The 134,433-nt window shown below is 39.3% G+C and overlaps 4 protein-coding genes across 4 annotated transcripts; 2 read left to right on the top strand and 2 right to left on the bottom strand.

Annotated features, from left to right (window-relative positions):
- Nucleotides 1-850: 850 nt before the first annotated feature.
- FNDC7 (fibronectin type III domain containing 7) lies at nt 851-24,207 on the top strand (the record flags this gene model as incomplete). Its single annotated transcript, XM_082615526.1, has 12 exons — nt 851-913; nt 1,425-1,443; nt 5,232-5,486; nt 6,631-6,891; nt 8,688-8,945; nt 9,569-9,823; nt 11,488-11,745; nt 12,534-12,788; nt 14,313-14,567; nt 16,149-16,409; nt 20,059-20,088; nt 24,176-24,207. 12 exons carry the CDS (start codon nt 851-853, stop codon nt 24,205-24,207), a joined length of 2,202 nt encoding a protein of 733 aa, XP_082471652.1.
- Nucleotides 24,208-29,525: 5,318 nt separating this feature from the next.
- On the top strand, nt 29,526-84,234 carry STXBP3 (syntaxin binding protein 3). Its single transcript, XM_082614340.1, has 20 exons — nt 29,526-29,669; nt 39,576-39,625; nt 40,248-40,329; nt 43,565-43,641; nt 46,257-46,335; nt 47,565-47,665; nt 52,348-52,502; nt 55,774-55,864; nt 58,674-58,798; nt 61,352-61,447; nt 61,804-61,861; nt 67,097-67,162; nt 68,245-68,325; nt 69,210-69,348; nt 69,638-69,744; nt 70,544-70,636; nt 73,235-73,320; nt 81,537-81,685; nt 82,588-83,495; nt 84,179-84,234. Exons 1-19 carry the CDS (start codon nt 29,621-29,623, stop codon nt 82,680-82,682), a joined length of 1,779 nt encoding a protein of 592 aa, XP_082470466.1. The 5' UTR covers nt 29,526-29,620; the 3' UTR covers nt 82,683-83,495; nt 84,179-84,234.
- LOC309800279 (large ribosomal subunit protein eL37-like) lies at nt 79,733-81,524 on the bottom strand. Its single transcript, XM_082614341.1, has one exon. The coding sequence runs from the start codon at nt 80,769-80,771 to the stop codon at nt 80,478-80,480; it is 294 nt and encodes a 97-aa protein (XP_082470467.1). The 5' UTR covers nt 80,772-81,524; the 3' UTR covers nt 79,733-80,477.
- Nucleotides 84,235-85,345: 1,111 nt separating the features above from the next.
- On the bottom strand, nt 85,346-120,834 carry AKNAD1 (AKNA domain containing 1; the record flags this gene model as incomplete). Its single annotated transcript, XM_082612164.1, is given in 18 exon segments — nt 85,346-87,277; nt 88,020-88,119; nt 89,401-89,482; nt 89,601-89,644; nt 90,538-90,703; nt 91,539-91,646; nt 91,742-91,748; nt 91,752-91,864; nt 94,824-94,921; nt 98,094-98,179; nt 98,285-98,453; nt 101,416-101,645; nt 103,956-104,112; nt 112,275-112,408; nt 116,942-117,004; nt 117,101-117,243; nt 117,777-117,816; nt 119,860-120,834. Coding segments are annotated over 18 exon segments (2,847 nt in total). The 3' UTR covers nt 85,346-87,145.
- Nucleotides 120,835-134,433: the final 13,599 nt, after the last annotated feature.

A 134,433-nucleotide genomic window follows, 5' to 3' on the forward strand; every position in this document is an offset into this window, starting at 1 on the left:
TTTCTTCCTTTCCCCCTCCCTCCCTCCCTTCTCCCTCCTTCCTTCCTTCCTTCCTTCCTTTCTTGAATGTAATTGACACATAACACTGTCAAGTTTGAGGCATAAGTTTGAGGTGTACAAGTGTTACTTTGATACATTTATATATTGTAATATGATTACTACAGTAGCATTAGCTAACATCTCTATCGCATCACATAATTATCATTTCTTCTTTGTGTTGAGAACAGTTAAGATTTAGTCTCTTAGCAACTTTGAAGTTTATAGTACGATATCGTTAACTATAATCACTATGTTGTACGTTAGATTCCCTGAACTTTTTATCTACTAGTTTTAAGTTTGTACCCTTAAACAACATGCCCCCAATCCCTCCACACCCGCCGACAGCAGAACCGATCACTTTGTACTGAAACAACAATAAGAACAACAAATAAAGGTGAAAAAGAACAAATAAAACTGGTCAGGATCCCCAAGTTTAAAAGGATCATTTCACTATGTCAATAATTTCTATACAGCTTCATAAAATTTTTATTTAGAAAAGAATTTTTAATAGAAAAGGGGAGCATTCTACACATCACCTTGAAACCCATGTTACAGTAGCATTTTGACCCGCTTGGCATAGCTTTCTTCCACTCTCTTCTTTCTTTTCAGTCTTTGCAATACCTGTACCTGCCAGTCTCCAGGTGCCCCTAGTTACAGGTCAGCTCCACACAGAAGGGGAGGAGCTACTTCCCGGGGTCTGTTCCCAGAATCACAGCCCCACATCCCAGCGACAAACAGTGCTGCCCACCTGGGGACCTAAGAGGACCCTGCCCACTTTGTTGTGTGCCCTGTGAGTGCTCAGTCCAACAGGATGGCTGGTGGACAGGTGAAATGTTTGTCTGTGATTGGATTCAGTCTTATCTGCCTTAAAATGGTGAGTTCACCATTCCAACCTACCTGCAATGATTTAGGGGGAAAAAAGATACATTCAATATCTTTCTCTTTTTTTGAGGGCCTCAGGGGTGGGGAGATGGAAATCAAAATACTTTGGAGGCATACCAAGATTGTATATGTTTGTGTGTTTGAAATTTAATACAATTTACTAGTGAAAGAAAACAAGAATATCATTATGTTTTAAAAACAAAGATTTCTGAAAAATCCATCAGCAGCTACTGACTTAGTTCAATAGGCAGATTCAGGGAGAAAAATGAAACAGTAATGTGATCTCTCTCCATCCTCTCAATTTTATTTAGGATTGCTTTGTGGTAGATTTGAGTGCTGGAAAATAATTTGTGCAAATAAATACCGTGTGTGGATTGGAAGATTGCTCACATTATGTATAAACATGTTGTGCTAAGTATATTACTGCTCTGATTTAGGTTTTACATTTCCCCAAATGGTGTTTTTCTTTATGGTTCTAATATTCTAAACTTTCCTTTTTCCAGGTTGCTTCAACAAAAACAGGTAACATTCTCTGAAATGCAAGTTTACCCTCCCCATATTTGATTTTAATTTCCATTGTTAATTCCTGGGCTACCCTGAAATATAAAGGCTATACCAGGAAAAATATTCAACATTTTCTGAGCACTCACACTGTGAGTGTAACTGGTAAGACAAATACATGGATCAAAATTTAAAGATACATCCTCATAAGATATTCTTCTTGAGTACTGAGATGTATAGAGTCATGCAGTCATAGATTTTTCTCAAACACGGTTAACCATTAGTAAAGTATTACAATGATCATCATTCTAGTCAAAGAAACAAAATTTTAGTGAAGAGACTAATTTATATAACTTTTCTTATTTGTCTTCTAAGGAATTAGAGGAGAAAACTAGAAACAGTTTTGATCAAAATTCTCTAATAAAAGATTCTCTAATAAAAAGATTAGATTCTCTAATAAAAAAGATTTTATACTTCTAATATTGCAGCCTTAAAATATAAACAATGAAAGCCCAGAGCTGGAAAAAGGCTTTCTTTTAAGAGATTTTATCACCATTTTTCTTGAATAAATGACTGAAGGCAAGGCTAATTTCTCTACAGGCCTCTCCTGGCTCATACATTCTAGAAATTTAAGTCCCTAGAATGGAAACTTATGTTCAATGGAATTTAGATTACCTGAAGGAACCATATAATATCAATTATATCACCAATAAACTCTCTTACTAATTCAGCACAAATAAGAACAAATATTATTTATTGTTTTGTATATACCACAGAAAAGGAAATGTAAATAAGGCAATTAAAATGTTTGATATAGATTTTTGGCTGAGCCATAAAATCCGTGCTTATACAATAGGTTTTTAAAAGTTATTATTTCATGCTTTATTCTTACTCACTTATTCTTGAGACACCTTCAGGATTGACCAGGAAGCTGTGAGAAGGACTATTTGGCCATAAACAAAGTGATTTTTAAAAAATCAGTGGCCCTTCGATTGGACAAAATCTAGTTCTGCTGTCTCTTAGAGGGTCCCAGGACCACAGGACACACTGAGCCCTCAGAACAGGCCTCTTTTTAGTCCCACGTTACCCACACTATTTGAGAGAGAGAATGGGGCAGACTGATATACTGGTGATGCTGTTAATTGATTCATCCTGTCTTTTCAATAGATGTGATGTGTTTTATTGATACTGTATAGGAGGTTTCATTTGGGGTGTGTGTATTCTGATTCTTTTTGGGCTCTGACATCGGCTGTTTATCTGTGTCTGGCCACTGGGACCACATGGGCTAATTTAGATCTCTGAGTTGGTAGAATGCACAGATGCTGTGAATCAAAGCGTTTCATTTTTGACTAATCAGAGTGGTTGATTGCAAATCTAGGGAATAAATTTTTCTCTTTCATCAGTGCATTAAGCGGGCCAAATACAGAACAAAGAAAGAGTGAAGAACCGCTGCTAATTTATGAAGACTTACACGTCCTGCTCAATCTTCTCATCTCTTTAAGGGAAACATAGTACAGAGGTGTTGATCTTTTTTCATTGCTGTTACTGGTCAGATCCTGCTCTAGAACCATGTGTAAACAGGCAATCTGTCTCTCCAGCCTGTGCTTACCCCAGAGTCTCCATATTCCCACCTTCCCTGGCAGCACCTCCTCCATGGCAACGCCATGCAGTCTGCCTTTTCCAAACCCCAAAATTGCTCGTTGTGGTTCACACACACACACACACACACACACTAACCCTTCCTACCTTTCAATGTGCCCTTACATTCACTATTTTACTTAATCTTTACCATCTTAAGATGTAAGTATTTTACATTTCAAAGTAAACTCAAAGATGTAGGAATTATTAATATTCCATATACTCAAGGAAGAAAACTGAGACTAGAAGAGGTTAAATCACCCGTACGTGTTCATAGACAGAAGTAAATGGCAGAGCCAGGGCTCAAACCCAGCATTCTGAAATCCAAATCCTTTGCTATTTTCCCATCATGAAACCCCACGTTCCATCCTGCTGATACTGGCTTCATGTACTACTATGCTGGGCAAATGTGCCCCTCCCAGCTCAATCCAATACGACAAATTTTGTGGAGTCCTCAGGCCCCTTGACAGGCCTGTGGGGAGATAGCCGGTGTCATGCCAGCCTTTTAGATGCCTTTCAAGCCACTCCATGAAGGCACTGTCATGACAATGTCTAGTTTGGTTGTCATTTGTCCAGGAAATTAGTCCATTCCAATGAGCAGGACTGGTTAACAGGAGATAAGATGAACAATGGGGACAAGGGAAGCAGCAGGGATTGAGAGACACCGCAAAGTTAGAGGAAAGAAGGTATTAACAGAGAACAAATAACTGGGGGAGCAGAAAAGGGATGAGTGTGTAGGAGGGATAAATGTGAGACCCCTGCGGGGGCTTTCTATCCTACAACAGAGAGGGGACATAGGCGCTTCCCGCAGAGTCAGCTTCTGCTGGCAAATGGCTAAGATGAGCCCCTGCAACTTTTCCCTGGCATTTACAACCATCATAGTTTTCTTTTGATGGCAAAGGAGACAGTCCTGGGTGATGTTCAAGGAACGTCTGGCCAGTGCACAGTGGACTCTTTGTTCATTGTTGCAGCGTGGTTATTTCTGAGATGCTGCCAAAGCCAACTTTCTGGGCTATGGGTACAGAAAGAGAAGTTGTCTGTGTCACGCACATGGGGTTTTTCAGGTTGGGTTCTGTTGGAGGGAGGGAGTTGATACTGGCAAATCACACATTTGGACAGTATTTATTTCTCCTCTTTGCCCTAGAGTTTTGTTTTGCACTTTAGTTTTGAACTTGGCATATAGTGATTTTACCCAGCAAATGCAGTACATTAAATATAAAAGACCAATTGCCAGCTTCAAACCTAAAACCCAGATATTTTTGTTTGACCTTTTCTTCTACTTGGACCTCCTACACCCAGGGCATTTTTGAGTCCGTGGAGTTTTGCAGAGTAGTAAATCTGATTACCATGTTGTATCTTCAACCCCATGCCCAAAGTATAGGAATGCCTTGTGTAAACTCATGACATAAGCATTCACGGCCTCCTGGGAAACCACGGCCAGGCCCAGGTGAGGAGGGACCCCGGCATGTCATTCTTAGGCTGGGACAGATGTTTTGATAGAGAAGGAGAGAATAAAGTTTATTTTTATTTTATATAGAAGAATCTGAAAATTGTTACACTCTGATAATATTAAAGACAGTACGCTCAATTATGAAGCAAAGAACTCAATTCTCCCCCTTCCTCCATTAGATTAAATGTCACTTGGAAAATGTGCAAAGTGCATACGTGGAAATCACAGCCTCAACAGAGGTGGGGGATGGAGGTGGACCCTTGCTGGAGACGTCGCATAGAGGTGGGGCAGGGAGGGGAGACCTGTGACAAAGCCTGCCTGGGGATTCACAGAATGCCAGACTGGAGTAGCCTCCAGAATGGAAGCCGTCAGTTACTCTCTCCCTCCCCTCAGAGTTCTTCTCCCAAATCACTCCTTACTCTTAGTTAACTCTTTTAAAAGTACAAAAATGCAAATTATCCCAGAGGCAACCGGGAAAAACCTCTTTGAGGTCCCATTCCTGAATGAGAAGTTTGAGCTTTCTTGCTCTCTTCTGGAGAGTAGCTTTGCCTTTCTTTTCCTCTGTTTTTTTGTTTGTTTGTTTGTTTCTTGATCTGGAAAACAAGGGCAAGGTTTATGTCTGAAGGATGACATGAGAATGACTTAGTTTGAAAGTAAAATGATGAAAGAAGTAATCCTTATAGGTACCCTAGCAAATGTACACCTTCAAAATCTCTTTCAGCTCCCAAAATACCCACTATCGATCAGGCATATTCAAAAATCAGCAACAGTATCACTGTGGAATGGGCTACAGTGCCAGGGGCCACCGGTTACCTCCTCACGGCCAGAGATGGGAACGCTGTCATTGAAACCGTGGTGGCCAGTTCCCCAGGCACTGTGACGGGCCTAAAGGCTGCAACCTTGTACCTGATCACCATCAGATCCATCAGTTCTGCTGGCAGAAGCCAGGCATCGCCTCCAAAACAGGCAAAGACAGGTAGCTGGATGCTCATCCTCTGTTGAGCAATTGCTTGTGACCTGGATCAATTATACTGAGGATGCATATGCATGATGTAATTTTGTGTCATGTGAATGTCTATGATTCAAGGCCCAGAAGTGAAAGCCACCAAGTGACTTTATTTTTGGAATTCAAATGTCTGTGGAGGAGGTGGTATGTAAATTCCAGATGCTTTGGAAAATAAAACCCATTTCTGGGCATCTTTAAAAGCATCCGTGCTTTTAAATCTCTGAAAAAGGGATTTCTGTTTCATTTTGTTTGTTTGTTTGTTTTATAAATTTGTTGATTTATTTTTGGCTGCATTGAGTCTTTGTTGCTGCGTGCAGGCTTTCTCTAGTTGCGGAGAGCGTGGGCTACTTTTTGTTGCGGTGAGCAGGCTACTCATTGCGGTGGCTTCTCGTTGCAGAGCATGGGCACTAGCGTGTGCGGGCTTCAATAGTTGTGGCACATGGGCTCAGTAGTTGTGGCTCACAGGCTCTAGAGTGCAGGCTCAGTAGTTGTGGCACACGGGCTTAGTTGCTCCACAGCATGTGGGATCTTCCTGGACCAGGGATCGAACCTGTGTCCCCTGAATTGGCAGGCGGATTCCCAACCACTGCACCACCAGGGAAGCCCAGGTATTTCTGTTTTTAACCTCAATTATCAATAAAGACCATGTGGAATAAAGAACACATAGAAGCGATTTTGCTGCACTTTGACTTGTTTGAAATAAAACTATTTAGAGTTTGTCATCAGCATGACAAATTGATTTGATAAAGTTGTACCTCAGCATATTTCTGAAAGGTTGCGTGCATGTTAAAATAGTATAAACTATCATTCCCCCCATTGATTTATATTATGATTACAGGGAGGTTTTATCTAATTTCTTACCAATTTCCAGTTGAAGGTATGCCTAATATTAGAATTTCTCTGTCCCCCCTTCCTCTGCTGAGTCATCAGCATTAATGTGTCATTAATACACATTTAAATAACATTGTTTAATGGAACTCTGCCATGAATCCTATTGCAAAGCAAATAATTTTTTCATAATATGGATAATCAACCTCAAATTACCTATTCCTAAATTTGAATTAGCCTCTCTTGCACTTTCATAACACAAATGCACAGGTTTTTGTCTTTGTAGTGCTGGCTGCACCAATTCTACAAGTAAGCTCTCCAAGTCCAGACTCTATTCTTGTGCAGTGGGAAACCGTATATATGGCAACCGGATTTTCTGTGTCCATTATGCGAGCTAATGGTTTGGGGAGAATATGGAAAGAAAATACCACCAACACCTCCTTGACATTCACCAGTTTAGACGCTGGGACTCTCTACACCATAAAGGCCTATGCGTGGAATGCCAGCGGAACACCTGGGGATGACTCCACCTGCAATCAGAGAACAGGTAAGGACTTCGCAGCTCAGTCCCAACCTTCTCCTTTTTGATTAATGAGAAAGGCTGTGCACTGCAGTCACTGAGGGCAGCGTTAAGTGATAAGTACAGAGCAGCTGGCAGCAGCTATTTAAATTTATTATGAGCTTATTTATAGTGTCTTGATAATTCCTCCTCGGTGGTTTAAATGCTTATGGCATGTGTAAAGAAATGCTGCTCAGAGCGCACAGAGCATGGCACCCCCCACCAAAGCCAACTTATTTTCACCTTACATGTTCAATATCACACAGCAGGAGATAATTCTTTTTAGGTTTACCAGTCACCTCTTGTCCCTTCATAGGTTCAGACCAAGAGTAGAGACAAAAGGAACTGGACCAAACAAGAATTTATTCAGCAGACATTTAATGAGTGTGTCCCAACTTTCAGCTGGCATTGCTCTAGAGGCACAGCAACAAAAAAAACAAACTTCCTGTTACGGCACTTTGTGCTGTGGTGGGAATCAATATTTCAGATATATTTCCCAAAGTCCTCAGTTTGGGCCTGAGGTCAACGAGGGGCTTCCTACCACCTCTCCTCCTGCTATAGGCTGAGAAGCTGATGCATGGTGTGTGTTCTCACAATCCCCATTGCAGGGATACCTGACCAGGGCATCCTACTGCATGATAACTAGATGCCCAAACTGAGCTGCTGCTCTGAGCCAAAAGAATGAGATGGAGAGAGAGGGAAGGAGAGAGATTTTTCCTTCTCTTGAGGCAGAGTGAGTCATCCTCTGACAATATGGCCTAGTAGATGCCGGACTCACCAACCAGATTAGCTGTTTCATCTCTTGGGGAGAACCAAGGAGAAAGTGGAAAGAAACCAGAAATGTTCTCTCCAACAGTTCCTACTTTGGAGGGGAGTGGAAGCCCCATTGTCTATAGGCCGAAGCAGAAATGTAGGGAGAAGTGAAGGGTTTGCCTTTTATATTACTTCTCCAGGTAGAAATCAGAGCAAGGTGGCCCTAAGGTGATTCATGATGGGCCTGGTGAGTCAGGATGTCTATGACAAATCAGTGTCTCTGGGCCTCTTCCAAGACATTCACTCATTCTTTCTCTCCACAAACATTTATTGAGGGCCTCAAGCTGTTTTAGGAGGATAAGCCTGAGGAAAGGAAGGCATATTTCTAAGAATGCAGAGGAAATCATTTTGGAGATGCTAAAAAACTGCCTTCCTGTGTGACCATCACACTTGATACTTTCCTTTTTTCCCTTTGATTTAGAATAGAAAGTCTGCTCGTCTGTAAGCAGCTGTGACCTAAAAGCTCTTATATGTCTTAGCGTGTGTCAAAAGTAAAGAAGGAATGTTGTTGAAACTAATCTGTTTAACTTTATCAATCTATAAGAGAATATTTGACCTACCACTTGATAACATACCCACATGACCCTCTTAGCCCTTCACATTTATAATTTCATTTAATTATTTGTATCACTTATCAAATTGTACGTTCACTCATTCATTTATTCAAGATGTTTACTTAGTACCTATATGTGCTAGGATCTGTTTTACAGATGAGAAAAATAAATAAATAAATAACAAAAAGATTAAATAACGTAGCTGAAGTCATATAGCTAGTTATGAGTTTGCATAGTTAATGGGAGATGTGTTACCAGTTCTCAGGTACCCTAAATCCCAATTTTATGCTTTGTACACTTGCAAGTATCATATGATTGGAGTACTCCATCCTCCAAGCTCTGCAATATTGTTAGGTCAAATCTTACTTGGGTTCTTGAGGTTACTGCAAAAATCTTAATTGTTTCTCAAAAATGTAGGTCCTCGTGCTCCTGCCAACATTCAAGTCTCTTTTGATAGCGGTTCTCTGAAGGCATCTGTTTCATGGGCACCGACAGAAGGAGCTTTCAACTATACCGTGATGGCTTTGAGTGACTCTTCCAGGCTGAGCTGTAGTACGACTTTCAGTTCCTGCACCATCTCCTCTCTCCAGTGTGGAACCAAGTACCTGATTTCAGTTTTAGCAACTAATGATGCCGGATCTACCAGATCAATTTCAGCAGTGACCCTGAAAACTGGTATGTAAACAAGAGTGAGATCACTGGGGGGTTGGTAAACCAAAGTGACTACCATTAGGGAAACAAATAATCACATGACAATGTTCCAGAACACTCTAGAACAAGCAAAAATGAAAGCCTGGTCTAAATGAAAGTGTTGAGTTGTACTTTCTGATGAGTTTGAATAATGTTGATAGTGAAACCAGATCTCGTGCATTGGAAAAAACACTGAAAATTAGGAAACCTGGTTCCTATTCCTTTCACTAATTAGTTTATTTTCTTTTGCATTTGTAAAGTTGTAAATATTCTAAGATCCAGTTTGAGTGTTACACAACTCTAGCTGTGCAGTACAGATAGTGGTCTCTTATTTACATCATGTTTCACAGACCTAGGCCTGGTGGGAGCTATTCTTTTAAGATAAAGATGGAATGTCTATAGTTTGGAATATGTGTTTAGATATCTTCCCACTTTCATTCTCATCAAAGAGATAAAGACATACATATGTGGAGGTCTATGCTTCAATTTAGAAATATCTGTGTGTTTTGGGGATGAGAACTAACATTTAGTGAAGAGCTACTATGCAAAGGTGCGAAGAAAATCTCTTGCAGTACTCTCACAACTGTTTATTATTTATCATTTCCTAGTTGCTTGTGCACCTGGAAGGGTGACAATCCAAGAAGATCCCCCTGGCCACCTGTCTGTGGCTTGGTCCAACGTGCATCTGGGTGATTACTATGTGGCCTTTGTGAAGAATGACGATGGCTTGGAAGTACACTGCAACACCTCCCTCACCCAGTGCAATTTTTTATCTGAGTGTGGCTTCACTTACTTTATTAGTGTTTTTGCCTATAACAAGGCAGGACAGAGTCCTTTGGGTGATGTGTTTAATTATACCACAGGTGAGTTGCACTTGATGTTTGTAAAGGGAGTTGAGTTCTGAGTTCACTAAACTCAACAGCAGAATGGATCATCCATTGCACTTATTGACTTACCTAGACCACCTGGGAGCCATTCTAGGGCCAAGAATGGAAAGTGAATCTCTTCTTTCACATCCTTTCCAGACTAGGGAATTTGGACTTCGTGGACTCAAGCTTAATAAGAATGCAAGGTTTAGGGGTGAAAAGAAGGGAAAGAATGTTGTTACTCAAGCTTACTCTGAAAAGTTGAACCCTCCACCAAGATCTACTCAGTGTTCAGCCCTGTGCTGGAGGCTGAAGGGGAGGTGATCCTTAGGTCTCAGAGTACACTCTTTCTGCAAGCCCAGAAAACAGGGATGCAATGGCAAAGATTCTACAAGGTGTGGAGGGCTTTGGAGTAGGACACCTGGGTTTAAGTCCTAACTTGACCACCAACTCATTCGCAAAATGGGAATAATGATGCCTACCTTGCTAAGTTCCTTAGTATCTGCTACTGCAAAATGGGACAAATAATAATGAGAACATGAATATGAAAAGGTCTTTGTATATGAGAAAAGCACAATGCAAATATTTTTATTAGCATCATTATTATTGTTACTATTATTCTCCACTAGGCTTGGGTCTTCAAAGGGCAGGGATTGTATTTTATTTATCTCTCATCCTGAATGCTTATCATAGTATGACTGGCATATGGGAGATGCTCGATTTTTAAAGAATGAATGGAGTGAGTGACAAAATTAATTAACTATATTTACAAACAAGAATACTATAATATAATTATATAAATAACAATACTAGCTGGGATATAATATATTTTTAATATTTATTTATTTATTTATTTGGTTGCACCCGGTCTTAGTTGCAGCCCGAGGGCTCCTTAGTCGTGGCATGTGAACTCTTAGTTGTGGCATTCTTGTGGGATCTAGTTCCCTGACCAGGGATCGAACCTAGGCCCCTACGTTTTTACCAAGATGAAGGAATCAAATAATTGGTGCCTTTGGAATTTAGAGTCAGAGACTATCAGTAAGGTCTCAAGAGCACAGGAGGGTCTTCCAGAGGGACTGGCCTTGAACTGGATCTTTAAGGACGATGGAATGTAGGTGGGGCAAGAGCATTCCAGAGAAACCCCATGTGAGTTAGACACTTGTCAGAATTTGTCTGTGAGGTAGTGTAGGGCCTCTTCTAAAATCTGCTAATACAATGCTTCTTCCCCTCCTCCGCCCTCTAGTTTTATCTAGTTTAGTGTCTGGAAAGACGGATAGGATCTAAAGTTAAACTAAACATGATTTTGTCAGGCAGAAGAAGGGAACCGCATTCCAGTAGCACGAACACAATCTTTGAGGCATAGGGAAATAAAAGCGCGTGTGAGAATTGAGGGGTCTGGTGAGGCAGGGGATGGGGAGGGGCAGCTGGACATATCGACTGGGTAGAGCTTGTAATAACCTTGAATGTCATGCATAGAGAATTCATCCTCTAAGTAGTGGGTGTTAGTCCAGGACTGGAGCTGGACAGACCTGTAGGAGATTGTTGCAGTGACTTAGGAGGGTAGTGCAGAGGCTCTGGGCACAGAGACGCCAGGACTCAGTGCCACTCTGACAGCATGGCTCCTGTACTGACCTTCGCTCTCTCTCTGCTCCTGCTCTCAGCCCCGTGTTGTCCTGGTGACATTAACCCTGTGTTGGTGTCCAGTGACAGAGTAGAGATCGTCTGGTCTCCCGTCCGTGGTGCCGAACTTTATGAAACCAAGGCTGTAGATGGGTTCAGCGTGGTTGAATGCAATGACACTGTTCCGGCTTGCACCCTTTCTGCTCTAGAGTGTGACACCAAGTACAACATCACGGTGTTTTCCTTCAGTGAAGTCCGGGGCAGCAATACGTCATGTACTTCCCGATTTATAACCACAGGTATGATACAGAGAAGATTTCATTCACTGATTCTGAACGGCTCACCCCACCTATGTCCCTCAGGAAGGGCATTCGGTAAAAAGGCTAACTGCCATTAGCCACCCTGTTGTGGTGACCCTGAGAGCCCCTGTCTTACTAAGGAGAGGCAGAAGAGAAGGTGGAAGAGGGAAAGAGGACAAAAAGGAAATAGAAGACCATGAGGAGAGTGGAAGGTTTTGCTAGAGATTACCTCAGCCATTCACTTCCTCCTACCTTTGGGGTGCCTGCCTGTATTCACACTATGAAGGTTAAGACCACAAATGTTTGTCCTAATTACTTTCGCTATTGGAGTTCAAATGGCTCCTTAACATTTTCCAATTAGTCCGAAGCTATGGGAGCCCAATACCACACGTCAACGTCAACAAGGTTTCCACACAAAGGCTGTATGAATTTGCCCTACATGCATGGTATGGTCGAAAGTAATGATCTCATTTGCGGGGGAAAGGTCAGTTTTAGACCAAATGGCATGTGTGATATTTTTGTTTTTTTGTTTTTTTTGTTTTGCGGTACGCAGGCCTCTCACTGTTGTGGCCTCTCCCGTTGCGGAGCACAGGCTCCGGATGCGCAGGCTCAGCGGCCATGGCTCACGGGCCCAGCCGCTCTGCGGCATGTGGGATCTTCCCGGACCGGGGCATGAACCCACGTCCCCTGCATCGGCAGGCGGACTCTCAACCACTGCGCCACCAGGGAAGCCCACGTGTGATATTTTTGATTCTGACTGTTTCAATTCATAATCTAAAATCTCTTAGCTCCTTGCAGCCCTGAAATCAAAAATGTTTCGAAGGATGCCTTTTCCATGATTAACGTGTACTGGCGATCCACTAATGATGAGGCCACTTACACGGTGACTGCCCAGGGAGAGAAAGGGCTGTACCGGTGCAGCAGCACGGGAGAGTCCTGCACCTTGTGGAGCTTGCCCTGTGGCTCAGTGTTCTCCGTCACCGCTGTGGCTGAAACACCAGCAGGACGGAGCCTGCCCAGCTACAGTGTGCCCTTAGAAACGGGTATGTAGCAACCACAGCCTGAACCTCTACTTCAATGGGGTCCTTAGGAATTGTTTTAGGACATGAACTTTCTTATTTGATTTACCCTAAGTGTGATAGAAATACCTTAAACTCAGAGAGGCCTTTCAAAGAGCCCCAGTCTTAGAAAACTTTCACACACGTTCTTTAAAAGTATCATCTGAAGGCTCTAATATATTCAAATACCAACATCAAAGGAGGAATACATTGACTCTGCAAAAACATTTATTTGAATTCGTATTCCCCCGTGACACAATCTACCAAAACAACTAACAAGTGACCAAATGAGCTAGTTTATTGTTTATTTCTTTGGTTCAGCCCTTTCAAATCTTTCTCTACAAAATGCTTTCTGAGTTTCAGTTTCCTAATTGCTAGAAGGGGATAATGGCTTTATCGGGTGGCTGTGAATATTACGTTATTTATGCTGAAGAGCACTTAGAGTGCCTGATGCACAGTAAGAGCATGATAAACGAAAGCTGCTATTGCTTCATAGCATTGTGTGTGAATGAAATTTAGCAAATTACTTAAAGCCTTTGGACGTTATTTTCTCTTATATACAATGATAGATGGCACTTTAGACTAGATAAGTTGAAACGTAAAGAGCAGCAGAACAGAGACAATGCCAAATACGCAGGAAGATTCCAGATATTCTGTATCCTGTATAATGGATCTTTGAAAAGTTGAGAATTGGTTGTGGTACTCTTAGGTGGCTAAGAATATTTTGAGCTTTTATATCAGCTATGTACTATGAAATGCATGAGAAAGGCAAAATACATTTCATTGCAAATGTAAGATATACTAGGAGAAAAGGTGAATGCAACCATTGCTTTAAAATTTGCAGTTGGAATTGTTAAAGTTGGAGAACAACAAAGGGTTTCTTTCTTATTCTGAAAAAAATTGGGGAGAATCTCACATTGCCCATAGCCAGTCATTGCACTGCGTTCTTGGGGAAAGCACCTGCTATATACAGTGATGTTAAATAACGTATCAGAGGGAATGAGATTTTACTTAACAAAAGGCAATTTTTTTTTCTTTTTTTTTTTGCAGTACGCAGGCCTCTCACCGTTGTGGCCTCTCCCGTTGCGGAGCACAGGCTCCGGACGTGCAGGCTCAGCGGCCATGGCTCATGGGCCCAGCTGCTCCGCGGCATGTGGGATCCTCCCGGACCGGGGCACAAACCCATGTCCCCTGCATTGGCAGGCGGACTCTCAACCACTGCGCCACCAGGGCTGCCCAACAAAAGAAAATTTTTAAAGTTTTTTTTAATTTATCTTTTTATTGAAGTATAGTTGAGGTACAATATTATAGAAGTTACAATATAGTGATTCACAATTTTTAAAGGTTATATTCCATTTATAGTTATTAAGGACGTTTTGATTAACAGTTGAAGGTTTGAGAAATTTAGGATATTGAATGAAACACAGGCAAAATACCATACTTGGTTAGTTTTCACAAATAACCCTCACTGGAAATAAATCCCCAGTTTTTTCTCTTTCCTCATTTAAGTGCCATGCTGTCCAGCCAGGCTGACAGTAACTCAGGTCACACAATCGGTAATCAACGTGAGCTGGACTGTTGGGACCGGCGCCCAAACCTATGTGACAGTTCTGGAGTCACACACTGGACAGTCTAAGTGTCACACCGATCAAAACCACTGTCTCCTGGGATGCATCACATGCGGCATCAATTACACAGTGGCATTAAAAGCAGTTAGTGCCACTGGGTTGACTGCGGACTGTGGCTACCAAAGTTATTCCTCGAGTAAGTGAATTCTAACCTCTAGCTCTAGAGTATCAACAAGGACTTTGACTATTATAGATCCAGACATAGCCTTTCCATCTCATTTTAAAAGATGCTGCGTCTCCACCGAGCTTGCATGGTAAGTTCAGATTACTTTCTAAAATGTTTACAGTTTTCCTCTTGACTTAGGACCTCAAAGGTTCAGAGGCTTCTGTTAGTAGTTGGTGAATTAACTCCCCTGGTAACAAGGTTCAGGTGTACTTTTTCTGAAAGAAGGATAGGTTTTTATATGACCCAGCTACCTGCAGCACAGAGTAACTCCGTCTGGCAGAGTTTTCAGACAGCATTTAGATCACACATTCTATTTGGCTTCAATGTTTCTTTCTTCTTATTATTATGCTACTACCTCACTCTTCTAAACCACTCCAGCTTCTTCTGTGGTTTCTTATTTCAACAGGTTAACAGAGCACAGTATTGCATCTTGTTCTTCACAAAGACCAAGCCACTAGGAAATAGCGGGAGAAGTAGGGAGTGGTACAGGGTTAGCAAATAAGATTTCTCTGGTGTGATTCTAGTCCACTGAAGTGGCTGCTTGGAGAACTGTTTTGAAAAAATCTTCTAAGGATGCTTCTCAGGCTTAATGGGAGAGAATATGATGACCAGTTAGCTGTATCTGCCCCAAGGCATGGGGTGGGATAGTTGAAATATAATTTTGGCATCCCAAAGGTAATAGAGTGAGTCTTCAACTAGGAGTTTAAAGACCTGGCTTCTTAAGCTGAACTGCGTTATCTTATTCTCTGATTCCATTTCCTCATTGGTAAGAGAAATAGGAATGATCATGATATGAAAGCATTTAAAATGTGCTACACATACATAAGCTGGATTATCATTCCTTTTGGCCCATTAGCTTTCATTAGGTTTGCTGCCTAATTTCTCACCTTGATATCCAGTTCTGGAAATATGGCCCATTGCTTACCTTCACACCTAAAAAACCTTTTTTTTTAAAAAAAAAGAATAAAGTCTATCTGTAACTGAATTTTTTTATTATTATACAATAACATTTTTATGTTAGTTACTGAGGAATCCACCATTTGACACCTAATATGTGGCCTGCTCAAGGTATTCAGGAAAAGAGAAAGGAAATGTACCCAGTCAGCTAACATGGATGAAGAGTGGGCCAGCAACAGGCATCATGCTACTCAGCTCAGCAAAATAGGTCTTTTCAGTTAATGCTGAATGCACTTAATTATATTTAAATTGAATCCCACTAAAATCATATGAAAATAGGGCATTATGAGGGATCTTGACAAGAATTCTGTGCATTTGACTCATAAAGTTTGAGTCATATACAATACACATCTGCCAAGCGTGGACTTTTGGCCTCACCATTGTTCTCTATTAAAAACTCATGCCCCACCTCACCCTCACACATGGATTTCTAATCATGTGACCCACCACAGAAGGAACTTGAATACTCCCTCAAATCTGGCTCTAATCATTTATTATTGAGTAGGTTACTTATGTTGTTTCCCCATAGTAACAAAGGCCAGGATTGTGGTGATGGTGGAATAGTGATGTATTTGTTTTTGTTTTATCCTTCAGGTTCCTGCTGCCCTTTGGGGGTGAAATTATATAGGCTGGGCCCTAATGGCATCCGGATCTACTGGCAGGCCTCCAGGGGCACTGCCAATTACAGCACTGACCTCTATGGTTCCAAAGGCATTTTCACGTGTGCCCCAAGCGCTGGCCTCAGTTTCTGCGATATCACCGAGATACCCTGCGGGGTTGTATATACCGTGATGGTCTCCCCAGTTGCTGAGACAGGACTGAAGCTTACTTTCTGTCCAAAAAAAATATATTCAGGTAGGGCAAATTATGACCCTTTATTTAAAACTAGCCCTCAACTCAATCTGTGAATTAAGACTCAGAAAAATCACACTATTTGCTATGTAGGAAGGTCAAAGAGGGCATGATATTTTGTACATCCTGCAGGCAGATTCTGGCTACTGCGGACCCCAAGCTTCTTTGGAATTGTGATGCTTTATTATCACTTGATTTGGAGACACTCCTCTCATCCCTCTCTCTCTTTTCTCCTTCAGAAAAAGGACCAGATGCTTGCTGCTTAAACAGTAAAGCAGATTTAACATGATTTTCTGCTTTGAGATTTGGGGATAGGTTTGTAACATAGTGTTAGAGATAATGACAAACAACCTGAATGTTTGAAATAAGAGACTTGAACCTTTATTTGCACAGATTCAGACTTATGACTGAGGGAGAGTTGGAGGATCAGAAAAAAACAAATTTATAAATCATAAGCTAGGTTTGGAAATATGAGTGGGCAGACAGTCTGTGATCACAAAATGCACGAATGTCAGCCACTGCCATCTCACCAGAGCTGGCAGAAAAACATTAGCAATTCTCCTGCTCTGTATTCCAACATGTTCTGCTACCTTGCCCAGGGCATAGTCATGTATTTTTCATATATTTCTAAAATAAAATAAAATGAAGAGATGATGAAGCCCTATAACTTTGCAGGTCAACACAAGAAGAGGAATAAATATTGGCTCAGAAATTTACTAATAACCAGAATCTAAAATTTCCAATTATGGGTTGGTGACAAGAAGGTTCAAGATGGCTCCTGGTGATGGAACCAGGCCAGGTCCTCTTCAGGGGGTGTTCTTGCTGTCCTTGGTTGTCATGCTCTGATTCCTTGCTTTTTCATTATCTTGTCCAGAGGACAAGCTGGTCCAAAGCATGGCCCTATGGGAAGGGCCAGGAATAGGTCGTTGGGCTGAGGATGAGCTCTTAGGAAGAAGAGCCTATAGATCAACAACAATACTTCACTATATTTGCATAATGTTTTGAAATTTATCAAGCATTTTCATATTCAATATTTCACTGAATGCTCAAAATAACTCTATGAGGTAGGTTCAACAGATTTTATTATCTCCAATATATAAATGAGCAAACTGAGACTCAGAGGCTCCCAAATCTCTACCTACAACCCCTCTCTTCTTCTGACCCCTAAATCCATATGGAAATGTGCTATCTCTACTTAGAGATATGACCCAGGCATTTCAACTCCTCAAGGCCAAAAGGAATTTCTGATCTTCTGCAGTTTTTGATCTCCTGTCATCCTTGTTTCAAGTACTCAAGCTGAAAACCCAGGAGTCAGCTTCCCTCTCCCTCACCCTCCATGTTTTATTAGTCTCCCAGCCCTGTCCTGTTCACTCCATGATGGTTTCTAAATCCAACTTCTTCTCTTCATTCCTATAGCTACTTCAATATTTCAGGATCTTACTACCTCTCCCCTATGCTACTACACCAGTCCTGTCCTCCTGCCCTCTTGCCAGTCTTCATACTATTGCTAGAGTTGTCATTCTAGGACCCTGACCCAACTGTCTTTCTTTCATGCTTCAAAATCCTCAGAAATTTTCTATTGCCCCATAGAATAAAATTCAATCCTCTGAGCATGGCATTTAAGGTCCTTTACAATCTGTCCCCCATCTGTCTTTCTACACTTGCACTATCCAATAGAAATTTTTTTTTTTTTTTTTTTTTTTTGCTGTACGCGGGCCTCTCACTGCTGTGGCCTCTCCCATTGCGGAGCACAGGCTCCGGACGCGCAGGTCCAGCGGCCATGGCTCACGGGCCCAGCCGCTCCGCGGCATGTGGGATCTTCCCGGACCAGGGCACGAACTCGTGTCCCCTGCATCGGCAGGCAGACTCTCAACCACTGTGCCACCGGGGAAGCCCTATCCAATAACGCAAGTTTGAAAATTTTTAATTTCCTAGTAGCCATGTTAAAAAGGTAAAAAGAAATAGGTGCAATTAATTTAATAGTATATTTATATATATATATATTTTTATATAGTTAATTTTAATCCAAAGTATTCTACTTTTCAACATGGAATCAATATAAAAAATTTATATATCAATATAAAAACTTTATATATTTTTTCTATACTAAGTCTTCAATATCTTGTCTGCATTTATTTAATACAGCACATCTCAGTTCAGAATAGCCACATTTGGAATGCTCATAGCTACATGTGGTAAGTGGCTACTGTATTGGACAGTACAATTCTAGGTTCATTCCACAACATCTCTCCTGAGAAGACTCCATTCTCTAGTCTAGTCACATGGGACAATTCACACACATCTGCCCTTGCCACACACACATACCATGGCACATCATGTTTCTGAGGTAATGCAGTACTCCTCTTTGCCTGGATTTCCACCCCACCTCAACCAAGGGAACTCCACCAGCCCAAACCCCCCCTCCTCTCTGAAGTCTTCTCCAGTTCTCATAGTCTGAGTTCATCTCCCTCCTTTATGACTCCACCTCACTCTTATCATCTTCACCACACCATATTACTGTGAGTTGAATGTATGTTATTTCTGCTAAATGGTAATCTCTTGGACTCTCAGTACTTTGCATGTAACTGTTGCCCAATACATTTTAAATTTTAAAAGGAATGAATAAAAGAGTGTATGTGTTTGTCTATGATTATACAGCCAGTAAGTGAGTGATGGAAGTCTTTGTTCTTTCTCCTACTTCATATTCACAATTCAACCCTTAGAGAGTCATTCCTCTGATAGTTTGTTAGTTGGAACTCTAATACCTTTGGTGGGGTGTTATCTCAAGCCTGTAGCCATTTCACTTTAGTAAAGGTTGGGTGTCTAGACTCAAGTTAAGGAATCTACCTTTGCTCTGTCTCCCTAGTAAAAACCATGCATCTGGGGGAAGGTTTTTGGTTTTGTTTTTTGGTGTGTGTGTGTGTATGTGTGTGTGTTTTTTTTTCTCCAATATCAATGATGCCTTAATCCTGTAATTAGGGTGATACTGTAAATAATAATAATGACTAATATTTATTGAGTGCTGTGTGCCAGACACTATTCTAAGGGCTTTACATGTATTAACTCAGTTGACCCTTATAACAACCCTATGAGGTTATTTTTTTTAAATTAATTTATTTATTTGGTTGCATTGGGTCTTCGTTGCTGTGTGTGGGCTTTCTCTAGTTGCGGCAAGCAGGGGCAACTCTTTGTTGCGGTGCGCAGGATTCTCATTACGGTGGCTTCTCTTGTTGCGGAGCATGGGCTCTAGGTGCGCGGGCTTCAGTAGTTGTAGCTCGTGGGCTCTAGAGCACAGGCTCAGTAGTTGTGGCGCACGGGTTTAGTTGCTCCGCGGCATGTGGGATCTTCCCGGACCAGCGCTTGAACCCGTGTCCCCTGCACTGGCAGGCGGATTCTTAACCACTGTGCCACCAGGGAAGTCTGAGGCTGGCATTCTTATTCTTACCACTTAACAGGTAAACTGAGGCACAGAAAAGTCAAGTAACTTGTCCAAGTTCATACTGTTAGCAGGTATCTCCTTCTCTTATCCCCTAAGCTGATTCTTACTCATTCTTTGGTTCACTTTCCTATTATTCTTTCTTAAATTATATCTTCACCATCTCAAATACATCAATAAATATATTTTAAATGCTTGTGTTTTTATTTATTACAGTAACCTGCTCTGGAAGTACACTTGGAATGGGTAAGTCATTTTTCTCATGGATACAATAGAAAGGAATTTTTTTGTTGCTCTTTAAGGTGACTTAAGTCAGGATCAAAGCTGACTCTTCAGGGACTTCCCTGGTGGCTCAATGGGTAAGACTCTGCACTCCCAATGCAGGGAGCCCAGGTTTGATCCCTGGTGGGGGAACTGGATCCTGCGTGCATGCCACAATGAAGTCCGCATGCTGCAACAAAGATCCTGTGTGCCACAACTAAGACCTGGTGCGGCCAAAATAAATAAAAATAAATTTAAAAAAAAACAACAAAGGCTCATGCAGCCCTAATATTAAAAAGAAAGCTGACTTCAATTAGAAAGGCAAATGCTTTCTTTGTGATGCGAGGGGTCCTTGCTCTCCTCTCACATAACATTTTCTCCCCTATTAGATTGTCTCCCCTCAGATTCCACCAGTGGAGATGAAATCCTTTGGATTCTGAAATTTTTTCAGTATTCCAGGGTCCCACAGGAAAATGTAAATATGTTTCAGAGAGGCAGCCGCTTCATCCCTCACTTCAGATAGTGGTTTCCAACCCTGCTATACACTGAGTCACTTTGAGAGCTTAAGAGTAATTGATGCCTGGGCTTTATCCCCCCAAAATCTGATTTAATTGGTTTGGGGTAAAGTCTGGGCATCAGGGTTTCTAAAAGCTCTTTGGGTGATTCTAAAGTGTAGCCAAAGCTAAGAACTGCTGCTTTAGAGCAGACCTTCTCAAACCTTATTGTGCATCCGAATCACCTGGGGCCTTGTTAAAACCAGATTCTGATTTGGTAGGTGTAGGAAAGATCTGAGACTTTGCACTACAAACAAGGTCCAGGTGATGCAGGTGACGCCAATACTGCTGGTCTGACCTCACTATTTTTTTTTAATTAATTAATTTTTGACTGCATTGGGTCTTCGTTGCTGCACATGAGCTTTCTCTAGTTGTGGTGAGTGGGGGCTACTCTTCATTTCGGTGCACGGGCTTCTCATTGCAGTGGCTTCTCTTGTTGCAGAGCATGGGCTCTAGGCGCCGGACTTCAGTAGCTGTGGCACGTGGGCTCAGTAGTTGTGGCTCAGGGGCTTAATTGCTCTGTGGCATGTGGGATCTTCCCAGACCAGGGCTCGAACCCGTGTCCCCTGCATTGGCAGGTGGATTCTTAACCACTGCACCACCAGGGAAGTCCCTAACCTCACTTTAGTAGTCAGCTGTTGGAATCTGTCAACAGCCTGCAGAGAGCTAGGATGTCTGCTTCCAGTTTGTATGGGTGGACATGGCCAGCAGAGGAAAAGGGGTGCTGAAAGGGCAGCTGGAGTAAAGATAACCCTCACTGCCACTCAGGTGTTCTCATGGCTGATCCTGTCTAGGCTATTCGGGGTGCCCTACAGAGGCTACTCTTGGCTGGGGCCACGGAGATGACCACACAGAGCTGTGTGTGCTGACCCAGTAAGTAGCATGTACTGCTTCACGAGGAATTTTCTAGGAGGCCTGCTTGATTTGGGGTCGTGGGAAAACCCTCAGGGAATATTATCAACCCCAAAGTACAGACGGGACACGTAAACACACATACACATACACACAATCAGACATGGCTGACTTCAGAGAGTGTGGGTGGAAATGAAGCCTTCCTACCAGTAAAGCCCACCAGACAGCCTCCCAGCCTGGGCCAGCTCCCCTCCGAAACTTCCTTCCACTGGCAGGACACATGCTTCTCTGTGCTGCCTGTTCTCTATTTCCTCTCCCAGTCTACTACTTCTCTGAGCACAGCAGGACTCATGCTTTCTAATTCTTGCCCCACCTGCAGGTCTGAAATAAGAATAATCCCTATTAATTTTTAAAGAGTTTCTGTTTCCAGTGACTACAGGGAAACAGACCTGGCTTATTAAAAACAAACTGTGTTAGCATACAGGTTTTGTTTTTCTCTTTTTGATTTCACTTTGTTATACAGCAGAAACTAACACAACACTGTAAAGCAATTATACTCCAATAAAGATGTTTAAAAAAAAAACTGTGAGGAAAGTTCTAAATTATAAAAAATTACTTTAAAAAACTCCCAAAGGGGGCTTCCCTGGTGGCGCAGTGGTTGAGAGTCCGCCTGCCGATGCAGGGGACGCAGGTTCGTGCCCCGGTCTGGGAGGATCCCACATGCCGCAGAGCGGCTGGGCCCATGAGCCATGGCCGCTGAGCCTGCGCGTCTGGAGCCTGTGCTCTGCAACGGGAGAGGCCACAACAGTGAGAGGCCCGCGCACCGCAAAAAAAAAAAACAAACCTCCCAAAGTACTAATGACCGTAAGCCCTGATCTTCAGTGAAATGTACATGGGCCTGGGTCTGCATTCTTGAAAACTATTTCCAGTATTATGGCCATTTTAAATCAGTGTTTCCCCTGAGCCATAGAGGGGTAGTAGAAGTGTCTTGGGGGCCCCTAAGAGGTGAGGAGTGGTGTATTGTATTCTGGTCTTCCCTAAGATTTTGTTTTGTTGTTGTTGTTGGCCGCGCCATATGGCATGCAGGATCTTAGTTCCCCAACCAGGGATTGAACCCGTGCCCCCTGCATTGGGAGCACAGAGTCCTAACCACTGGACCGCCAGGGAAGTCCCTTCCCTAAGATTTTGTTAGAGAAAGAGACGCAATACTTTTTTAAAAAAAATGCTTGAAAACCATCACTCTTAGACCTTGCTATTCATCAGCATCACCAGAACACTTGTTCAAAACGAACAATCTTAGGCCCCACCCAGATTTACTAAATCCCCAGATGATTCACATGCATGTTCAAGTTTGAGGATCACTGCTTAGACAGTAGTGTTCAAACTCTGGTGTGCATCAGAATCTCTTGGAGAGCTAATAAAGGATGTAGAGAACCAGGCCTGCTGACGTGGGTAAGACCTGGGCCTTCGTGTTTCTGTCAGGTTCCCAGGTGATTCTGACTCTCCAAGTTTGAGAAGCACTGCTCTAGGTCACTACCCTCCCCTTCCTCTGTCCCTCTGGGCGGGCCCTGATCGTTGCTTCTCCCTTCCTTAGCAATTTCAATCTTCAACCTGAAGAGATCTGACCCTCTCTTTAAGGAGATCCTTGTAGAAATCCTGCAAAACTCTCAAAAAATGAGTATTTAGGGGCTTCCCTGGTGGCACAGTGGTTGAGAGTCCGCCTGCCGATGCAGGGGACACGGGTTCGTGGCCTGGTCCGGGAGGATCCCACATGCCGCAGAGCGGCTGGGCCCGTGAGCCATGGCCGCTGAGCCTGCGTGTCTGGAGCCTGTGCTCCGCAACAGGAGAGGCCACAACAGTGAGAGGCCCGCGTACCACACACACACACACACACACACACACACACACACACACACACACATGAGTATTTGGGGGCCTCTACATCATACAGAATTCACTGTATTAAGGGAGAGATTCTAAATTGCTTCCAATTTCAGCATTTCTCCTCTCTATACACAGGACTAGTCAGATTAGGTCCCTGGCTGACATGGGGCCTCCAGATATGCTAAGGGAAGCCTTGGGAATCTTTCTGTCTAAGACTTTTGGTCTTGTTTTACTCTTGGATTATCCTAGAGCTTTTCAACAGCATGAATGGATTTTTTTAAAGAGACAGATCTGGGTTCAAATCCGACCACTATCCCTTACCCTGAGGCAACTTGCTTCAATTCTAAGTATAGGTTTCCTCATCTGAAAATTGGAAAAAACTCCTCATAAGATGTTATGAAGATGAAAGGAGATATAAATTGTTGGACACAATGACAGGCCCAAAGTAAGCTCAATTAATAAAAGGCCTGGGGGTGGAGAGGAAAGTTCTTTGTCCTGGGTCAGTAATCTGAGCTCAAAGAGACTCTTGGGGAGGATTCATTTCATCAAGCAGGAGAGAGAACACCCTGCTTAGTTAGAACCTGCTGGTCAGTTTCTTCTTGCCCTTTGAACAGTTCAGATTCTCTTAATTTTCTGTTTATTTGCTGTGAAGTGCTGCAAAAATAGCATTTCAAATCAAAATGGTAATCTGAACCTCAGAGACATTTAAGGGCTTTTTAATTTAAGAAAATGTCTTCAAATTTAATGCATTTCGTGGCTTCTTCCCTTCTTTGCCTTTTCAGTGATTTACAGAGGGAAGAGAAATGCGGAGTGACATAGTGAACCATGGATAAAAAAAGAGACTTGACTAGTGAGTAATTTCAATTGAAATGGTATGATTCAAAGGCAAAGTTTTTTTTTTTTGCTTTGCTTTAAAAAAATTCTTCCCATATCTTTTCCAGAGTTTCCTCAATTGTTAGTGTGATTAGAGATGGAGAAGATCTATTAGAATACAAAATGCCTCTAGGATAGGACAAGCCCTTTTGGCCTTTAGAGAACCACTCTAGCTCCATTTCCTGCAGGAAGGTGTGTCCTCACCTGCACAGGAGTTCAAGATCGGCTGCGGAGAGAACTCAGTAGAGAAATGAATCCAGAAAGTCCTCTGGAAGGCTGCCAGAGTGAGCCAGCACACTGGTAAAGTCCTGGAAATGTGAAAGTTCTGCTTAGCAGAAATTCTTTATTTCACATCCAGACATACTACAGACTTCAGCACACCCACTTCGTAAGCATTTCATCGACCCCAGCACTTGCCGTGTGGCCCTCTAGCCATTCAAGAGTTGGACATGTCCATTCCCAGAGAAGTCGAAATCAAACCACCACATAGACACAAGACACACATAGACAGCACTCACCCAAGACGAACCTCCACCAGGACTTTGGCCGAGGTTGGATAGCAGCAGCTGCCAGGGCCACCTGTAGTAACAAACACCCTCAGCTCAAGTTAGGAGGAAGCCGAGCCACTTGCAGCCTTCACCAAGCCAAAGCATCGTGTGATGAGACCTCTGTGTGTGTGTCTGGGAAAGCAGAGCTGTTGGCCTGTTGCTGGAGGGACTGTGGTCATGTTTTTGAATGAGCAAATATTTCAGATGGAGGGACAGCCAGGACCAGAGCCTCAAACGGTGGCAGAGTGACATAGGGAAGGACCATCAGTCTTGCTGGCTGTAGCCCCCACTTACACTCTAACTGCTTTTTTTTTTTTGAATCTTTGGAGAGAAAAGGTAATGATATATAATATAAGTCTGTTGTACCTAAAAAAATTTTGTCCTTCAAGTGCCAGTAACCTTATTAAAAGATAGTGCGAGTAGGACTTGTGTAACACATGTAACTAAAGTGTTTACTCCCCAGAAGCATAGCTGTGGAACTAAGAACGTCTGTTGTTAGGAACAGCCATCAAACTCTGCCCAGAGGGAACTGGAGCATGGAATTAGGCTTGAGGTACACTAGGAGGGAGCAGCAAACTTCCTTTTCTATGTCTGCTTTCCCTTTCTGTGTAAGACTGATGAGAGGTACTCCCCAGAGCAACTGCACTTGAAAAGGACATAGACGAAGACACAGATCCCGAAAAATGGAATTTGCTGTATCAGAGAGCACACACAGAGGAGGGCCAAGTTTTAGTTCACTTTTGTTCCTAAATACCAGCGTCTGAACAGGAGTCGGGCTAGGTGTATTGACATCAACTGGGGAACCCATTACTTAATATAGATTTCTGGGTACCACCCCTGGAGTTTCTAACCCAGCAGGTTTGGGACCAGGCCTGAGAATCTATATTTTTAACAAACCCACCAAGAGGTTCTGACATGCGGCCAGGTTTGGGCACCTTAAAAGGCTTGCCTTGGTCAGTTCTTCCTTGAAGCAACATTTCAGTGATGGGACGCTGAGATGTGTTAAAAGATAAACTGAGGCATATTAAAAATTTTAAGAGTTTATTTGAGCAGAAATTGATTCAAATTCAGCAGCACCAAAACAGAAATGGTTAGGAGCACTCCACTGACAGGTGCTGGGGGCGGGTGTTGGTGGTGGTGGGGCTTTTATTGAGAAGAGGCAGAGCAAAGCAAGGATATTATTTGATTAGCTCTAAAGCTATGGCCAATAGCTATAGAGCTATAGTGGTTGCCTTATTTGGGAAACCCTAGTTGGCTGTTTGTGATTGGTTGTCCTTAGATTTTGGTTTCCTAACCTCGAGACCCTTGCAGACTTAGGTTTTTGTTTGCTTACGAAAGTGGCTAAGGTCTGAGAACGACCTCAGTCTAATGGCCTCCTTGTTTAATTAACTTAACAGAAGATAGAGGGCTGTGGCATGTGAGGAAAGATTGGTGAGAAGATCTGGAGGGTTCAGAGTGGGTCCATGCCCTGTGAGGGCAACCATGAACTGAGGCAGCGTTCTGGGCTGTGGTTCAGAGCCCATGTGAGACTGCGTGCTGAGCCCGGTTGCTGGCGGGGTGTGCCCTCTGAAAAGAGTTGTGTCCATGGCTGACTGGAACAGCCAAAGAGCTGAGGGCAAAGGCCAAATGGAAGGCCAGGATCCCTGGTTCTAGGACACTAGAGGGCTGGGACCAGTACGCTCATACCCTATAAATACCAGAACACAGAAAATGAAATGGCTTGTCTACTTAGCTAGGCATCTTCAGAATTCCACAGAAGACAGTGTGGTCCCCACTGGGTGAACATAAAATCAAAACATGGACGTAGCACATACTACATGCTTCTAAGTGCTTTTCACATACTCATTTCGTTCTCATAAAAACCCTGTGAGCTAGATAATAATATTATTCCTTTATACATATAACAAAAATGAGACCCAGGAAGGTCAAGGAATTCATCCATGTTCTCACAGCTAACCAGTTGAAACACAAATTATCAGGGGGCCATTGATCAGACCTGCTAATCCATGATATTTTTATGGAAAATATTTCTCTGGGTTATCATGATTAAGTGATAAATTATTAGAGAAGAAGACCTGGGAATAGGATGGTGAGAGAGTGATCTGCCCTAACTCAAGAGCTTTTACATTCAGCCCTCGATCATTGTAGCTGTTTATCAGCTCTACAAATTATGCAAAGCAGATTTTTCATCTCTGACCAGCGTTGGTGGGTTTTACCTTCCATTCCGCTGTGTCGTGTTCAGGGAATTCAAATTCCTTGTTCAATCTGTTTAGGCAAACCAACTAAAGGAGACTAGAGAGACAGCTCAGGGAGGTTATGTGAAACTAGGGGAGCAAGTGAGGTTAGGCAATGTGGTACGATGGAAAGGGCAATGGTTTTGGAGCCATCTTGAGGTCTTACGTGATTTAACTTCTCTGAATCTGTTTTCACATCTGTAAAATGGCAATAAAGATTATCATCTTGTTGGGTTGTTGTGAAGTTTGAGATATTATACTCATATTCAACAAATAAATGCAATGACACTGGAGTGTTTCAAGTCACAGTACTAATTAGAGGCAAAGCCAGGGTTTGTGGACCCATGTCTATATGCTGCTAACACCCACATTTGCTCCACTATTTCACACTGCCACCTTGGAATCTGGCCTTCAGGGGCATGAGTCACAGCTATACCCCATGTGACCCAAGTCAAACTTCCAACCCAGAAGGGCCTTTCTATGTTATCCCATGGCACCTGGTCATTCTCCTCAAGGGTAGAGGATGCAGGCACTTCCACCCACATCACTCTTCTGTCTTGGTTTAACCCTCTAGGGCAAAGAGCTCCATTTTGGAAAGGTGAGTCTGTACTTTGTCTTTTTCTTATCCCTGGGGCCTCAACCCGGGTATACTAAGTAAAATCTGATTTAAAATTGAAAAGGGAGAGGAATGTAATGTGTGCATTTGTTTAAAATTCTGACCACCTAAGTGCATTCAAAATACGGTTGAAAGAGGCCAGAGCTCCAGCTTGGCCCATACAAGACTTGCATGGAAAAACCATTCATGCCATAGGTTTTGCTTGAACCCATTTTATGGCTGTTTTTATTCTCCATTCTCCTTCTCTCTCCTAAAAAGCTAAAAAGCAAAAATTGCCAGTTATCCCACAGACTGCCCTATTGCTTTCTGTGTAGCTCAAGCCTGATTTCTCGTTCCCACCGCACCACTAGCTGTGCATCCTTGGCAAGTTACTTAACTTCACTAAGCCTTAGGTTCCTTGTCTGTAAGGGCTGCTTTGAGGATCAATGAGATAATCCACTTAGCGTGGTGCCTGGCATATAGTAAGCCCTCAGTAAATGTTAGCCATTGTTATTACTAGTAGTGACTAACCATTTGCATTTCCCTATGTGACCGACTTGAACCAGTGGTTCTTTGCAAATGGGTGTGGGAAAGTCTACTTTCCACGAGTATACGATGGTTATGTTACAGTTGGGGGGGGGGCGGTTCTCAGCAACTAAACTCTTTTAATTCATGATTGACCTCTTGTTTTTTGTTTTTATCACACAGCTTGCGGCATCTTAGTTCCAGCACCAGGGATTGAACCCACCCCCTCAGCAGTGACAGCGGGGAGTCCTAACCACTGGACCGCCCGGGAATTCCCCTATGATTGCTTTGATTTCAAGTCTCAAAATAACCATCTCAGGTGGGCTTCTCTGGTGGCGCAGTGGTTAAGAATCCGCCTGCCAATGCAGGGCACACGGGTTCGAGCCCTGGTCCGCGAAGATCCCACATGCTGCGGAGCAGCTAAGCCCGTGGGCCACAACTACTCAGCCTGTGAGCCACAACTACTGAGCTCGTGTGCCACAACTACTGAAGCCCGCGTACCGCAGCAAGAGAAGCCACTGCAATGAGAAGCCCGCGCAACTCAGCGGAGACCCAGTGCAGCCAAAAATAAATAAAATTAAAAAAAAAAAACTTCTACCTATTAAAAAAAAAAAAAAAGAACCATCTCAGGAAATAGACCTCTGCTTAAACTTTCTAAGTCTGAGCTCCAATCACATCCTTTGTGAATCAGCAATAATTCCCTTCTTTTAAATCCTAAAGCATTGATAGCCCCTCCCACATGAATTTATGTGTGTTGAATAATTATTATTTTATTGGTTCATTTATGTATATTGTAACCATTAAGGCATTCGCTACTTCAACCAGTTTTTGACTACCTTCGGCATGCCAGGAATTGAGCTAATTAGATTTTAAATTCTCCATTAGTGGGTCTCCTTTCTTTGACTTTCCTGAAAGTCCTGCAGCGTTCTGGTCACAGTGGACAGCACCTCATAGTTCTACACAATGATTATGTCCTTGAAAAATGAATAAAATAAACTTTTTGGAGGCTAAATTTTCTATTCGGTAGCTGACTGAGTGAAGAGTCTATTACAAACCGCTTCGCAAAGTGAAGAACTCTTTTGTAAAGCGAAGGATCCCTTCCTTTTTCATGAATCGTATGCGTGAATTCGGGATTTCTTAAGATGGTATTAGCTCACAATCCGTCGGTACGCTTTCGCTTTCTGACGTCCCAGGACGTCGAAATTCGGTTGACAGCCTCCCACTAGAGGGCGCGCAACTGCCCACGGAGAGTCCACCCGCACTGCGCAGCCTCAGTCCAGGAGTGGGCGGGAATCCCCTTACGGACGCCCGTGACGTCACCGGAGGGCGCGGCCCGTGCGTGTGGGCGGGGCCTTCCCCTCAGCGACTGGTGGGGCCCGGCGAACCGCCTTTAACAGCTGAAGTGGGTTGCGAGTGGGAGGCGGCGGCTGGTCCTCAGCGGTGTTTGGGAAGATGGCGCCTCCGGTGACGGACCGGGGGCTGAAGAGCATCGTGTGGCAGAGTGAGTGCGGTGGGGCAGGGGCTGAGAGAGGGAAGGCCAGGAGGCCGCGGCGCCGGGCCCTGCTTTCCTGCCCCAGACCAGCAGTCTCTTGGGGAGCCGCCACGGGCACTCGTTGCTTTGGCTCCCACGTCCATGTTAGCACTTCTTCCTGCTTTCCTTCCCAGCCCTCGTTCTGGCAGCACCAACGATGGGCGGGGTGCGGGAGGACGCGGCCTTCACGCAGGCGTCCGGCGCCCTCTGCGCTGGGCTCGGCCGGGCCCTGGACCCGAAACCCCGCCCTGCGTGAGCGGCCCCGGGCCCGGCTTTTCCGCCCGCGGCCCCTGCGCGGTTCCTCGCTTGCGCTGCCTCCGGGGCCCCACCAGTCGGCGATATCTCTCCACCCGAGACAGTCTGAGCGCTGTGTTTCTCTATCCCGCCCCTCCCCTTCTCCCCACGCTTGAGTTTTCCAAGACTGCTTACTCTGCTTATTCGTCTTAGTATCAGCGAGAGTTTTACTAACCGTACTTTACAATGCTTGTCCTTTAAAAAAACAAAAAGAAAACCTCACTGTTAAACAGACCCTTCTTCCCTTCTAGAAGAACCCACTTTCTAAAGAATTCTTGAGAAGGGACCATCGGAATGATTAAATCTCGGGGCAGATCTGCACCTTCACCTCCTCCTTTCCACTCTCGGAGCCACTCCCTTCTGCTAGGACTGTATTATAATACTTATTGGTTACTGATATTCTGCCATTGTGCTGTATCATCTACGACTTTCATAAATATCACTCCACACCTAGGTCTGCCCCCTTAGAGAAGGAATGAAACCGCCAAACAGGAAGAACCATCACTGTTGGCATTGCTGGGCTCAAAGTAATTATGGTCTAGTAGTGGAAAGGGGTAACATCTAATTAGTATTTCTGGCTCCAGCTTGTTGAGCAAGGAACAGAAATAGTGACTGAGTTAACAAAATTATGGGAGTCACAGAGCTCCTGTGTAAAATTAAAACTCCAAATCGGTAACTGGCATACTGCTTAACATACTAAAAACAAGGGTTATAAATAGAAGGGGGAAAAAAAGTTATGAAAATATTTTTTTAATTGGATAATTATAAGGTTAGCATTTTGTTTTTCAGAATTTACATGGGTCCCTTTTAAGGTTTGGTAATGTTTTAAAATCACAGTGGCATTTAAATACATTTATATGAAAATGGATAATGAATTGTGTTGTATAATTTCCAAGATGGTCCTTAACATCAGCATTTATCAGAAAAAAAAGGTTAATGATAGTAACCTCGGTATTGATAGCATGGAAACTAGGCAAGAGGGAGCGTTTACAGGTAACAAAATTTCCGTCTTGGGCTGTTAACTTGAGGTAGCACCGGGATACCTACATGGAGCGTAAGGTAAAGAAGAGGGGACACTGAATGGAAGGAAGTGTTATACAGATTAAAAAAAATAGTTCTTCGAATTTTTGTGGAAATAGAAACATAACTAAAAGATAAGATGATATTCATTCAACCCTTAGTTTAATTAAAGTAGAGAGAGAAAGAGAAGTGGGAGCCTCTGAGTTCTGTTAGCAAAAGGTGAGAAAGTCTGAAAGAAATGATGGAGGAATCTCCTCAGGGAGAATCATATATTTGGGAAAAGGTTTTGCTAGGTTGAAGGTAGTATAGTTAGGTCAGGTTAGAAAGATAAATAACGTAACCTTCAATTTACCTGTAAAGTAGGGAGAAGGGAATTAATATTTTTTGAACATAACTCTGTGCCAGGCACTATTCTTTACAAATATCAAAACTACAAGAGTTATTATCTCTTTAACAGATGTTAAAGCTGATACACCTGTTATCTATCATAGCCTCATAATTCTTAATAGACAAAAAGTCAAAAACAACCCAAATGTCCATGGACTGGTGAATGGATAAATAACATGTGGTTATGTCCATACAATGGGATAATATTGGGCAATAAAAAAGAAGGAAGTACTGAAACATGCTACAGTATTGATGATCCTTGGAAACATTGTGCTAAATGAAAAGAAGCCAGTTGAAAAGAACCACATATTGTATGACTCCATTCATATTAAATGTCCAGAATAGGCAAATCTATAGAGATTAGTAGAAAATAGATTCGTGGTTTTTTTTTTTTTTTTAACTTATTTTATTTTTGGCTGCGTTGTGTCTTCATTGCTGTGTGTGGGCTTTCTCTAGTTGCAGTGAGCGGGGGTAGTCTTGGTTGCCATGGGAGGGCTTCTTGTTGCAGTGGCTCCTCTTGTTGCGGAACACGGGCTCTAGGCGCACGGGCTTCAGTAGTTGTGCGTGGGCTCAGTAGTTGTGACACACAGGTCTAGTTGCTCCGCAGCATGTGGGATCTTCACGGACCAGGGCTCAAACCCGTGTCCCCTGCATTGGCATGCGGATTCTTAACCACTGCACCACCAGGGAAGCCCTCTTCTAGAGCTTTAAATTCCAAACAGGCCCTGGCAGAATGCAATGGATAATAATGCTTGTGAAAAGTAAACAGTGGGGAAAAGAAAACAGTAGATCAGTTTTGTAATTTTCCCCCATTATTCAATAAATATTATTGAATTCCTATGGAAATACAGCAATAGAAGGCAGACAAGTTCCCAGCCTTCATGAATCTTGCATTCAAGTGGGGAATAATAGAAAATAAGTATGTAAACAAAGAATAAACATGATTATTTCAGTCTGTGATATCTATATATAGAAAGGGACTGTTCTAGGTAGGTGGACCAGGAAAAGTTTCTCTGAGTAGGTGACATTTGAGCTGAGGCCTAAAACATGAGAAGGAATCAGCCTTTAGGGACCACATTAAAACCCCTTTTAAAAATTTAATATTTGAATGCAAAGGGATACATTTATTTACAAAACTAATTCCCATACTTAAAATCAGTAAAAGTTTCTAGTGCTTGGTATTGCTCATTTGCCACTTTTTGCTACGGGGGGGAATGGTCATAAAAATATCACTGATAAAAGATTTTAAATAAAAATTGATGAACTTTATTTGAAAAACACACAGCAAAACAATAGTAATTAAATCGACCATAAAGCAAGTTGAAGCCACCTATGACATTTTTTTCCTTATTCAGTATAGCCTATTTTCTTTCTTGTCTATAAACAATAGTCTAATGTCTAATTCACCTTGTATATTTTAGAGGAAATGTTAGAGAAAATGAACCTAGTAAAATTACAAATAAAAGTAATCAATGTATTTATCTGAGCTAATTCTTTGCACATTAAATCATAAGCTTTTTGGGGTTTTTTCACATTTTTCTTCTAGTCCTTATATAGCTTCAGATATATTTTTTATTATTTGTCATTTTGTGACTTGCTTTTTTTAAACAGTTAACATTAACATAACTTTTCCCTCCTCCTTCGAAATCTTTGTAATTAATAATTTTAATCATTCTTAAATACCTTGATGTGGCAAAAAATTTTGATAACAGAAAAGATTGTAAAATAAAATTAATCTTCATCCCTACCCAGACCCCAGACTCCTTTTCCAGAGACAGCCACTCAGGTTTCTTATAAATTCCTTGAGAACTTATTTATGCCAATATAGGCATGTATAAAATATATTTTTTTGTTTTTTGTTTTAATCAATTATCTTTGTTTTATGTCTTTTTTCATTCTGGTCACTTCTTTAAGTTTATCTTGTTGAGCAAAATTCTCTTCTTTTACTTTTTGGATATTTGCAGAGTCATGTATTCTTTTAAATCAGTATTTATTGACTACCCTGTGCCGCCCACTATTCTAGGTGCATACACTCCTTGACCTCCTGGAGTTTACAATTCAGTGGGAGGAGACAGGTACATAGGTGCTAAGTGCTATATTAGCAGCATGAAGAAGTTTCATGGGAGAAGAGAAGAAAAAGGAATTATTTCCTCTCTGCGAGTGGATCAGGGGAGACTCCAAGTAGGAGGTAACAGTGAAAGGTAGTAGGATTTTACCAGACAGCGAAATCTGAGCCAAGACCCAAAGATGTGAAAGCATGTGATTGTTTATGGAAGAGGGAATAATTCCTTTTGTTTGAGTACAGAGTATTTGTTGCAAGAAATAGGGGGATGAAGACTGAAAGGTAGGTTGGAGCTAAATGTTCAGACATGCTGTAGCAGTGGTGAGCTACTAAAGCTGAAAGGTTTTTTTTCCTCGTTCTCAAACAGCAGTCATCAGCATTTTGGGGACTTACTAGAACAGTGCTGAAAGGAAGTCATTTTCTTGTTCCTAAAGTTTTCATTAAGTATAATGCTAGTGTAAAGTGCACTAATGCTAAATGTGCAGATGGATACATTAAAAAAAATTTTTTTTATTGGGGTATAGTTGATTTACAATACTGTGTTAGTTTCAGGCGTACAGCAAACTGAATCAGTTATACATATACGTATATACACTCTTTTTTTTTAGATTCTTTTCCCATATAGGACATTACAGAGTATTGAGTAGAGTTCCCTGTGCTATACAGTAGGTCCTTATTAGTTAGTTATTAGTCCTTATTTATTTTTGGCTGCATTGGATCTTTGTTGCTGCACACAGGCTTTCTCTAATTGTGGCGAGTAGGGGCTACTCTTTGTTGTGGTGCGCGGGCTTCTCATTGTGGTGGCTTCTCTTGTGGAGCACAGGCTCTAGGCGCGCAGGCTTCAGTAGTTGTGGCTCACGGGCTCTAGAGCACAGGCTCAGTAGTTGTGGCACACGGGCTTAGTTGCTCCACGGCATGTGGGATCTTCCCGGACCAGGGCTCGAACCCGTATCCCCTGCATTGGCAGGCAGATTCTTAACCACTGCGCCACCAGGGAAGTCCCAGATGGATAAATTTTTATTCATGTAACTACCACCTAGATTGAGGTATGGAATGTTTCCAAGCACCCCGTAACTCTTCCAAGGCCAAATTCCACCCTTTACCCCAGAGTAACTACTGTTCTGACTTACATTGCCATCAAGCAATTTTATAGCGGTGGCTTTTTACCTTTACACCCTTATGTTTAAGAGAGGAACACTTCAGGCTGTTTGTTGGTTTTCTTTAAAATATTTATTTATTTGACCGTGCCGGGTCTTGGTTGCGGCACTCAGGGTCTTTGTTGCCACACGCGGGATCTTTTTTAGTTGCGGCATGTGGGATCTAGTTCCCTGACCAGGGATGGAACCCAGGCCCCCTGCATTGGGAGCATGGATTCTTAACCACTGGACCACAAGGGAAGTCCCCCTTCAGACTTCTAATTGTAAAGTATTTGCTTGAAGAATAAATATAGAATTTACTAAATTTCTACCTAGAAATAATTGCTTTAATATTTGCCTTTGTATATATTTAGGTGGTCTTATACTAGTCCTCAGTTTTCATGTTGTTCATATTGTTTCATAAATTTTTTTTAAACATTTTTTTGATGTGGACCATCTTTTTTAAAGTCTTTATTGAATTTGTTACAGTATTGCTTCTGTTTTATGTTTTTTGTTTTTTTGGCATGAGGCATGTGGGATCTTAGCTCCCCAACCAGGGATCGAACCCGCACCCCCTGCATTGGAAGGCAAAGTTTTAACCACTGGATCACCAGGGAAGTCCCATTTCATAAAATTTTTAAACAATAAACCTTGAAAGCCCTAAGTGGTCTTTCCCATGAACGGGTCAATCTGTTTTTTGTTTTTTGTTTTTAATTTATTTATTTTTATTTTTGGCTGAGTTGGGTGTTCGTTGCTGTGCGCAGGCTTTCTCTAGTTGTGGCGAGTGGAGGCTACTCTTCGTTGCGGTGCTCAGGCTTCTTATTGCGGTGTCTTCTCTTGTTGCGGAGCATGGGCTCTAGGCGTGCGGGCTTCAGTAGTTGTGGCTCGTGTGGGGTCTAGAGTGCAGGCTCAGTAGTTGGGGCACACGGTCTTAGTTGCTCCGTGGCATGTGGGATCTTCCCGGACCAGGGCTCAAACATGTGTCCCCTGCATTGGCAAGTGGATTCTTAACCACTGCACTACCAGGGAAGCGCAGGTCAGTCTGTTTTTATTCAACTAGTAATGAGTATTACTTTTACCTCTGCCCCAGGCCCCTGGGATTACCTTTATAAAGATTCTTACCTGTTCATTTCCTGTTTTCCAGACAAATCAGTTTTTCTTGCATATTTATCAGGTTTATTAGTTTCTCTGTGATTAAAGATAGTTGTACAAGTATACCTTGGCATTGCTGATGCTATACACTACTTTGTTAGTTCTCCTTTTATTTTTCCTTTCAGTGTTTTCACATCCTCTTTGGTGTTACAGTTTTAAATACATTTCCTTTTATATATAGGAGAAACAGAAGGAGCAAAGATAGAGTAATTGGTATTAATAGGTCATTAATTGGGTACCATCTGGACTGGTGGAAGATTAATTTAGAGCTTAGTTGGAGGCCAGTTGATGGAGGATGTTGAATAGTAAGAGTCTAGATTTTATTCTGTAGGTAACAGTGAGCATTTGAGAGAATTTTGAGGTGGGTATTGATATAACAGGGCTGTTCTTCAGGAAGATGACTCTGACAACAGTGTGAAAAATGGATTGGAAAAGGTAAAGGGGTTGGAGGTAGAAAGCAGGAAATCCAAACAGGAGATTATTGCAGTAGTTCAGTGAGAGATGATGAGAATCAAGGCAATGCTGGTGACAGCGGCAGTCATCAGAAAAAACAATCAGTACAGCCTAATGATTAGAAAATGGAGGAAAGAGGAAATAGCTGAAGACTATGACTAAGAAGATGACAATAAAACTCATAGGAATGGAGAAGTCTAGAGCAGTTTTTAGGGCATTTAATCTCAATTTGTGTCACATAGGTGCTTAAACCTGTATTGTGTAATGGAAAGAAGTCCAAGGAGAGATGAGGATTTGTGGAAAATAGAAGGATTCCTGGGGGTTAGGGGGAAATAGGGAGAAGTTGGTCAAAGTACAAACTTCCAGTTAGAAGATGAGTAAGTTCTGGGGATCTAATGCACAGCATTGTGATTATAGATAACAGTACTGTACTACATAATTGCAAGTTGCTAAGAGAGTAGATCTTAAATGTTCTCACCCCAAAAAAGAAATGGTAATTATGTGAGGTGATGGAGGTGTAAACTAACACTACAGAGGTAATTATATTGCAGTATATGTGTATCAGATCAACACATTGTATACCTTAAAGTTACAAAATGTTATATGTTAATTAGATCTCAATAAAGTTGGGGGGAAAATTAAAGGACAGATCTGTTAGAGGATACTTTGATGATGAGTATGGTCTCTGAGGAAGAGTATAGAGCAAGCAGAGCAAAAGTAAGAGAATTGAATCTTGGGATGTATCCATATTTAGGGTACAAGAGAAATGGATTATAAGGTTAAATAATTCTCATTAATAATTAGAGGAAATACCTTTTTAGTTCTGTCATATTAGTTGATGTGATTTCCTTTGACTCCTCCAAACACATTTTACCTGTAACCACATCACTTTTCATGGATGCCTCTAAGCTCTGTCCACAAAACTAGTTATCTCTTTATCATTTTTGAGATGCTAACACTGACTGGCTTGGTATCCTCAGATTCTAAGGTATCCTCAGATTCTAGTTAGAAATAACGGCAAGCCACATATGTTACTTAAAGTTTTCTGATAGCCAAATCAAAAAAAAAGGTAAAAAGAAACATGAAATTAATTTTTAAAATATATTTTGTTTAACTTGATTTATCCAAAATGTTATCATTGAAACATGTAATCAACATACAAAATGATACTTTAAATTTCTTTTTGTACTAAGTCTTTGAAATCTGGTGTGTATTTTATACTTGCAGGACATCCCAGTTCGGGCTAACCACATTTCAAGTGCTCAGTAGCCGCATGTGACTAGTTTCTGCCATATATGACAGTGCAGTTTCTAAGGTGGTAAAGACTGGAATGAGTTCAGCTAGGGAGCTGTTCAGTCTGCTCCATCATAAATTCCATGAGCATTCATTTCTTAAGAGAAAGACATAAATTTGGCAAAAATTAGCAAAATGTCTTTGATTTTCAGCTTGTTTTAGGTATACAGGAATAAAGCAAGCTTAGAAAGGGAAGTACCATAATGTTTCAGTGCCTCAGTGCTACTTGAGAAAATCCTTCCTCTTTGCCTGTAGAATACCAGAATCCACTGCTTTAGGCTTAAATTATGGTTACTTCAGGCTTTTGCCATAAATCTTATATAACATCATAATCTTGCCAGCAAACATATATAAGCCTCTTAATATATCTTAACACTTCCACACTTTCTCAATCACAATAAAACCTTACAGATCACAATTCTTATGATGAGTATCAGTAACCCTTATTAAATACACCCTCTGCTTGGACATGTCATTTTTTAACATGGTGCCAAAAACTTGTTGGTAAATTTCCAAAAGCATTAACTTAAATATAAATTAAGAAATAGAAAAGTTTAAATGAATTATATAAGTATCTCATTATCAGGAATTAATGGGGCTTCCCTGGTGGTGCAGTGGTTAAGAATCCGCCCGCCAGTGCAGGGGACATAGGTTCGAGCCCTGGTCCAGGAAGATCCCACAGGCTGCAGAGCAACTAAGCCCATGCATCACAACTACTGAGCCCGTGCTCCACAACAAGAAGCCAACGCAATGAGAAGCCCATGCACTGCAACGAAGAGTAACCCCAGCTCGCCGCAACTAGAGAAAGCCCACATGCAGCAACAAAGACCCAACACAGCCAAAAATAAAAGTAAACAAAATAAATAAAATTTAAAAAAAGAATTAATGAAAAACAAGAGTTACTGTAATTTACATTTAATTGTATTTTATGTGTCCACATTACTACAGTTTTCAAAATTAACTGAGAATTAATAAAACATTAAATGTGGGAAATTTTTATCTTACAAAGTAGAATAACAGGTATTTGTGTGAATTGCCTCTGTGTATTTTATTTAGTAATTTAAAATATATGTTTAGATTAATTTTGAAAATCATTGCAAGGAACGCATTAATAAATATTTACTGATTATAAATAAATTCTGAATATTTGTATCCTAATGCTGTGACACATTTTTGAAAATTGTAGTAAATCAGGAAGAAACTTACTTATCTAGTTTTGATTGTCAGATGTAATTTAGCAATGGGCCAGTTAGGGCTATTCTTGTGGGTTTTTTGTTTTTGTTTTGTCCAGGCCATGGTGGCATGTGGGATCTTAGTTCCCCAGCCAGGGATCGAACCTTGCCCCCTACAGTGGAAGTGCAGAGTCTTAACCACTGGACCACCAGGGAAGTCCCAGTTTCTTGTTTTCATCTTGTTTACTTAGGATTTAAGTAAATAGGAAAAACCAAGTCAGATAATACTTTCAGAAATATATTCCAGATATGTCTATATAATTAAATATGTTAGACTTTTAAAATTTTATTTATTTATTTATTTATTTTTGGCTGCATTGGGTCTTTGCTGCTGCGCTCAGGCTTTTCTCTATTTGCGTCGAGTGGGGGCTACTCTTCATTGTGGTGCGCAAGTTTCTCACTGTGGTGGCTTCACTTGTTAAGGAGCACGAGCTTTAGGTGCACTGGCTTCAGTAGTTGCGGCTCATGGGCTCTAGAGCGCAGGCTGAGTAGTTGTGGCGCACGGGCTTAGTTGCTCCACGGCATGTGGGATCTTCCCAGACCAGGGCTCGAACCCGTGTCCCCTGCTATTGGCAGGTGGATTCTTAGCCACTGCGCCACCAGGGAAGTCCCTAGCCTTTTTAATAATATTTTTATTCTCAAAGATTAAAAATATATTACAGTTTAAATGTACCATATAGGTTATGTATTAAAGAGAACTGGATTTTTACTTCGAGTTTAACAAGTGAATGTGCTTTTTATGTAGCTGAGCAATTCCAGTTGATATTTCCCCAGCCATCTTGGACCTTTTGAGTAATTATTCTGACTGTTGATTAAAATTCCTAAATAGTTCTCTTTTTCTTTGCAGAGATAAAAGCAACAGTGTTTGATGACTGCAAGAAAGAAGGCGAATGGAAGGTAGAATTTGCATACTCACATAGAATTTGCATGAAGCTAGAAGCCTTTATTGAGGACTTTTATATATTTTACTTATTATACTTCTATAAAAGTATAGGGTCTAGAACCATACTGCTTGTGTTCACATCCTAGCTTTACCTCCTATTAGCTGTGGCTTCTTGAACAAATTACTTGACATCTCTGTGCCTCTGTTTCCTTATCGATAAAATGGGGATGGAAGTACCTCAGGGTAGTTGTAAATATTAAATGAATTAATCCGTGTAAAATGCTTAAAACGGTGCCTAGAACAATTATTATTCTACAAGTGGCATTTTATAATTTTAAGAAAATTTGATGTTAAACATAACATACATTTAAAATGAACAAGTTCTCTGCTTCAAAATGAAAATATTTCGATTTGCTTACTTACGTATAATATCATATGTCCATATATTGAGGAAATAAATTTCTAGGTCATGCAAGTTAAATGAATTGAGATAATTTTGCCCACTGTCCTAATATTTTAATTTTATGTTATAAAAAGTTTATAAGTTTGAGTAGGTTTAATGCATTAAATTCTGTCTTTTGTGAATTCTTGGCAGTCAAATGCTGATAGTATTTCTTAATTTATATTCATTTTAAGATAATGCTTCTAGATGAATTTACCACTAAGCTTTTGGCATCGTGTTGCAAAATGACAGATCTTCTAGCAGAGGGTATAACTGGTAAGTGTTACAAATACTCATCATGAAAAACTTTTTTTATTATGATTGGGAGAGTTTGAAGTATTAATAAATTTTAGTAATTGTGTTTCTCAGGGGGTTATGGTTTTTTTTTTAGTAATTCTAGCCATAATAATTACACTGGACATTCTTTTCTTTGTGAATCTTCAGAATAACCTCTGTAAGGCAGAGTTTTTTCCCTCAGCTGAGACATATAATTAAGCACCCCTAACCAAGACTAAGTTGCCTTATTGAGTTTGTTCTTCAAATTTTTTACTCTTATGTATTTATTACAGTTTTGTATGCTGATGCACTAGGTTTACCTTAGTATTTTGATTAATGTTTGTGGTTTTCATGTATTGTTTTTAAATGAATAGTAAGATTTATGTCATAAAGTCAACTTTTGTACATATTTACAAGTGTATAAGTTTCTCTTTATTACCTAGAAGAGACTATTAATTGTAAATTTAAATCAGCTTTAGTGTGGGATTATGGAAAAAAAATCACACTACCACAGTTGTTATCTTCCACTGGGCAGGATTGTGTTAATGAGATTTTAATTTCTCTTACATTTTGGGGAGAATACCAGTATCTTGTAACATTCATAATCATATCATCATCTATATAACTCATCATCCTTTAACTCATCTATTTAAATTTGCCTTCATAACAGCCCTTTAAAGACAGATATTAATACCCCGATTTGTAAAGTGAAAACTGGGACTCAAAGTCAAATATAATTCTTTTATATTTTGGATTCTAGTATAGTATCTGTATCCTCTGTCACTCCTAACTTGTGAGGTTCAAAAGTACACCCAGTATTCAAGAAAGCGTGAGCATTGTGTAGAATGAGAGGATTACCTAAAAAATTTAGCAATGTTTACTTTTTGATATTTATTAATAAAATAATCTTTTATTGTTGATTACATATTCAGTTTGTGGTCTTTATGACCTTCAGTAGAAAATTAAGCTCTAAACTAGAAATTAGAAGATTAAAGCCTTGAATTTTCTACTAACTAGATAGGTGTAATACTGATAAAGCCACTTAAGTTTTTTTACATTCCCAGAGGTCTCTCTGATGTGCAGTTAGAGAACCATTTGATAATATGTGTACAGCACTATGAAGCTACAGAACCCTTTTGCACTGTAAGGAGGTTTTATTGAATTTTTATAGACCATTGTTTCTTACTGTGTGTTCAGTGTTGATTGATATTGTTCAAGGAAAGGACTCTGTGGCCACGTTAGTTTGGGAAACAGCATTAAACAAAGCTAACCAGGTTTCTTTAGGACTTTTTGGAGTTTTTTATATGCTAGCAGATAATGTGGATCCCCTGCAAATAGGTATAGCATTCAGTTTTCTAAACTTATTTGACCACAGAAGCCTTTTTTGGGAAGTGTTATATAGGACTGTATATCCTGGAGCATATTGCTGTGGATTGTTCTCAATATCCTCCAGTCACCTAGATTTGCTCTGATTTAATCATAATCATATCTACTAACTTGAACATGTCACATTTTTTTGAGTTCCACATCAGCTCACCTGCACTGGCCGTTCAGTGATCAGACTTTCTGTCTGCATTCAGGTCATTTGTGAAAATATTCAGTGTGTCTTGGAACTTTTAAAAAACATGAGAAAAAAATACACCTGTGATGCTACCTCAGTGTCTCCACTAAAGTCAAGTAAAAACCTTTAAAAAAATAGACTGGGAATTAGATAATTCCTTTGTCACTATTATAGGAATAATCATAAAAACCTTTCCTTTTTTATTGTTTAATAGATATCCACTTTGCAGTGAATTGAAGAAGTGGCACTTTCTGCTATTGATAACCAGACATTTCAGAATCTTTTCAAAGTCTGTGTTCTAAATCATATTACAACATTTTAACATGTACGTTACTCACCAAACATAATACATAGTATGTACAGCATAAGATGACTGTAAGACACTTTATTTTGGTCACTAAGCAATAAAAGTAAATTAATACAGATTTAGCCATAATCTTTTAAAGGTAAAATTACAATTGTTGGGAGTGGAGATAAAATTAACTATTTCCTCGGAAATCTTATTTGATATCCTCTCTAACAGAAGCTATGATAAACCTATACTATACTAGTATAAATTTAGGGATGAGAAAATGAATCATCGTATTTAAAAGAGAAGTCCAACAGTAGCCTTCCTTGCATGTCAGATTAATGTTTTAAATTCTTTCTAGGCCCTTTGCCAGCGTGAATCTTGAAAGATGGTTCTCTTGATTTGTAGAATGATACTTTAAGTTAGTATTGTTTTAATATAGCCTTCATAGTTAATTTGACAATTTAGGGCTTACTAGTTTTAAATTCACTTTGTTTTGTATTAGTTGTTTATAAAGTTCTTAATTTCAATAATAAAAATATAATTGATTAAATTATGGTGATATTTCATTGTTGAAAAAATGATTTATATTAATGTGTGGTTTTAAAAGAAAAAGAGTTAATTGGCAATTTATTTAAAGAATGTTATAGCAGTTAAAAACTTAGACTCTGGAGTTGGACAGATGTGAGTTGGAATCCTGTCTCTTCTTTCTTACTGTGTAACTTGGATAAATTTCTTAACTTTTTTAAGCCTCAGTTACCTCATTTGTAAAATACATAAAGGATTATTATGAGGTTTAACAGATAATTCATGCTTAGCCTAATTTCTGATATTATATTTTCTATTATTATAGTAGAGTATTTTTTAAAAGAAATACTTTTTTTTTTTTTTTTTTGCCATACGCGATCCTCTCACTGTTGTGGCCTCTCCCATTGCGGAGCACAGGCTCAGGACGCGCAGGCCCAGCGGCCATGACTCACGGGCCCAGCCGCTCCACGGCATGTGGGATCTTCCCGGACCGGGGCATCAGCAGGCGGACTCTCAACCACTGCGCCACCAGGGAAGCCCAAAGAAATACATATTTTAATTTTAAATGCATTTTCTTGGTTTCTTCATGGCATGTTGATTGCTTATGCTGGTAGACCTAACTATCAAATAGCTGCTTTATCTTTTTTTCTCATGATGAGCACTTAGCCCAGAGTTTAGGGAAGACACATTTTCAGGACTTTTTAATTTTTCAAATGAAGACAAAGAAAATGTTAAGCCCAGGATATACAATTGTGTTTGTATATTATTATAAATAAAGAAGTACAGTGAATTTCATTTAAAACTTGTTTCAAGTGTATAAATATTTGGTTATATAAAATGACTTTTTTTTTGGTTAGTTGTGGAGAATATTTATAAGAATCGAGAACCTGTCAGACAAATGAAGGCTCTTTATTTTATCTCTCCAACATCAAAGGTGAGTGTTTTGAATCTTTAAAAATTATGTTCTTCAAAATTTTCACCATTGACATGATTTTCTCTTAGAAAATTCAAAGTAATAAAATGTCCTTTATTAGATGCTTAGGAGAGTCTCCCTGTGTTAGAAGATTGTTTCATTTGCATTCTTCTCAATGAGAATATTTAAGTGAAAGAATTCCTTTCTCCCCATCTATTAAAGCAGAATTTAATTATATAAAATGATAGAGTTTCTTTCAATAATTTGTACCCATGCAGTTTCTATTCAACCATAATTTTTAGGAGGATGGAAATGTATGTAAAAGAAATGGTCTTGGATTAATCTTTCATTTATCTTAGTGACTTCCCTATAGTATACATATATGTATGGGTGTACACACATATATGTATGTATATATGCATATATGTATGTATATATGTTTTTTTATGGGAAAGGAATTTCTTTATAATCTAACCATGATTTAATTCATACTTAAAGCCAAAACTTTAGAGCCATATAGAGTATCAAATTCCTTTATTCTGTATAGTATCTGAGAATGCATTTTCCAACACATCCTTTGGCTTATTCTTAGAATAAGAATGCTAATTTGGCAATTCCAATTTCATTTCTTCTAACTCTAGCAGAGCAGACAGTAGGGAAAAACCCAGATATTTACTATATGGTCTCTATATATTGGCTGCTGGTGGATTTTAATGACGTTTTATATCTTATCTGTAATATAATTTTATAAGATAAAATTCATGATCAGAAAAAATGAAAGAAGCACCATTTTCACCGACTAAATTGGCAGAGGGATTAAAAAAAAGTGTGTATGTGTAGACATTTATTTATTTATCTATGTATCCTATTCTAGCTGTCAATACCCATTATCAATGGTTAATGGAGTAGAAACTACTATATACTGCTAGTGGGTGTATAGATTAATACAGCCTTTTTGGAAAATAATTTGCCATATCAAGAACCTTGAAACGTTCTGAATCTTGGAGTTTATTGTAAAAAAAAAAATCAAATAAATTGTCAAACTAAATTTCAAAAGCAGTAAAGATATCCAGATAAATTCTTAGCATAACAAATACTGGTATGAAAGACCATGTGGCCATTGAAAATGAGGTTTCTAGAAAATTTTAATGATCTATATAAATGTTCATTTTTAATGTTAGTGACAAAAGCAGGATACAAAATTATGTATTCAGTAAAGAATCAAAGGATTCAAAGAAAATGATACCTGAATGTGACTCCTTTATCTACCATAACCAACTCCAGTTTCTCTTCCTGTCCTGAATCCATTACCTCTTGGGTTCTATAGGCCTCTGGGTGTATGTGAGGCCCTGGGCTCCTTGGGTACTTGTAGAGAAACTTGATGTGAGATTTCCTTCTTCACGGGCTGGGTGAGCACGTGGAGACCAGCATCAGAGAGTTCCCAAGCAAGGGTCATAAAATGACAGATTTCAGGAAGAGTTTGTGTATAAGAGATCTGTGAACCCTAGGGGAAAGGTCAGTTGGGTGGATTTTTGCTTTTATACCTACAGCCCTCAGGAGGAGAAACTTCTTTGCTTTCCTCTTCGCCTTCCTCTTCTTATGGTACTGCCTCTATTTAGGATACTCCAACAACTAAACCTAAGCTTCAAGTGAGCTGACAAAGAGAAGCAACCACACATCTAAGTAGGTCAGGTGGCCAGAGAGAGACGGTTTAATAAGAATAAAAAAAAAGGGCACATCTAGCAACATATAGGGGCTTGGAGGGAAGAATGATAACCAGAACAGAAAAATAGTACACTTAAGAAGAGTCTGGTATAGCACATAAACTTTCCGAAGCTCAGAAGTTTATTTTCTCAGTTAAATAGTTAATTGAAGAGGATAATCACTATGGAAATTTGAATTAATAGTCTAAAAGATAAAAATGGAGTATCTCAAAGCAAAAAAACAATCACTGAAATCATGAGGGGAAGGATAAGAGACTTGCGGGATAGATTCATGAGCTCTAACAGAAATATACTAGTTCTGGGAGTTGCAGGAGGAGAAAAAGGAACAGATGGATGAGACAGAATTAAATTGTTTGTTCTTCATTTTTGCTTTCAGGCTACTGTATCTTTAAAACTACCAGCATAGAGGCAAATACTATTAGACTATACTACCTGCGCTCCCTCCTCTTCGCAGTCTACCAACCTTTGGCTTTTTCATTCTAATCCCCCTTGACAATTTTAGCTCCTAGCTCACTGTCAGTCTGTTCAGCAGTTCTCCAGTCATAGTCTGGATGGTTTCATTTTCCCTGTAGATAATGCTTTCAGTACGTTCATTGACTTCTCAATTCCTTGATTTGTTATCTTCCAGTGGTCTTTGTCTTTTATGTTGCTTCAGCTTCTCAGTCACTTGACCATTCCTAGAGCTCCTCGTCACCAAAACAGCACTCTGTTCATACATTTTACCTTACTGCTTACTATGCTTCTAGCTATAACTGGCTAGACAACATAGCATCTTAAAAAATCAGTTTATAAATTAATCTTTTGACAGTTAAGGTTTTACTTTATCATCAAAATAATCTTAGTTATTTCAAAAGCTAGCATATTTAAATTAGTATTTGATAAAATGCATATTAACATCTAACCTTTTTTAAGTCTGTAGACTGTTTTTTACGTGATTTCGGCAGTAAATCGGAGAACAAATACAAAGCAGCATATATCTACTTCACTGACTGTAAGTAGCTTTGTAAAAGTTATTGCTTCATTACTTCAAATCCTGTTAATTATGAAGTATTTCTTATAATGCTATTTTAGTACTAGTGACTATTTATTGTTTGTTCTAATTAGGTTAGAAAGAATCTAAAAATATAAGATTATTTCTATGCTAATTCATGGTAAGGTGATAGAAAATTAAATCATTCCAAACTAGTTTCAAAAGATAGTCATTTTTGCTGGTATACAGGGGTGAGGGGGTTGATGGAGAGGGCTATCCCTCAAATTCTGTGCCAATAACAGGAAGAATTCTTCTTTAAATAAAAGTTTCAACTGGGGATTTGATTATATAATAAAAAAATAAGACCCTTTGGGAGATACACTGAAGAAACTGCCATCTGTTTGCTTATATTAAGGGAGAAAACCTATCACATTTCTTTTTCTATGCTGTACATTCAAATAAAAAGCAGCTTTCATATTATTTTTCCTGTAAATTTTAATCTCATACCTAGTAGTAGCTTGTATTTTTTAAAAGCCCATATCATAAGCATTTGTCATTTAAGTAACCTTATTATACAGAAATTCATGTTTATGGAATTGATAAAATTTAATGAGTATTAAGCCTCTTTAAATTTAAGGAATTTTGAGGGTAAAGAACAACATGTTAAAAGACAGCAGAAGCCAGTGGTTGATACTCTAACCTAGTTTTAGTGAAACTATATAAGCAGTTAGGTAAAAGGGGGGAAAAGACAGGTTCTAAGGTCCAGAACTTACTAGTTTAGAGGCTTAGAATTTCCTGACACTAGAGGATATCCTGTAATTCAAGGAAAAATTAAAAATTTGTGTGGTGTGGCTGCACTTAGTGGCAGATTTAGAAAAGTAGTATAAATTCCTAAAAGTTCTGAAAGTCCTATGAAAGTTTATTAAGTCCTTAGTTTGGACTTGATTTTCCTTCCTAACAATTTTAGTTTGCTGTGTTAGCAGCTCTCTAAGGAAATATATCTTAGGTTACGGTGGATATGAATGGGGAAAGTGGAATTTCTATTACAGCCCTCATTACTAGAATGCATCTGTTCTATAAAGTGAAAAACAGTATTTACATATTATCTCTGTCCTCATAGTAAATTACTTTGTGAAAGTCAGTAATTATATATAAAAAATAAATATTCTTGGATGTTGGAATGATTTACTCAAAAGAAGGAAAATTTAGATGCAGCTATATACTTTGATTTTTTCTTTTTTCCCTCTCAGTTTGCCCTGATAGTCTCTTTAACAAAATTAAGGCTTCTTGCTCCAAGACAATAAGAAGATGTAAAGAAATAAATATTTCCTTCATTCCACTTGAATCTCAGGTACTTTCTATTTTTATTTTTTTAATTTAATTTTTATTAAAAAAAATTTTTTTTTGAGCAGAGAAAGGTTTGTTACAAGGGTCAAGCAAGGAGAATGGGCAGCTTGTGCTCAGGAGACCCAAATGCCTTTTATTTTTAAGTTTAGTTTATAATGGATTTTAAAATTCAGTTTTATGAACTTATTTGTTAATAAGGTTTATCCTAAAGATGTTTTATATATTATGTATTTGGTGAAGTTTGAACAATCCACAAATAAACATTTCCTCTGATGAAGGGAGGAACATGAGTACTAAATTGGAATATAACATTAATAATAAAAGTGGACTTAAATTTCACATCTCCCGCTAAGTCCTGTGTGTGTAAAGGTTTACAGCCCTATCAGATTATGAAACCAAAAGATTTTTAGCATAATGTTTTGTTAAATGACTCCAAAGAGATAAATACTTTTATCTTCTGTAACCATTTGTGATATTAAAACAAAGTTCTTCAGTAAACTTTTTATATAATGTTATATAAACTATTATTTATTTTAATTTATAAAATGAAGGATTTTTGTAGATTTGTTTTGCCTTTGGAATAGTTAATGAGCCTTCAATTAATAATTGCAGACACATAGTACTTTCTCTGTGTCACTTTCCTAAATGCCTCACATAAATGTATGCATGTAATCTTCACAATAGCCCTATGAATAGATGATAATTCTATCTACATTTTAAAGATGGGAAAATCAAAGAGGTTAAGTAACTTGCCGTAATCACACAGCTAGTGCATTGTTTAGCTCTGTTCTCTGTGTTTGGATTCCAACATTTCATAGAATTGAAATAGTTTACTGTTGTTTGGAACTCTAAGGTCAATATTTTAAGAAATAGAATGGTCCTGGATGATGAGTTTTTCTTTTAAGCTGTTGCTGGGTTTTTGGGGGCGGTTCTTGGTTTGTTTTTTTTTAATATTATTTATTTATTTGGCTGCATCGGGTCTTGGTTGCAGCACGTGGGATCTTCGTTGAGGCACACATGATCTTTCTTTGCAGTGCCCGGGCTTCTCTCTAGTTGTGGCATGTGGGTTTTTCTCTCTCTAGTTGTGGCATGCGGGTTTTCTCTTCTCTAGTTGTGGCGTGTGGGCTTAGTTGCCCCGTGGCATGTGGGATCTTAGTTCCCCGACCAGGGATCAAACCTGCGTCCCCTGCATCAGAAGGCAGATTCTTTACAACTGGACCACCAGGGAAGTCCCTAAGCTGTTGCTGTTTTTGACAAAGAAAGACCATAATCAAGTTTGTAAAATTTTAAGATATCTGCTTAACATTAAACTGTTTTCCAAAGGTTACCTTTAGATTTATTCTTTTTAATATGATATGCAAGTTCAGTGTAGGGTGAAAATGGGCATCCTAAAATGATGTGGGATTAAACAGTGGTGTGATAAATATGACAAATGTGTCCAGAGCATCTTGCTGCACAGAAGATAAATATGGTTTTAGCCTCAGAATTCAGTAAATTTCAGTAATTGCTGTATTTGGAGGAGAGGTTTGTGTATATATCTGACTAATTTGATGGCTGATGGAAATAACTTGTCTTTGTGTGTATAGACAAATCTCATGAGACTCTTCTACTTACCAGTCTTTGCAAAATGTTGTGATTATTTAAGGTCCTATCTGTTGGCTATGTTTTTCCCCTAAGAAGTTTTTTCTTTTAATTTACTTCCTTGATAAATATCTTAAGGGAGTTTACTTAATAAATTTAACTGTTATGGGGAAATTACAGTGAAAATTGTAATTTTCTCAGTTTTGTATTGTGACCTTTTGTTTGTTTGCAAGTGAAGATATGAATGAAATACCGCTAACTGCTTTGAGCTGTAAGCAAAGGCCTGTGTGAGCATTTATCAAGAGCATGTGCAGTGGACATTGTCTTCTAGATGCAAAGAGTATGCTATGAAAAGATAATCAAGATATGTGCCCCACCCTCATCCGAGAGCTGTGAAAGAGATACAAAGTATTACGCATCTTCAAAACAGTATCAGTTAAGATTAGGTTCAACTGCATATAACAGGACAACTTAAACTTTCAGTGTTTAACCAAGTTGGAAATTTATTTCTTGCTAATATACAAAAACTCAGCAAGTGGGCTATATATGGCCGGTATGCTGGCTCTACAAAGTTGTCAGGGGCCTGGTCTCTTAGGGATGGCCCTCATGATCCAAGATGTCTGTAGAATTATTACATTCTCATTTGAGGAAGGAGGATGAAGGAGAGAAAGAAGAAAGTACATTTTCATTTATATCTTATTAGCTAAAATTTAGTCACATAGCAATACCCAAGTGCATGGAAAATGGAAATGTAGTCTTTTAGCTGAGCGTATGGCTGCTTACCCCAAATAATTGGTATGATTACTGAAAAGTAAGGGAACAATGGTTTTTTAGGAGGCAGCTCATAGTCTGCCACAAGAGGAGATTAATTCTTACTAGGAAAATGAGAAATCACTTGAAAAATAGAATTTCATAAGGTAGTAATGAAGAGGGAAGAAATATTCTAAGAAGTGAGAATAGCGTGAGTGCAAAGATACAGAAGCAGGAAAGTGCAGGGGAGCAGCAGGAATAAGGATTATAATGGGTGATGGTATGATAGATAAGGCTGTGTCTGTAGGTAGGTTGGGACCAGGTTGTAGGAGGCACCAGGTTCCATCAAGAGTGATGGCAGAAAATGGGCTGGTACAGAAAAGTCCTAAAGTCTTTAAGGAAAAGTAGAAGTCGGATGATCGTTGAGGAGAAATTGGTAAAGTCAGATATGATCGTCTTCCGAAGAAGAGAAGTTGGACACTCATCATATTTTGAAGTTGCATAGAGAGGAAAGTGGTTGACTCCTCCTGAATCCATGAGGCAAAGGGATTAAAGAAAGCTCTCTTTCCCTTTCAAAGAGTTTAAGGTAATTAATGCTGTTACATATATGTTAGGGCAATTAGATGGAAAGCATTAAAGCATATAAGGGAGTTTGTTTACAGTGGACCTCAGGGAGTAAAAAAAGTCTGGTATAGTTAGTGGAAAGGGTGCTAGATTGTATCTAGGTAGAAACAGAGCTAAGCTGGCTATAATTTAGCAAGAAAAGTAGATGGAGGTTGTGGGGGGAGAGTTCCTATATTTAAGGAGCTGATTGTGGGTCATGGAGATGAAGAAAGCATTTAGTAATAGTCTAAAGGAGCGTGTCATGGTGGTGATGGAAAGTGGGGGGAGGAGAAGGAAGGAATGGGCAGATGTGAGTGTAGAATGAAAACCAGCTCCAAAATTGTATTTGGTTCATTAGAGTATTAGATAATAGCTAAGATTAATTTAAGCTGTGGTAACAACTCCCCAAATCACAGTGCATTACAACAACAAAGTTTATTTCTCCTTCACGTTAGTGTCCATTGTGGTTTGACTGGGGCTTTGCTCTACATCCTCTTCATTCTGGGACTTAGGCTGAAGGAGTAGCCCCTGTCTGGGACATAGCAGAGGGAAAAGAGAAATGGTGGAGCCATACAATGGCTTTTAAAGCTTCTCTAGGGAAGTGGCACATGTCACTTCTACTCACATTCCAATGACCATAGCAAGCCTGATATCAATGAGTGGGAAGTATACTCCCATAGGGAGAGGCCCTGTAGGGAGGGCAATAAATATTTTTGAACAGATATTATCTACTGCAGTGGGATAGAATGCTATGAGAAAGCCACAGTCCAGCTGTAGGGTGCTTGTTGGCAGTTAATACAGCAACTAAGACTTTGTTAATACAGCAACACAGACATAAGTGGTAGCTTCAGCTAAATCTCAGTCTGTTCAGGCTGCTGCTGTTAGTGATGCATTATGTTCAGAGAAACGAATTACTTTGTGTGAAAGGAAATGCAGGGGAGTTTTTTCATAACTCGTTAGTTAACCTGTAATATTTATTACATGTCTACTTTTACACTCAATACATTATCCTAGGCTAAGGGGGATTACTATCATTGTTTAAAAAACAAAATTAAAATTAATTTGATGGGAAAATCTCAACTCCAATTAGAGAGCTTTTTCTTTTGTATTCTTCAAATAACACAATAATAGTAAATCTCTAATCCAATTCTTTGCATGTAAGTAAATGCTTTTGTTAGTTGAAAAGTGTCTGTGAGGTTTCACTGTATATATCATAAGACCAGTACTTTGTCTGGCACAGTGCTCTGTCTTTTGGGGAAGTATATCTCTATTTTAAGGACATTAAGAATATAAGCTAAAGAGTTGAAGATATATATCAACTTTGGGAAATTTCTAGGTTATTCTCTAATGGGTTAAGATTTTAATGTATGTCAAATACATAGACCAATTTTGGCTTTGTTTTATTCCTTTGTGCCAGGTTTTAGATTTTTATTTTTATTTGACTACCTCAGATTTCTTCATCTGCTGCACAGGTAGAGAAAATCAAAGAGTACAATCTATATATGAAACCAGAATTGAAGGAGAGAGGTAGACTAAGCAGGAAAGGAGAGTGAGAAAAGAAATAAAGGATGAAATCAAGATGACAGAGAAAATGAGATTTGATTAAGGTAAAGACACAGTTGTTTCAGGAAACAGCATGGTTGGTGCAAGTATTTTTTTTTTAGAATCCCAAGGAATAGCTGTGTTTTTCTAGATATATATTTTTAGTCAAGTTTCTAAATTGACAGTGTGACTTTTTTTGGCCTAACTTAGGTATATACTCTTGATGTACCAGATGCATTCTATTACTGTTACAGTCCAGACCCTAGTAATGCAAATGGAAAAGATATCATCATGGAAGCGATGGCTGAGCAGATAGTTACAGTATGTGCTACCTTGGATGAAAATCCTGGAGTCAGATATAAAAGGTAAGACACTCAGTGGTGCCTTTATATGTTATGCTGTCTATTTGCTCTTTGGTATACAGGTAAGTAATGTCTCTGTGCTTTTGTGTGTTGGTTTGAAGAATTTATTTCTTTATAAAATTATGCTGTACATATAGGAGATTTAAAGTTTAAGGCTTAAATTTCAGAGTAACTAGTAGCCTCTCTTACTGAATTTCAGAGCTTAAATTTGGTATGGTTTACATGTATATTTTTCATGAGTTTAAGGAATGCTTAGAAGAATGTCTTTGTTGTCCTGTGGGGAATACCATCTTACATTTAATGTTTTATTGAATTTCCACCAAATTTAAATAGTCATAGTATCTGGATACTGGTTATAGTATCTAAATATCTATGGTATCTAATTCCAGTAGCCATTTTAAATAGATTTTTGGAGTTTTTTTTTTTTAATTATTATTATTTATTTTATTTTTGGCTGCATTGGGTCTTCATTGCTGCACGTGGGCTTTCTCTAGTTGCGGCGAGCGGGGGCTGCTCCTCGTTGTGGTGCGCGGGCTTCTCATTGCGGTGGCTTCTGTTGTTGCGGAGCACTGGCTCTAGGAGTGCAGGCTTCAGTAGTTGTGGCACGTGGGCTCAGTAGTTGTGGCTCACAAGCTCTGGAGCGCAGGCTCAGTATTTGTGGCGCACGGGCTTAGTTGCTCTGCGGCATGTGGGATCTTCCTGGACCAGGGCTCAGACCCATGTCCCCTGCATTGGCAGGCGGATTCTTACCCACTGCGCCACCAGGGAAGCCCAATTTTTGGAGTTTTTTAAAAGTTAAAGTTTGACTGTAGTACTATGTACCTTTGTTTATTTGCTTCTTATTAAAAGTAAAGTTTACTGTAAAGTGCATAAATTATATTTATATGGCTTGATAAATCATTCCAAAGTGAACATACCCATCTAACTTCACCAAGGTCAAGAAATAGAATACTAACAGTATCTCAGAGGCCCCCCTCATGATCCCCTCTAGTCGTCACCCCCTGTCTCCTCCCCAGAGGTAACTACTGTCTTGACTTCTAACACATATTTTAGTTTTGCCTGATTTTGAACTTGGTATAAATGGGGTTATGATGTTTTTTATTTCTGGCTTTGTTCAGTATTATGTTCTTAGACATTCATGTTGTTCTGTATAGCCAGACAGCTTGGATTTTAATCTCTGCTACTTACTGGCTGTGTGATCCTTCTGCTCTCAGTTTCTTTATCTATGAAATGGAAATGATCATAGTACTCACTTTATAAGGTTGTTTTTAGAATTAAATGAGTTAATATCTGTAAAGAACTCAGAATAGTGTATGATACTAATAAACTAGTAGACGTAAATATACTGTACTACTACTAAGTTATGTCACTTGTTTCTGTTTTAAAAGTTTCTTTAACTTAAACATTGACATTTGTCCGGGTAGTTGGATGAATTGTTTAATTTCAAATTCATGTAGTACTTTATATTTAAGTTTCATTATTCTTGACCATTTAAAAAATCTTGTGTTAATTACTTAGAAAGAATATAGTAAATCTCCTTAATTCAGATGTGACCAAACAGGCTCTTCACTCATACCTCAGGTGTTGGAAACATTCTTTTTCTTATAGGTGATGTGCTAATTACATTCTGAACTAAGTGGTTTATCTCCTGCTAGAGTTCAGTCTCTGTTCAAACTTCTGCCCTTGGTGTTTGGCTCCGTTCAGGGAAATGAGTATGTAATATAGTCGGCCATATGTATCCACAGGTTCGGCATCCTCAGATTCAACCAATCGTGGATTGAAAATATTAAAAAAACAAAATTCCAGGAAGTTCCAGAAAGCAAAACTTGAATTTGCTACATGCAGACAACTATTTACATAACATTTACATTGTATTTATGACTATTTACATAGCATTTACACTGTATTAGTGTTATAAGTAATCTAGAGGTGATTTAAAGTATATGGGGGATATGCATAGTTTATATGCAAATACTACGCCATTTTATAAAAGGGGCTTAAGCATCCATAGATTTTGAAATCTGAGTGAGGTCCTGGAACCAATCCCCTGTGGATACTGAGGGATAACTGAGGCCAGTTTATAATTTAATAGCTCACCTTTGGACCTGTTTGGAGTTATTGTAATAGTTAAATAATCAGGCTTTTAGAATCCTACCTGTTCTTTCACAAAGTATTCTTTTATGCCTCATGGACTTTTCAAGTGTAATTCTAACATGAAATTATTTCCTTTTGAAAATATTTTAAAGCAAAATACATAATAAATTATTCTTTATAGTTGCTGCTTTATTTACTTTTGAGGTGTAAAACCTAAAGGTCCTTTAACACTTTGAAGCCCTTTACAAGGAGAGCCTCCATTTTTGAGGTTGCTGTGCTAATTGAAGAGCCTTTTCTAACAATTTCTTGTAGACTCAGAAGTTATACTAATGTCACTGATCATGAAGTTACAGTTTAGAGTATGATTTTATCATTTTAGAAGATAGTGGTATATAAGATTTTATGCAAAAGACTGTATTGGAAAGTTGACTGAGTGTTAGCATGTAGGGAGATTTCATACTGCTAGTGGGAGAGATAATTGGTCAAGTAATTTGGAGAGTAATATGGTAATATCTGGAAAAGTTGAAAATGTACATACCATATAATCTAGCAGTTATACTTTTAGAAATAATATATCTAGAGAAACATGTACATGGAGATGTATGTACAAAGATATTTGTTCCAATGTTGTTTGCAATGGTATAAAATTGAGAATGACTTAAATGTCCATCTTTGGGGGAATGAATGCATAGAATCCAGTATAAATCATATGATGGAATACTATATAGAACTAAAATGATTAAATTTGATATGTGTGTCAACATAGATCTCACACATATATAGAACAGTAAAAACATACTGTTAAAACACATATAAAACAGTAAACATGTGTATAATAGTAATGACAGGAAGAATACATATCAAATTCATGATAGTAGTTGCCTTGGAGTGGGGGTAGCTAGGGGTGGGGGAGAAGACCGGGAATTGGGAGGGGAATAAAGGAACTGCGGTTTTATTTATAATATTTCCTTCATATGAAAAAAAATCTGAAGCACATATGATAAGGTTTACATTGATAAAATCCAGACAAATTGATATAGCATTATATTTGATGTATTATCTGAACTTCTCCATGTTTATAAAATCAATAAATTTATGGTTTAATTTTAGAATTCAACTTGCTATTGTAAAGTGTGTCTTGAAAGAAAGATAATTGTTCGAACATTTTTTCCATTTCTAGTAAACCTCTGGATAATGCCAGTAAACTTGCTCAGCTTGTTGAAAAAAAACTTGAAAACTACTACAAGATTGATGAAAAGAGCCTAATAAAGGTAACATATAAAAGACAAATAGTGGTTATGCATAAAGTCTGTCTTATTTCTTTATAAACCAAGGAAACTGTTGTTCATTCATTTTCCAGTATTGATTTGAGAATCATTAGCACAGATCCCCAATTTTGATTTGGGAATCACTGATGTAAGTGGTAGTAGAAGTCTGAATAGACAGTGTGGCTTAGAGGGGAAGATAAGGGTTTTGAAGTAAGCACTTTGTCTATATCCTGGCTATGTCATTTAATTCATAGATACGTCAATTAGCAAATGATGTAACTTCTCTGTGCCTAAGTTTTCTTATCTATAAAATGGGGATAATAAGAGAATACCTATTTTATAAAATAGAGGATTAAATGAGTTAATACATAAAAAGTTTTTAGAATAGTGCTTGCAACTGAGTAAACAGTTAATAAACATTTTTCCTGTTATCACCAGCTTTGTGTTCTTGGACATATTATTTACTCTGAGTTGTATTTTCATCAATAAAATGGATCAGATGATATGTACCTTGCTTGGTTGGTATGAAGATTAGGCAGATTAGCTTGTGTTTGGCATATAATAGGAGTTTAATGAATGACAGCTATTACTGTCTTATCAAGGTAATATAAAGTAATCTAAGACTAAGATTAGAACCTGGGGAATTCTAGCATTTGAGCTTGGGTTGGAGAGTGAAGAGCTTGAGTAGACTGACAGAGGTGGTGCCACAGGGCTAGGAAGCCATATTACAGTAGCTGAAGAATGAGAAGAAGGAACTGTTGATAGTTTAGAAGAGGAGATGGGCAAGGAAACCACCAATTACAATGCATGTAGTAAGAGGAATGAGAGAAGAATACATGAAATGTAGTGGGAACATAGGCTGAGGCTTAATCTTATTGTAACTGGAGTCTTGGAAGGCATCCTAGAGTAAGAGGCCCTTGAGCTTGAAGAATGAGTATAAAAGAAGAGGGAGTTTTTTTCTTGGATAACAGGATTCTTTGGGCAGAGGCATAGAGAAAAAGGCAAAATTCACAAACAACTTGGCTAGAATGGAGGGTGTAAGATTAGATGTAATGTTGGTTCAGAACTTTAAAAGTTACTAGTTTTTGGTTTGGAGGACTAGTGAAATCTGTTGTCCTGGTTGTAGTTATGAAAATAATGGCTCGGTATACATAGCATAGTAGGTAGTCAATAAATGTTTGTTGAATGAGGAAAGAGATAAACGATCATTATATTAGTTAATATCCCTTTAGTCCTTCATGATTTCAGTGAGAAAAAGGAAAATCCACAAAAACCAAACTTGTCCTTTCCATTCTTTCTGCCTCAGAAATTATACATCTTTCAAATGCTTGATACCTTTTCTTCATTCAAGGACCTGAGAGAGTGTCACCTCCTTTTTGAAGTCTTTCCTCACTCTTCAGGTCAAGCGATTCTTCCTCTCACATACTTTCATAACCCCAAGCCCTGATATAGCACTTATATTGCACAGTCTTTTTCCTATTCATATTTCTGAAGACTCATAACTTACATGTATTGAGGGCTTACTAAGTGCCAGGCACTGTGCTAAGTGTTCATGGTATTATTACATTTAATCTTTACAGTAATCTTATAGGGCAGAGGTTCCGATTAAATATATATATTTTTTGTTTGTTTTTTAATAAGAATACTGAGATATTAACAAGTTAAGCAATTTGTCCAAAGTTGTACAGCAAGAAAGTGGTCAAGGCTGGGAATTCCCTGGCGGTTCAGTGGTTAGGTCTCCATGCTGTCACTGCTGAGGGCCTACGTTCGATCCCTGGTCAGGGAACTAAAATCCCATAAGCTGCGTGGCGTGGCCAAAAAATTTAAAAAAAAAAAAAATGAAAGAGAGAAAGTGGTCAAGGCTGGATTCAAACCCAGATCTACCTGATTCCAGAGGCTGTGCTCTTAATCACTATACCATACTATCTCAAGGTTTATTTAAATGAGTGAATGGTTAACTAAAAAAAATTTTAAAGATCTATTCTATGTAGTTTACCTTTGTCTGCTGGAAGTAAATAAATAAGAAATGTTTGTCTGAGTTGTAGTTATCTCTTACTGCTCCAAATAATAATCCAGAGAATTTATTACTTTTTAAAATGAAGTATGGAAGATACTGATATTAACAATGATTTTTCCCAGCACTGTTATTCACTGTTTAATGATTAGTGCTGTTTGTGAGTTAATGATAGCAAAGCTTTCATTGTAATTTACCATCTTAGCTGGCATCAATGTAATCTTTTAAAATGCGTAATGGTTAAGAGTACAGGCCATGGAGTGAAGCTGACCTGGGTTTGAATCTCCATTCTACCACATACTAGCTAGCTATGTGATTTGGGCAAGTTACTTAATTTTAAGCCTTAATGCCCCCATTGCCAAATGGAGTTAATAATCCCTGTCTCACAGGGTTGCTATAAGAATTAAATAATATGGATATTTCTTGCTTAGCACAGTGTGTAGCATAAAGAGCTCAAGTAATAACTACTATTCATAATTTATATCAGTTTTAGTGTTTATGGAGATGAATTCCTAAGGAAATAGATTTAGTGCAGGCCAAATGTTACTTTTTTTAAAGGAATTTTCACAATATTGTATTATTGAGTATAGCCTCTTACTCTAATTATGAAAGCTTTTGGTTTTGTAGTCTTATTTTTTTCCTGTTATACCACTCAGATTTTTCTGTTTTAATATAACTTCACATTCTTAGGGATGGGGCAGAACTTAGGAAAAGTCTGCTTTTGTTTTCTAAGATACTAAAAATGTTTCACACAAAGAAATTGAAGTTTCTTAAGATAATTTTATTTTGTTATTCCAGGGTAAAACTCATTCCCAGCTCATAATAATTGATCGTGGCTTTGATCCTGTGTCCACTGTCCTGCATGAACTGACCTTTCAGGCAATGGCATATGATCTACTGCCGATTGAGAATGATACATACAAGCAAGTATAACTTGAAGGGAATATATAGGACATATACAAACAGGATAGGACATTAGCATTTAATGATTAGTGCAGGCACCAGAAATCTAAAGCCCCTGTAACCTTTTTCATTCAGAGACTTTATCCTTCTCTTACCCCTGTAATCATAATCTATTAAAAATATCTTGACCTTGTTAGTTAATGGGTAATTTAACTGCTTTGATGCTCTTTCGGTGTATTTGCTTCCTTAACTGTGTCTACAACAAGAATAGATTTTAAACAGCTGGAATTTGTACTTTTCAGTAAATACCAGGCTCACTACTATATTTATTGAAGTGGAAACCATATTCAAATTGGTTAGGCTGTGATTATTCTGAATCACACATCCAAAAGTTATCTGTATGTGTGTCTTGTCAACATAGTGTATTTAAAAAGATTAGAAGACTAGGAACCTCATTAGGATGGTTATTGAGAATAGATAAAAGTTTACCAATTTGGTACCTATTATTGATTTAACTCTGATATAAGCATATTAACTTTAAAAGTAATATCAAGTAGCTAAATGAAAAATGAAATCACTTTTCTGTTAAGGAACCATTTTATTGTACCTTTGTGTATCATTTATGAGTGTGTGTATATATATACACACGCATACATATATATATATACATATATATATATAAAACATGTTATTTGATATCACAATTTCTAAATCCAAATTGGCCTTTTTCAGCTAAGATTTACTGCTTTGAGCATAGTAATGAAAAAGAAAATTAGTTTTCTGAAATTTTATGTTTAAATTAATTTAGTAATTTTAATAGATTAAAAAGATCCAAAAACTTGTGCTAATTATAATACTTAATATTTTTTCTTAAACCAAATATTGTTAAACTAATTTTGTATTTTCTATTGTATTTTTATTTGCATTCTGGTCAAATCCTGGCTTCTGAGTTTTTCTTTATTTGTATTAATGTTAGATGATGTAGATCAACATTTTTCTAATATAAAAGTAGTTTTTCCAATATAAAAGTAGTTATTCTAATATAAAAGTAGTTTTAAGCAGTTTATTCAGAATTTTCAGAAAGCATGTTGTTTACCTCTCTTATCCTTTAGGTCTCTAAACCTACGTTGCTCAAGAGATTTAGAAATGACTTAAACTGATGGACACTTAAGAATTTGGTTCCAGACTACTGACATAAGTTTCAGACATTTCTAACCTAGTACTTTTTAAAAAAATTTATCTCCCTAGGTTTTCTGGCAAGCAAAGCAAGGTTTAATTTTTTAAGAGTAATGGAGAGACTTATTTAAAAACAAAAACAAAGAAGTCAAGACTTTTTGAATGAATCGAAAAAGTCCAGGGATAAGATTAGGTGGAAGCACAAACTCCCTGTGGGTTGTGCTCCGTCCCAATTTTTAATGGAAATAATGCAGAGCAGAAACTTCTAAGTATCCAGACTGTGTTCTTCATCTTGGTGACCTCTTTAAATGTACTCTTAGGATTGTCTTCATCTTTTTAGTATTGTCAGGCCTGCTACCTTAATCTTTGTTTATAAATCAAAGGTTAAAGAAGTACAAAGTGGCATTTTAAATGACAAAAAGCCCTCTGTCCTTAGTGCAGTCTGGTAATTAAGCACAGTCATTCTGCCTTTGGGTGTCTGTAATTAAGACCAAATAGGTAGATGGTTTTATAGATGGGGCCTGAAATTTGGGGGATTGTAGAAATGATTATATTTATACAGCAGAAATCTCCATTTATTGTCTGCTATCCAGTGCTAGGAAAGCTCAGTGCTGTCCATTCTGATCTTGGCTCAGGACATTGACAGTCCCAAGGATGATGGAATTTTCCAGCTCCACAAATGGAAGGAGGCTGGCTATTTGCATAAAAAGAGAAGCGAGGAATTACATTTGGGGAAGCAGTCAGGAAGCCCATTTTGAGTAATTTCATGAACCTCTTGAATTGCCTCTCAGTTCAGTAGAACTCATTAAAGCAATCAAGGTTTTTAATGGCTACACTAGTTTTTCTCTCATTTCCTTTCCCATTCTTTAAAGGAGATGTGGTTATAGGGTTAGGGAAGAATATAGAAACAGATGATATATGTTTGTGAATTTTGTACCAACTCTGAAACACCTGCAGTACTTAATAGGCTACATTAGGGGGTGACATTTCTTTTCTTAATGGATGTTTGATAGTTGAGTTGATGGTTATTAGTACGTCAAAGTAGTATTTTGAGCAACTAGAATACAAATTGTTAGTGTATTCACTCTTGTTCTTAAAGTTGACTGTGGAACGTTGAATTTTTGTTTCTAAGATACCACTTTGCCGAGATAAAACTCTATAATACAGCTAAACCTAACGTTGAAAGTAAAAAGGTCTTGGTAGACATAGCACTTTGATTTTTATTGTATGGATAGCAATATGCCTTAGTTTTGAGTATGTAGTCATTATCCCCCAAAATAGTGGATGTACTCTTCAGTTTCTTGAGCTGTATCTTAAAATTATTGTTTATAAAAATGTTTCTTTCACTTTTTGGGTGGGAAAATAATCCAAAAGTTCATACTACTCTCTACTTGTAGATATAAAACAGATGGGAAAGAAAAGGAGGCAATCCTTGAAGAAGATGATGACCTCTGGGTCAGAATTCGACATCGGCATATTGCAGTTGTATTAGAGTATGTGAACTCATTTTAATTTTTATTCCACATTTTTAAAATACTAAATACATGATAGTACATTTTGTAATCTTAAAATATTTTTGTGGGCTTCCCTGGTGGCGCAGTGGTTGAGAGTCCGCCTGCCGATGCAGGGGACACGGGTTCGTGCCCCGGTCCGGGAAGATCCCACCTGCCGTGGAGTGGCTGGGCCCATGAGCCATGGCCGCTGAGCCTGTGCATCCGGAGCCTGTGCTCCACAACGGGAGAGGCCACAGCAGTGAGAGGCCCGCGTACTGCAAAAAATATATATATATTTTTTTTTTTGTAAAGAATTACACCTTAGAAATTTAAAGAATTCTCTTACAATTTGACAGGGAAATTCCCAAGCTTATGAAAGAAATTTCATCAACAAAGAAAGCAACGGAAGGAAAGGTAAGAGTGTTATTTAACTTTCAAGATAATGATGAAGGTGAATTTTAAAGTCTGTAAATTTTTTTATCTATTTAACTTTCCATTTTGGGAAATTTCTAACATACACAAAAGTAGAGAAAATAAACTTTCATGTACCCATTACTTAGCCTCAACAGTTAGCAACATTTTCTCTGTCTTGCTCCATTAAAATTTATTTTTAAAAGGCCATTTAGCCAATTGCATTAATGCATTCTTGTTAAGTTTTTTATATTGAGGTATAGTTTACCTAAGTAAAGTGCACAAATCTTAAGTATACTGAATAACTTTTTACACACATATATATGTATTCATACACACAACATACCTGTGGAACTACCACCTCAATCAAGATACAGGACATTTCTATCATTTCAGAAAGTTGCACAATAGTATCTGTGAATAAAGAAAATTTAGCCTGATCCTTTAGAATCTGTATACCTTTTAAACTAGTTTTCTTAGTAGTTAATATCTCCTAGCTGTATAATGTAGAATAGAACTGGTGACAGGATATCCTTGTCTCATTCCCAACCTAAGGGGAAACGTGTTTGATATTTCATCGAGTATTATGGTAGTTTTAGATTATTTTAGATACATCCTTTGTCAGATTAAGAAGTTCCCTTCTATTCCATATTTGCCAACAGGTTTTTTTGGTTTTGTTTTTTAAATCAGCAGTAGGTGTTGGATTTCATCAAATGCTTTACCAGCACCTATTGAAATTTTTTTCCCTCTTTTATTCTGTTAATGTGATAAGTTACATTCATTGATTCTCTAACATTAAACCAACCATGCATTCTTGGAATCAGCTCCACTTAGTCATGATACTTTATCCTTTGCCTATATCACTGGATTCTATTTGCTAATATTTTGCTTAGAATGTTTACTTCTAGGTTTATGAACAATAGTATTTCCCTGTAATAATTCTTGTGTGTGTGTTTGTGTGTGTGTGTGTGAGAGAGAGAGAGATAATCTTGTCAGGTTTTGGCAGCAAAATTATATTGGTCTTTAAATGAGTTGTAATGTTTTCCCTCTCATTCTCTGGAAGTGTTTGTGTAAGATTGTTATTACTTGTCTCATCATTGCTTGGAAGACTTCACAACTGAAGCAGTCTGGGCATGGAGTTTTCCGTTTTTATGGGGAAGTCTTTACTTACAAATCCTTTAATAGTTACAGAACTATTCAGATTTTTAATTTTTTTATATCAGTTTTGGGATGTTCATTTTTAAGGGATTTGTCTATTACATCTTCATTTTCAAATATCCTCTTATTATCTTTTCAGTGTCTGTAGAACCTGTAGCTGTGTTCTATTTATTTAATCCTAATATTGTTAATTTGTGTTTTAGCCTACATACTATTAATATCCCCTATATATATAATTAGTATTTCAAAGAACCAACTTTTGGCTTTGCTGATTTCTCTACTGTATGTTAGTTTTATGTTGAATTGATTTCTACTCATTTTTATTTCCTACCTTCAGCTTTCTTTGACTTGTTTTTCTTTTTCTAAGTTCTTGAGTTGGATGTTTACAGCACTGATTTTCAACCTTTTTTCTCTTACTATATATATTTATTTATTTCCTTCTTAACATTGTTGTAGCTGCATTCCCCAAGTTTTGGAATAACCTATTTTTAGTTCGATTCAGCTCAAAATATTTTCTAACTCTCATTGTGATTTCTTCTTTGACTTATGTGTTACATAGGAATATGTTTTTTAATTTCAAAGAGTTTGGGAATTTTCTACTTGTCTTTCTGTTATTGAATTGTAATTTAACTATATAGTGGTCAGAGAATGTGCTGTGTATAATTTCAGTCCTTTGAAATTTGTTCAGACTTGACTTGTGACCTATCATACGATCTATTGTGGTTAAGTACCCAATGTGTACTTGAAAAGAATACAAATTCTATGTGTGTCAATTAAATCAAGTTGGTTCATCATGTTATTCAAATATTCTATTTCTTTACTCATTTTTTATCTGCTTTTTATATCAGTTACTGAGAATGGTATCACTTATGGCTGTGAATTAGTCTGGTTTTTTTTAGAATCTTGTCAACTTTCAAAGCTATATCAACTGATGAAGCCATGTTAATTATAGTCTTTATAAATTTAAGAGAGTTATCTTTCTGTTGAATTTATCTTTTATCAATACAAAACGTCATTTTGTTTTTCATTTGCAGTATTTCTTGACTTAAACTCTACTTTGTCTGATTTTAATATAGTCATACCTGCTTTATTTTGGCTAGTGTTTACACGGTATATCTTTTCTCATCCTTTATTTTCACCAATTTGTGCCTTTATGTTTAAAGTGTGCTTCTTAAAAAGAGTTTGTATTGATAGTTGAGGTTTGTTTGTTTATTCAATCTGATGATCCTTATCTTTTAATTAGAATGTTTAAGTCCATCTGTATTTCATGTAATTATTGATGTAGTTGAATTCGTTACCATCTTATTTGCTTTCTATTTATTTTATCCTTTTCCTTTTCTGCCTTCTTTATATATCGGCCTTTTTTTTTTTCTTTAAACTATTCCATTTTGTCTCCAAAATAAACTTTTGTTTTACCTTTTGGTATCCTTCTTGTAGTCATCATGTTGGGTACAACCAAATGTATCCTTATATTATCACGAAAGTATACTTAAAGTATACTTTTGCCATGTCCTAAAGAATTCAAGAACCTTATAATAGTTTAACTCCATTTACCTCCCTTCCTCTTTTGTGCTATTGTTGTCATATATTTTACTTTAACATGTGTTATAAGGTCAGGATGTTATTTTTGTTTTAAATTCTCAATAGACTTTTATATTGTCCACATAAATTTGAAATCTGTTGTTATTTATTCCTTATTGCTCTTTAGTGTTTCCATCTGGGCTGGATGATTTCTCTCAACTTTTGTTTTTATCTAAGGATATCTGTGTTTTACAGGTTTTACAGAGACACTTGCTGTATTTAGAATTCAAGGTTGGCAGTTCTTCTTTTCCTTTCAGCAATTTAAAGATTTCAATATGTCACCTTTTGGCTACCATCATTTCTGTTAAAGAAGTCAGCTGTCGTGTTACTGTTAATTTCCTGAAGATAAAGTGTCTTTTTAAAGATTTTTGTCTTTATCTTTTAGTTTTAGCAATGTGACCATAATATGCCTTACTATGATGTGTTATTGTTAGTATTTATCCTCTTGGGTTTATTGAGCTTCTTGAATCACTGGGTTGGTAACTTTCTTCGTATTTGTAAAATTCTTGGCCCTTATTTCCTCACATCTTGATTTTGTCCTAGTCTGTCTTTCCTCTCCTTCTAGGATTCCATTCACTTGTGTTTTAGATTTTTGGACCGTATTCTACATCTCTTCTATTCTGTTCCTTATTTTCCCACTTTTTTCCTCCTCTGTGCTTTAATTAAATATTTTCTATTAACCTGACTTTGAGTCCCCTACTTTTGTCTGTTGTATCCACTCTGCAGTTAAACCCATTCAACATATTGTTTCTTAAACTGCATTAGAAAGTAAAGTTCCCCCTTTATTTATAATATAAAATTCTATGAGTTTTGACAAATGTATACTCTTACATAACCACAACCAAGATATAGAACAATTCCATCAACACCTCCCCCCCCCAATTCCCTTGTGCCACTTTGCAGGCAACCTCTCCACACAACTCTGATCCCCTCAGAACCACTGATCTATTTTCTGTTTCTATAGTTTTGCCTTTTCCAGAATGACAGCTAAATAGAATAATACAATATGGCTTTTTCATTTAATATAATGCACTTGACATTCATCCACGTGACATGTAACAGGAGCTTCAACACTTTTTACTGCTGAGTAGTATTCCATTGTATGGGTATACTACGTTTTATCTGTTCACAAGTTGCAGAACATTTAGGTTTTTTCCAAGTTGTTGACAATTACAAATAAAGCCACTGTGAACATTCAGGTTTTGTGTGAACAGATGTTTTCATTCAGTTGGATAAATAAGAGTAGGATTGCTGGGTCATATGGTAAATGTATATTTAATTTTCTATGAAACTTGCAAACTGTTTTCCTAATTTGCTGTACCATTTTACAGTCTCACCAACAATGTATGAGTCATTCGTTGTGTTTTTAATTTCAAAGTTGCATTTAATTCTAGGACATCCATTGAATTTTTAAAAATAAAGTCTATAATCCTCTATTGAAATACTCCATCTTTTCATCCATTTAGTTCATCTTTTTGCCTGTTTTCTTTCACATAAGTATGCTATTTTAAAGTCCTTGTCTGCTAACTCCAGCGTCTGGATTATCTTGGGTCTGCTTTTATTGACCATTTCATCACTTGAGTATTGATCACTTTTTCCTGTTTTACATGTCCAGTAATATATTACTGTATGTTAGACATTGTGGATGCTATGTTGCAAAGGCTCTTGATGATGTTCTCTCTACTAAGAGTATTGAGTTCTGTTCTGGCAGGCAGTTAATTTGTTAGTGAATAACCTTGATTCTGTTGAGACTTCATGTCAGGCTTTTGTTATGTTGAGTGTATTTCACTTTTGCATTTAGTCTGAAGCTATAGTCCTTCCAGGACTAAATGTCTGGGATGTTCACTTAGAACTGTCTACTTTGTCTGGATCAGAGAGTGCCAATATTGTCTTGCATTAAGACCCCTCTGAAATCTCTGCAGTTGTTCTCTGCTAGGCCTTTAAGAGTTATGCCCTATACATGTGCAGCTTAGTATTTGGCCAGGGACGCTAAGGCAACCCTTCTACACATCTCTGAGTTCTGTTGTGACTGGCTCTTTTCTCTATTAACCCTGGACCCCAAACCCTACCTCAGTAGCCCCAAACTCTGATCTCTTTTTCCTCTGCCCAGAGAGACTTGCTTTCTACTTAAACTCTACTTCCTTTCACTGTGTTTTGGAAAATGTTTCAGGGAAGAGCCAGGATGAATGCGGGAATCACCTTCTATGCTTTCCTTTGCTCAAGTAACCTAGCTTTGAGCTATTTTTGAAAAATCCCTTGCCTGAAAGCTGTTGTCTTTTTTATTTTGTCCAATTTTGTTTTTGTTTATGGAGGGAGAATAATTTTTGTATCAGTTACTTTATCATGGCTGCAGCTGGAAACCTCTTGAATTTGTTTTCTTTTTTAAATTGCCAAATATTTAGTAAATTAATAAATATTTAAAACTACTGGATTTTAAAGTTGTTATATAAAAATAACTGAATCATAAGTTTGTTTTTAAAAATGTTTTATTTTTCCTAGACATCACTTAGTGCTCTTGCCCAGTTGATGAAAAAGATGCCCCATTTCCGTAAACAGATTACTAAGGTAAGCAGTATTGTATATAAGATACGTTATCATTTTTAGTTTATTAGTCCATCCAGTTCTGTAGTCAGGTTTAGCAGTGGGTGTCGTGGAATACTTCGTGTTAGTTGTCCTCTAAAACCTTACTTTAGGTCTGAGAAATACCCCAAATATCTAAGCTCCCCAATAGAGTTGATTTATTCACATCCAGCTTAAATTTTTTTATATCTTTACCTTGAATAGCCAAACAGAAGAAGCTTAATATTTATCAACTTAATAAGAAAATTCAACATTGGATTGACAAGTGGTTATTGTTATACTTGGTTCGTTGAATTAATAGTTATTTTTAAATTTTTATTTATTTATTTATTTTTGGTTGCGTTGGGTCTTCATTGCTGCATGCTGGCTTTCTCTAGTTGTGGTGAGCAGGGGCTACTCTTCATTGCGGTGTGCGAACTTCTCACTGTGGTGGCTTCTCTTGTTGCGGAGCATGGGCTCTAGGCATGCTGGCTTCAGTAGTTGTGGCGCACAGGCTTAGTTGCTCCGCGGCATATGAGATCTTCCTGGACCAGGGCTCAAACCCGTGTCCCCCTGCATTGGCAGGCAGATTCTTAACCACTACGCCACCAGGGATGTCTGAATTAATAGTTATATATGAGTAGATTTAAGAGCAATCAAAGCTGTGTGGGCAGGTAAAGTTTTGTTTTTTTGCTGTTCCAGTCCTTCTTACAAGTAATTATCAGAATAATATTTACATATTTTTTATCATATTGCTCCCTAATCGAGAATCAATAACATAAATTCAAACTTTTTCTGCTTGACTTTAAGGACTTCACTGTTTTTTTCTCACCTTATTTTTCACTACTCCTAAGCCCAACACAGATTCAACCCTTTCATTCTGTTTTTTGTGGTCCGTTGATTATCCCCTGTAGATCATGGTAATTTTCACTTTTTTCCTTTCTCAAGATGTTTCCCTTGATTTACATGGTACCTCCTTCCCACCTAAGCCCATGCTTTCCTTCAGGCCCATCTCAAAAGTTTAATATTATCAGTTACACAGAAAGAAATGAAAATGCTTTAAGTGATTGATTTCTTCTGTTTTTCAGCAAGTTGTTCATCTTAACTTAGCAGAAGATTGCATGAATAAGTTCAAGCCTAATATAGAAAAGCTCTGCAAAACTGAACAGGTATGTGCAGAGTCAGAAATACCTATGTTCAGGATAGATTTCCAGAATTAACTTTGTAAGGTAAAACCTAACTTTTTGTTCAATACAGTGCACTAAATCACAGAACCTCTTTTAGAAGGAGACTCACCCACTTGGTTTAATATGTCATTCCTTACCAACGCTAACAAGTAGCTATACAGTATCATAGTAAGCAGTCCCTCCTAATCTGTGATTATGCATTTTTGGTTGAATGGGATGATTTAAGTGTTTGGAGCATTAATTCAGGGTAGCACTGTTGGCAGGCCTTTTTCAGTGGGTGCAGCATTTAAGGCAGCATCCTGCAGAGTACTGTGTAGGCACATTTAATTAAAGCCTCCTCTATAATGCCAAAACTATTTAGATCAGTGCTGTCTAATAGAAATAGAATGCAAGTCATGTATAATTTTAAATATTCTAGTAGTCACATCAAAAAGGTAAAAAGAAATGAGTGTGGTTAACTTTAATATATTTGATTTAACCCAGTACATCCAAAATATTATTTTGACATGTAATCAATATAAAACAATTACTGAAATATTTTATATTCATTTTTTCACAAACAAGTCCTCAGAATCTGGTTTTTTAACTTAGAGCACATCTTAATTCAGACTAGACACATTTCAAGTGCTCAGTAGCCACATGCAGCTCATGTCTACCATATTAGCAAAGGTTCAGATTAATGATTTTCTTCTCTGAATTATTTTTGACTTTTTACATTTTGTACAGTATTAGTTTACAAGTGATACTCACATTTTCCTGTGAAAAGGCATCAGTGTTCCATTAAAATTTGGCAAGTTTTAGTAATAGGTTTTTTTAACTGAAAAATTAATTTGGATCATCACTGACTATATTTCATTTTCATTAAGGACCTGGCACTTGGAACTGATGCAGAAGGACAGAAAGTCAAAGATGCTATGCGAGTACTCCTTCCAGTTCTACTCAACAAAAATCATGATAATTATGATAAAATAAGAGCAATCCTACTTTATATATTCAGTATTAATGGTAATGCAGACTGTTTATTTTCTTGAATATATTAAAATACCCAGCTCTAAAATCATTTTACAATAAGTGGTTTACTATTGATCATAAGAAAATCTTAGAAAATTAAAAAGTAGTGGCTAAAGTTGGTTAAGATAAATAAAAGGAAAAATGTGAAATTGGGAGCATACTGAAGGGTATATAATTTAAATGTTTGCTATTTTTAAAAAAGCTTTATTCTTGGGTACCTAAAACCTGGAAATGACTATGGTAGCAATTATTTGACTGTGCACTCATATTTGACTTACCTAAGGAACTACGGAAGAAAACTTGGACAGGCTGATCCAGAATGTAAAGATAGAAAATGAGAGTGACATGATTCGTAACTGGAGTTACCTTGGTGTTCCCATAGTCCCTCCCGTAAGAAATTTTATATTCTGTATATACTTATACATACGCATGTGTGGTCATTTGCATTAAATATGTTTTCTCATGTGGGAATCCATGTGGACAGTCTTCTTATTTTACTCTGTTGATTTGGTAAGTAAAATATTAAAAATTTCAATTTTTTTCCCATATATGAGTAATTTGGACAAGTACATTTTTCTAGTGAATTTATATCTTACAGTTTTTGTTGTAATTTGCTATTTATGCTTTTCTTTTTATGATTCATTTATAGCAGAATTTGAAGAACTCTGTATAGAATCTCACTCTTTCCCATCGAGTTTTATATAAGCACTTTGGAGTAAACATATTTTCTGATACTATCATAAATTTTATCATTAATGCACAAAATACTGTGAAGTTATGTGACCACACCTATTCAGATTTTTTGAGTAGGCTTTTCCACTCTTAGTTTTAAGTCAACTGCAACATAGTGTTTGCTGTAAATTAAACATCTTGGGGCTTCCCTGGTGGCTCAGTGGTTGAGAGTCCGCCTGCCGATTCAGGGGACATGGGTTCGTGCCCCGGTCCGGGAAGATCCCACATGCCGCGGAGCGGCTGAGCCCGTGAGCCATGGCCGCTGAGCCTGCGCGTCCGGACGCTGTGCTCCGCAACGGGAGAGGCCACAACAGTGAGAGGCCCGTGTACCGCAAAAAAAAAAAAAACAAAAAAAAAAAAAACAAAAAAAAACAAAAAAAAAATCTTGTTAGAAAACTTAAGAGAATATCACTAAATAAAATTACTGATTTTTAATTTTTTCCTCTAATTATATTAGTCTCAACAAGGCAAACCGTTAAGAAAGGATCGGTCTGCAGAAGAAACGTTTCAGCTCTCTCGATGGACACCTTTTATCAAAGATATTTTGGAGGTAAAATTAATTAAATTTTATTTATACCCTGAGTGCCCTTCTGTACAATATTTTTTACTCTTTGTATATTTATCTGTCAGTCTAAGCATATCTATGGATCAAGAATTATCTGCAGTACTGAGAGAGTTCACAAAAGAAGGCTGTATCTGGTGTTAAAGGAGGAGAGGAAACTCTTGAAGATTCTCTCCTTAAAGACTGCAAATTCATACCACTGACTGACTCAAAATAAATTTTAAAAAAAAGCGCACATATGCTTTATGAAAAAAACTCTGTTTGAAATAACTATATGTAGCAGAAATATAAATAATTTAGTTGAATGAAAGTTCAACAAAATAACATTTGTTTATGACCACTATTAGAAAGTGTTAGACTCCAGTATTCTTGGAAATGTATTTGTGATTAAAATGTAAACCTCCAATGGAATATTACTCAGCCATAAAAAGAAACAAAATTGAGTTATTCGTAGTGAGGTGGATGGACCTAGAGACTGTCATACAGAGTGAAGTAAGTCAGAAAGAGAAAAATACCGTATGCTAACACATATATATGGAATCTTAAAAAAAGATGGTTCTGAAGAACCTGGGGCAGGACAGGAATAAAGACACAGATACAGAGAATGGACTTGAGGACACGGGGAGGGGGAAGGGTAAACTGGGACGAAGTGAGAGAGTGGCATGGACTTATATATACTACCAGATATAAAATAGGTAGCTAGTGGGAAGCAGCTTCATAGCACAGAAAGATCAGCTCGGTGCTTTGTGACCACCTGGAGGGGTGGGATAGGGAGGGTGGGAGGGAAACGCAAGAGAGAGGAGATATGGGGATATATGTATATGTATAGCTGATTCACTTTATTATAAAGCAGAAACTAACACACCATTGTAAAGCAATTATACTCCAGTAAAGATGTTAAAAAAAATGTAAACCTCACTATAGTTTGCTTTTATAGTCAACAGATGGCTGATGCCTTTAGTACTGTTTACTTTTAGAAAATAATATTCAATTATAGGAAATTAGAAAATGAACCAATAAAAATCACATTATGAGCTCAATAAAGTCATGACATTGATTCTTCAGTCATAATCAGATAGTTCTATTTATTCCAATTTGCCTTTAACTTATTAAACTTTAATTTCTACTTTCCTATGGAAACTAATTGTGTACAATTTATTCCTATGATTTTTCTGTTTTACTTGACTAATTCTATGTCATTCACACATGCTTAATATAGATGAAAAGTTTAAAGAGTTTAGACTTTTTTTTCTGCAGCAGAAGTTTTTTTTTTCCTGATCCATAACAAGGATATAGAACTAAGTAGTTTTTCTTTGCTAGTATTTTAAAAATAAGAATTGACCTTCTCAAACCCTTTAACAAGGATTTGCATATTAAATTCAGAAAATCCACTTTTACCTCAGTGGCAGTCTACAGCCTTCAGGGTTTCTCCTGAAACTTGGTTTCTTCACATCTTGCAGTCTTATTGAAATACTCTAGGACTACTGAGTACCTTGTGCCCATTCCTTGTGTCCATTCCTACTTATTGATACCATTGGTACAACCATGCTCTAATGCAGTGGTCTCTAAACTTTCTTGATCATGCACACTTAATCATAATAGATGTGATCAGGAGCTAGAGTATATGATTATTTATTTATAAACTATATAAATTCTGTATTGATAAAATACTATGTGTACAGTATATACAATTACACATAAATATATAATAAAATATTAACCCTAAAAAGAAGGAAAATTTTAAAATGAAATGAAAAGGAAAGCCTCGCTCATCCCATTGGCTTATCTTGAATACACCTAGGCCACATTCTGTTTTAGAGCCACTGCTATGCACATTCTATTTTAGAGCCACCGCTATGAAGGGCAAGGCCTGGACTCCAGTAGCCTAAGAGGTGTGTCAGGATTAAGATGGTATTAGAAACCCCTAGCACTGGGCTTCCCTGGTGGCGCAGTGGTTAAGAATCCGCCTGCCAATGCATGGGACACAGGTTCGAGCCCTGGTCTGGGAAGATCCCACATGCTGTGGAGCACCTAAGCCCGTATGCCACAACTACTGAGCCTGTGCTCTAGAGCCTGTGTGCCACAACTACTGAAGCCCATGTGCCTAGAGCCCGTGCTCCGCAATAAGAGAAGCCATCGCAATGAGAAGCCCATGCACTGCAACGAAGAGTAGCCCCCGCTCACCGCAACTAGAGAAAGCCCGTGTGCAGCAACAAAAGACCCAACACAGCCTAAATAAATAAATAATAAAATAAATAAATTTATTTTTTAAAAAAAGGAACCCCTAGCACTCTAAAGATAAAGATCCTTATAAGGTACCTGGAATTCTCACACCAAAGTGGGAACCCTCCAGATGAAGAAATACAGGCATGCAATAAATATTAGTTTAATAAGTAAATGATTTCATTAATTTTTGTTGCAATTTAAGATTTGTGAGTTTCAAAAAAAGGGCTAACCTTATTTTATTAAATATATATATCCTTATGTTCCTTAATTGTAAACATAAGTTTTGAGTTTTATGTAAAACAAACAAAATCCTGGAATTTACAATATTTTCTTGATGGTCTTAATTCTTTTCCTTCCTAGGATGCCATCGATAATAGATTAGATTCAAAAGAGTGGCCATATTGTTCCCAGTGTCCAGCAGTATGGAATGGCTCAGGAGCTGTAAGGTAAAACCTATAAATGAAAGCCAGTGAAATTTTCACTATGAAATTACAGACTAATAACTGAAAAGGTACACAGGTATTCCTATATTGGTAACTCTTCTTGAAGCATATAGTCACTTAGAAGGCAGTTTTTCTTTAACTGTAACCTGTTTTAGATGAGTCCAGATAAGCAATATGAAAATGTGCCGTATTATAAAAAAAACTTTCATGAAACTAGAGGAGAATTTCTCCACTCATCTTTTTTTTTTCTTCACATTAGCAGAGGACATAATCCTTTTTGATGATTTTTTTGGTGATAAAATATTTGAGACATTCAGAAAGCTGTAGACAATATTATAATGCATACCCTATACTCGGTGCCCAGCTTAACAAATGAATCATTATAAATACAGTTCAAGCCTCCTATATATCACTCTCTGATTTTTATTATTCTCTCTTTCTTCACTATCCTGAATTTGGTGTTTACCATTCACCTGTGGTTCTTTATACATTTTCTACATATATCTGTATTCTAAATTATGTATAGAGTTGTGTTTTGCAGGATTTTTCTCTTGGTCTTTGGCTTTTAGCAGTTTAACTATGATGTGTCTAGGCGGAGTTCTTTTTGTGTTTATTCTACCTGGGGTAGTTGAGTTTTCTTGGATCTACAAGTTAATATTTTTCATCATATTTTGGGAAGTTTTCAGTTGCTGTTTCTTCAAATTTTTTTTCTGCCTGTTTCTCTCTCCCTCTTCTTTTGAAACTCCATTACTCATGTGTTGGAAAGTTTGACTTTGTCTCATGGGTCACTGAGGCTCTGTTTACCTTTCTTCCACCTTTTTTCTTTCTGTTCTTCAGATATGCTAATATCTATTGATCCATCTTCAGTTCTTTCTTTCTTTCTTTCTTTCTTTTATTATTTTTTTTTTTTTGCGATACTCGGGCCTGTCACTGCTGTGGCCTCTCCTGTTGCGGAGCACAGGCTCCGGACGCGCAGGCTCAGCGGCCATGGCTCACGGGCCCAGCCGCTCCGCGGCATGTGGGATCCTCCTGGACCGGGGCACGAACCCGTGTCCCCTCCATCGGCAGGCGGACTCTCAACCACTGCACCACCAGGGAAGCCCCATCTTCAATTCTTTGATTCTTTCTTCTGACATCTCAAATCTGCTATTGAGCCCATCTAGTAAATTTTTCATTTCAGTTATTGTGCTTTTCACATTTTGAATTTCCATTAGCTTCTTTTTTAGTTTCCATTTCTCTTTTGAAATTCCCCATTGATTAATGTAGTATTGGCATGGTTTTCTTTAATTATTTGATCGCATTTATAATAGATTCTTCGGAGTCTGCTAATCCAACATCTGGATTCACTCAGGGTCAGTTTCTATTGATAACTTTTTTCCAACGTGTGGGTCACAGGTTACTGTTTTCTTACATATCTACTAATTTTTGCTTGAAAGTTGGATCTTTTAGATACTGTACTGTAGCAACTCTAAATTGTTTTTTGTTTTAGTAATTTGTATGGATTTAAGCTGTGGGATCACTGCTCCCTGCAGTTTAGCCACTGATGTCATTGCAGGGGTTTTTAATTTTAAATTTAATTTTTTTGCTTCGTTCCTAGTGGTTGCCCTATGTCTGAATAGTTTAGAGGTCAGCCAGTTATCTGGGCAGAGGTTGTGTTTAGACACCTAACGCCTTCCATCGTCTACTGATCTATCCGAATGTGGGTTAAGAACTGCATTACAAGTCAGAGTCAGTTCTTGAGTCTTCCCCCGCCCCCGCCACCACCCTTCTTTTTTTTCCCTATTCTTTCCCTGGGCTTTCTCTGACTTGTCCTGACACAAGCATAATTTGGCAGTCAGCTAAGGATGTGGGGAGAGTTTGTCTTTGTCTTCTTTGGCTTTCGTACGTTCAGGATTTCCCCATTAAATTTCTGGCTGATGTGCCACCTATCCCATACTGGGACCAAGATGTTGTGCTACCAGAGCTGCAGGTCTTCCTGTTCTAAACCAGGTCTGCAAAGCTGCAGGATTTTGTACTCCCTTTGCTCCCTACCTTGAATCAAGTCTTCCACCTCCGGCAGTAAAGTTGGTGGTTCTCTCAGCCAGCCTCAGGTCAGTAAAGCTATAGTTTTTGCTGACTGAGTTGGAAGAACAGTGCAGGTTGCATGCAGCCTCAGGCTAGAAGGTCACGTAGTCACTACCACCATTCTTACCAATATGCTAACGTATTTTTTAAGAGTAAATGCTTCTCAATTTGCTATTTGCCCGTGGCTGATTTCCAAGTGACCTGAACTGGTTTGTCCCCCCACAATTTCATCCAGGTTTATACTTGTTTTCTTGGAGGGCAATCTTCTGACCATCTTATTCCACCCTGACCACAAGTTTTCTTTGACTGTGTTTTTAATCTTAATATACATGGTGTCATCTTGTATGTGTCCTCCTGCAACTTCCTTTTTAAATTTCCCTCAACATTATGTTTGTGAAATTTATCCCAAGTTGATAACATGCATAAATTTTCACTGCTGGTTGGTGTATTCTTATGTGAGTATCACAGTTTATTCATGTATTTTCCACACAATGGAAATTTAGGCTGTGTCAAAACTGGCACCATTACAAATAATACGCAGTGAGCATTCTTGTACATTACGTGTGTTTGAGTATTTCTCTAGGGTGATTCTCTTGGTCTGAGGACTTTTTCTTTAGTTTTATTTTTCCCTTTTCTCCTGGTTTGGAAGTTATATAGCCTTTTTGTACTTTTGTAGCTATTATCCTTAGAATTTTAGTACACTTCTTTGACTCACCAAAGTCTGAGATTAGTTATCTTTGCCCTTCTCATGAACAGTATAGAACTTCAGAACAACTTAATTCAAACTACGCACCCTTTAAATGTTCTCTTAATTCTTTATTGTTTTCACCTTATATCTTTTTTATTTCCCAAATTAATGATGAGCATTATTTTTTTAGTTGTGTGTGCATACTAACCAGTTATATCGCGCACCACTTCTGCTTTCATCCCTTTTTTTAAATTAATTTATTTTATTTTATTTTTGGCTGCGTTGGGTCTTTGTTGCTGCACGCCGGAGTTGCAGCAGGCGGGGTCTACTCTTTGTTGTGCGCAGGCTTCTCATTGCAGTGGCTTCTCTTGTTGTGGAGCATGGGCTCTAGGTGCATGGGCTTCACTAGTTGTGGCATGTGGGCTCAGTAGTTGTGGCTCACGGGCTCTAGAGCACTGGCTCAGTAGTTGTGGCGCACGGGCTTAGTTGCTCCATGGCTTGTGGGATCTTCCCAGACCAGGGATCGAACCTGTGTCCCCTGCATTAGCAGGCAGATTCTTAACCACTGCACCACCAGGGGAGTCCCTTGCATCCCGTTTTTTGGGCTCATTTGTTTTCTGAAATATATCCTTTAGAAGTTTCTTCAGTGTGGGTCTGTTGGTGGTAGGGTCTCTGTGGTTTTGTCTGTCTGAAAATGTCTTCATTTTGTCATTGTTCTTACATGATAGCTTTGAATTTCTAGGCTCATGTTAATTTTCACTCAACACTTTGAAATGTTATTCTCCTGTTTCTTGGTTTCCATTTTAGCTCTTGGGAAGGTGTGTGTATGGGGATGGGGTGTTTTCAGACAGTTTTGTCGTACTTTTATAGGTAATTTGCCTTTTCTCTCTGGTGCTTTTCGTCTTTGATATTCTGTACATTTCCTATGCTGTGTCTGCCTGAGGGTTTATTTTATTCCTTTCCTTGGGATTCAGTGTGTTTCCTAAAATCTGAAGTTTCATATCTTTCATAAATTCTTCAAATATTGCCACTTCTGCAGTCTTGGTTTTATTCGAACATCTCATTTTATCTTCACGCCTCATAATCTCTCAAGTTTTAATATTTCTTTTACTTTTGTGTTTCATTTTGGAAATTTTTCTTTGGATTTAGTTTTCAATTCTTTAGTTCTTTCTTAAATTTGTGCCTAATCTGCTGAGTAAACTATATATATGTATATATTTTTTGAGCTTCTATGTTCATTGACTTTACTTTTCCTTTATTTTAGAAGTTCTCCTTGTTTCTTTTTCAAATATGCTTGAACTTCTTTGTTCTTATTTTGTCATGCTTTCTGTTCTACTTTATTATCATTTATCATTTTCAACATAATTTTAGACTATTTTTTACTAAATTCAACATCTGACATTCTTTGGGGTCTAATTTTACTGCTTTTTCATTCTGCAGACACTTGTGCTTGCTTATTTCCTCGTGTGCTTCATAATTTTGGATTCTGAGCTTATTTCAGTGGCCAGGATTGAGAGTGGGTACCTTCAGAGAGGTTTTGCATTTGCTTCTGCCAAGGTTAGAGACTTTTTTCTTTTGTGTGTTAATTTCTCAGTTGGGGTTCCCCAGCCTATGAAGGTAGTGTAAATTAGAGCTCTCGCGAGACAGGCCTGTGTTGAATTATCAGGTAAGAAGCTTCTTTGTCATCTCCCCTTGCTTTTGAGTGTGTCCTGACCTTATGCAGGGGTGTCACCTCCCCATCTCTACCTTGCACAATATCCAAGACTTTGTCTTCTGTGTTCATTAAACAGGGAAACACCCAGACCCCTTGTTTGCTAAGATTAGACTAACACTATAAGGCAGAGCAAGCCTCAACTCAGTTTACCACTCTAGTTTTTAGTTTCCTTTGTACTGCTGCTGGCCCTTGAAGATTGCTCTTACTTGTTTACTTTCAGCTATGCTTTTAAAAAGATGTTTGCTCCTATTTTAACCAATGCCTCTAGGTGCTTTCTAGAGTGAGATTTTCAGGATACAGGGATTTAATCATTATTTATGTGTCTTTCAGAGTGTAAAACACTAACACAGTGTCTTACACATTTATGTGAAACAAATTATATGTAATCCTATTGTCCTAAAATTGCTATTCAGAAATTTAAAAATCGTTACAATCACATAATCATTTTGAGCAATATTACTTCCTTTTCTTTTGCTTTCTTACTTTATTTCACTCTTTGGAAAGTTTTTAAACCAAGGTTGTACTTTTAGTATGTCCTTGATTTATTTTGTATGGGAACCAAGAGTGTATCTTGTTCCTGTTTCATCTTTCAAAACCAGCTACTAAGTCTCTTTACTATTTCTGTTGTTTACTACCTCGTCATTCTTTAAGACGGCAGATGGAAATTACCATCCAAAAGGCTAGACTGAGAACATTATTAAAAGTTTACCGTGGGGGCTTCCCTGGTGGTGCAGTGGTTGAGAGTCCACCTGCCGATGCAGGGGACACGGGTTCGTGCCCCGGTCCGGGAAGATCCCACATGCCGCGGAGCGGCTGGGCCCGTGAGCCATGGCCACTGGGCCTGCACATCCGGAGCCTGTGCTCCGCAGTGGGAGAGGCCACAACAGTAAGAGGCCCGCGTACCACAAAAAAAAAAAAGTTTACCGTGGACTTCCCTGGTGGCACACTGGTGAAGAATCTGCCTGCTGGGACTTCCTTGGTGGTGCAGTGGTTGAGAATCTGCCTGCCAGTTCAGGGGACACAGGTTCGAGCCCTGGTCCTGGAAGATCCCACATGCCGTGGAGCTACTGAGCCCGTGTGCCACAACTACTTCAGCCCGTGTGCCTAGAGCCTGTGCTCCACGGCAAAGAGAAGCCACCGCAATGAGAAGCCCACGCACCGCAACAAAGAGTAGCCCCCACTCACTGCAACTAGAGAAAGCTCACACACAGCAACAAAGATCCAACGCAGCCAATAAATAAATAAATAAATTTATTTATTTATTAAAAAAAAATAATCCGCCTGCCAATGCAGGGGACACGGGTTCAAGCCCTGGTCTGGGAAGATCCCGCATCCCATGGAGTAGCTAAGCCCATGCACCACAACTACTGAGCCTGCGCTCTAAAGCCCACGAGCCACAACTACTGGAGCCTGTGCGCCTACAGCCTGTGCTTCACAACAAGAGAAGCCACTGCAGTGGGAAGCCCATGCACCACAATGAAGAGTAGTCCCTGCTCGTCACAACTAGAGAAAGCCTGCATGCAGCAACAAAGACCCAGTGCAGCCAAAAATAAATGAGTGAATTTATTTTTTAAAAGTTTACCGTGATATCCTACATTGCAGGGTCTTAGAGGTCATCTAGTATATGGTTTCCAAAGTGGGTAATAAGATGATCTATTGGGTATTATTTTTACACTAGAAAAAGGAGAAATTAAGCTTTATTAGTATATACTAGTACACATATATAATTTATAAACTAATATATATTTTTAATAGATGTACGTGTTTCTTTTAAAATATTTATTTACTTTTCAAATAAAAGCTCAGAATTTTTACTAGTGGGGTATGGGAACAAAAATAGTGATTTCTATGACCTAGGGCAGTGCTACCCAATACAACTTTATTGCAGTGATGGAAATATCCTATATCTGCACTGTCCTGTATGATAACCACTAGCCACATACCATGACTGAGAAACTGAATTTTTAATTTTAGTTAATTTAAATTTAAATAGCCTCATGTGGCTAGTGGCTGCTATCTTGGCCAGTGCGCAGATCTAGAGCAATCTAAGGGGAGAAGTAGTAGATATTGTAGTTCTATTTGTTTAGTGCTTTCCTAGTACCAGATTCCATACTTAGTGTATTCTGTACATTATTTCATTTAATCTTGAAAACAACCCTTTAGGTTTAGAGAGAGGTTAAGTAACTTGCTAGAAGTCATAGAGAATTAAAAAGAAGCAGAATCAGAGTTGAAACCCAGGTGGCTCTCTCTTTTTTTTTTTAACAGCATTATTGAGTTACAATTGACTTCATAACATATTTTTTAAGGTATACAACTTGATGTTTTGATACATATACATTGGGAAATCACCACAAACTAGTTAATATATCTATGATTACCATTTTCTTTTTTTCCTTTTTTTTTCCTTGCTTTCTTTTGTGGCATAAAGACTTAATTTAAGATCTATCCTCTTAGCATATTTCAAATATACAGTACAGTTTTGTTAACTATAGTCAGCATGCTGTACATTAGATTTCTAGAACTTACTCATCTTGCATAGTTGAAACTTTGTGCCCTTTCAACAACATTGCCTCTTTTTCCTCTCCACCCATTCCCTGGCAACCAACACTGTACCCTCCACTTCTATCAATTTGGCTTTTTTATTTTATTTTATTTTTTTATTTAAAACCAGAACATTTATTGCATGACTAGTCATTAAGATGAACTGGTTGCTGCAACAGCTGCCCTCTTGGACTTAGGTGTTTTTCCTTCACGGAACCCATGCCTGAATCTGTGGTATACAATTTTTAGGTGCCTCATTCGACCAGTCCAGGTGGTACTTCGTCTTTTAGCTTTAGCACTCCAGTTATAGTTTCTCTTCTGCTTGGCAGTGTAGCCACATTTGCCACAGGTCGACTTCTGAAGGTGGTAGGCCGTAGAGCCACAACGGCGGCACAACATGTGCGTCTTATTCCGATGCTTTTCAAATGATGACGTTTCCTTCGTCATCTCGCTTCTGCCACTGAGACCAAAGAGCAGTTTGACTATTTTAGATTCCACATATAAGTGAGATCATGCAGTCTTTCTGAGTCTGGCCTTTTTCAATTAGCATAATATCCTTCAGGTTCATTCATGTTGTTGCAAATGGAAGAATTTGCTTCTTTTTTAAGCCTGAATAATATTCCACTCTATATATATACCATTTTCTCTATCCATTTGTTCATTGATGGACATTTAGGTTGTTTTCATATCTTGACTATTGTGAATAATACTGCAGTGAACACAGGAGTGCAGATATGTGTTCGATATCTCCTATAATCATACTTTACTAGTAGAGTTCCAGCAAGGGACGTTCTGGTACCACGTCAGCTCCAAAGCAGCACCTGTGCCTCCCCCACCCCCTCTATGTCTTTAAAACCCTATTGTCTCAATGCCACCACCACCCCCTTTTTTGACTTCAGGAAGTCATAGACTTCTCAGGTATACTATGTCTTTATCTGAAATAAATAAGACAGGGCCTTAGCTCTATTTTAAAGGTAAAAGTGCTGAGCTAGATTATGAGTCTTTTGTTCAAACTCTGTAGATCAAAATTGAACTTAAAGTGGGGCTGTCCTGCCTGGCCCTTGATGCTCCAGTCACACCATAGTTAAGTCATTTCCTTAAAATCAATGCAGTTGGTGCCAAATTTGAGTTTGCTTGAGTTGGGCTCTTTTAAAAGACTATAAGCAGTATGGCTTTGGAAATATTTTTAACGTGTTTGTGTTTATTTTTTAGTGCTCGGCAGAAACCCAGAGCTAATTATTTAGAGGATCGAAAAAATGGGTCTAAGCTGATTGTTTTTGTAATCGGAGGAATTACATACTCTGAAATGCGTTGTGCTTATGAAGTATCTCAGGCACATAAATCCTGTGAAGTTATTATTGGTAAGACTTGAGTTTTCCTCTTTTCTGTTTTTTTTAAAATAAACTCTAAATGCAAAAATATATATGTAAAACTTTATCTTGTAATTTACATTTAGGACTAAATTGTTCAGTGGAAAAAAATATTTTTTAAATCATAGTGTGTTTTATCTGATGTACCAGAATTTTTTCCTGGTTGACTTTTTTGATTTTTTTTAATTAAAATTCTGATTTTGAGAGAATGAGCTTCAGAAATATTATATTCATTATAATATTCTTTGTAATATATTATATAATGTATTATATATTATATATATTCTTTATAATATTCTAAATATTACATAAAGAATATATCCTTTAAAATATTACATCCTATCCTTTTCTTGCCCTCATGATTAAATAATTTTTGAAACATGCATTTCTACTACAGAAATATTTTGAAATTTTTTCTGTCTGTGGACCTGACATTGGCCAGGCCTGTATGGAATTTAGTTTTAAGAATTTCAGTCAAAGCCACTGATACCGAAACTCTCCTGACCCCTGGAGGTGCCGCGTTTATACACCAAGCCTCGATCTGCGGCACTGCTTAACAGTTCTCTGTGACTGAACTCACAGTGCCTGTTGCTGTTTTGTCAGGAGGACAGACTAACCTCCAGTTTTGGTCTTCAGTTTATCAATATATAGCACAAAGTGGACAAAGCACTAGGAGTGGGCAGTGTTTTTGAAAGGTTACTGAGTGTGCTCAATGAAGAGGAAGGATTGAAATACTGTAGTTTAGGCAGATTTCAGGAAGGCATCCTATAGAAATTTTGTTAAGTTGCCCCAAGCTACTGCACTTTGCATATTTGAAGGACAGGACAATATAATTAGCCAAGGAAAATTGATTTAACTGCTGGCCTCTGAAAATTTCTCTTTTCCTCTACCAGGTTCCACGCATATTTTAACACCCAAAAAGCTGTTGGATGATATAAAGATGCTGAATAAACCCAAGGATAAAGTCTCCTTTATTAAAGATGAATAGCATTTTAGCTGGGGAGGGATTTGGAGATTCTTATTAATTTGATCAACTAAAGTAGATCAAGACATTGTGGCTGTCATGTATTTTAAAAAATGTAAATATTTTAAGGAATAATGACTTTTCAAATATATTTCTTAAGGGACTGTTTATGATTGCATATCATTGGATTTGCTATTTTTAATTTAAATATTGTTGCTGCTTTATAGATGATGAGAAGAAATGTTAAAATGCTTTCTAAAAGGAAATATTTTCAGCTTTGGAACAGAATATATTACAGTTGTGGGTAATTTTTCACAGCCACCTATGTACATACTAATTACTTATTAGATACTTATCTGTCTAATGCTGAAGTATAGTTTTTTGGGAAAGAATGATTTTAAATGAAAAGGTTGTAAAAGTAAAAACTGTGAACTTGTATGTATGATAGAATGATTTCCTATAAGTGCAGTTTTTCTTTCAACTGAAATTCATAACTTCTTTTATATGTAAAGTAAGTTAGTCATTAATAGGAATAGAATGATTTCACAGTATATACTCTTGCTAGATACTTCTGAAGAACACAATTTTGTATAATTCTGAATAATGTATGTTTAAATTAGCAAACAAAAATAATCATGAACATTCTAAGAAAATAAATATATACTGACAAAAATTATCTCTGTTTTTTGGCAGGGAGGAAGGGGAAATTGGGAAATTTTAAAGTTCTAAGTCAGAGAATTACAAAGAAGAAAAGAAATGCATCATAATCTTCCCACCAAGATAACTCCCTTTGACCTACGAAAATAATAATGTAATCTTTGTATACGGTTAGATAATGTAAGGATATGTGTGCACGTGTGTTATACAAAGGGAACATCTTCATTTCAGATCTCTCCTTTTACCTGGCCTCATAGTGTTCTAGCATAGAGTGGACTGTAATTTATATATCACTCATCTTCAGAGTTTTGCTCTTACAAATAATGCTGCATTGTTTGGGTACATACCTGTGCAAACTTACACAAATATTTCTATAATATAAATATCTAGCAAGGACATAGCTGTCTAAAGTATTTGTGCATTTAAAATACTGCTAGATATCACCATTTAAAATTTTTATGTAGGGACTTCCCTGGTGGTCCAGGGGCTAAGACTCCACGCTCTCAATGCGGGGGGCCTGGATTCAATCCCTGGTGAGGGAACTAGATCCTACACGCTGCCATGCTGCAACCTAGTGTTGGCATGCCGCAACTAAAAGATCCCGCACACCACAACTAAAAAGACCCCACATACAGCAACTAAAGATCCCGCCTGCCACAACTAAGACCCGATGGAGCCAAATAAATAAATAAATTAAATAAATAAATACTAAAAAAATAAAATTTTTATGTAGATCAATCCATCACTTTTCCTGTGTGGCTTGCAAATTTATGTTGTACTTAGAAATATCTTTGCACCCGAGATTGTAAATTCACCCATCGATCTTCTAGAGCATTTTGATAGTTTCATTTTATTTTTTACAGGTAACTCTTATCCATCTGGAATTGGTTTTAGTATGATGTATGCTAGATATTGTCTCTTAGCACTTGGCATTATGTCCCATGCCTCCCCATTCCATACCACAGGGGATGAAAGCTAAAAAGGAAGTTTTGCAGACTCAAAGGTAAGTGGGGTTCTGAACAGGTTAGATTCCGCCAACAACTTGCATTTGGTCAAGTTTTGAAGTTAGAAGGGAGGCAGAGGCCATCTGCTGCAGCTGTGCCAATGGACAAGCAAGTTGCTGCCGACAGGAGTTGTTTGTAGCAACCAGACTCCACATTTTAGTGTCTGTCACCTGCTTCATGGGTATGAGGCAATGCTGCTGGCAACTGGTGGCATTAGCTTCCTATTCTCTGGATCAGATGGTGATATGACCTTGAGTCTAAAAATATGGCCCCTAGTTTCTGCCCTTACAGCTTTTCCCATGATTTTTAAGGACTTAATTCTCTATGTTAAAACACTTATTGGAATATCTAGAGGAGTTTCTGTTCCTTCCATGAACCCTGACTGATACAGTATTTAACAGAGATCCATCCTTATTTCTTTCTAAATAGATACTATACCAAATTTTATTGGGTAATCCCTCTTTCCCCAACTGAACTGAAATACTACGTTTCTCATAAACTAAGTTTGTATTTTGGTCTATTTCTGGATTCTGTTTTATTGACTTATAGTTTGTATCTCTTTTTCTCTATTTTATTTTTTAAATTTTTTATTGGAATATAGTTGATGTACAATGTTGTATTAGTTTCAGGTGTGTGGCAAAGTGAATCAGTTATACATATACCATTCTTTTCCCATATAAGTCATTACAGACTATTGAGTAGAGTTCCCTGTGCTATACAGTAGGTCCTTATTAGTTATCTATTTTATATATAGTTGTGTGTATATGTCAGTCCCAGGCTCCCAGTTTATTCCCTATTTTGATTCATGGTGTGTTAATATGTGGACGTAATCTCTGTTCCACCCATACCAAAATTACCGTTATTTTTCAGAAATTCCCTGGGTATTACATTTTTTAAAAATGAACTTTAGTCTCGTTAATACCAAAAGTTATTTTGATATTTTCATTAGGTTTACAGTAAATTTATAGGTTAATTTAGGGAAAATATGACCTTAAGAATCATTATTTTCTTTTTATAGATACTGCATATCGCCATAATATTTTTCATGGTTCCATGTGAATTGGATCTTCTATTATGCTTTTCAAACAGATTTTTTAAAATTAATTAATTAATTTTTTTGGCTGCGGTGGGTCTTCGTTGCTGCACACAGGCTTTCCTTTTAGTTGTGGCGAGTGGGAGCTACTCTTCGTTGCAGTGTGCGGGCTTGTCATTGCGGTGGCTTCTCTTGTTGCGGAGCACGGGCTCTAGGCACGTGGGCTTCAGTAGTTGTGGCTTGCAGGCTCTAGAGCGCAGGCTCAGTAGTTGTGGCGCACGGGAGTAGTTGCTCCGCAGCATGTGGGATCTTCCCAGACCAGGGATCAAACCCGTGTTCCCTGCATTGGCAGGCGGATTCCTAACCACTGCGCCACCAGGGAAGCCCTGGATTTTTTTATATATAGGAAAGTTTCTGTTTTTGATATATTAATTTTAGAACTTGATATTTTACTAAGTAATGATAATAAAATAATAATGTGCAAATGCTTACTTTGTGCTTTATATGTGAGGCACTGTTTTTAAGTGTTTATATTACCTCATTCAGTCTTCTCATTTAATCCTGTGAGGATAGGCACTATTATCATCTCCATTTTTAAGCTGAGAAAAACAAAAGGCACAGAGAGGTTATATAATTTAACCTGGATGACATGTATATGTGGAGAGGAAAGGTGACATTAATAAACAGCTCTTTGGGTTTTTTTAATTGAAGTATAGTTGATTTACAATGTTGTGTTAATTACTGCTGTACAGCAAAGTGATTCAGTTATACATATATATGCTTTTCTTTTAATGTATTCTTTTCCATTATGGTTTATCATAGGATAGTGAATATAGTTCTCTGCGCTATACAGTACGAACTTGTTGTTTATCCATTCTATATGTAAAAGCTTAGGTCTGCTAACCTCAACCTCCCACTCCATCCCTCCCCAACCCCCTGCCCCTTGGCAACCACCAGTCTAACAAACAGCTCTCTTTGAGACTGAGCATGAGAACAGTACATTGCCAGTGAGAGGGTTAAATTTTTGGTGTCTGCATTTTATCTGAGATCTTTGTATGCCTTGGTAACTATCTGTCCAGGGTTAGTACATGTGTGGAACAGACATAGTAATCCAATGCCCTGTGATAAATGGAACTAAGAGTGTGATGACAGCAAACGTTGGTCCATTCATTCAATCACCGCACACCTCAGTGATCACTCTGCCCTATCACACTGATAGGAGATCCTTTGAGGCCTACAGTTTAGGCCTCAGGTTTCACATACATTTTAGGCTTAGAGCTGGAGAGACCCTTTGCTTCCTAAATTTCTTACTGGATTTGAAGACATAAGAGGTCATCACACATAAATTCCTAGTATAAGCTGATTCCCTACCCCACTCCACCCTCGGTAGAATGAGCAGTTACAGATTCTGGTATCAAGACCCTGAAAAAGACTTTTTTCGTTGTTGCTCCTAACTGAAACAATTTACTATCTCTGAAGCACATGTTTACTTCCTTTCAAACTTTAGTTTTTGCCACACTAATAGGTAAAAGTATATTTCATTATTTTGATTTCTTTTATTATGAGTTAGGAATAACAGATTTGTTTTTAAGCAAATATGTGTTGATTTTGATTTTTAAGAATCAGGTCCATTTTTTGTTTCATTTTAGCACATTGTGTCCCCCATTTCTTGCAGTTTTGGTGTTTTCTCTAGAAAGTCATCTTCATAAGTTGTGTAATAAGTAAAATACTTCTGGGGTGAAGACCAAGTTTTCTCTGCATTTTTTTAAAATCCTTGGTTGCCTTGAGTCAAACTAGTAGTTCAGTCTGTTCCTCCATCTCTGTACTTTGGCACGATCTTCTGCAATAGTTCTAATCATTTGATCAGTAGTTTGTTTCAAAATAGTTGCTGTCCTTAGGGCATGATCCAAAGATGACTTTAAAATCTACAGAGGAAAAGTCCACACGTTTTAGTTACATAAATTTACTACTGCTTCTGTTAATTGGGTTCCCTCATTATTGAACATTGCAAAGTGGAATTTTTGAAGTATTTGTTTTCCACCCAGTCTATTTCTGTTTTTGAGGCTTGGTTTCCTAGGAAACCAGTCTGAGATGGAATATATTTTGTAGAGAAAGGGACAGAAAAAAGACCAACACGTGACTGATGAGCATGAATCAGAGGGTGAAGTCAGCAACCTGCTGGGCTGTTTTCCTGCTGTGGAAAAAGAGATCCGTGACAAAGAAGAAAAGCTCTTGGGGGGAGGGGCATTGAAGGAGATTTAGGGGCCATAACCACTGAGAGGACACCCAGGGATGCAGCACATGCTGTGGCAGCATTTGAAAGTAACCTGATTGAAAATAGGAATCTACTGATAGCTCTAACCCCAGTGTCCCTGGAACAAACTTGCGAGTGGCATGCCTTCAGGTCTGCGCCGGGGAATCCTGTAGCTGAGGCACCACCCACAAAACATTTTCTCCAGGAAATATCCCTTGGAACCAATTTAGGAATAATACAAACCATGTGGCTGCTCAGGCTGTCTTTATGTTAGTGCTTAGCACAAGTTGTTTTAGCAGAGCATTTTCTGATGCTCTCATACTATAATAATTTAAGAGCCATCAGTTTTGTGGTCATCAAGACCAAACTTACAAGCTGCAAAGATTCTAGAGTGTTTTTTTCTAAGTCCTCACCTCAGATTCCGTTTCTTCGATACCGGTAAAGTTGCTTGAGGATGTGCTTTCAGAAATCCTGCAGGAGTGGGAATGGGGTGAGGGTGTAGCAAGGTCTGAACTGTAAAAAAGGCAAAAGCACATTGATACTTGTATAAAGTGCCATCCTCAACTCTGTGGTTCAGTAGTGGCTGTGTGTGTGTGTGTTGGGGGCGAGGAGTTTGTGCACCCTCTGCCCAAGGACACACAACCAAGACACAAACCTAAGAACTCCCCAGTGGCTACCTTCATACACACTGCACTGCACTATGGTAGTGGGTAGTGGGGTTCAGACTGAGTGAGTGTGACTGCACACAGTCTCAACTCTGGTCACTCAGCTACACTGTCGATTCTGCCTCCTAAATAGCTCTTGAATACTAGACTTCTCTCTTTCCTTTTCTACCACCCTTGGCCAAGCTGCCATCATTCCACCTGGATTACTGTACTAGCCTCTTACTTGGCCTCTGTGCTCCAAACCTTGACTCCTCTAATCCATTCCCTCTCCCTTAGTAGTTAGAGTGATTTTTAAAACACTGGAAAACTGGGCCTCCCTGGTGGCGCAGTGGTTGGGAGTCCGCCTGCCGATGCAGGGGATGCGGGTTCGTGCCCCGGTCTGGGAGGGTCCCATATGCCGCGGAGCGGCTGGGCCCGTGAGCCATGGCCGCTGAGCCTGTGCGTCCGGAGCCTGTGCTCCGCAACGGGAGAGGCCACAGCAGTGAGAGGCCCGCGTACAGCAAAAAAAAAAAAAAAAAAAAAAAAAAAAAAAAAACACTGGAAAACTTTAAAAAACGCTCTGGTTAAAAAATCTCATTGGCTTCCCATTATACCTAAGAGTCTGAAATCCTTCCTGCAGCCGACAAGCCCCTGCACAGCCTAGCCCTGCTCATCTCATCGCCCCATCTTTCCCCACTGCTTCTCCCTCTTTTAGGCTCCAGCTACATTGTTCCTGAACTTGCCAAAGGCTTTTCCACACCAGAAGGCTCTCTTAGACTGGCATGTTCTTCACTCTTACTCCCCCATCCCCTTGCTACTTCATTCATACTTATCCTTTGGAACTCAGCTTCCCTAAACCCCCAAATTAGGTAATAGCACTCTGTATGCCCCCTTTTCCTCTACCAAAAAAGTAAGGGCAGGGACAGAAGTTGACTTTGTCACTGTGTCCTCAGCACCTGTGCAGTGTCCTGCTACTGACACTCAAGTATTTGTTGAATGAGTAACTGAATGATTGAAATATTAGCCAGACTTAGGTTTGAATCCTGGCTCTACTACTTATGATCTAGGTGATCTTGGGCAGGTGATCTAATGCACTAAGCTCATTGCATGCTTCCAAACAATGGGTAGCCATTTTGTTAATCATACTTACTTTCCTGGTATGAGTTCACATTCATCATAAGAGGATTTTGAATTTGCACTCTGGAAACAGATCCATTTTGGTTTTGAATGAGCTGAAAACTGTTAGCTGTGATCAGATTCAGAGCATCAAAAATGATCCCCAAATGGTGGATATATGGGTATCATTCCCTGAACTTTTCTGTATGAATGAAATCTTTCATAAAATTTTACTAAGTAAATAAACTAGGGAACATGGAAAATAGCCATCGAGTATTCTGAATTCAAGAAAAGAAATTCAGCATTTACACGGAGTTTTATTAGCAGACAAGAGACCAGGATTCTAGGTTCCCTTGGTGCTAGCTCTGTGACCTGGGCATGTCTATGGGCTCAACTTCTTCATCTGGCAAATGGAGGGATAATATTTTCCAAGAGTTTGAACTGAATGGATTTCTGAAGTCCTCTCCACTTTAGGAGCAAGGATTCTAGGAGTCAGAAACTAAATTATGTTACTAAGACAATTCCAGAAAATAGAGACTAAACAGAGAAGATAAATGTCACCATGGAAGACAAGAAGAACACCAGGAAGGAAGAGAAGAAAGTAGCCAACAAATCTGCCTTCTCTGTCGCTGAGGCTCTCTTCTCCCCCTTCTCTTGCCTCTCCTCCTCTCTTCTCTATCTTCCCCTCTTTCTCCTTCATTTTCCTGTCATATCCACTGGTCTCTAGTAACTTGGCTTCACTCCCCCTCAGGAGGGTCCCATTTGACAAAGGAACAGGGAGAGACACAGAAGGCAGGGCAGAAGTCAGAAAGTCCAGATTTAGTCATGCTGTACCCAGACTTAAGTCATGACAAACAGAGGCACTAATGAGCTCAGTCTTAACCCCTTGGTCACCTCCAAATATAGTTGTGGATTTTATTTGAAACATGGAAATTCAGAGTTGGAGAGGGTCATAGGGTCATCTGGTCCAGTTCTCATAGTCTACAGATTACAACATACTGACAAAGTACATTGTCTCTCAGTCTACAGGTGGGACTCACGACCTCCTGCAATAGCCCGCTCCATTTTCTGTCCGTTCTGGAGGTTCTTGTCTAACACTGAGCAAAAGATGCTTCCCTGGGACTTCTACCCTCTTGGCCACTATATGTTTACTAATGGAGTTCAAGATCACATTTCAAGTGACTCAGTTGCTTTCTTCATTCGTATGTTGGAATAAGAGGTCTCATGGGCTGTAGACCCCAAAACTAAGGCGATTGTAAAGAAATCTGCCTGTTGCTTCTGCAGAGTCTTAGGGACTGTCTTCTCAACAGAACACATCCAACTGGAGGATCTGGCAGCTGGGGGTGAGTAGAGGAGACATAGCTGAGGTCAGCCAGATAAACACCATTCTTTAGTCTTGGACATTGGCAGTTGTAAAAGTCAGAAACATTCTCTCTGGTGCCCTGTCCCCAGTGATGGAGAGAAAGCGCTCTGAAGGTATGAACTCACCCATGAGGAAAGGATGTCAGAGAACCAGACACAGCTGTCATTCAGAAGCAAGACAAGGGTGTTCCCTTCCCTCCTTTGTGTTCCCTTAGCACACTCTGTGCTCCTAGGTCTTATCACATTTTTCCATGAACTTTCCTTATTTGGGTAGGAGTTCCTTTCTCTCAATAGGTTGTAAACTCCTTGGGAGGAAGGAGCCATGATTTATTCATCTTTATAAATAAATGTGGGATTTTAATTATTTCCAAAGACAGCAAAATTTTGCATTGAAATTAGCAATATGATGTTTAAGGAGTGTAAAATAGTCATTTATGTGCTGAATTTTAGTGGGAATAGATCTAAAGCTTTTGCCCCTTCTGAATAATAACAAGAATAGTGGCAGTTATTCAGTCAGTTAGTTACTTGTTCAGCAAATATTTATGACTTGTTACCAACTTACACTGTATAGCACTTAGTAACTTTCAAAGTCCTTTATTACTAGGATTGCGTATCTCCCAGTCCCAACCCAGCCTCTAGCCATCCAGGTGTCAGGCTGGATGTGGAAGTGTCAGATGAGTGCTGGAGACCTGGCGGCAGACTAGACAGGGCAGGGGCTCCCCATATGGAAGCAGTGGCCAGTATATGGGTCTCCCATGCAGGCAGATTAGGTTGTGTACAAAGATGGGATCTTGCAGGAGATGTACTTACAAGGTGAAGAATTTTTATTTTCATTTAAATAGTGGAGCTGGGCAAAGGCACTTCTTCTGCTGTGATTAAAGAAATTCTGTCCCGGGGTGTTGAATATGTAATGAAATTCTAAAAAGAAAAGATTAAATATACAACTCATTGCCTGGGAGCAACAGCTGTCCCCATTTATGCCTTGTTTTCTGAGGCAGCCCAGTCACTCTCACCTTTAGTTTATGCTTTACCACAGATTCTCTGGGAGTTATGAATCTTAGTGCAGCAGTTCTCACATTTATTACTCTGCAGTCCAGTCCCAGAAGCAGAATAGCAGCTGAGTCCTGTATCAGAACCTGAAAAAGCCCAAGTTACACAAAGGAAGTGTGAGTTTTTTTTATTACAGTCCTAAAATATGCTCTGGAGAGTAGAGCTCTGATCGTGCAAGGTATGCATTAGGCCCCAGAGTGTTCATTTCCCCAAGGGGAAATTTACCAAGGGGGGTCGCCAGCCTAGGGGTGACATTTGGACTCCCCTTATGACAACTGAGAGATGTTTTGATAGGTAACAGTTCTGATAGGAAAGTCTTAAGATTTGCCTAGCACATGTAGGTGTTTAGTAAAGGTCCTCTGAATGGATGGATCTGTGAGAATTTCGTCCATTGAATTATCAGACGATCTTGCATTTGTAGTTATTTTTCCAGATTAGCCCTGATACATCCACATTCTCTTCTTAGACCCTGCGGTGGCCAAGAGCTTGTGTTTTGTCATCCAGGCAATTGGAACGATGGTTTTCCTCACATCACGTTTGTAAGTCCATATGGGAACTTGAATCATAGCTTTGCCCTCATCAGTACCACAGAGAGGCTAGCAGTAGAGAGCATGTGTGTCCGGTGCAGGTCTGGGTCTTATTTGGCAGGTTGTGGGCAGTGGAGTTCTCCAGGTTAGGCCACAGTGTGGGAGCATGGGCCTGGCAGGTGAGCACATCACACTTGGGTGTCCAAGCAACGTCTTAGCTCCAGGAGAGATGAGGCTTGGGGACAAAGCTTCTGCCAACGCTACCTGCCTGCTGCACTCATGACTACACTCATTTGTAACACTATCTTCCAAAGTGTAAATCACAAATGGAATGAGCTCTAGGAAGGCTGTTTTCTTTCCCAAATCTCAGTCAATAGTCATTGAATGCCTTCTAGTCCAGAAGTCAAGGAAATTACATAGAGGAAGAAGGAGCTATACCTTGGGAAGGTTGTGTTGTACAGGAGAAAGGACATGGGTTCAGAGAGGCCTGATTTGCAGCCTGGCTCTGCCACTTATTGGCTATGTTGGTTGACAGTATGTCCACAAATTCTTTAACATACTTTTCAAAGGATAGAGCCTAATTCCTCTCACCTTGATTGTGACAACTCACAATTTAGTGACTTGCTTCTAACAAATAGAATAAAGTGGTAACGATGGTGTATAACTTCCAAAATTAGGTCATAAGAGACATTGAAACTTCCATCTCAGTCTTTCTCTTGGATCACTTGCCTGGGGGAAGCTGGCTGCCCTGTCCTAATGACACTCAAGCAGCCTTTTGGTCCACATGGTGAGGAACTGAGACCTCCTGCCAGTGGCCATGTGTGTGAACAATCTTGGAAGCAACTTCTCTAGCCCTAGTCAAGCCTTCAGATAATGGCAGTATTGGCCAACATCTTGACTGCAGCTTCATGAGAGACCTTGAACCTGAACCACCCAGCTAAATGGCTCCCAAATTCCTGACCAGCAGAAACTATGAGATAGAAAATGTTTGTTGTTTTGAGCCATTAAGGTTTGGGATACATCATTACACAGCAATAGATAACACACCAGGCTCTTTGACCCTGGCAAGTCACTTAATTTCTCCAAGCCTCCATTTACTTATCTATAAAATAAAGATAATAATTCCTACCTTACAGGGGTATTATGATAGTCAAGTGATGTATATTATATGTCAACCATTCTCAGTTCTTTAATTTCAGAACACTCTTACTTACACTCTTAAAATTGAGAACCTTAAAGAGCTTTTGCTTATTATAGTTTTTATCAAATATCGTAATATATGAAATTTTTTATACCTGTCGTAAAAACCCACCCTCCCCTTGCATTGGAGAAGAGCTGTCATACAACATTCAGTCAACTGAATGTGGCTTGGTAGAGAGGCATTTATAAATTTCAAGTCATTTTTGCTGCGTAGAATCATTCAGATTTTCCTAAGACTGAATGGGCAGTCTCAAAGCTTTTTTCTTTTAGAATTTTAAACTGAAGCATTTAAAAAATACTTTGTCATTTAAAAACAGTAATAATCCACTTCATGTTCACAAAATAACATTTTTTATGAAAAATAGCTATTTTTGAAAAAAATCAGTGAGAAAAATGGCAGTGTTTTACGTTTTGGCAAATTTCTAAAACATCTAGCTTAACAGAAGGCAGCTGGACTTTATAGCTGTATCTCCATTCAGTCTGTTGCAATATTGTTCTTGCACAGAAAAGAGAGGACCTCACGGCCCCCCAGCGGCCCTCTGACCACACTTTGAAAATCTCTACTCTGTTCTGGTGTCTGGTATACAGTAAGTGTTCGATCGATTAAACCTACTATTATTATTAGAAAATGTGTCATCTACAGAGAAGAAATAGAACCAAATGTGACATAACAGGAAGAATACTGAGTTGAAGGAAAAAGCAAGCCTGGTTAGCTCTCTGGCCCCCAGCTTCCTGCTGTATAAACTGGGTAGATTAGGCTCGGGCGCTGATTTTCTTCTCAGGAGCTGCCTAAGCCAGCAGGCCTCAACTCCACCTCTTCCTCACCCAGGGCAGTCCTGCCAGGGGATGTTTTTCTGCTTAAATTATCTTTGGAGAAGGGCCCCTATGACTAAAACTCATTGGATTCCATGCACTGGTGCTCTCTGGGTCTGCTCCCCATTCTAACTTTCTTTGCTCCTATGAAATGTGTATGGACAAGTCAGCAGCAACTCTCCCGTGGCGGGGGAGCTCCCAAGGTGCAGATTACAGGTCATGCTGTGGGGCTGCCACGCAGAACTGAGGCCGCCTCGTGACTGAGTCACGGAGCCCTGTGACTCCAGGCAGAGACAGGTGTGGGCACTTTCACCCTGCTTGACCACATCTCATTTGAATCAATTCATTATTAATTCTTTACATTTTGCAACAATAATAATAATAATAACCAACGTGCAACACCTTAGTCTAAGTAAAGCTATCTGATGTGGCACATGGTCTTCTGGCAGTGAGCGGACCCCAAGGAGAGGGATCATGACAACTGGCCCCAGGCCCCTCAATTTACCGAGAACTGAGTCTGGGTGCCGTGCCTTGTCTTGAATGGCAACAGGAAACCTTCCATGGTTGATTCCTCTGTGGCCTTTTTTCTCCATTTTTTGCTTCCTAAAAAAGGTGCATAAAATCCCATAAACTTTTAGTATACTGCTAATAGCAATAGTGAGAGGTCTGGTAAAACTGAAATGTGGAATTTCTTATGTCAGAGCCTGGAATGATGGAGGATGCATGTCATCCTCAACACAGCTATCCCTCTACCTGCCTGTTTGAGAGCTTCCCCGTGAGAAAGTGCACCCAGCACAATTTGGCCTGAAAAGAACATGCATACCAAACATTAAAAGTAAATCTGTTTTGTTTCCCTGAGGATAATATCTAGTCATGATATGCATAAACAATATAGAAATTTGAAGCATGGAATTATAAAATTTGGAGTTTAATTCATTGTCTCAAAATCAGTTCTTATCAGGGGAAGAAGCTGTACTACATGTCAGTACCAGATCACGTGGCTTTGGACCCATAAGCACAAGCTGAGCGATCTGAAAATTCCAGCAAGGTGGATTTTGTCCAGTGTCTACGGGGCTAAAGGCTATGAGAGCATGTGGGGTTAATTTTAGTTGTGCAAGGCCACCAGGGGGCATCAGAAAGATGCCCTACGATTGTCATTTACTGGGACACTTCCTCGGACTTGTCTGTAGCTTCTGTCTCCCTCCACAGAAATTCTAACTCCTCCAAAGGAATTTTAGTTGATAGCAATTCTTAAGAAAGCTCTAGCTCAACCCCTGGAATACTGTAATAGCTCCTAGGGAACGTTGCTCATTCTTAACGTGGAGGGCACCGTGCCCAAGATGTCCTGGATGTAGCCAGTGAGTCAGGAATGAGACTGATTCCCAGGGATGGAGTTTGAGCCTCAGGCCTTGCTTACAAATGTGTGCATGTCCCACTGTGCCTGGGCCTGCTGCTGGTGGAGAGAGGCGCCGTGCTTGGAGTTTGTGAGGTTGGGGACTGAGAAGCCAGGCCCTTTCCCTCTTCTTGGAAAAATATGCTCTCCTCATGAGTCACATATTTTCTCACACCTCATTTTCTGTCTCCACCCTCCTCCTCTGGGGCATTTGAACATCTGCTCTCCAAAGTGGAAAACTTGGATGGCACTCAAGTGAGTTTAGTCCAACACAAGACTTTCTTTTTCTGCCTCTTTTTAAACTTCTTTGTGCACTAAAATCTTCTTGCCAAAAACAGCTAGGGGCGGTTCTACTTGAGAAGACAGTTTTTCAACAAGACCAAGTAGCTGAAGTGTACTCTTAAATCCAAAATTCTGCATCAGACATAAAGGGGTAAGCATTTTACACGTAGTATATATGTTATTTATCTGCATATATAAAAATATCCTTCAAACAGTACGTACGTCAGTAGGCTAAATAAAGAACACATCCCATCTGAGAGAGAGCTAATCTTCTAAAAGAGTAAAGAGTATATATAGCCCTCTGTTCAATTAATTCCTCAGGGATGATATAGTCTACCAAGATTTCAATTTATAAATCATGCATATCGCCACATCACACCCCAGCAGTTGATTTATTGTTAGATCTGATTTTACACTTGGTTGTGTTTTGCCTTCCATCTTGTTCATTATAAAAGAGAAAATGTAGTCTAGACCACCAGTCCCTGTCTTGGTACTTTAGTGGTTCTGTGAGGTCTAGGCTACGAATTTGGAAGAGAAATATTTAGTACCTTGAAAGCTTAATCAAAATGTTTTTTTAATGTCAAACTATTTTTATTATACTTACTAAAACCTAAAAAAATGTCAAAACATAGGTTTTAATTCAATAAAAAAAATAGTGGATCTGGGATGACTCAGGGATTTGGCATCATTTGTGACCTCTGTATTGAAAGGAGAGCCAAAGCTGATGACGGACATGTTGGTTTAAAATAATGGTCCACACCAGATGACACACGGATATTTAACCACAAAACCATGCTGTTTCTTTTTTAGAGGGCTGAAACTCAATAGGACCCTTATGACACGTGCTCATTCCGTGCTGGCATGCTTTCCAACAGGAAACTTCAGTCTTTCAGACCTTGTCATCTGCCTCTATTAGAATCCATTATGTTCAGGTAATAGTGGTGGCTAAACAGCCCCTCCCTCCTTGCCTCTCCACCTTCCTAAGGTCAATTAGCCAAGCTTTGGCTCCAGTCCACAGTGCCTCTCAAGCTTGGAGGAGGCACCTCTTGCTGACTGATAGAAGCTTCAAATAAATGATTCTGAATCCACGTGGACTAACAGCTGACCAAAGAGTGTTTCAAAACCATTAAGAATTTCTCCTTAGGATTTCACATCTACAGCTTTTTACCCTATTTACAGCTTGTCACCTCTGGAAGATTTGCTGAGGGATGTGGAGAAGTAAACCCTGGGACACGGGATTAGGCTTATTTCCGGTGGGACTGGGGGGCAGAGGTGGGACCCAACAGGGTTAAGTTTTCATTCATTGTGAGGAGAGAGTAGTGAGGCTGCGAGCTGGTACACAATGATGTATAATAATCTCCCACGTGGGCAAGGTTCAAAGGGAGCCTAAAGGCCAAACCACCCTCCATACGCTGTGGTCATGATTCTTAACCAAGAGGCCTATCAGAATCATCTGGGGAGATTTAAAAGAAAGATTCCCGGGCTTCCCTGGTGGCACAGTGGTTAAGAATCTGCCTGCCAGTGCAGGAGACATGGGTTCGAGCCCTGGTCCGGGAAGATCCCACATGCTGCAGAGCAACTAAGCCCGTGCACCACAACTACTGAAGCCTGCGCGCCTAGAGCCCATGCTCCGCAACCAGAGAAGCCGCCGCAATGAGAAGCCCGCGCACCACGATGAAGAGTAGCCCCTGTTCGCCGCAACTAGAGAAAGCCCGCACACAGCAACGAAGACCCAACGCAGCCAAAATAAACAAACAACAAATAAATAAATAAATAAAAATTTAAAAAAGATTCCCACCAGGGCTTCACCCCGGGGAGGCTGATGCTGTAGGTAGGGCTGAGGCATGTGCATTATTTTCAAGTCCCCTGGTAAGGCCGATGCTTTCCGCAGTTGAGAGCCGCTGCTAGAGGGATTTGTCAGTTGGGAGGGAGACCGGGCTGCGTGTCCAGCCCTGAGGTCTGTGATTCTATAACTCGGCCCATAACTCGGCCCGTGACTGCTGGCACCAGTTCAGTTAGTTGATGCCCATCCTCACTGGAGTTACTATCCCAGGACCGGCTCCCACCCACCCTGGGAATTTAGCAGCTGGAAACCCTCACCATTCAAGGACCTGGTGGCAGAAGGCACAGCTTGCACCGGTCGTCTCCGCACTGTCCTGCCTCCCCGAAGCATTGTTGGGCTCCTCCTGCACCACAAAGCACACGAAGATGTGGATGTGACCAAGGAAGTGACTCACCCCTCGGCTGCTCAGGCACAGCCCAGCAAGCCGCGCGGACCCCGCCAAACTCACCATCTCAGGACTCCTCCACTCTGATTTCTGGCTCAGTGGGGCCTGTGCTGTAACGGCCTGGGGCTTAGAGAAAGAAAGCTTCCACCCTGCCTTGACTTCCTTCCTTCTCCTGACATTTAAAAATCTAGTACAGATGAGAGAATACTCTCCCCACCCTGTTTTCTCTTTCCTTTAGTTTCAAATTACACCAAGCTCCACCAGAGGATGAACCAATTTAAGATGATTTTTAAATCCTTCAATCTGACCACTGGTTAGCAGAATCTAAAAGCCTTTCCAAAGCAATGTATTCAACTATGAATTAAAACAAGGTTTAGGGACTATCTCGAGGCCTAAATGATTGTTTATATGTCCCTTGTTTAACACACAAAAAAAATCACACTGTGGAACTGAAAAGGCTGACACCACCCTTACTATGGTTTTACCCTTTATGTAAACAGAAAATAAACGTACTTTTCTCACCATTTTAAACAATAGTGAGAAATAAGCATCATTGTACAGACAGCTTTTTCTATATTTTGAATTACTTCATTAGCAAATGTCTGGGTAGAAGGTTGTGAAAGTGCTTGTGTGATGATACATGTGGCCTAATTGCTTTCCACCAAAGCTGTACGAATTACAGAGCCGCCATCAACGTTGGCGGCTCCTTTGTCTACACCTTCCTCTGCATCAGGAGTTATCCCTTGAAAATGTTCTTGTTAATTTAAAAAGCAGGGGTGGCTCCTTGTGTTATTAACATTTCCTGTTATTAAAGGAGATAAACATTTCCCCATATGTTTATTTATTGGTTGTATTTCCTACTTGTGACTTTTAGTTCTAATCTTTTATCCATTAATTTTTTGGAGGGTTTCAGTGTTTAACCATTTGTTGATTGCTCCTTGTGCAAAGTACCTCTCATATCACCTCCTTTATCCCTCACCACCATCCTGGCATGTCGATCCCATTTTAGTGATGAATAATCTGCGGCTCAGAGAATTTAAGCAGCTCGTCAAGGTCACACAGAGTGAGTGGCAGAGCTGGCCTTTGAGCCTTTCCCCGTTCGCCTGTGTCCTTAACCACAGAGCTACTGCTCCTTCGTGCCCTTGTCAGAGCAACTTTGTATGATAAAAATCTTAATTCTGAACAGTGTTTGCTCTTACTATTTTCCAAGTTGTCTGCCTTTCTTAAAAAGACTTACTGTGGTTTCAGTTTTGCAAACATTAGTTGAAATGTTGACATTGTCAAAGAGGTGGTGGAAATGGCCAAGAAACATATGAAAATGGGTAAATTTCACAAATAGTCAAAGAAATACAAATTAACACAATGAGATATCAGTTTTCATTTATCACTTTAGCAAAGGTTGGAGAGAAGAAAACAGATACCCTGGTTTGGCTCAGGTTGGAAGGCACCTTCATTCCCAGGCACTGTTGTGGGCACCACTTTGCTAAAGGCCAGTTTATCCAAATTTTCACTGTGTATCTTTTGAACCATTAACTGCAATCCTAGGTTTTTATTCAAAGGAACTAATCAACTATGGCCAAAGGTTTGCATATAAAGTGATTTTACTGAAGCAGTGTTTCTACTATCAAAGAAGTGGAAAAAACTAAATGTCCATCAATAAGGGATTGGTTTAATGAATCAGGGTACACCCATACAATGAAATACAATGTAGTCCTTAAAAATGAAGCTGTAGGTTTATTCAATAACTTTTGAGAGGCCCACAATATAATGTTAGATGTAAAAAGCATATCCTAAAACAATACATGTATGGGGACTTCCCTGGCAGTCCGGTGGTTAAGACTTCGCCTTCTAATGCAGGGGGTGCGGGTTCAATCCCTGGTGGGGGAGCTAAGATCCCACATGCCTCTCAGCCAAAAAACCAAAACGTAAAACAGAAGCAATATTGTAACAAATTCAGTAAAGGCTTTAAAAATGGTCCACATCAAAAATTCTTTAAAAAGCCCCCAATACATGTATGATCCCATTTTTGTAAAAATGTGTATGTGTATCAGAGAAAAAAAAAGACCAGATATACACTAAAATATTAGCAATGGTTTTCCTGTCAGTGAAATGTTCCTCTGTATACTTTTCTCTATTTTCTGATTTTTTTGCAATAAGCCTGTATCGCTTTTATAATTTAAAAAATAATGAGGGTTTTTTTGCTTCATTTTTCCCCTGTGTTTTCTTTTATTACTTCTGGGCCTTCAGGGAGTATCTCCGCACTTCACAGTTAAGGGAGATTTACATTAGCAGAATGTAGGGGGGGTGCCCTCCGCATGAACTGGGAGACCTGGGATCCAGTGTCTCCTGTCATTTGTGCTGGGCAAATCTCTTCACCTTTCTAAGCTTCCAATTTTTCTTCTGCAAAAAGTCTATGCAAACAGCAAAACTCCGAACCAACAGAATTTTTACTGTTTATTGCTTATTATAATTTTGTCATTATTATTTTAGACCCAGGGCTTTTAATCCCAGTATTTCCAATTCCTTTATAATGAAATCATCTCAAAGTGTAGTCCCCAGACCAGCAGCATTGACATCACCTGGGAGCTTGTTAGAAATGCAGAATTGCAGGCTCACTCCAGACCTACCGAATCAAAGCCAGCATTTCAGTAAGATCTGCAGGTGAGTCCATGGCAGGCTGCAGTTGCAGAAGCCCTGATCTAGAACAGGTACCTCAGGCAGGTTTCTCCTGAGATTTGAAAGAGTGGAGAGGGTTAGCAATACAGGCAACTCTCACCAGCACTAACACCCAGGGTGCCAGTTAGTATAAGAGCCAAGTGAACTTAATTATGCCAATTTCAGAGTCATGTTCAGCCATACTGGTTGGTTGAAGAGCCAAGGCAATGAACTGAGCCGAGCCGGGACGGGGTTGCAGGACATTACTCCAGAAGCCGAAGACAACCTCGTGGTCATTTGATCTGGTTAGTCTAGTTTTTTTTTTTTTTATAAAAAAATCAGTTTGAATTTTAGAGTCAGTTCTTGAGCTACCTGGGTGCCCCACTTTGGGGGATTATTTGGTTTTTGTTTAATCTGGTGAAGAGTAACTGGGAATTTAATTTCATCACTCCTGGGACAGTGGGACCAAGTGACCACTTGCCCTTTTCCCACCCTCCCTCCCCTGGGCGTCTCTACGGAGAGAGGGCCCCCAAGGAAGCCAGGCTCCCGGAGGTGGAAGCGGTGGTCCAAGTCCACCTCTTCCTTCTCGGACCCGCGGGAGGGGCCCGTCGCTGCCCTCTTTGCTGGGCTGTGGGACCAGCCTGTCAAGTTCCTCGGAAGAGGGGGCCTCCTGTGTCTGTGCCGGCGGTGGGGGGCGGGCGGCGCCCTGTCCCCTCTCACCCACATGGCCCCGGCGCCACGCAGGACGGCCAGGGTGCTCCTTGGGTAACTGGGGAGCCGCATAGAGGGACTTGCCATTAGGGCTGCTGTTGCACAGGAGGTGACTCAAAATCGGTTCTGCATTTCCACACCACCCCTTAGGCATCATCACATCCTGCCTGGAGTCCCTTTCCCCAGACTCCTCACCTAGCTACCTCCTTCTTATCCCCCAGTACTCAATTCAGATCGCACCTCTGACCCTACCCTCCCACTGTGAGTTACTTTTGGTCATATCCCATCACCTAATTGTCACGGTACCTAACACCCAGGTAATGTGCTTACTGTGAGCCAGGCCCTGTTTTTTTTGTTTTGTTTTGTTTTGTTTTTTGCGGTACGCAGGCCTCTCACTGTTGTGGCCTCTCCCGTTGCAGAGCACAGGCTCCGGACGCGCAGGCCCAGCGGCCATGGCTCAGGAGACCAGCCGCTCCGCGGCATGTGGGATCTTCCCGGACCGGGGCATGAACTCGTGTCCCCTGCATCGGCAGGCGGACTCTCAACCACTGCGCCACCAGGGAAGCCCTAGGCCCTGTTTTAAGTACGTATATTAACTCATTTAAAAGTCCTAATAATATCATTAAAATTTCTAAGAAGCTGCCAGGTGAAGCCAATGCTGCTGGTCTGGGGACCAACTTTGAGATATTTCATTATAAAGGAATTAGAAATAATGGAATTAAAAACCCCTGGGTCTAAAATGATAATGACAAAATTATAGTAGACATAATAGTTCCGTTGGTTCAGACCTTTACAGTTTGCAAAGACTTTTTGCTAAAGAGGAGTTGGAAGCTTAGGCAGATATTATTATCCTCACTTTATACAGGAGGAAACTGAGGCACAGAGAGTTTATATAACCTTCTTAAGGTCACAAAGCTGATTAATGACAGAGCTCATATTGATATTTGAACCCAGGCAGTCTGGCTTCACAGTCCTAAGGAATGCATTATTACTTGCACCTACATAGCACTTTTAACATTCTGTAATTCCACGTTAATTTTATCTGTTCGTTGTATGTGTCCCTCATGGAAATGTAAGCATCTTGAGGGCAGGTGGTTTGTCTACCTTGTTTATATTGTATCCCCAATACCTAGAAAAGTGCCTAGCATTTAACAAGAAATATTTACTGAATGAATGGTTAATATTAGAGGTAGACTCTCTTTTCAGGGCTATTTATCACAAAGTTATAGAGTCCTCATCATCTCACAACAGTTGCTATACACTTGGGACCAGTTAAGAAGAGCAAACCCAGACCTGAGGGGAGTGCTGAGCAGGAGGCTGGGCTGCCTCACTAGGCTCACTCACACCATGTTGAAGCTAATTTCGGTTCAGGACTAGAGAGAGAACCAGCTGCGAACCTTGAGGATCATTTGTTAAATCCACAGTGGCGCAGAGTTTATTATACTGAGTATTCACTCCATACCAGGCATTCAGTCAGTTGTTCAGGCTACAAAGATGGGTACAAAGGCACAAGGACAAATGAGACATGATGCTATGGGGGCACAGAGGCTGGGGTGAAGAATCCTGCCTGGAGTGGGCAGCTATGCATCAAGCTTATATAAATGGGCTAACTCTGAAGATGGGCCTTGAATGAATGGGATTTTGCCAGGCAGGTAAGGGTTTTGAGGAGGCAAACATACTTGTGTGGAAGGGCTAACATTTATATAATCTTCAATATCCTGTCCTAAACTCTGACAAAAACCTATTCAAGTTTTGAATAACAGCCACAGGCTGTGTCTTCAAATACAGTCAACTTAAGGCAATTATCCAGATGATACCATTTGTCAGAATTTTCATGTATTCTGAAATGTTCTGATAGTTGAGGTTACAAAAGGTAATATAGAAAGACACTGGTAATTGATTTGAATTCCTGGTTTTGCATATGTAGACAATCCAAAAGAATTTCACTTGAGAGAAAGAAAATGTAGAAGTGGACTCCTGAGAAATGGTTCTTTCACTGACTGTGTTATTCTTTATGTAGTAGAAATAGTACAAAACTATTAAGAAGAAAAATTATTTCTTCCAGGCATGCAAGATCTACAAAAAATGTTACTATTCATCCAGAAGAAATAGCTCTTTAGCAGTTCATCAATTTAAGCTGCATTGTTACATCCTAAACCAATAAGATATTTCAAAAACCAGCACTTGAAATAGCTTCTAATTCTTAAAAGCTGGTTCCACTTTAAATAATATGATTCATAGGCCTTTGGAAAGTTAAATTTTCATGAAATGTTAAGATAGAATTCAGTGATTCCATTAATTAGGATTCTATAAATACATAAAAACCATTTTTCTTGGCATGAAATTAGGCTGTAGGCTGCTATATTACCTCATTTGAGGATGGAGAGGATGTGGATGACAAGTCATCCAGGTTGATTTGAGAACTCACGGGAAGAGAGACAGCTGAAGTATATTTGCCTTTATTAATTTTCTCTTTAAAATCTTCAAGTAGCATCTCCAACGTGAAGATTTCACCTTCTACTTTTCTAGGTAAATATAAACACACAGGCATCTTATTGAGTATGCAGTCAACATTCTAATTAGTAACAACAGTTCTTGAATATAACATTGATCTACATTTTTAATGCCGTCTATCTTCAGACAGGAAGGATAATGGACACCTGCCCTGACAGGCATCCTGTTTATAGTTTCACTCCAAAGGCCTGGGCTCTAATACTCAATTTTTTCTTCCAGTTTTATTGAGATATAATTGACATACAGCACTGGACAAGTTTAAGGTGTACAACATAATGACGTGACTTACATACAACACGAAATGATTATCACAACAATTTAGTGAACATCCATCATCTCATATATATACAATATTAAAGAAATAAGAAAAAGATTTTTTCCTTGTGATAAGAACTCTTAGGATTTACTCTCAACAACTTTCATATATAACGTACAGTAGTGTTAATTATATTTATCATGTTCTATATTTCTAATTCTCATTTTGTTATTCATTAGCTGTGTATCCTTTGGCAAATCACTTAATCTTTCTGTGCCTCCAATGTCTCAACTATAACATGAGATAACAATACTTTGCTTATCTGGATCTGATTATTTTGAGGTCCCTTACAGTTCTAAGAGCTATGATTCTAGGAAAATAGTGATTTATATCAACTGAAAATGAATGATATGAAAAATCTGAATAACTTAATTAACAAGCTTGATCCATAGGTATATGTACATATAGGTATGTGTGTATTTATGTACATGCATATATAAATATAAATATATATTTTGCCCCCAGAGAATTAATTTTCCTCAAATTCATTAAATTTATAAAAATTTATCTCATATTACTCCACAAAGAAAAATCTCAACAAGTTCCAAAACATTAAAAATTATACCAGTTCTTTCCCATTAAGATCAAGAACAAGGCAAAAATATTCCTTCTCACCACTCCTATTCAACATTGTACTTGAAGTCCTAGCTAAAACAACAAGACAAGAAAAGGAAAGAGAAGGTATACACATTGGAAAGGAAGAAATAAAATTGTCTTTGTCCACAGATGACATGATCATCTGTGTAGAAAATTAGAATCAACAAAATACTTCTGGAACTAATAAGCAATTATAGTGAGGTTGCAGAGTACAAGGTTAATATATGAAAGTCAATCTTTAATGAACAAGTGGAGTACCATTTACATTAAGATCCAAAAAAATTAAATACTTAGGTATAAATCTAAAAAAATATGCACAAGATCTATATGAAGAAAATTACAAAACTCTGATAAGTGAAATCAAAGGACTAAATAAATGGAGAGATAGTCCACATTCATGGATAGGAAGACACAATATTATCAAAATATCTGTTCTTCCCAACTTGATCTATAGATCCAGTGCAATCCTAGTAAAAATCCCAGCAGCTTCTTTTGTGGCTATTGACAAACTGACTCTAAAGTTTATATGGGGACTTCCCTGGTGGTCCAGTGGTAAAGAATCTGCCTTCCAATGCAGGGGACTTGGGTTCGATCCCTGGTCAGGGAACTAAGAACCCACATGACGTGGGGCAACTAAGTCTGCCACAACTACTGAGCCCACATGCCTCAACTAGAGAGCCCACACGCCACAACTAGAGAGAAGCCTGTGCCACAATGAAAGATCCCACATGCCGCAACTAAGACCTGACACAACCAAAAAAATAAATAAAATAAATATTTTTTAAAATAAAGTTTATATGGAGAGACCAAAGACCCAGAATAGCCAACATGATATTGAAAGATAAGAACAAAGTTGGAGGACTCAACTTCAAGACTTACTAGAAAGCTACAGTAATCAAGGCAGTGTGGTATTGATGAAAGACTAGACAAATAGATCAATGGAGCAGAATAGACAGCCTACAAATAGACCTACATAAAATTAGTCAACTGATATTTGACAAAGGCGTAAAGGTGATACAATGGAACAAAGATAATCTTTTCAACAAATGGTGCTGGAACAACTGGACATCTATGTGCAAAAAAAAAAAAAAAAATGAATCTAGACACAGACCTTACACTCTTCACAAAAATCAGCTCAGAATGGATCACAGACCGGGAATAGAAGGATCATGTTTATGTATAGAATGGGTTGGGAAATTTTCCCTTTTCTTTTTATGTTCCAGAAGAGTTATTTAAAGTCTTTATTGAACTTACCCATAGTCCCACTTGGATTTGGTACCTTTTGGGGGTTTGACTGTTTACAATCTTTTCTATTTTTCTCTGGTTATTAGTCTTTTCAGATTTCCTACCTCTTTTTGAGTAGAGTTTAATAATTTATATTTTCCTAGAGATTTGTCCATTTCATCTAGAATTTAAACTGTGTTGATATGAAGTTGTCCAATCCCATTTGATCTAAAAGTTTTATTCTGATATTTTTCCTTTCTCATTCTTTATGTTATTTATGCTTTTCAGTCAGACTTTCCAGTGGTTTATTTTATAGATATTTTCAAAGAAAATGTTTTATTGATCAAATTATTTTAAATTTCATTTATTTCTCCTTCCTTTTATGAATCTCTTCCTTTTGGGGGGTTTATTTTGCTGTTCTTTTTCTGCCTTCCTGGTTTGAATACTTAGTTTATTGGTTTTGAACTTCCCCCCCTAATAAATGCATTTTAAAACTATAAATTTTCTTCAGAGTACTGCTTTAGCTACATTACATTGGTTTTCATGTTATTTTCTCATTTATTATTGACTTGTAGATTATTCCTAACATCCATTTTTATTTCCTATTTAACACAAGAATTATTTAGATGAGTGTTAAAATTTTCTGATTAGATTTTTACTATCTTTTTATTATTAATTTCCAGTGATCAGAGAATGTGAGTGGTATAATTTTTTAATACCTTTTTTAGAGAAGTTTTAGCTTCTCAGCAAAACTGAGAGGAAGATACAGAGATTTCCCATATACCCCCTGCCTCCACACATACATAACCTCCCCCATTATCAACATCCCCACCAGAGTGGTACATTTGTTATAATTAATGAACCTATATTGACACATCATAATCACCAAGGTCTATAGTTTACATTGGGATTTACTCTTAGTATTGTACATTCTATAGGTTTGAACAAATGTATAATGACATGTGTCCACGTTTATGATATCATACAGAGTATTTTCACTGCCTTAAAAATCCTTTGTACTCTACCTATTCAACCCTCCCCCCACCCTAACCCTAGCAACCACTGATCTTTTTGTTTTTGCCAGTTTTGCCTTTTACAGAATGTCACATAATTGGAATCATGCAACATGTTGCCTTTTCAGATTGGCTTCTTTCTTAATAATATGCATTTAAGTTTCGTCCATGTGTTTTCATGACTTGATAGCTCATTTCTTTTTAGCACAAATAATATTCCATTGTACGGATAGACCACAGTTTATTAGTGCAGTTCATCTACTGAAGGACATATTGGTTGCTTCCAAGTTTTGATGGTTCTGAATATAGGTGCTTGAAATATCCACATGCATGTTTTTGGACATAAGTTTTCATCTCCTTTGTGTAAATATCAAGGAGCATGATTGATGGATCATATGGTAAGAGTATATTTAGTTTTGAAAGAAGCTGCCAAACTATCTTCCAAACTGGCTGTAGCATTTTGCATTCCCACCAGCAATAAAGCAGAGTTCCTATTGCTCTACATCCTCACCAGCATTTTGTGTTTTTAGCATTCCAGATTTTGGGCATTCTAATAGTGTGTAGTGGTATCTCATTGTTGTTTCAATTTGCCATTTCCCTGATGATATATGATGTGGAGCATCTTTTCATATGCTTATTTGCCATCTGTATATTTTCTTTTGGTGAGGTGTCTGTTAAGATCGTTAGTACATTTTTTAATTGGGTTTTTTTTCTTACTGTTGAGTTGTAAGAGTTCTTTGCATATTTTGGATAACAGTCCTTTATGAGAAGTGTCTCATCTTCTCATTCTTTTACATTGTCTTTTGCAGAGCAGAAGTTTTTAATTTGAAGTCTAGCTTATCAATTATTTCTTTCATGGATGGTGCCTTTGATATTGTATCTCAAAAACCATCACCATAAAAAAGGTCATCTAGATATTCTCCTATGTTATGTTCTTGGGGTTTTATGGTTTTGCCCCCCAAAAAGCACCAAATCCAAGTGGGATTATGTGTGAGTTTACCAAAGACCTTAACTAACTCTTCTGGAACATAAAAAGAAAGGGGAGGGCTTCCCTGGTGGCACAGTGGTTGAGAGTCCGCCTGCCGATGCAGGGGACACGGGTTCGTGCCCCGGTCCGGGAAGATCCCACATGCCGCGGAGCAGCTGGGCCCGTGAGCCGCGTCCGGAGCCTGTGCTCCTCAACAGGAGAGGCCACAACAGTGAAAGGCCCGCGTAACGCAAAAAAAAAAAGGGGGGGGGGGAATTAACTGATTCTATAGATAAACATTAGGATATTTATTAATATATTTCACTAGATTCATAAAGGAGATTAAATAGATTTCTAAACCCCACTTGATTAAACTTTTTCCTAAATTTAAAAATATCTAATTCTAGTAAGCTAGGAATAGATGGAAACTTTCTTGATAAAGCTTGTCTACTTGAACCTACAGCAGTCATTATACTTGGAAGAATTCCCAATACCATTAGGAACATGACAAGAATGATTGTTTTCACTAGTATTATTCAATGTTTTTTGGGAAAACCTAGCGAATGAAATAAAGCAATAAAAAGAAATGTGATATAGAAAAGTTGGTGGGAAGAAAAGATATAATGTATAAATATTTAAGGGGAAAAGCTAAGTTGAAGGGAACTATTATTAGTTTCTGATTGTCATACCTAAAAACTAAGACAGTCAACTGAAAATCAATGAAATAGTAAGAACAACATTGTGTCAGTTAGCCCCGTATAAGTTAAACATACAATTTTCTTTATTTCCTGTATATGGATTAGAGAAAACATCTATTAACAACACAGAGAAGGACTTCCCTGGTGGTCCAGTGGTCAAGAATCTGCCTTCCAATGCAGGGGACTTGGGTTCAATCCCTGGTCTGAGAACTAAGATCCCACATGCTGTGGGGCAACTAAGCCTGCATGCCACAACTACTGAGCCTGCCACACTCTGGAGCCCATGCACCACAACTAGAGAGCCAACATGCCACAACTACTGAGCCCACGTGCTCTAGAGCCCATGCCACAAATAGAGAGAAGCCCGCGTGCCGCAACAAAGAGCCCATGCACCACAGTGAAAGATCCCACATGCCGCAAGGAATATCGCACGTGCTGCAACTAAGACCTGATGCAGCCAAATAAATAAATTTTTTAAAAGGTATGTGTATAATCTTGACTCTTAAAAAAAAACACAGAAAAAGTATAAAATAGCTAAGAACAAATTTGAAAAACATGTAAAATCTACATGAAGAAAACATGCTGGGGATGTTTTCATGGGAATGGGATGGGAATACTCATTGCAAAAATTTTAATTTTTCCTGAACTGATCTGTAAATTCAACAAAACCCTAAACAAAATTCAAATGGAATTTTATTAAAGAAATTTGGTTCCTAAAACTGTATTTCTCAATAAAGGTGACTCTATCAATGAAAACAAAAGAAATTTGCTGAGCTGATTATAAAGTTTATTAGTAAGAAGAGTGTACAAGAATAGCTAAAGAAAGTTTAAAAATAAGAAATATTTAAAAATATACACTAACCTATAGTAATTTAGAACTATGTGGTTAATGTAGAAATAGAAACAGAACAATGGGGAGGATAGACCCAATCCCATGTACACATGGGGGTTTTGTATATGATAAAAGTGGCTTCTTAACCACTGTACCACCAGGGAAGTCACAGACCTACTTGAGAATGGACTTGAGGATATGGGGAGGGGGAAAGGTAAGCTGTGACAAAGCAAGAGAGAGGCATGGACATATATACACTACCAAACGTAAGGTAGATAGATAGTGGGAAGCAGCCACATAGCACAGGGAGATCAGATCGGTGCTTTGTGACCACCTAGAGGGGTGGGATAGGGAGGGTGGGAGGGAGGGAGACGCAAGAGGGAAGGGATATGGGAACAGATGTATATGTATAACTGATTCACTTTGTTATAAAGCAGAAACTAACACACCATTGTGAAGCAATTATACTCCAATAAAGTTGTAAAAAAAAAAAAAAGTGGCTTTTCACCAGTGGGGAAAGGCTGCCCTATTCAATGAGTGGTGGGACAAAAATCTAAACATGGAAAACCAGACTGATAAGTAAAATATAGGAAAATATGTTCTAGTCTGGCAGGCAGGAGGGAATTCATCAGGTGACAAGGAGAGACTGAAAATTTAAAGGAAGTGAAATGATGGAGCAAGGCCTCAAGGTAGCGGGAAGAGATAGGCTCAAGGACCAAGGCTGGAGAGGTTGGAAGGTGAGTGAAGGAAGAAAGAGGAGGTGAAAACATGCAGATCTGGAGGTGGAGAAAAGACCTTTTTTGAGGGAATTTGTGATCTTCTCTGTAAAATAGAAGACAAGAGTGTATGCTGATAGTATCAGGGAGGAGGGATTGATGGAGGAAGAACCCCATGTCTTGACTCCTTGGCTTCTGGTGCTAGTGTCTGACAGAATCAAATGACCATCAGACTACATTCTGACAAACAAGATACATGAAATCCAAACAATGTTTTTGAATATTACCTTTCAAAGGCAATAATAAGAAGGTTTTAATGAGAGCACAATAGCTGACTTAAGCAATTAGCCAATTAATTTGCACAATTCTTTCCTTTACAGAAAGCCATCAACAAAAGCCTTTGGACCCATCATTTAGAAGGTTCTCGACACACCACGACCTCAAGTATTGGGCTGGGTTCTGCTCTTTGCCACATTTTGCCCGTTTGAGAACAAGAGGAGCTGAGCACACTTTGCTTGTTCTGAGGCAGTTCTGAGGTGAGTTTTGGGAGAGGCTGTGTCCTTCCCTTGCCCCAGTGTTGAAAGCTTCTCCTGTATATGGGATATAATTGCAGTTGAAACTCTTTTGATTTATACTGGGGCCAGGCGCAGTGTGGGTGGAACTAGGATATAAATAAGGCACTGCATAACTTTGGTCTTAATGCGCACAGAGGCCTGTCTTTAAGACGACTGCCAAAACAAGTGGGATTTCTTGGAAAATAAATATCCTTACTCTATTAGTTTTTAAACAAATAGTGAACGCATGTGGAGATCCTTTTTTCCAAGAAAAAAAAAGCCTTTGGGGGGAAAAAATCAATATTAAAACCTCATCCTTGCTGTCTAATTACTCAGTATTGAAATAACAATAGACAGAGATTTCATTCATTTTGAAGAAGTAATACCTCAGGACGCTAGTGCCAAAATATAAACCATTAAAATATTTTGGCATCAAGAATGAATTCGTGTTCAAATGCTATGAATAGAAAGAGCTGAACTTACAAATATTAAGCCTACTAAATGGGTTCTTTAAATTCATCCCAGGAAATTATATGGAAACAATCCTAGCCTTGAGTCCTGGACTACATGTTAAAATTATTTAGATTGGAAAGAGAGGGGCATGGTGCCATCAGAATGGCCAGCTGGAATCTTCATTCAATATGATTGTGCACCCAAGTTTCTAATGTGAATTAATTCAGGAATCATTTGACTTCAAGCTTTAACATTTTGCCTTTATCAGGATTTGTGGGTCCCTTACCCCAACACTAACCAACGTAACAGTGATTCATTCCTGCCTGCTGTCTCTTTGGAATTGTCTGTGCACCAGGAAAAAGAGGGACAGAAAAGAAGAACCAGGCAGGGGAAATAAAGGCAGGAGTGGGATGAAAGTGAGGACAGGACAGGAGGAGCTTGGAGAGGAGAGGGTCCTCTGGGGTTAACACGTGAGCCTTTCTAGGGTTTCTTGTACTCTTCTGAGTCTCAGAACCGATTATAATGACATCCAACAAAATGCAAGGTGGTGGCACAATGTCTCTCCTCCAGGAGAACATTGTTCATTTGGGGCACTCTATCTGGGTCAGTGCCCTGCACAGGACCTTACACATAGCAGGAATTCTGTACTGCTTGTTGCATGGGGTGACACTTATTCAATGGTGGCACAGTTTTTGCTGACCCAAGACCAATGGCTCTCCAAGCACTAAGCCATCAGCCACATCAGAATCCTACCTGAAGGAGATTACCTCTGACCCTTCCACCTTACACAGTTTAAGCCTCACCTTTCTGGATCAAATTCGTCGACAGCTGGGGATTCATGCTTGTGGACTTGCTGTTTCAAAGTCAGATGCTTCTCCTTATTGGCCAGAAACTCCTGTTGCAGCAGTTCGAGGTGTCCCTGCAGTTTCTCGAGGACCTGTAGGAGTGAAGTCACTGGAATCATTCACAGGTAAGCCTGTGCGTGTAGTTGTTTTTCCCCAAAACACAATGAGGATGTACCCCACAGTAGTGTCAAAACAAAGCCATCATCCTTCTCCTGGCAACTGTTTTGTTTCAGAGTCTGACATCTAAAATATAGACAACCCAAGACCCATCTCAGCATTTACGACACCTCATAGCACATAGCTGAAAAATATGGTCACTTCTGATTTCTCTCCTAGAACCCACTCGGAAGTGTTTAAAGTTTTGTTAATGGGACATTCATAATCCTACATATTTGCAGAATAATTTTTAGCTCATAGAGCACTTTTCCATTCATTATCTTATTTAATCCATGCATCAATGTTGTAAATGTGATAAAGTAGATTTATTATCCCAGTTTTATAGAGGAGGAAATTGGGTCTCTAGCAAGTATGTCAGAAGTCACATAGATCTTAGAAAAGAACTGAAGTTAGAGGACCTGGGATTGAATCTATGACACTTGGAGGATGAAATGGGGAAGGAACATCGGGAAGTTTAGTCAAAAGCTTCAAATGGGTCTTCCAGATGGAGCCTTATGCAGATGAATGTTTAAATTGTACAGGTCAGGGTCTTATCTCGATGCACAGAGGCTGCAGCCCTACAGCCCCAGTCACTAAACATTCCCTGAGCACTGCCCATGTTTGGTCCTGGGCCAAAAGTGTGAGAGACACAAAACCTGTATCAGGCATAGTCCCTGGTCTCAGGGATTTTATTCCAGTTGGGAAAACAGACTGTGGGATGGAATACTTTGCTATGGCTCAATGGAAGAAGTGAGACTTAAGTCAGGCTTAAAGGACTCAAGAGGGCTTGGATCAGGCAGTATCCATGAAAATGGAGAGGAAAGGGTGAATTGGAGAGATATTGCCAAGGGCAGGAATACTGCATCATGGGATTACAGAATCGGACACGCCAGGTTTCAAGTTCAGACTGTCACCTACTAATTGTATGATTTTAGTCACCTTGAACTCTAAGTTTCAGTTTTCTGATTTGAGATAATAATAGCCCTCACCTCATATTGTAAAAATTAAATGAGATAATGCTTAGTGCCAGGAGCGTAGTACACACTCAATAGATGGTAGCTCTCATCTTCATTGTTATTAGTTCTTACTATTATTAAAATAAACAAACAAGTTTAGAAGCATACTGGCTATATGGCAAGTGTGGTAGATGTTTTCCATTTCTCCCCACCCCAGATCCACCCTCCATCTGTCTCTGTGCCCCAGCCAGGAGGCTGGCCTTCAATGGACTATATCAATAGGCTCCCATGCCTCTGGCTTTGGTTGATTTCAGCCAATGGAAGACAACAGCAGCAGAGAGGAACTGAAGAAGGATGAGGTAGGGTCTTTATTTCCCTGATTTCCTCCTGTCTGTATCATCATGGATTGGCTGTGTCTCTATCAAAAGCTGCAGAACTTGTCAGCTACCCCTACAGCTACTGCTACTCTCCTTATGCGCCATTATCTGCTCTTCCTCCGTCCCTCTGCCCCACTGTTCCTTCCATGAGATGCTTTCTATCCCTTATTGGTTTCCCTTAACCTTGCCCATGCTTTTGTAAAATAATGCCTTACTAAGCTCTCCTCAATAACTCCACTGGAGTAAGCCATCTTGTTCTTGCCAGGACCCTGACTGATACTATAAATATCACAGGCAACACTCAGGTTTCTACTGTGGGAGGTGGGAAGAATGTGAACCCCCTGATGAAACTGAGGAATTTGGAAAGGCTAACAAGTTTGAATGAAGATGTCAATGTTGGGCAAGGTAGAATTTTTGGTAAGAGTGGGAGATCCAAAGGAAGATCAACACAAACATTTGGAGCTCCAGATGAGAAGTGAGGACTAGTAATTTAGGAATTGGTAGCATGAAAATGGTGGTTAAAGCCATGAGAAGGAATTAGGTATTCAATGAAGAAAGCCAATTATGAATTATAATTTGGGACCTTGGAATTTTAATTGTGTTCAGAAGAAGATAGGGCATAGTTTTCTTGCCATAAATGTACCTCATTTAAGTCTCTTAACTCAGATAGGAAGACATGCTACATGTCTAAGCTTGTACAATCAACACATAGAACCAGGATGTTTGCTCCAAAATCCAAATGCTTCCTCTGTGAGCTGCTCACCCTGAGAAACTTAGTTTTAGCCCTGTCTGGCCTTCCTTCACTGAACCAGATGGGCCCGGAATTAAGGAGTCACCTTCCTAAGGAGTCACCTCTCTCCTCTTCTCTCAGTCCCAACACGAATCCCCACATACCCTCTAACATAGGAAGAAACTTCCTGATTCGAGGCCTCAAGAAGGCTAATGCCTTGAACCAGTTTCCTCTGCTTTGCTTGGCCTTTTAAAACTTTATGTTCTCCCAGTTTCTGAAAGCCTGGGTTTTAGGAGATCTCCTTTATCATTCACTCCTTAACTCCTGCAATCTGGCTTCCGTAGATCCACCACTTCATTGAAATCAGGGTTGCCAAGCTCCCTCATGACCTCTCAGTTGCCAAATCCAATGCACATCTTGCTTACCTTCCTTACTTGAAGATTTGATGGTGTGGCCCACTCCCTCTTTCTCAAAACCCTCTTTTCTCTTGGCTTCTATAGCTCTGCCCCTTCCAGGTCTGCCTCGACCATTTGGGTCTCTCCTCATCGATCTCCTTTGAGGACCCCTCTTCTTTTACCTGCCCCTGGTTCTGCTTCCCATGATCCTATCCTTGGATTTCTTCACCGCTTACTCTGCGTGTTTGCCTGAGCAATCGCCTATACCCCACAGTTTCAACACAAAGCTATACCCAAATTTACATTTCTGACCCAAACAACTCCTCTGAGGTTCAGATCCATTGCTCTAATTGCCTACTGGACCTCTCCAATTAGATGTCTTATGGGTAGCTCAAAGTGTCCCAAACTGAACGTGACATCTTGCCTCCTGCCTACCTGGCACACCCATTCTGAACTGGATCCTCCACTTTTATTCCTGACCTTGGTTACCCAAGCTAGAAATCTGGAATGCATCCAAGCCTCCTCTCTTATTCACCTGGTTCAATCTGCCGCCACTTCCTTAAACTCTTGGATTTATGCCCTCTCCATCCTCACTGCCAGCCTTGGTTTAGGCCTTCATAGAACTTGTTACCTGGATTATGGCTTTCTAGCCGATCTCTATCCCTACAGTCTTGCCCCCTTGGTGCTTGCTGTTTCTCAGCTTTGAATCCTCCAGTGTTGCCCCGTCACTCCACCTCAGGATGAAATTAATCTAAGCTCCTTAGCGTGGTGTAGAGGCTCTTCATGATGTAGTCCTATCTACCTCTCCAGTCTCCTCCCTTCCCCCTGAGCTCCATCTGTTCAATTACACTGCCACACAGTTCCTCACACTCTCAGCACTTTCTTGTCCCTGTGCCACTGCACCTGTTGATTCCTTTTCCTGGAATACACCTTTGCCCTTACTCTGCCATATTCTTCCCACAATGCCCAGCTCAGAAGTCCCTTCCAGGAAGCCTTCTAAAGTACCCTCTCACTGGCAAGGGTGAGCCTCTTCACTGCTGCCGTTAGTATCACATGTAACCTTTCCCAAGCTGCATGTTACTTGTTGATGTACTGGTCTGTTCCTAGGAGATGATAAGTCGCTTGAAAAAGAAATGTTTCTTCATCTCCAAATTCCTAATGCCTGATACAGAGTCTGAGTCATAGGAAGTACCCCACAAATGCTGCCGAATGAATGTATGAGTTATTTAATTACTATGGTGAAAGAATAATGAACTGTGTCTCAACATTTGCCTCCTCCTAGTTTTTGTCTATACTGTTTGGTTTCTGAAGCACAGACTGCCCCGAGCTTTGCTCGTGTCCTTTATGTCAGGACTTCTTGCCACCTGTCCTGCTGCTGACCCAATGGCCTAAACTACATCTTCAACTTCACACATCCCTGGCTCTAGTAGTCTCAGCTTTTTGCCCCACTGCCATGCTTCACTCTCACTTCCCACAACCCTGACGCTGATGAACAAGGCTATGGTTACAACATAAATTAATGATTTGATTAAATGCAACAACAAGCAAGGATGTGAAAGTCAAAGATTTTGGTCTGAAAAGCATGTCTTCAAGATTAATTTTAAGTTTTCAAAGTTTTATATATTGAGTTGCCAGATACTGGCAATTTTTATAGCCTGTATCCTCCAGGACCCATCAAATCTGGATGTGCTTGCCCTTTACAACAGCTGACATATTATTCTCTTGAACTTACCATGGTCTCATATTTATTATGGGATGACTGCTGAGGAAAAAGAGCCATAAATAATAGATCCCCTGAGAAGTAGAAAGGGCTAAATACATATAGAAATAGAAAGCTCTAAGCTCTTTTAGTCCCTGTAACACAAAGATAGTTTAATCTTCAGCAAAGCATTTCTTACCAGAGCATTTCTATTCCCACCAATGTAGAGAAAACATGATACTACAAAGTCATTTGTATTTTCCCATGTCAAATTCCCTAAAAAGATTTTTAAAACTTGATAACATTTATTACCAGCCTCCTGTCTTGCAAATGATAGGGAGAATCCTGTGCTATGCTTTTGGAAAATTCTTGTACCTGCAGTGAAAAAATGCAATATTTCATTAAGGGCATAGTGTCTTACGTTTGAATTTGGTTATTTCTATTTTTCATAATAAGATTTAAAAGTATTACTTTAGTCTTCAGTTGATCAGTCTGTTCTTTTAACTTCTGACACATCTGTTTCCCTTGGGATATCTTGTGAAATGTGTAAGAAGAACTTGAGGAAGGGTCTTTCTGAGAAGTCAACGGCATCTTAGAGAGACTTGTCTCAGATTCTATTCCCATGTAAGAAAGAATAAGTTTTGGTTACCATTCATCTCAGCTGCACAGCAGTTTTATTAAGTACAGAAAACAGAAGTCTGTGGCAATCACTACCAATCACTATTTAAAAAAAATTTTTTTTCAAAATGTGTATCTAAATCAAAGAGGTTTAAAAATGCTGGTACCGGGACTGCCCTGGTGGACCAGTGGTTAAGAATCTGCCTGCCAGTGCAGGGGACATGGGTTGGATCCCTGGTCCTGGAGGATCCCACATGCCTTGGAGCAACTAAGCCTGTGTGCCACAACTACTGAGCCTGCGCTCTAGAGCCTGCAAGCTGCAACTACTGAGCCCACGCGCTGCAACTACTGAAGCCTGTGCGCCTAGAGCCCATGCTCCGCAACAAGAAAAGCCATCACAATGAGAAGCCCGAGCACCACAGCGAAGAGTAGCCCCCGCTCACCACAACTAGAGAAAGCCCATGCATAGCAATGAAGGCCCAATGCAGCCAAAAATTAAATAAATAAATATTTTTTAAAATGCTAGTACCTGCAAGATGTTCTTGGTGGATATGTACCGTGGGCTCCATCTGCGCATTTAAAGGATAAGAAAACATGACTGTTGATAGTGATCATGATACCATTACTCACGATGACTCGATGTGTTCTGGTCATCGTGGAGGCCACCCAGTTGTGTCAAGAGCTGGGGCCCTGATGCCAAGGTTAAATTCCATTCCGACACTTATCTGCCAGGTGACCCAGGGCAATTACTTCATCACTGTAAACCTCAAATTCCTCAACAATAAAATGGGGATAGTAATAGAACCTACCTCATAGTGTTGTGATGAGAATTAAATGTTACCATAGTATCTGGCACATGGTAAGTGTTCATGTTAGCTGTTACTACTATCATGTTTGATACTATTACAAGGAATACTCACATATTTCTCATACAGCTAGACCATAGGTCCCACAAAGGACCGTCGTTGATCTCGTCACCGGCTCTATTGCTGGTGCTCTCACTAACACTCAGACACATGGTAGCCACACTCCAGAGAATAATAACAGTAAGCGTTAAGTTCCAAAATGTGTCAAGATAGTGATTGTTCACACAGCCCTTTTCTACTCACCACAGGCTAACTGGATAAGAGTTCAAATTCCGGAGTGATTCACCTTGAGGGTCTTCCCATTGTTCCCAACACACACAGCTCACAAACACGCTAGTGCCAGAGAGCTACTGTAGTGGTCAAACTAGACTGTGGTTATTATGAATATCTCAATTATATGGTGGCTGTGGAACCTACAGAGTCCAGTTCTCCAACCTGAATTGACAGGACGAGAGAAAATCAGACACCTGACTTCAGGCTCCCATTGCCAGAGACAGATGAACTTGATATTCATTCTGCCCTTACTAACCACAGGGCACTGAGAACTGTGCCCACCGAGGGGTGTTCTCCTGCAAGCAGAATGAGGAACGTGGAGACTTCCCAGTGTCACAGGGGTGCAGATTTCTCCATGACTGAGAGAAGCATCCCAGTCAAGGCCAGGTGGGCTGCTGGTTCCCGGTATGTATGTATGTGTGTGTGTCAGGGGTGGGGGCTTCTGCTCAAACTCCCCAGAACGTTCAGCTGAAAGAGAAGGCAGCTGAAGCATAAAGAGGTGGAAATGGAAATAGGCAGAGAACGTTCAGTCAGGGGGCCCTTCATAGAATGCTTAAAGGAAAGATCATACAGTCCTGGCAAAGTGCCAGAGAGCTACAGTGTTTACTTTGATCATTATTGTGAACTTACCTAACTATTGAACCTCAAACAATCAATGAGATCCTGAGCCTCAGCATGTTGGGAAGGTGGGTGGAAAGATGGGAAGATGGGGAAAGGGGAAATAGTATAAAGTAAACATTAGCAAAATTTTGTACTAAATAGTTACCAATATAACAATCTTGAAGCGTGTTATTAAAGATCTTAATTCAGTCCAACTGAGCATTCATAACCAAGGACATAATATGTGCAAACAGAAGTCTAGGCCTCTGGGGGAACTTGGGCAAAGGAAAGATGAAGACGAGGTAGCTGTCTCCAGAGTCTTCAAATCTAGTGGAAGGAACAGATGTTTCCAAATCGTTAGGATCCAAAGCGGGCCGAGATAAATGCTCTGACAGAATACTAAACAAACAAGGATGGGAAAGACAGTGACTAGGGGGTTCTGAAAAGTCCTGTGGCCAGTGGGGAATTGAAGGAGGCCATGAAAATGAGCAGGTCTTTGGTAAGCAGAGGTGGGATGTTCCACATAAGGCAGGATCTCAGAGAGGGCAGGGCCAGCCAGGTACCTAAGGATGACTCCTGGGGTGGGAGGGGAGAGTTTAGTTTAGAAGGGTAGGATGACATAAAAAACGGGGAAATGCAAATTCCAGGTTGAAGAACTTGGATTTTATTCTATTATGTGTTATTGTTAGTTCAGCCCCTGATTCTTCTCAGGAGAAGACCCACTGAGCTTCTGAGAGGTCAAGGTATTGGGCCAGAACTAGAACCCAGAACCTCAGACCTACAACTCAGTTCTATGCACCCTCCAAAGGCCCACACTAATATAGATGAGCAGCGGCCCTGCTTATATGTTTGCTGGAGACGGCTTTCACTTACCTCTATCTGTTGTGAAGTTTCAGGAGTTTTCCATTTCTGCTCTTGTCTTTCAACATCGTTTGATCTAGACATGCTTTCTGAAATATCTTGCACAATAGCTGACTTATCTCTCAATTTAGGAGAAAAGCTGGCTTGTTTATCAGTTGTAAGTGGTTTGTCAATTATGTTATTTTTAGGAGCAACCTTAGAGGAATCAGAGAACCAGTAATGAACTTGACCTTGGCTGTATTTGAACCTGTTGCCTGAACTTGTTTTTTCAGCCTGCTGTTTCTGGGGTGTCTGCCTTTGGCAACTTTTTTCTTTATCACCTGGACTGTTGATTTTAGTTAGAAAATTTGAATTTTCCTGATGGCTGCTTTCTCCAGCAGCAACTGGATCTTCTAAATCAGAGGTGTTTTCTTTTGTCGTGGTTGGAAAACAACTGGGCTTATTGCTGTTTTCACCATCACTTTTGGAGTTGAGTTGGTCAGTGAGTTCTGAGGTTTGTTCTGTCGGCCAAGAATTCTTAACATGCTGCAAAATAATATTTTTAATAATAGCTCTGTCAAAACTGTCAGCATTAGAGATCTCTGGGAGAGTTTCACAATTAATGCCTTGACCTTTAGAGAATTCCTCTTTGCAAAGATGATGGAGTAAAATATCAGAAATGTTTGACTTTGAAGGGTCTCCTTGGTTAGATGGAATACGAAGATTTATGGTACATTGATTCTCTTTATCATATTTTTTGCTGACAGCATTTTCAGTTGTTTTATCCAAAGTCATGGCCATATCTGCCTTTCTGCAAGTCTCTCTATGTGTGGCCTTTTCTTGAAGGTCATCTTCTGTTAAATTCATTTGATTTGAGACATCAAGGATGTCATATTTTGAGGTAAAATTGTAATCGTTGTACATCTGAATTTGGGAGAAGTCCCCATCATAAGGCAAATCCTCCTGTTTCTTAGAAGTTGCATCTTCCAAGAAATCGGCTTCATCCATGTATGTGCAGCTTGACCTCCTTTATCGGTTGCTGCCTGGTCTTGATGTTCTTAATTGTAGCAACAGACCTTTGGTTTTCATTGATTGTCTTCATTGTGTGTCTTAGTCCATGAAAAACAAAAAGAGCCTCATTATTAAATATAATTTATTTAACGTATGAAACCATGCTTACCCTAGTGTCTATGCCGGAACAAAATGGATGCTTTTCGTTTAGAGAAATGCAGTTATAAACATGAAGGCAGGAAGCTCAGCCAAGAGTAACTCATCCTAAAGCCTACATTTACGTAATCAGTGGTATATAAGCAAGGAATTAGAAAGGAGGGGGGCGAAATTTTTTATTCGTTAAAATTTGAGGGAGACATTGGTCTCTAGTTAATGACCAAATATTTACCAACTTCTCTTAGGAAGTACTATTTGAAATTTGTTCTCCCCAAATAGGAGCTTGGAATGCAAGTAAAGGATTGATTTTTTTAAAAGTACTACGGCTGTCACTTGTCCACACATCACTGATGGGCCTCTTTGTGTGGCACTGAAAGCAGACTCAACTCAAACAAACCACCAGCCTACTCTGTTCTGGTGCTTTTTCATTTTTCCTCCCAGACATTCTGGTCCCCTTCTTCTGATTTTCCCTTGTATATTGGAGAAAAGCAGAGAAGGACTGACAGAAATATGAGCAAGGAACCAAAAGGTCTTTTGAACACCCAGAGGCCAATCTGCCATCAAGCATCCCTCTTCTGATTAGAACCCAGGCAGAACCCAGTTCAAGAGGCTGCCTTGCTCTGAGCAGTCCTGTCAAGCTGCCACAGTCTGGTGGTAGCAGTGTGTCTCAGGGATACTCCTGAAAATGTTCAGAGCAAAACCAGCTGCCATTTGGTATGAGTCTTTTATTCTTTTAAATAAAATTTAAAGCATCCATTTAGATATCACTTCTTGATTTGTAAACTTTTGGGACAACTTTTTAGAAGTAGTATAATTACCTCCAGTTTTAAGGGAGTAACTGAGGCTCTGACTCAACCAAGGGACCCACAACCACTGGCTGGCCTCCCTTGCCCATATAATGATGGGGTTGGATGAACAGATCTCTGAGGGCCTCTTCCCCATCTAAATTTTTATGAGTCTGTGGACTTCTGCTTTATTATATAACCTAAAAACTAAAGCAATATGTTTGACAAAAAAAGTAAGATTAATTCTCCAAGCAAAAAAAGAGTAGACACTAAATGTGGTAAAGATATCTATAAAACATTGTACAAAAATTTGAATTTATAGATATATGCCAATGTTAGAGAACTCAAATAAAAATATTTTGTTTAAAATGAGAGGGAGAAAGAGAGAAGAAAAAGAAGAATTATCATCATCATCATCACTGCAGGATTACTTTACCAGTCTAATATTTACTGTAAGGTGAGGTACATGAACAAAGTTACAGGCTACTGCAACTGAACTTGAAGAACAAGGGAAATGCTTCCCAGGAAAGTCAAAAGCACAGAGGGGAAGCAGGCGTTGGGAGACCTGGATTTGAATTCCAGCTTTTCCACTCTTTAGCTCCGTGCCATCAGGCAAGTTCCTTAACTTTTTGGAGTCTTAGTTTCCTCTTCTGAAAAATAGGAATAATAATACCTAGCTCACAGGATTGCTAGATGAACGTGAGATCAGCTTTCTAAAGCTCTTGGCATAGTGCTCAGCACAGAGTGAGCAAACAATTATGGTAGCTTAAAAATGAAAAAACCAATCTCAGTGTTGGAGTGCTGAAGAACGCCCAGGTATGGAAGGCTAGGTACTCTTTATCTGTGGGATACTTACAGGATAAAGGAATAAATGGCATATATGAGACATGATCTCTATAGGAGCCTTAAAACTACTTTAAAAATCTACCTGGAAATGAATTTATTGTTTGATCGTGAAAACTATCACCAAATAATTTTAGATAAAACATTGTCTAAGTTGTCCAAATGGCCAACAGGTACATGAAAAGATACTCAACATTGCTAATCATCAGGGAAATGCAGATTGAACCTATAATGAGCTATCACCTCACACCTGTTAGGATGGCCATCATCAAGAAGAAAAGAGATAACAAATGTTGGCGAGGATGTGGAGAAAAGGGAACCCTTGTATACTGTTGGTACAGCCACTATGGAAAACAATATGAAAGTTCTTCAGAAAATTAAAAATAGATTTACCATATGATCCAGCAATTCCACTTCTGGATATATACCCAAATTAAATGAAAACAGGATATCAATAGGATACCTGCACTCCCATGTTTATTGAGTCATTGTTCGCAATAGCCAAGACATGGAAACAACCTAAGTGCCCATCAATGGATGAATGGATAAAGAAGATGTCATATATATACATTCTTATTCATATTCTTTTCCATTATGGTTTATCACAGGATATTGAATATAGTTCCCTGTGCTATACAGTAGGACCTTGTTGTTTATCCATTCCACATGTAATAGTTTGCATCTGCTAATCCCAAACTCCCAATTCATCTCTCCCCCACCTCCCCCTTGGCAGCATAAGTCTGTTCTCCATGTCTGTGCACCTGTTTCTGTTTCATAGATAAGTTCATTGGTGTCATATTTTAGATTCCACATATAAGTGGTATCATATGGTATTTGACTTACTCTTTCTGACTTACTTCACTTAGTATGATAATCTCTAGGGCCATCCATGTCACTGCAAATGGCATTGTTTCATTCTTTTTTATGGCTGAGTAGTAGTCCACTATATATATGTACCACATCTTCTTTATCCATTCATCTGTCAACAGACATTTAGGTTGTTTCCATGTCATGGCTATTGTAAATAGTGCTGCAATGAACATTGGGGTGCATGTATGGAAGATGTCATATATATATTATGAGAAAGAAGGACATCCTGCCATTTACCATAACATTAATGGACCTTGAGCACATTGTGCTAAGTGAAATAAGTCAGAGAAAGACAAGTACTGTATGGTATAACTTATATGTGGAATCTAAAAAAAGCTAAACGCATAAAAACAGAGAGTAGAATGGTCGTTACCAGGGGATGGAGGGTGGGGGGATAAGACAGATGTTGTTTAAGGGTACAAACTTTCAATGAGCAGTGAATAAACCCTAGAGATCTAAAGCACAGCATAATGAGTATAGACAACAATATTGTATTATAATCATCAAACTTTCTAAGAGACTAGAACTTAAGTATCCCAACCACTAAAAAAATGATAATTATGTAACATGATAGAGGTCTAATTATCACTAAAATGGTAATCATATTACAATATGTAAATGGATCAAATTAACATGTTGTATACCTTAAAATTACACCTTGTTATATGTCAAATATATTTTAATTTTTTAACGTTGTCTAATTTTTGAGGGGAAAAAACATCTTTAAATGCCTACAGAGAAAAGAGAAAAGAAAGATGAATTCTAGTTTTGCAGGACTTTTAATGACCCAAGCTATAGCCTGAAAATCATCCTCATGCCTTCTTTGCATCTTGAGGTACTCATTGCTGAGCAATTCTTGCTATGAAAGCCCTTCTTGCTATGGAAGAAAAGACCTTTTGTTAGCCAGATCCTAATTTCTAAAATGTCATTCTGTTTAAACTGATAAAATTTAATTTTTGCCATGACTCTTAAGAAAAAGAGAAAAGAGCAACCACCAAGACAAGCTAGAAGCTTGAGGAACTCTCTCATTACACACAGGAAAACAGCTTCTGTTATTATTATAGGTATTTTTGTGTGTGATTGCAAGATATTAAAAGGATTTTTTTCTGCTAAAGGACAAGCTACATCCTTAGAATCATAATGGGCCCCTTACAGGTAGCTGGAAGCAACTAGACCATCTTCCCATTTCAATACTCAGCTCCATCTTAGAATCCAAAGGTGAATCCTAAGAGGTTCCAGTCAGAACCCAACAGAACTTTTCTATAGAACCCAATTTGATTTACTGAGTTCAGGTGAACATATTTGGGGCCATGACTGCTTTTGCAGCTGTCCTGACCATTATGTGCTCAGCAGTAGCTCACAAATCACCCTGAGAGTGAATACTTTGAGCAAAAGAGGTCAGCACATCACAGCGACCTGGTCCTGTGGAAACAGTTCAGTCTGGGCCCCGAATAGGGATGAACAGCAAAGTGTTCACCATGCTGACCTCTACCCCCTGTGTGGCTCACTTTATTATGAAGTCTGAATTTGGTGCTGAGGTGCTGGCCTAACCTCACTAACATGCCTAGTTTAAGAGAGGAAAATAACCATGGCTGGGATGACTGAAAATCTGATGGATTCAACTAAGAATGTCTACAGATGCATAAACCAAAACTCCTTGGTGGTTGGAGACCAAAGATGGTCAGCGAATCATTGTTTCTGGCTGGTAGGTGATGTTTGTTCTATCTACCAGGCCTATTTAGTAGTAATACAGATGTTATATATGATGTTATGTATCAGAGGACTGTTTCCATCTTCAAAGGAAAACTGTGGGGCTGTGTGCCTGTGACAGTCTCAGCCTCATCCCCAATACCCTCTGTTCTGTGTTTAGACCTCTGCTAGCCTCCAACAGGGTGCACCTGGCCCCGACGCAGAGGAGAAAAAAGGCGTTGTTGCCACCAACGCTTCCCTGCCTCCTTCCACTAAAGAACTTAACACTCAGGTCCTGAACCCCGCTCTTCTAAGATCAACCCTACCTTCTGTAATGATAATAGGAGTTGACTGTTGGAAACAATGATTCAACAATCCAAAATCTTCTTACTCCTTTTCGTGTGTGTCATTAAGAATGTGACTAGATTACAGTTAGGAACTTCAAGTACATGATCCAATGATATTTTGTGCCCATAAATCAATATGCTCTAAGTCTTCAACCAACACATGCTGCAGTCAACACGAAGAGATAAAACGACAGCGGTAGCAATAGAAACTCACCTCCATCTTGGGGTCTCTGGACATCAAGGAGTAAACTGGTTGAAGGACCTTGAAATACAGATGAGCAATCCTGTCATTCTAAATCATCTTTCTTTTTTTTTTTTTAATTGTTGGAAGTTGGCTGCAATTGAATAATAGAGCAAAACCTGATCATGCTGCGCCTGCTTCTTCTGGGTACCTTCGACTGTAAGAAATCAGCTTTGAAGACTACATAGGGAACCTCTGATGTGATCTAAACTTGTCTTTTTTTGTTGCTGTTGTTGTTCTTTTAAGAGCATTCCATAATACAGACTTTGACTCTGTTTTAATTTGCAAATTCTCTCCCTCTGTTCCTAGCTCAAGATTTCTATTTACCCATGAAAGCAAATAGGAGATGGCTCAGAGTAGTATATCCTAGGCCACGCCCAGAGGTCAGGTAATCATGGATTTTGTATCCAGTGTATGGTGTTTCTAGATTAAAATATGTTCAGAGGTAATGTGATAGAAGGCTCCCTCTGCAATGACTGCATTTGATTACGCTCTGGTAATTCTATCAGCTAACTCTATCTCAGAAATGTAGGGTGCCCACAAATGCAGTGTCTGTGACTGTAACCACACACCATTCAGGGCGACGGTCTGGCTTCATCCAGCTATTGTTGAGTGGCAGTAGGAAAACACTGTGAAGGAGCAACAAACCAATCCAATCCTCCCTCGAGAGCTGATAGATGTATTATTCATAGTCAGTCTTAGCAATGTAGGCCTTCCATGAGTGTACGCAAATTTGATGACCAGTTGCTACAAGTTATCTATCCTGAAACTGTTTTAAAAGAACAAAACATTTTTTTGAAACTGAGTAAACTAGTATATGGAGAAGCTTCCTCTTGGTGTTTTACCAGCAGCCTTTGCTTATTTTTCTTGCCCTTTGGTGGTCAGTGCTGTCCTTTTATCCAATTTTCCCATTGACATAGCCAGGTAATCATCATAGATTGTTGGATTTGTATTGTAAACAATGGACCTTTGCTGTGCTTTGGGAACATTTAGAAAACTCTTACCAGTTGATTTTCTAAACATAATTCTTACCACAAATTTCAAAACACGCTTGATTTAAAGAAGTATAATATTTTTTAAAATACCTCATCCTTTCCCTAAACTTTCTAGCTTGAGTTTGGCAACCTCTTCCTAGAGATGAGAAGGGCCAGAATATTTTAGGAAAATTCTTTCTCTTTTGTTTAAAGACTTGCCCTTCTTTTCCTCACATTCTACCCCCTGTCTAAAGGAAGAACATTGACTTGAAATTATCAATAAATGTTTTAAAGAATAAAATGTCAAATATATTGTACACCAATGCCTGATCTACGCTCCTCAAAGTGACTTCTGAAAGTTATGATTTTGATAAAAAGTCTAACCTTTTCTAACCTTAGAAAAAAAATCTAAGGGATGAATCCCCAAATCTCTATGTGGTAGGATTACAGGTAAATTTTATTTTATTATTAGAGCTGTCCCTTCATTTATTAAACAGGTATTTATTGAAAATACCTAGTAGGTGCAAAACACTATGCTAGGTTGTGGACTGAAAAGGAAATATAGAAAATGGTTAGGCGTGTAGATTTTGGTGCCAGACTGAGTTTGTAGCTAGACTGTTACTTATTAGCTGTGCAACTTTGGACAAGTTGCCTAACTTCTCTGTTCTTCACTTTGTCCATCTGTAAAAGGGTGACATTAATAGCACAGATAGCGTTGTGAGGATCATGGGAGTTGTTTTTTAAAATCATCACTTATATAGTACTTACTCTGTGCCTTACACTGTTCTAAGCACTTTACAAATATTAATTCATTAATTGCATGCAAAGGATTTAGAATATTGTATACTATAAATGGTGATAATTACTATGAAAGATAGGAAAAGAATGTGAGAAAGGAAGGAAAACTTTCCTGAGATAGGATAGGCAGGAAAGAGCTTTCTGAGGACATACTTTTCAAGATGGAGCCCGAAGGATGCAAAACCAGCCATGCAAAGAGCTGGGGTAGAGTGTTCTGGGCACAGGGAAAATGTATGCAAAGACTGGAAGATGAAAAAAACCTCTGTGTATTGGGGAAGCTAAAAGGAGCTATCATGGGTGATGGAAGTGAAGATGAAAGAAATGGATGTCTTCAAGGCATAAGGCATATTTTGGAGGAAAAATCAGCAGAACCTGGCACTGTGTTTGTGAGGGTAGGTGAGGATAAGGGAGGAATTAATCATGACTCCTTGGTCATGCTTTCTTGTACTTCCAAGTATTTTATAATACAGATCATTTGAATCAATAAGGAAATGACCCCAAAGAGCAAAGGTCATGAATTAACAGAAAAGGAAATATACATGGCATTGAAAACTATGAAAAGATGATTATCTAAACATGTAGAAAAATGATCACCCTTGTTCTATGGTTTAAACATACTTGTAGTCAAATAACATTTACTGAGTACTTAACAATAGTTCTCTATACCTCATACAGACACTTCATGCTCTGGGAACAGCAGGACATGATTTTCAATCCTGGTTCTGCCACTTTCTAGACTCACAATTTTGGGCAATTGACTTATTTTCCTACTTTGTAAAATGGTGATGACGACTCTACCTCAAAGGCTTAATGTATGAATAAACTAAGACAATGCATTTACTTAGTCCAGTGTCTGTCGTGTAGTATGTCCAATAAATGGTAACCATTACTATGGAACCAAAGTCCTTAAGCTGTATAAATCGTCCTCCACCTTCACCCTCATCCTGATGAACCAGTTATATATCTGGAAATCCATGAAGATAGCAATGCTCTCTAAATCATTGTAGCATGTTGGGGCTGGATTATTTATTTTAGCTTTAATGCATGCATAAAGTTCAGAACAGTGTGTGGCACATAATGTCTGATAAATACCACCTTTAAAAAAATTGTTATCTATTACATAAACTATCTCTTTCAGTACTTCAAAATCTTAGCTTTTTAAACCATCTGTAGTTTTATCTAAAAGATAAGGATTTAAAATGTAAATCTGTTAAAAATTAAACCCTTGTAGAAAAAAATAGCAGGACTTCCCTGGTGGCGCACTGGTTAAGAATCCACCTGCCAATGTAGGGGACACGGGTTCGATCCCTGGTCCAGGAAGTTCCACATGCTGCAGGGCAACTAGGCCCGTGTGCCACAACTACTGAGCCCATGTGCCACAACTACTGAAGCCTACACACCTAGAGCCTGTGCTCCGCAACAAGAGAAGCCACCGCAATGAGAAGCCCGTGCACCTCAACAAAGAGTAGCGCACACTCTCTGCAACTAGAGAAAGCCCGCGCACGGCAACAAAGACCCAATGCAGCCAAAAATTTTTTTAAAAAAAGAAAAAATAATAACAGTACTATTTCCCTAACTCCTTTCTTATAAAAAGCACAAAGCTCTTTAAATAGTAATCAATTAGACTCCCCCCAAGTAAAGTAAATATTATCTAATCCAACACCAAAATGCCAACTTTTATTGGACAGTTTTAGCTGCTACATTAAAATACTGGTAGTGACAAACATAAAAAGTAAATAATACTCAACATTTAGCCTTTTATGATAGGCTTGTGTAGGCTTAATAAACAATCATTAAGACTCACAACACTCAGGTGAGGTATCTCTTCACCCTCTCAAGCAATATCATCATCTCAGATGGAACTCAATACAGTGCTAAACAATTTAGGACAGGAAATAATTACCTGCTCAAAAGATAACAGCACTTTGCATCTAAATAATGCTTTTTAACCAAGAGTATCTAGCCACATTACAAACTCTGAGACTTAATAAACACTCTGAGACTTAATAAAAACACTCTCGGAGACTTAATAAGTATCTCGCTTTAACCTCATGGAATAGGTTGAAGGAGAAGAAGCAGTTTAGCCAAAATTATGCAGCAGGTCACCAGCAGTGAGAATTTAGTTCCTTGGATTCAACTACTAGGTGGGAAGTAAAGAAAGTGAGTGTTTATTGAGGGCGTACTATGTGCTGGGCCCTTTGTGTATATCCTCTCATCAATTCTCTCCAGGCCCCCCCCTCAAAGATAAATACTGTATCATCCCTCCTTTAGGATGAGGAAATGAGCTCAGAGGAGCAGCTAGGATAGGTCAGTCTGATTCCAAATCCAACTTGCTTCCTCTCCTATCAGACCACATGTCACAAAACGGAAGAGGAAATAGAAGTGGTCAGACTCACTATTTTTTTTTTTAACAGTATTGGTGATTGTATCAGTTTCCTACTGCTGTTTCAACAAATTTTCACAAACTTGTGGCTTAAAACAGCACGAACTTCTTATCTTTCAGTTCTGGAGATCAGAAGTCCAAAAATGGGTTTCACCTAGCTAAAATCAAGGTGTCAGCAGGCTGCATTCCTTCTAGAGGCTCTAAGGGGGAATCCATTCCCTTGCCTTTCCCGGCTTCTAAAGACTATCTGCATTCCTTGGCCTGTGACCCCTTCTTCCATCTTCAAAGCCAACATGACAGCATCTTCAAATCTCATTTTGACTCTGACTCTCTGGCCTCCCTTTTCACTTACAAGGACCCCTGTGATTACAAAAGTGGTTCCACTCAGATAATCCAAGATAGTCTCCTCATCTCAAGATCCCTAACTTAATCACATTTATAAAGTCCCCTTTGACATGTAAAGTAGTATATTCACAGGTTCCAGGGACAAGGATGTGGACATCTATGGGTGCCGTTATTTTGTTTATCACAGTACTCTTACATTTTGGAGAATTCTTAGAAAACTAAAATCTATGCCTCATCATTTCTTCCCCAAGCAGTATCTCTTGTACCTCCAGGGGAGGATTATTATCCCCAAAGCCCCTCCTAATGTGGAGCTTTGTTATTCCATGGAGCAAATTTGTTGAGACATAGTAAATACTGTAGGAGGGCATACCTCAAAAGTGGAAAGTTTTTTAAAAATGAAAAATGATAACTATTGATACATGCAACTATGTGGATGAATCTGAAAATAAGTATGCTCTTTGAAAGAAGCCAGACCAAAAAAAAAAAAGGAGCACATATTTATATAAAATTCTAAAAAAAGCAAACTAATATATAGTGACAAAAAACAGATCAGTGGTTGCCTGGAGTTGAGATGGAGGTTAGGGGAGGGGTTTCCAAGGAGCATGAGGAAATTTTTATGGATGGATATGATGATTGAGGTGATAGTTTCACAGATGTGTATGTATGCCATTTAAACATCAAACTTAACAAATTATGCACTTCAAGTATGTGCTGTTTATTATTTGCCAGTTATAGCTCAATAAATCTGTTTTTAAAAAATCCATGAAAAGAAACTTTAAAATCTACCAAGGCACACAAGAACTTCATAAATGAGGTTATAGAGCCAGAGAGAAACTGCATCACACTGCTGTGACCTTATGTATATAGCTCTTCAGAAAATTCTCAAACACCTCATTCAGATGTTTTCATTTCAGGATGATTGAAGATTTGCAAGTATAACACATTGGGGAGTTTCTTTTGCATGTTATCTGAGCTCCTTAGCATGGCACATGAGGCCCCTGGTGAACTGTGGCTCCCTTCCTCTTCAACCTATCTTCCTGCCACACCTTGACTTGAAATTCATGCTTCAACAATGCCAAGCTCTTTATAGCTGCCAAGCTCACCAGGTGTTCTATGTCTCCATAAAATGTGCTGCTGCCCCCTCCACCTGTAGAATGCCCTTCCTCCCCGGCCTCTTGGGCCAGGAGAGGTCATCACTTCCCCCTCTGCCAACCCCGTCCCTTGTGCAAACTTCCTTAGTTGCACTTTCCCCACCGTATGGTAAGTAATTGTTTCCCGTCTGTCTCTGTCACTAGCCTGTCTGTACTCCCAACCTTGGCATATAACAGACTCAACAGTTACTGCACGGAATTAAAATGCTCCCAGTATGTCATGGAGACAAACATCAGAGCCATTAGGGTGTCTGTAGGAAGGACATCCAGCAAGAGAGAAGTTTGGATGTTGATAGACGAAGGGATAAAGCATGGTCATGTAGTTGATGGCAGTGACTCTTGCAGCCCAAACTAGAGCAATGGTTCTCAGTAGGAGGCAGGACCACTCCAGAGGATTCCAGAAATCTCTGGGGTGTTTGGGGTCATCACAGTGCCTGGACTAGGGGGGAGGAAGTTGCTGCTGGCATTTATTACTTGGAGACCAGCCTGGAAGCAAAGTACAGCCAGTCCTGTACATAGAAGATTAATCACATCCAGTGCCGATAGGGCTTTCATTAAGAAACACTACTCTAAAGATAGAAAGTGCTTTCTCAACAAAGACTGAAAATACTCCTCTTCCTTAGTGCTTCAGGTGAGTGTGAGGTGCATTCAGTGAAGGACCAGAGTCCTCTCCCCCAGCTACAAGCATTCACTCCCCTGGGCCCCATTTGCCTCGCCGACCAACAAGTTTCACTCTGCCCTCCTACTCTCTGCACTTCATTTCTTTTGTTCCTCGGATACCCTGTCTCCTTCCCACCTTGGGGCCTTCCCTTCATGCTGTTCACTCTGCCTAAAGTGTCTGACCCACCTTCATGCTTTCTACCTGCTTATTTCTTACCCATCTCTTAGCGTATCTCTTCCTCCAGAACCTTCCCTCATCTCCTATACTAGTTCTGGTTCTCGTGATATAAGCCCTCAGAGCACTCTGTGTATCTTTAATGGCATTTATCACAATTATAAAATATTGGTGGAAGGAAGTGGGGGAGAGAAGGGGACCAGGAGAAGAAAGGAAGGGAGAGGGGAGAGAGGGAGAAAGACCCAATTGGCTGTTTGACGAGAGGGGAAAGAGCACACGTGTTAAAAAAAAAAACAGACTCTTAGCTCTGCTCCTTGTTAAATGAGGACCTTGATTAACTTTTCAAAGTGATTTGAACCTCAGTTTCCTCATCCACAATATGCGGATAAAGGGTATTTGTGGGGATTAAATGAGATAAGTATATAGAGTGCCTTGCTCAGTGTCTGACACATGGGGGGCTACTCAATGATTGTCCAGTCTTTCTTCCCTCTTCCTCCTCTTCCCTAGTGGAAGGATATACAAGTATAGAAGTTTAATTAAGAAAGCTGGACTTAAAAATTAGCCTTTATACCTAGCTGGATAGAGAGGAGACATGAATAAGCCATCTAAATGGGTTTGAGGGGCTCTGAGAACTCATGAACATCTTAAAGAAAGCCTGTGGTCAGTGGGTGGTCATTTGTAACTGATTGTGAGTAAAAGCAATGAAGAGAATTTGTAGACGCTGACGTGGTGGTGTTGCTCAATATTCTTAAAAGATCTGCTCTTTTCTGCACAATCCCTCCAGCAAGCAAGCTGGCAAGTATCTGTAGGATGACCACACCTGACTTCTTGGGAGGAATTTGAGCTAACTGGGAAGTAGGGCACCTCTAAAAAGTAACTTAGTCCCTTGTGACTGTGAGTTCTGGGTCCTATCAAGGTCCTACTGATGCAAAACAAAACAATGCTTTGGGAAGAGTCAGTGACACCTATCTGAGGTGGAGTCTAGCTACTAAGGTAGAAAGAGTTCTAAGCAGATATAGTTTAGATTTGCATGATTCTGTCTTCAAAGGGAACCTCTGGGCACATTTGCAATCCCATAATTAAAACTGATAATAATGTCATAAAACAGTGGTTATTATCTTCAGAGGAGAACATCTGAGCATGCATACTATCCTAGAGGCAGACAGAGTCTTAGAAGTCAGACACATGGAAGATTGCTAGGGGAGTCGAAAGAGAGTCTCGCTTCCTTTCTAAGCAATCCACCCTCCTAAATGATCTTTGGAATAATAGGGTAGTAAATAAGTTTCATTGGGCAACTTCTTTCACATGTGACACCATGTGAATTAAGAGCATTTGATTGCTTTGCTAACAGGCAGCATCCAGATCTGCTGTTAAGCTGTGATACTGACCATCTCAACTTTAGATAACCCCAAAAGTTAACCCTGTAAAAGAACACAGCTGTTTCCTGGTTAAAACCCTGAACTACTTGCTTCTCTTTCTCAGGCTTTGCACACCTACCGTCTTTGTTCCACAAGCCCTAAAGGTTGCCGTGCTCACCTGCCTTTACCAACTTCTGTCCTGGATTTAAGATAGAAAGTTCTGGGCTTCCCTGGTGGCGCAGTGGTTGAGAGTCCGCCTGCCGATGCAGGGGACACGGGCTCGTGCCCCGGTCCGGAAAGATCCCACATGCCGCGGAGCAGCTGGGCCCGTGAGCCATGGCCGCTGAGCCTGAGCGTCCGGAGCCTGTTCTCCGCAACGGGAGAGGCCACAACAGTGAGAGGCCCCCATACCGCAAAAAAAAAAAAAAAAAAAAAAAAGGATAGAAAGTTCTGTATCCTGAGACCCCCTTAATCCAGGAATGGTTAGTCACCCCAACATAGAATGGATTCCCTCATCCCACCAAATCCCTAACCTCTCTGTTATCCCCTTACTCCTAAGCACTTAATCCTGTTTCATATCTAAGTTTTTTGTTTTGTTTTGTTTTGTTTGCGGTACGCGGGCCTCTCACTGTTGTGGCCTCTCCCGTTGCGGAGCACAGGCTCCGGATGCGCAGGCTCAGCGGCCATGGCTCACGGGCCCAGCCGCTATGCGGCATGTGGGATCTTTCCGGACCGGGGCACGAGCCCGTGTCCCCTGCATCGGCAGGCGGACTCTCAACCACTGCGCCACCAGGGAAGCCCTCTAAGTACTTTTTATACAA

The sequence above is a fragment of the Mesoplodon mirus genome (genome assembly GCF_964341445.2).
Source record: "Mesoplodon mirus genome assembly, chromosome: 3".
Taxonomy (NCBI): Eukaryota; Metazoa; Chordata; class Mammalia; order Artiodactyla; family Ziphiidae; genus Mesoplodon; species Mesoplodon mirus.

Excerpts from the sequence above, each read along its gene's own strand:
- STXBP3 (XM_082614340.1), top strand. The coding sequence starts at position 29,621 with ATGGCGCCTCCGGTGACGGACCGGGGGCTGAAGAGCATCGTGTGGCAG. Across the intron at positions 67,163-68,244 it reads TCCGTAAACAGATTACTAAG|CAAGTTGTTCATCTTAACTT; the intron begins GTAAGCAGTATT and ends TCTGTTTTTCAG. Across the intron at positions 81,686-82,587 it reads ATCCTGTGAAGTTATTATTG|GTTCCACGCATATTTTAACA; the intron begins GTAAGACTTGAG and ends TTCCTCTACCAG.
- LOC309800279 (XM_082614341.1), bottom strand. The coding sequence starts at position 80,771 with ATGACGAAGGAAACGTCATCATTTGAAAAGCATCGGAATAAGACGCAC.